The sequence below is a fragment of the Falco cherrug genome, chromosome 3 (genome assembly GCF_023634085.1).
Source record: "Falco cherrug isolate bFalChe1 chromosome 3, bFalChe1.pri, whole genome shotgun sequence".
NCBI classification, from domain to species: domain Eukaryota; kingdom Metazoa; phylum Chordata; class Aves; order Falconiformes; family Falconidae; genus Falco; species Falco cherrug.
The window spans coordinates 31,581,680-31,695,829 of record NC_073699.1 but is presented as its reverse complement, the minus strand read 5'-3'; the positions used below and the strand labels follow the sequence as shown (position 1 = coordinate 31,695,829).

Sequence of the window (114,150 nt, the reverse complement as noted above, 5' to 3'; positions counted from 1 at the left end):
TGTTTCAGAGGTGTTAGGTAAATCTGCTGTTGGTTTGGGGTTTTTTCACCCTAAATGGTAGCTCTGTAGTCTGTTTCTAGGGCCCAGTTTCCCAGATTTTCCAACTTTTGCTGTGACCCAGACTACCATTCTTCAATTCCTGTGTGCTTTCAGATTGCTTAGGTAACAAGTGTGATAGACACTTTTAATAGTAATGAGATGAGATGCATCTCATTATGAATTAAATTGCACATCTAGAATATACAAATGTAAAGTAATACAGAGCATTACAGAACTCTTCAGTAGGTTATAACACGCCAGCAGTATACACGTTCACTTTCAGAATTTTGAGCAGCTTTACAGTGCCATAGAATTTCTTCTTGTTTCAAAGTTGTAACTACAGTGTCTGCTGGCAAGCCTTGACTCCTGACGGTGCTATACTGTGGTTACAGAAAGACTGAAAACATGTTAAGATGGAATTGGGGGGGGGTTGGTTGTGGGGTTTTTTTTGTTACATTGTTGCAATAAATACCAGTAGATTCTGTAAGATGAGGGTGAATATAAAAAGATGCCCTAAGCCATTCTCCCCTCTGAAGAAAGCTGACAAAGGACGGGCAAGAATGCAGCCACCTTCTCTTCACTGCGTCATGTTCTGCTGCCTGTGAGAGCCCGAGTGCAGAAGCTGTGCTCCTCTCCTCCCAGAGTGATTGCTGGATGCTGGGAAAGGCGCCTGGGGTTTCCTTGGTTCACTTAACTTCAACTATGGAGAGCAATAGAAAATCACTGCTGCAGAAGTGATTCACCTGGCTATGCAATTTTAGAAAGGTACATTGAAATAAAGCCTTGTTTCAATTTCATCATGAGAAATAGTTCTGGAACACACACTAGGAGTGTAATTTGCATCTATTTCTGCATTCTTGACACCTAGATGAGCACTGATGCTTTTTTCTGTCCGTCCCGTTCCCCCCCTCCGGCCCTTCTTTTTTTCTCCTCCCAAGCTGGCCCGTTTTATGATGATCTGAGCTGTGGTCTGAACTGCTGGTTGCATTCTAGGGACTCGTGGGGCTACAAGAGAGGGCCAGAGGAAGGCTGCGGGCCTTGCCGATAGTTTGGCCTTGGAACAGCAGTTCTTAGAGTGAGGGGTTGCAATTCACAGTTGTCAGTTTACCAGATAAAGTTTGCTAGAGAACCCTAAAAATAAATTTCACTGTGATTCTTTGGCAGTAGAAGCTGACAGTGTCCTGAAGATACCTAAGTAGCTTATTTATATTAATTTTTTCTCTGTGGTGTTTCCTATTGGAGCCAAGAGCCATCCCCGCTATCCTTACTCGAGTTGCCTCTTGAATTTATCATTCTGTCTGTGGTTCCTGCTTCAGTTTCACAGGAAGAGTCAAGATCCTTTGGAAAACACAGCTACACAGAAAGAACCATACTGTTTTCTTGGCAGTGTCCTGAGAAGGAAATGAGGTTATTACACAATGGCCAGTCTTGCAGCATTCTAAAATATACTGTACATACATATACATACATAATACAGCTTTTGAGAATTCCTTAGCGTTCCTTAAACTGTTTAGCTGTCTATTGATCCCTGATGAGCACGTAGGGTCAATTGTGAAGAGTGGAATTTTTTTTTCCTGGTTTTCAAAGCAGTTACTAGGACAGAATATCACCCACTGACCCTGAAGGGACCCAAACACAAGCCTGTGCTTTGATTTCCCTGATCGCTGCCAGCTGAACTGGACCTCCCTCCCCACCCCTCAATTCCAGAAGAAAAATCGTTTTCACTGAAAAGACCGATGGAGGCGTTTAATTTTTTCATCAATACTTTCCTATTTCCAACAAAACAATGCAGTTTGGTCCTTTCATTTCATTACAGCTTCAAAGAACATCCAAATGGCCCACTATAAATAACTTCTACCATTTCAAAACACATATTTAATGTGTATATAACTGCCTGACACCAGTAAGAGCGATGTTTCAGCTGCGCCTGGCTGGGATGCAGCCACCTAATTGTAGAGCTGGTAACAGCAGTCAAGCGCACCTTAAGTGTCTATGCATCTCTTTGAATTGTAGGGTAGGATTTGTGTCCACAAACACACACACACACACACATATATATATATATTTGTTTTGTCATAGCACAGGTTTTGTGAATTGGGAGTTGAAGATAACACAGTTGTGCTAGTAAGTCTCCACAGTGGCAAGGTGCCGCTGGTTCTGCTCTGTAAGGTGTGCCCTAAATTCTGCCAGTGGGAGCGATGTGCAGCAGAAGCCTAAATTTACATCACCAAAATGATGTGATAATCAATGTATTGTGGGTTCGCAGGTGCGAGGGAGTACTGTAAATAAAATCCAGTTTATATTTTGACAGGCTTTAGACAAAACTGTGTTTCTGAAAGTGTGAATGTAAGAGGAAAGGAAGGGTCTTGTAACGCAGGCTAAAACTGGGCACTTGAGAGGATTTAATTTGCTTATGGAGAGCTTGCATAAGGCCAGTAGGACAGCACACACTTCAGAAGAGGGTGTGTTTTGCTGTATCTCGGCAGTGATCTGAACACGTCCTAAACTGATTCGGGTTGCCTGGCTGGCTCGTTAAGTGCCATAACTGAATGAGCTTTCTAGTGCCTTTGTGAGGCAGGGAATTATTCCCATTTTATTTTTATGTAGGGCATAAAGAGTAAAGATAAAACACTCAAAGCGTGCTACAGCATGTTAACTGTGGATGGATCTTGATGGTCACGTTCCTGTTGTTACTGGGAAACCGTTCCTTAAAAATATTTGGTATTATTTTTTTGCCTTCCCAGTCTGATATCTCACATTATGCTGATTTTTAGAAACAATAATTCCTTCACTTTGCTAGGGTAAAATAAAGGCTGACAGCTTGTAGTAACGTGATGTGATCCCCAACAATCACCTCTTCTTAAAACTGGTAGTTCCCCAGGTGACAGAGGTCCAGATCTAGCACTTGGTTGTCACCTTTGGCTGCTGCCTGTAATATTTGACTAAAGCTGATTGAAATGGTTTCAGGCTTTCTTGAGCAAAGCTTTGCTTCCAGCCTGGGTATGTCATCACTGGAACTACACCACAACTGGCAACAGACACCCCTGCCTTAACAACCTTCTGGTAAAACCAGCAAACCTGTGTTTGGAACAGCGAGAGGAAGCATTTCTAATGGAAAAATACAAAGACAGTTTGATCAGCTGGATGCAGAGGCTCAACAAAAGGCGGTTCCTAAGCTGTTCCCATCACTGTGCGAAGGGAAATGTTGTTCCTGTTTGTTAGCACGACTGGAAGGCACTGCTGGGCCTTGTGCTTGGAGTGATGAGAACGTGAGTAATGTTTGGTTTGACAAGTTGTGGGGAGCCATTGGCTTTGGAGTGGTCTGGCTTGGATTCACACGTCCATTGATCACAGTATAACCAGTGCAATGATTCCCGTGCCCAGATTGTTTTATGCATGTTTGGCAGGACTGATGGTTTTACTCGCCTGATTCAGATGGACTGTTTCAGTATTGCTCTCAAGAACAGCACACGCTATTATTTTCCCAAAATTATTTCACCCAAACCCTGAAATTTTAAATGTGACACTCGGTGCTATTGGTCACTTTGTGTGCTGAGACACATTTTGCTCTTCCCCCTTCTGCCAAAACTGCATCTTCTCTGAAGCAGCAGTAACCTGAACGTGCACTCCTGAGAGGCCACGCTTCCAAGGCAAGCCCAGCTCACATCAGGAAAATACATTTGCTTGGTCACTGCTATTTTTCGATGATTCAAGCACTCCAAGGCCCTCTCTCCTTTATGCAGGTGTTTTTTCCCCTCTGCTGCTTTTACCAGTTGCTCTTTCAGCTTGGCTGGGGATTTTCATACATGCTAAGGAAAGCCGGAGGTTTCCCGTGTTCCCGAAGTCACCTCCCGGGAAGTGCAGCTCCTCTGCTCGTAGGGGGTGGCCGGGAGCAATGGGGCTGCCAGGCAGAGGGGCCCGGCAGGAATCCTGTGGGAGCAGGGCAGGTGAGGAATCAGCCCGGAATTGCTGGACGCTTGGCGCCGGGCGGGGCGGCCCCACCCCCACCCCCACCATCACCCCCAACTCCCCTCCCACCACCCCCACCATCACCCCCAACTCCCCTCCCACCACCCCCACCATCACCCCCACCACCACCCCCACCATCACCCCCACCACCCCCACCATCACCCCCTCCACCACCCCCACCATCACCCCCAGCTCCCCTCCCACCACCCCCACCATCACCCCCCACCACCACCCCCACCATCACCCCCACCACCCCCACCATCACCCCCTCCACCACCCCCACCATCACCCCCAGCTCCCCTCCCACCACCCCCACCATCACCCCCTCCACCACCCCCACCTCTCCTCCCACCACCCACCCCCCCTCTCCTCCCACCACCCACCCCCCGCGAGGCCGGCCTTGCCCCGTCCCCGCCCACGGCTCTGACCGGCCGCGGGGGCGGGACGCGCCTGCACGTGGCGCCGGTGCCCGCCGCGGAGCAGTACCGCTCGGCTCGGCGGGATGGGCCGGGCACGACGGGGCGGCTGCGGGCGGCTCCCGCTCCTGCTGCTGCTGCTCGGCGCGGCGGCGGGGCTGGGGCGCGGCGGCGCTCCCCGCCTGCTCCGCTTCTCCGGGCAGGTGCCCGAGAACAGCCCGGCAGGGACGCGGGTGCGGGGCTTGCGGGTACCGCTGCGGAGGCTGCTGGGCCCCGGGGAGCCGGCCGGGGAGTGGGCGCTGGAGGGCGGCGGCGCATCCCGCTTCTCCCTCCAGCGGCGGGCGGGCGGCGGGCGGGGGCTGCTGCTGCTCCGCACGGCCGAGCGCCTGGACCGGGAGGCGCAGCCCGAGTACGGGCTCCGGCTGCGGCGGCGGCGGGCGGCACGGGCCCCCCGGGAGGCGCTGCTGCGGGTCCGGGTCCTGGACCGCAACGACCATCGGCCGCGCCTGCGGCTGGCGCGGCCGCTGGAGGTGGACGAGCTGGCCCCGCTGGGCACGGAGGTGGCCCGGCTCCGCGCCTCGGACGGCGACGAAGGCGCCAACGCGCGGCTCACCTACCGGCCCTGGCCGCCGGGCGCCGGCAGCCGGCAGCTCTTCGTGGTGCCCCGCAGCGGGCAGGTGCTGACGGTGGGCTCGCTGCTGGGGCTGCGCCGCCTGCGCCTCTGCGTCGCGGCCCTCGACCACGGCCGGCCGCGGCCGCTGCGCAGCCCTGCGCGGTGCCTGCGCCTGCCCGTGCGCGGGCGGCGGGCGGCGGGGCCGGGCGGCGGGGCCAGGCGGCGGCGGTGGGTGCGCTCGCTGCCGCCGCCCGAGCGGCCGCCGGGGCCCGGCTCCCGGCGCTACACGGCCCGCCTGCCCCCCGGGGCGCGGGTGGGCGACACCGTCTTCACTGTCCCGCGCAACCGCGACCGGGCGGCGGGCGGCTGGTTCGAGCTGGCGTCCCCCGGCGCCACCCCCGTGGGGGTCGACAGGGCGTCGGGGCGGCTGTACCTGCGGCGGGAGCTGCGGGCGGGCGGCCGGGCCGAGGTGCTGGTCAAGGTGCACCGCGGCGGCGGACGAGGTAGGGGCCGCGCTGCGCCGGGCGGGGGTCGCGGCAATGGCGGGGAGGGGGGGTCGCCCCGAGCGCGGGGGGAGGCACGGCGAGCGGGCACGGCCGCTGGAGGAGGTGGGGGTGCGGGGGGCCGCGGGCGGCTGTGGGAGCTGCCCCCCGGGCTGGTGGCGTGGGGATGGGGCGGCTCCTCTCCGGTACAGCCGGTGCCGCCTGCCTTCGAAGGAAGCGATGGGAACGGGGGTGGCGGTGGGCTGGGCACGTTCCTGTAAGGGTTCTTGCCGCAGCAGGTTCGCTTTTGTAGGACCGTGGTGGGGGGCCGCTCTGCGTTAACAAGCGGTTAAAGCTCGTTAAGAAAGGCACGGCTTGTCTTCGAGCGGGGGGACTCCGCAGAGCTGTTCGCTGTGGTCCTCCGTGACCTGGGAGGGGAGAGGTGGCTCTGCCCCGGCAGCGCGGGGACAGACCTGCGGCCGCCTGGGGACCCCCCTGCGGGAGCGGTGCGGGGGTCAGCTGCGGCACGGGCAGGGGAGGGGGCGGCTGCAAAACAGCCGTCAGGGAGCTTAGGGCAAGCGAAAACTCAAGTCAGAATCTGGTATCCTAGGAGGTGGCGTAGGGTACTAATTGGGGACGTCGTTAGACCGCTGTGTAAATCCTCTGTACACTGATAGCTTCTGGGCTGTGTAGTTCTCCTAGTAACACAGCAAAGGGAATGGCTGGACTTGTTAAACTCCTTAAACCATGTTAAGCTTGAGGTGTTACGGCTACAGGGGCTGTCCTTTCCACCTGTTACTTTCACCTTACTCGGAGTAAGTTTTATGGTGTGTTTGTCACTGTAGCTCAGGTCTCTGTTAATGTTACTGGTTATCATTTGCTTGAGGTTTGTTGTTTTGGGTTTTTTTCTTAGACGTTTACAGCTTCACTATAGGTGAATATTTACAGTTTTCTGTAAGTGGGGTTTGCAGCCTAATGCTCAGGAAATGCAAAACATAGAGCTGGGAGGAAAACAGATGTGTTGGAGTGTGCTGGGGCCTGTGATCTTTACCGTTGCACACCGAGCAGGCTGAGGATCCCTGAGCCGCCTTCCTGAGACACTCTTGCAGGAATGGGCTGTGTCATGCAAGCGAGAAACATTTAACGTAGTGAAACCACTGCACGGTATTTCTAGGTGCTAACTTTAAACAGATAGCCTGATGCTGAAAGTGGAACTTCCCATTCAAGCTAAAGATGGAGTTGGAAAGGTGACATGTTGCTTATTTATAATGAAAGCAAATAACCTTGTGAGCAGTGTTGCACACATGATTCATCGTGTTGTCCTCTCTGATCTGGTGCTGTACAGCATGTTTGTACCACTGTCTGTGCACTGGTAATATATTGACAAGAGATGAGCCTCAGGGAGAAAGAATTTGATGATCAAGTGGGACAAGGTCATTTAGACACTCCTTTAAGCTACTTTGAAAATCAAAACTACCTCATAACTTCATACAGTCGTGCACTTTGAATTTTTTTCTGGCTGCTTATTTTACAGGAAGGTAATGAAATGGTGGGAGGCTTTAAGCATCTGGTCTTTTATCTGAAGAAACCTGGTGACCTGTCTAAAGCCGAACAGAATCAACTTTGGTCTGCTCCTCATTTCTCGTGCCTCTTACTAAATATAATTAACAATGGGTCACATGGTAATCGATATTATGGAACATGTGCCAAACTTTTAATCCTCTCATTAATTGAAAAACAAAACTATTGGACCCTTATTAATTGCCATCTTTTATGTAAAAGCTGTGAATGGACTTAGGCATTTCACAGGTGCTGCTTCTCCAGTGAAGCGTGTGTCTTGGGCTTGTGTTTTTTTCAAGAAACGCAAAGCTTTTTTGGTACTTCAAAAAAAAAATAATAAAAAAGGAAGTCAGCTAGTAACTTAGAGCACTGTTTCTTGCAACTGCATTTCTAGAAAGACAAAGTGTTAATGGACACGGTTGAAATACTGAAATAAACTGCGTGTAGAGTATAGTAACCTTCAGAATCCTACCTGTTACTCAGTAATACTGATAGCAGGGATGTGTATGGGGCTGCCGTCTGTTCTGTGGGGCCACTGTAGCTGGCACTGTGAAGATACAGTTCTTCTCCCATTGAATATACACCTGGTACATGGACTGTGCATCGCAAAGAGGTTTGCATGAGTTCTGTGAATGGTCTTTACCTACACAGAGCAGTTAGCGCCTTCTTTAGGGATCTGGCAGGTTGCCTCTGTCTCTCAAAGCCTTGCTGTTCTGGGCTCCGCATGGGTGTAGTTGTGGGACTGGGACCTGGAGTTCAGACAGGACTCTGTATACAAAGATATGAGCTACAACCTGTCGTTTCCTCATTCAGATTTTCTTCTGGAATATTTAACATCCCGGAAACACTGACTGCACCATCAGAACAGTGAGTAGCCTCAGCGTGGAAGGGCTGGGGGAGCTGGGAAAGGGTTGAAAGGACCGTAGCTCCCTTTCCCTTCCAAGTCCCTCTGTTCATGCACACCTGCCCACACCTACAGGCACCTACGCAGGTTCTCATACTTGCTACCAACTTACACGGGGTGGGACACTGTGAGCCCCACTCACAGCTGTCCTTTCTGATGCTGCGATACGTACTGGTATGCACTGCGCAGAAGCTTTACATTTAGGACTTTGTCGATCATATTTCAAAAAGCAAAGGAATACAATTTCTTACCCTTGTTCTTTGACTCTAACAGACTTTGAGCTCTGTTTTGCTGCTTTTAATGTAAAAGCCTGCCATGCAGGGCTTGCAGAGCGCATGCTGCATTGGCTTGAACTAGTGAGACCTACTGGGTGATTTCCATGCTCCTGCACACACCGACACTGCAGATACAGCCCACATGCTATCAAACTGAAAACAACTGTGGTAAGAAGTCACTCCATGATCTACAAAGGGTATTTTTCTTTAACAACAAGAGAGACTCAAAAAAAAAAAAAAAAAAAGCACAGCAAGACAAATCTCTTCCCCTCCTGTATGTCTGCAGTGCTCTGAAGAGTAAGCTTGAGGCTAGCAACCCTTTAAATCTGGGATGCCTCAAGACATCAAAGTGAGGTAAACACCAACAGTTAGTTTATGACTGAAATGAATAAAACAGTTATGAGGCTGTTCAGTATTTTCATGTTCTGGAAGTGAGAAGGATCTCTCATCCTCTGTTCTCTTTCAGGTGCGAAAGCAACTATTTACTACTGTAACTGAATTCCAAGGAGATGGGTCTTGAATCTGACTGAGAAGGCTGTAGCATAGTCGTGTTCTTGGGTCTTATGGTAGAATATGATCAGTATTGAACCCTTATGACTTGCTGGAAGCAAACTACATGTTAAAAAGCCATCGGTCAAATCTTGAAATTCCTGAAAATACAGCCTAGACTGCACACGGAATCATTACGTGGTTTGAGTCCCTTGGACTTCCTTAAAAAACTTCCACCAGGATGCATACTGCGAAGGGAAAACCTTTCAATCTGCATAATATGGTTTCTATAAAAACTAGCAAGTAATCCATATATGATGCTGGCTATGATTTCAAATCAAGATATAGCTTAGGGATGTTTTTTTATGGAGCCAGAAATGGCCCGTTGCTTCCTGGCACCCCCCGAAATTTTTAGAGCAAAATAAATCTGACTCCAGAAACAGAAATCTGACCTCGCAATCAGGTTTGGAGGTCATACTATATGCTGGTTTGTTTTTTTTCTTCCCCCTCCTGCTATCAGACTGATTAAAAACATCTGTGGATGCCATTGCTACGCCTTCGAATTCAGGTGCTGACAAAGGAAAAGCTTGCTTCACTTAAACCATGAAACCATTTTAATGGCATGGGATCATTAGACAAAACAGCAAGCTCCTGGATGAAGGTTATTGTGTTACCCTGTCTTGTATGTATCTTTGGAGTATTCTTACTGTAAAAAAAAAAAAAAGATGTAAAAAAAATTTGTAAAAATACATAATGACCCAGAGGCAATAAATAAGTGGTAAGAATGTCTGATAAAGTCTATAGCTGAGAAACCAACAAGTTACAAGTGTTCTTAGTAAGGTACCTAAGAAGCTATTTAAATTACGAGAAACCCTTTATCGTGACAAGTTAAAGAGAAAAACAAGAGACCTTCAAAATAGAATATTCAGCCCTTTATTCTTAAGGTTAACATCTTAAATCCTTTTATATAGCCCATATATTTTAATATTTCTGAGTTTTTATTACATTACAACAGCAGGAAGGCATTTAAAAATCTGTTTTAGATGCAGATCAAAGCTGTACCATGCCAGAAATATCCCTGCATCCTCTTAGTGTTGTCTCATGCTTCAAGAACTCCGTGCGGTGCACGGCAGGGTTTAATTTTTGTGTACCGGCAGGAGCTGGCTCATCTGCAGCCGCCTTTTCACACCTGCATGACATGCAGGAGGCCCAAAATTCACGCATACCATATTTGCGCAAGCAGCTTGTTCATTTAAGCATCCCTAGTCAGACGTGCATGTAGCCTTCTCATAGGGAACATGACTCTGAAGTAGAATTGAACTTGCTCCTGCTCGTGCATCTCTGATGGGCATGGGAAGTTGTCCTCGCTGGAGAGCAGTGATGGCTTCTCAGCAGGCATTTTTGTGCAGGCATCAGTGTTTCCTTGCTAAAGCAGTCAGACCCTGGGTAGCGTGTAACTCAACAGTACTGAAATTTTAGCCTGAGCAGTGAGGTTGGCATGCTAGTGGAAACTGTCCAAAATTTAAGAGAAAGTAAAGCAGAAAGTTTTAAAAAAAACCTTTAAAAACTTGACCTGAGGAAACAAGCTGATGGAAGGGACTTGGGGTTCCGGTCCTATAACTATACACTTCTCCCTGCTTTGTGCATTGCTGATGGAAAGATCTAACAGCAGCACTTGGTGACAGCAGAGTCAGGAGCAGTTTGTGCCTATGACTACGGATGGTCTTGCTTTACATCAGTTGGGGCAGCTGAGCTTTTGCCTGAGTAAAGGGATGCTATACACAGGGAACAGACATCTGCTTTGTGAAAGAGGAGTAGCAAAGCAGTGAGGGCTATGTCTGTGGAAGGGGAAGATTAGAAATTTGTTATGTGAGGAGAACTGGAAGGTACGCTATCGACTCTACCTTTTCATTTCTTACAACACATCATAGTAGTCAGCACTGCTCCTTTGGAGGCGGCTGCCCCAAACGCACCTCTGAGTGCTGTGGTCCATCCTTATCAACAGTGCATGTGCTGCTGGGTCTGAGGTGCATCTTTCACAGTTACATCCAATGGTGTTAACAAGAAATATTGCTACAACTTTTTTTGGCATCTTTTTGTACACATAAACCATACTTTGGCTTTTCAATAAATATTGGTATTTTGCTGCTGACAGTAACTTTTTAAGTGTTTGGAAAGAAGTTAGTCCACTCAAAATATGGTCACAGGAACAGCTCTTACTGCATAAAGCCTCAGCAAGCAACTTTTTTGTTTTAAAAACATTTGAACAAACTTCAGGGAGAAGAAATTTACTTAGTTAAAGGACAACGCTGGAAAATGCCTGTAGTTTTTCCACAGAAAGACTGGGGCTGGAAGCGAGGTGGTTCCTAATGGCTGGAGCAGGTTCTGCCATAGCCTCTCAGGAAGGGGATCTTTTATGCCCCACACAAACTACTTTAAAATTAGTAAGTGTCGCTTTCATGAGGAAGAGTAGGTGCTGTGTTGTGTGGGACGACGGGAAGGCAGAGGCAGCGACTGGGAGCTTGTCCAGTCGTAGGCACCTCAAAGGATGTTGGGTGTCTGTAGTGATGCTGCCCTTATGAAAAATGTTTAGGAGTCCTCCTAGAATTTGGCTACGCATTTTGAGCGTCTTTTTTCATTGGCAGACAAGAGACCTTGCAGTTAATTTCACTTCAGTGACATAAGTACAGCTTGCTTTCTGTTACTGGCCTGTGCTGCACCACACAAATGTCTATTTTGTCTGTGTCGGATCACCTCTTTTCTGAAATACTGACCGAAGGGTGGAAGATGGAAGTCATGGGGGGTGGAAACAAACCCAAAAAACATACCCATCCTTCCTATCAACAGTAAAAGCTGAATGATCTGCAGAGAGACGCAACTTTTAAATGCCAAGATTGTAGCTGTGTCTTCTTGTACTTTCCTTATTTAAAAAAATATAAAAATCCCCCAAATGTCTTCTGTACTGCTGACTCCTCAGCTATTCTTACTATGTCATCATGGCCTGACTTCCTCACCAACTGACATGCCTGCAAATAATTACGGGTTGTATAGTATTTAATAGCATCTTTTAAGGGCAATTAGTAGGCTGTTTATATGGCGAGCTGTAATAATATTTACTTTTTTTAAGGAAGAATCCTGTCACCTGGAATCTTTTGAGATCCTCTAAATAATTGTACTTCCCACCTTCTCTGTGGTGCTGTGAAGGGTTTGTAATTCTTGTGGTTTGGTGGTAAGGGGCAGCTGTTGGCAGATACAGTAGATTTAAGGGTTGAGGCAAAGACGCTGCTTCTGTAATCACGGGTCTGATAGTGCTTCAGAGCCTTCCTCTGGAAACAAACAAAAAAAATTAAACTGATTTTAAAAACTAGAGGATGACACCACAGTCAGGCTTTAAAGGCTAGGGCAGATGATGCCGTAGCAGTAAAGATACAATAGATTTTGAAGTCCTGATCCTGTATCTGCCTGAAGCTTTTTCCTGTGATGCACGGACATCTGCCTGCAGAGATGTCTTTGCTGCCCAGGGAATGCTGTAGGTGTCTCAGATACCCAGTGTGATGGAGGTACCCACTGTAGCTTTGCATTCACACAGAAAGTGAAAAATTGGCTGAAGATTTGTCTTTGCTGCCTGTGTATGTGCTAACACCTGCAAATGCCTTTAAGCTCTGATGGTCCCACTAGATAAGTCTACAGGTAGTATAGAGGTAAGGAAGACCTTGCCTCCTAAAACTGGGAGAGGTGGCGTATGAGTAGAAAACATGTCCAAGTGCTGGTGTATGTTAAGGAATATGTCACAAAAATAATGCAAAGTGACCTCTGCAAGCTGGTCTGTCAAGCTTGCTGGTTGTGGTTAACCAAGGAGGGAAAAACTGAAACCCACTGACGTAGCTTTAGATGAGGTGGTTGGTACAGTCACGTTGCCCAGCTGTTCTGTGGCTGTGGGCTGTTCATCCACAAGCTGATGCAGTGGTTTGTGGGCTTTCAAGGGCGTAAACAGTCCTATTCCCCTAACCATGAGGGTAAGGATATTACCTTGCCTTCAAGGCATGGCCCTCTCTACTTAGTCTGACATGAGTCCAGTTGGTGTGCTAGCATGTTAGTCGGGGATATGATACCCCTGAACATTGTACCCAAACCTTAGGAGTATTTGTGAGAACTCAAATCTGTTAACAGACACTTCACCCTCAGGAATCTCTCTCATCGGTGTTTGGGGTGGAGCTGACCCATCATTTTCATGACAGCAGAGTAGCTGTACTAAAACTGCCCCCATATAACTTTTCTTGAGAGAGTTGGAGAAAATAAATTAATAAAATTAAGGCTTTTACTTTGGAGAGGGGACCTGTGCTGTGAAGGCTTTCCCCGCTGTGAGAGCTCTTCCTTGCCCCCACGCTTCTCCCAGCAGGGATGTCAGCAGGTGCTGTAGCTGGGGCAGATGTACGAGCATCACAGGTGTTGCTGACTGGATGGCTCATCGACACCAAGTAAAAGCCTCTTTTCATTTCTCTCAGTGGGCACCTTTATTTGGGATGCCCATCTTCTGTCCAGCTGGTGACTTCCATGAAGCTTGTAGGAACAAACTGGCCACCAGATTCAAAAGCCACTTGGGCAGGACAGATGGGGCACAGCAGACAGCATGACTGTGTAAATATCTCTTCTTTAGGCTAAAAGGCATTTCTAAAAATGATGGTCAAGTCTGGTTAATGATTAATTACAGCTATAAGGCATTTTGTTGGAAGTTTAAATACCCTGAAGTAGATTATTCCTACGTATGCTTCAGTTGTGGGGAAATTTCTGAAAGGCACAAAAAAACACATGGGAGAGTTTTCATGAGGCATATCCATATGTATTTTAATTTATTTTTTCAGATTAAATTCTTTTCTATAGTGTTTGTAGGATAGTGCATAGTGGATAAGGACTGGATTGCAGGTGCTTTGAGGACAGGGATGCGTAAGGTTCAATTTACGTGATACTTAACACAGTGACTCAATCTTGCCTGATCCTCAGGTAGTACTGGAGTACACATGACTGACCATAATGACAAAACCGAGACCGGAATACTCAAAAGCATCTTGAATTTTAAAATCTTTGTCATTAGTCAAGGATAGTGATTAGAAACTGGGGCACCAGTGTGTCTCACAACCATAGAACATCTAGTTATGAAAAAGGCTGATGCACTGGCATTTGTGATTTGCAAGGTGGTTTATGTGAAGCTGTTTTACAAAATCTGAGTGAGAAAAGTGAAAAGTGCTTAAAAGAAAATGAAAAAATCCCAAGAAAAAAAGTGCCAAACAAAAAAAAGGAGACATTTTCATCTAATCTCATGCCAGTATTTCATGACAGTAAAGGTGAATTGGTTGTCTGTAGCTTCAGAGGGGCATAAAAGCTGCTTCTCAGTGCTTCTTCCATGATGCCTGTGGTTTAAACAATTTGGGGGGGGGGTGGGGTGTTCACCCTGTTTCTAGCCCCATTGACTTGCACAGATGTCAGCGATGACAGTGGGGAGCTTTTTCTCTGCTCTCCCAGAAGAGCAGGAGGCCTTGTCTCCTTGTCCTCTTTGCTTTAGCCTGGTCAAGGGGATGGGGCTGCTGATGGAAGTGTTCATCCTTGTCCATAGCTTATCTTTAAATCACTCTGTTGGAGGGGAGGTGTGAAGTAGAGTATCTTTAAACTGAAAGCATTGCAGTTTCCAATTACTCTTGTGTTCTCTCTCATTTTCCTGCACAAATCCCCTTTATTTTTCTTCCCTTGATCTTTTCTGAGGCTCCTCAGATCTGTTATATGTTTGGGAAACTAGAGTGTGAGCTGCACACTGTAACTCCTGGTCACTGTAACGTTAAACGTTAAAAAAAACAACCAAACAACAAACCAAAAAAATTCTAATTTATTTGGCCAAGGAGAGTCTGGTCTCCGCTACAGATCTCAGAAATAGGGGGTAGTTCCCGCATCTTCACCTTGAAGTGCAGTGTTAATGCAGCACGCTCCGCCATTTTACATTTTCATTTTACTCATGTAAATTGTAATTTAGAAGGAAAATTGCAAATTTATAGGACGAGCATTTATAGGACTTCTAGGACAAGTGATATTTATATGTATGTACACGCACAATTTTGTATGATATCTGAGATAGAAGTTTATTAACTTATTCAGTGCATCAGGTGTTTTCTGGCAATTACATTCTTTTTCATTTGAGGAAATACTGGTCTTTTGAAACTAATTTTGGGGTTTGGACCTGAAGATGACAAGGGTTTCTTAGCTGTGACAGTAACCATTTCTCAGGTGTAGATTTCCCAGTGAGGGTGCAGTAGTGAGCCAAAGCTCCTGTTGTCTTGCCCTGCCGCTGAGGGTAACAGTGTGGCCTGATAGGGGCTGTGTAGGCAGCCAGCCTTGATGTCCTGTTCCAAGCTGGGTACTTCAGAAATGTCTTCACATACCATGCTATCTCTTTTACATTCAAATGATTCATTTTGCCAGAGGGGATATAAGCAGAACCTAAAGTACCATTTTTTGTGCACATTTTTTAGTTCTCAGCTTCCCAATACTATTCCATCAAATTCACATCAGTCAGCACAGCTCTAATCCTCATCTTGGGAAAAGAAAATCGGTTCTGTCATGTTTCCTCCTTCTGTTAAGGGAGGAAAATAAATTATTAAAGGAACATGGAATTAATATAAGCTTACAAGAAAAGCCACTTGCTGTTTAAAAACCTTTTCCAGTTCTTTCTTTGCTTTCATGCCCTTGTCCAAGGATGGCACAGGTATATCTGCTCTGATGTGCTGAAGTGTGTTTAGTTCTACAAAAAAGAGAGTTAGCAGCTCTTCATTGCATGGATAGACATGTTCCCCCATCCCTGCACTTGCTACACTCTTAACTCTTACTTAAAGTTCCTCTTAGTTGGTGGTTTGTTGACATCCCTGACATGCCTTCCTTATATATAAGCTAGGTGTAAAGTTGAAGTCTTGGGGATATGCTAGTATCTCCAGGAAAAGCAGCCCCCCTTAATATTCAATTATAGTCAACAATATAATATTTACTATTCAGTTATATTAATATTCAATTAATAATATTCTTAATGTTCTTAATATTAAATAATAACCAATTGTAGGAGGTTCAACCAGGCTCAGTGCCGGGCCCTGCCCTTGGGTCACAGCAGCCCCAGGCAGCGCTGCAGGCTGGGGCAGAGCGGCTGGGAAGCTGCCTGGGGGAAAAGGGCCTGGGGGAGCTGGCTGACGGCCGGCTGGGCATGAGCCAGCAGTGTGCCCGGGGGGCAAGGGGGCCCACAGCATCCTGGCCTGTATCAGAAACTGTGTGGCCAGCAGGACCAGGGCGGTGATCGTCCCCCTGCACTGGGCACTGGTGAGGTCACACCTCGAATCCTGGGTTCAGGTTTGGGCCCCTCGCTTCAGGGAGGGACATTGAGGTGCTGGAGCGTGTCCAGAGAAGGGCAACGGAGCTGGTGAAGGGTCTGGAGCACAGGTCTTGTGAGGAGCGGCTGAGGGAGCTGGGGTTGTTCAGCCTGGAGAGGAGGAGGCTCAGGGGAGACCTTATCGCTCTCTACAGCTACCTGAGAGGAGGTTGTAGGTGCGTGGGGGTCGGTGTCTTCTCCCAGATAACAAGCGAGAGGACAAGAGGAAACGGCCTCAAGTTGTGCCAGGGGAGGTTCAGTTTGGATATTAGAAAAAATTTCTTCTCTGAGAGGAGGGTTGTAAAGCATTGGAACAGGCTGCCCTGGGAAGTGCTGGAGTCATCATCCCTGGAGGTGTTTAAAAAATGCATAGATATGGTGCTTAGGGACATGGTTGAGTGACGGACTTGGCAGTCCTGGGTTCACAGTTGGACTCAATGATCTTAAAGGTCTTCTCCAACCTAAATGATTCTATGGTTCTCTTCTAGACTGATCATACCAAGACCCTTTGCAATGCATGGTGCAGAATCCAGGTGGTTTATCCTGTTGATAGTCTCATTTCACAGCCTATGGAGCCTGGTTTCCTGATTATTTCCTTCCTTTCACTGGATGATTCATATTGACAAAATGGGTGAGCTGCAACATCACTGGGTGATGTTGCATTTTGATTTAATAGGATGCTGCAGTTGTGCCAGTGGAACAAAATAAAACAGTATTGATTTCGGAGGCTTGATCTGTTAATGCCTTTGCAGTTACAACAGTTGAAAAACCAATGCATTGCTAGGCAAAACCCCTACTTTACCAAGACTAGTTTTGTTTCACTGACTTGTTCCATGTCAGTGCAATACTGTTCCATAGAATTTGATTGCCATGCTTCTGTAACATCTTAAAATCCTTGTTTCTTCACATATGGTGTATGTGCAAAGGGGAGCTACCAGAACAGAAATGGCCATAGCCCTGAGTAGCGACACCTCATCATGCTGCTTCTGAACAGCTTTTCCTAAATGATGGGAAAATTAATGCTGATTGATTGACCTCCTGTTAGTCTCCAGACCATGTTCAGCACTTTTTTTAGGGTTTTGGACTTGCTTCAACTCAGATCTGACCTTTGTAACAATCTTCCATTTACTCCCTGCTAGAATTAGAGCTCTGATGTCTGTATGCAGATTACCCAGGCTGTTTTGTCAGCATGCTTGCAGGTTGCTTCCATTTAAGTTTTGTTTGCTTACATGGAGAGAACTGCTTCAAGCCTGAAAAGCCAAAATATATGCTGAGAGGCTGAAGGAGTGAGCCAGGTCTCAGCTGCAGAAAGATGTTCTACCTGATAGCTGAAGTTTATTACCAACTGCTGCTGTACCACAGCCCTCCAGGTCTGGCCTCATCCTACACTCATCCTTTCATGTGTTGTGCTGGCAGTTTCTAGGGTGGTGTTCACTCCTTCCCTCACTTTTTACCTTGAAGCACACAGCAAAGAAAAACAAAAGGTCCAAGGAACGTTTATGCTAGAAATTCTCTTGGGCTGCTGGGGAAAAAGTGACACGTGAACACGTAATCTTCAGAAATCAATGAGATGCAAAGGCTGAAGGGCAGGGGTATTAAAGTATGATGGAAAGGGTTTAACAATGTTGCTGTACCGGGCCCCAGCCTAGAGGCAGGCTTTGCTATAACGAAGTGATTGCTGGCAGATATTTGTCTAGTGAGGTCTTAAAGATCTCATTGATGGATGCTCTCTCACGTCTCCAACCTCTATCAAATGCTGCATTATCCTTATAATTAAAAATTGCTGGGGGATTCTTCCCCTACACCCCCACCCCCCAAACATCTAATGCACATCTTTTCCTTGGGAATGAGTTTGTTACTTTTTGTTTCATGGGGTAGGGGACAGCTGACTGACTTCATACATCAGTCTTATAGTACTGTTAGCATGTCCCTTGCAGCCTCCTGAAAATCTCCAGGTCTTTCCACCTTTCTTGACAGACGATGTTTTTTGGTTGTGCTCTTTGGTCTTCTGTGGACACTTGCCAGCTGGCCCACATCTTTCCTGAAATCCCATCCCCAGAACTTTGGTTCACTGGCACAAGTTGCCTGGGGAGGTTGTGGAGTCTCCCTCCTTGGAGATATTCAAAAGCCATGTGGGCATGGTCCTGAGCAACCAGCTTCAGGTAGCCCTGCTGGAGCAGGTTGGTTGGACCAGATCACCCCCAGAAGTACCTGCCAACCTCAGCCATCCTGTGAGCCTGTGGTCGGAGGCTTTGCTAGTGTCACAGTTTTACCAAGGTTCAGCAAGGTCTGAACATGAGCCAGCAGTGTGCCCAGTGGCCAAGAAGACCAGTTACATCCTGGTCTGTATCAGAAACAGTGTGGTCAGCAGGACCAGGGCAGTGATCGTCCCCCTGTACTCGGTACTGGTGAGGCCTCACCTCGAACACTGTGTTCAGGTTTGGGCCCCTCGCTGCAAGAGGGACGTTGAGGTGCTGGAGCGTGTCCAGAGAAGGGCAACGGAGCTGGTGAAGGGTCTGGAGCACAGGTCTTGTGAGGAGCGGCTGAGGGAGCTGGGGTTGTTTAGTCTGGAGAGGAGGAGGCTCAGGGGAGACCTTATCGCTCTCTACAGCTGCCTGAGAGGAGGTTGTAGGTGCGTGGGGGTCGGTGTCTTCTCCCAGATAACAAGCGAGAGGACAAGAGGAAACGGCCTCAAGTTGTGCCAGGGGAGGTTCAGTTTGGATATTAGAAAAAATTTCTTCTCTGAGAGGGTTGTCAAGCATTGGAACAGGCTGCCCTGGGAAGTGCTGGAGTCACCATCCCTGGAGGTATTTAAAGTATGTATAGACGTGGCACTTAGGGACATGCCTTTGGTGAACTTGGCAGTGTTAAGTTTATGGTTGGACTCAATGATCTCAAAGGTCTTCTCCAACCTAAGTGATTCTATGATTCTATTTAAATAGACATTTCAGTGAGGGGGGAGATGAAGTTTTCATCAAAGCTCAGAAGATTATCAATAATTTGAACAACACAAATTCTTCCCCTGCTGTGGTGTCCTGAACTCAGGGAATTTTATTCCCTTGTCTGTCTTTTTTGAAGCATAAAGCAATGGTTTAGGACTGATACTTGGTGGGGTTTACAATTCCTACAGTGGGACTAGGACCTTGTTATTGATTGGTATTTAACACTTGGATCACCTACATGGGGCAATATTAAGGAATTAGCTGTATAATTATAATTGAAATCATCTCTTTCACAAAATGGGAAAAATGCTGAACTAGATACTAATCTCCACATAGTTTAGAACTGCCTGAATCAGACCAATGAATGAACAATATTTTTAAATGCTGTCTGCCTACAAGTTTTTGTCGTGTTACTTGGCCCTAGCAAGATGACACTGCCTATGGCTGGGTTAATTAAGAGGTGCGTTTCTCAACTCTCCCTCTTGGCTATGGATAAAATACTGATGGCAGCCACGGCTCTTGTGAGCCACTATCTTGTGCTGAGGGCTGTGGCTTGTGTTACACCGAGCAACACAGGGAAAAAAATTCTTAAAGGAGCATGTTTAACAAATGTTCCCATGTACGCAATGTCGGTACATTAGAAAACCAGAAACCATGTAATTTATGAATTTCCTCTAGCTAAAGAAACCATACCTGAAATTATTTTAAATACTTCAAAAAACCCACAAAACTTCAATGAAGTCTTTTTCCTTCTGGGAATGATTACTTCTGGTAAATTTGTCCAGCATGTATTTTTACTGTGGGGTAAAATTTTACTGCTCGTAAATACAGGTCTTGTGCGTCAGTGGATGTCTCTATCTGTGGGTAGTCTTTTATTTAGTATCAGATCCCTGAGGTCTACAGTTAAAATTTGTATGGAATTTCTAGCTTGCTTCTTGCCTTTGGTATTGGTTTTGTCCATGTGCTGCTGTCCTTTTCCATCCTACATGAAAAGTGGCCTTCCTGAAGGCAGAGATCAAGGGTTTCCTGTATGAGACACACGTACGTGTGCGTGGCTGTTGCTTTGAGAGCAGCGTAGCCCTTAACAGACCTGCAACCTCAGTGCAGTTTGTTCTAGTATATGATCATATTTCATCAGGTAAACAATGTGCATTTTTCATATGTACTTTTTTACTTCCCCCGTTTTCTACATTCAGTTTCTTTTTTTAAAAAAATGGAACTTATACGTTCAATAATATATTCATTTTGATTTGAAGTCAAATCTCAAGGCCCCCTCTGGAACACAAATGTGCTCAGGAAAATTTCTTCAAGAAGCTCCTATGTACCTTTAGCATCTGTTAGCAAGTTGCTGTGAGTTCAGAAGGTTTGAATTTAGGTCTCCCAAGAGGTAAAAATACTGTGAGTAAACCTCTACAGGCTCTTTGCAGTGGAAGGTTCCTCTCTTTCTTCTCTGTTGACAGCCCTTCTGCATGTCAGGGGTTCACCACTTTTCTTGGGCTGGCACTAGCGGTGTCACAGCCACCCTGGGAGCAGATCTGGAGTGATGCCAGGAGTTGTCCCACTGACAGTCAACCCTGCTTCCTGAAAGCCCTCAGACCATGCTACAGTTGGTGATCAGAGGGGATCTAGCTGCCTTCCAGGCAGCTCCCAAGTCTGACAGTCCAAGGTTGAGCAGATGCAATCATCTGCACCCCTTGTTTTAGCTGTTGGAGTTCAGTTCTTAGCCATAAAACGATACAGGTGCAGTCAATGTACAGGTGCCATTTTTCTCCAGGGATTCAGCTCCCAGCCCCAGAACCTCCATGCCCAGCAGACGGCAGTTTGTGCTGTGCTTCCTTGGGCTTTGCCATGGGGGGCCCATTTCAAAGCTGGTGTTTCACTCACCTAAGATGCAACCAGATGGGATGCTGGGGACAGAAGGAGGAGGCACATCTGCAATTCCTTGGATATCCAGTGGTTTGAGAGAACTAAACAAAACAGTGTTGGAGTGGGAAGAATTTTAGGGAGTTTTGATTGCTTACCACTGCTGCTGATTTTTAAGAGAAATATTTTAATAAGCCCTAAACCTGATTTGGTGAAACTGGCAACATTTATGCTGAAATTGTTGGGGAAAAAAAGGCCAAATTTCACCCGAGTCTGGATAAGTAAGCACTTAAAACTGTGTCTTGGCAAGTGCTGTAACTGACATAATATTTAATATGCATATCTAACTAATTAAAAGCTATTACTGAAAGTGTTTTTAATTAGTTGTTAACTATATTTAGTGCACATCGAGCTGCCAAAGTCCGTATCTGTACTGATTTTTTTTTTTGCATGCAGTAGGATGAATGTGATGGGTGATTCAGTTTGTTTACAGAAACTAATGGCTGAATTTGTGAACAAGCTGTCTAGAAATCCATACGTCTTTGGCAGATAACGACTGGTACCTCTGCCATGTGACACTCCTTGCTCCAGAAGAGGAACTTCTGTCCTGGGGGATGTACCCATACCCCTACCTGGCACGTGTTGATCCAGATGCCCGAAAAGGCACTCTCGTCTACCAGCTTGTCGCATATTACAGTAACAACGAAAACACCAGTGCAGGGATAACTTACACACTCATTGCAGGTAGGTCTTTTCGGGGTAGAGGGCTGGGGAGTTAAAATTCTGTTAAGTTGCAGGGTTTTCTTAGCAATTCCCCATTTTATCATTTCATTGATAGATTTTTCCCTTGGGGAATCCTTAAAGATAGAGCAGGTACAGCAAATAGAAGCTGGAGGTGCTTTAAGTAAAACAGTTATCTGGATGGGAATCTTGCTGACACTTTCTTTGCTTTACTTCTATTCTGAAATGGATTGCAGCCTTACTATTAGCTTAAGGCTCCCTTTCTTGCCCGTTCCCGTCTCATTTACACTGCACTGGCCAACAAAGCACAGTGTGAGTGAAAGATAAGGTGTATAACTGGAGACAACAAAAAGAAGTGCATGCAAGGACATAGGTAGATGATTTGAGGATAGCTTACCATAAAATAGTGAAAATGCAAGCGTTCTTGCTGTGGGGCATTTTTCAGACCAGGTCTGTGCATATATTGGTAGGTGGTGAAGAGCGATTCCAAGTCGATAAGGATACTGGCGTTATCATGACAACTGGCTTGCCTTTGACATGGAACAAGGAGTATGTGGTTACTGTGGAAGCCACTGATGAGTACGGCAACAAAAGCCCCTATGCCTCCATTTCCATCCTGGCAGGCTCCCGACCTCCGCAGTTCACTAACATGTCCTACAGTGTGTTTGTCCCTGAAAATACTCCATCAGGAGAAAAGTAAGTTGTACTTCTGTTAGGTGAGCTCCTTCCCTGCAATCTGAGAGCACAATATAGTGAAATTTTTGTGTTGTTGCTTCTTAGGGCTATGCATGTGTATTTGCCTATTACGCTTTAAAAATAGCGTTCTTTTTCTAAAAGAAATTATGCCTTTTCCAGTGTTTGAAAGTCTCCAGTGTGGCACATGATATAGTCTGAGATGCTGGAATTCTGCTGAAATAATTATTTTAATGCTCTTGGAGTCTTACTGCATCGCATCATGAATTAAAACAGCCAAATTCCTGGCTACGCATCTCCTGGAGCACTTCAGATACAAATGAGTGCTTGAAAAACCTTGTCTTTTAATTAACCAGGTTTGGAGTTGTTTGTATCCCGTTTGACTTGCATTTCAGTTTTTAGAAAGGCAAGTCATTGCCGGACTCTTGAGATAAAAAAGCCCATGTGAAGTGCAAATAGATACGGCAAAGTCTCCAAGGGGCTCTGCTGTTGTGTGAGGAATGGCTAAGCCAAGCCGCAGTGGCAAGGTGCTGCCGAGCTGGCTCTGGTTTTATTGTCACTCTTCAGCTGCTTGAGAGCAGCATGGGCTTTTAAGGCACCAAGTAGCAGGTGGAGCAGTGCCATAGGGTCTTTAAGGAGTAGAAAACCTCAAAATAAGCTGATGAAGTAGAAAAAATTGCTGGAGATGTGCCAATTACTCCTTAAAAGAGACTGGAGGAGGAGGAGGAGTGAAATTTTTCTCTTTCCCTGGAGCTTTTATTGAGATGGGCTTAAAGTGTGTTGTCGCACTGGCCAGAGACTGGTGTGAGAGATGGATCTTCAAAACATAAGTCACGGTAGGGAGGCAGACATTCATTTCATGTCCTGCCAAGGCAGACAGCAGGATCTGGAAAGGCCCTGTGCTTTGTGGGTTTCCCATCCATCTCTGAACCTGTTCCTTTTCTGAATATACAGCTTCAAAGAAAATCAACAGGACAGTAGCTCAGTTATCTCTGTAACTGAAGCTAAACCAGTAAACTTCTGTCAAGTATTTGGAAGGGTACAATAGGGAAGAAAAAGATGTTTTCCTGTTAATGGGTGTTGAAATGGGTTGTTACCCCATCCCTGCTATGTCAGAGGATCAGTTTGGTGAGAGAAAAGTGGGTAGGTGGGCTCCCTGTAGCATGGGAATTTCCAGTCCGAGTACAAAGCTGAGCGCAGCATTGACAGAGAGTGGGCAACTGGCCTTTCCTCACCCTCATCTTCCTCCTCTAGGTGCTCAGGAAGCAGCTGCTGTTGTTGTTTTGAAGCAAAAGGTTATTCTCTCATTCTTTACAGAGTAGCAGTTGTTGAGGCTGTTTCTTTCCAGAGCCAGCCTCTTTCGTACACCCTGCTGACGAACCCCAGCGGGCTCTTCAGGGTGAGGCAGGAGAGCGGAGAGCTCAGCCTGACCCACCCTGTGGACTATGAGAGCGAGCACCACCTCTATCATCTCCTACTGAAAGCCATGGAAGTTGAGAGCACTCTTAGCAGCGTGACTGAGGTATGTAGATACCTTCGCTTCCTACCCGCTGTCTCTGTGGTCTTTGTTTCCATGTTATCAGGACCGTTAACCACATAGGTAGCCTAGAAAACTGGTGAAGATGCTTGGGAGGCAGGAGGCCTTTTGGTACAGGCAGAAGGCTGAGCTCTGAGCTGCATTCAGGTTTAGGTTCTGCAAAATACCTCCTGTTATTCCTCTTTGGCTTTGCCTCCCATCTGCTTGGAAGTGGAGGAGATAATACTTTTCTGTTTTACAGGAGTAGTGTGAGAAAAATTTTAGCACTGGAGGTGTAAAGGACAAGACAGCACCAAGAGCAATGACTGCCCAGGCAGAAACTAAAATCCCCTCTCAGCATGTCCTTTTGTCTCAGGTCATGGTCCATATCACCGACGAAAATGACTGTTCTCCTGAATTCCAGCACTCCATTTACAGCAGAGACAACATTCCCGAAACCATTCCTGTTGGCACGTCTCTGCTACAAGGTGAGGATCATCCTGGTACCTTTTGTTTCGGTCTTGCCACGGACCTGCTGGTTTGTGTTATGTGTCCGTGCTTTTACCGTGAGGAGTGCCGTCTCTTCCACAGCGGGCACTGCCTTTGTACCATGTAGACAGTAGTTTTTCTGGAGGTCTGTCAGTGGCTTCTAGGTACCCCAGGAGTAGAAGTGAGTGTCTTCAGGTGAGGACCACTGTGCTGTGCCCAAGGAGGGATCCTGTGGTACCCAAGAGCACTTCAGGCAGCTGACAGGCAGTCACTTAGTGGATTGCCATAGCTCATTTACTTTAAATCTTGTGGCTGTTTTTTAATTCAGCTTGGACATCTTTTTGTGTCCAGGAAGCAGCTGCAACTAGTTTTTCTTTTCTTAATGTGTTAAAAAAAAAAAGAACTTTTTAAATGGGCAGTTAGTTTTATCAAAAAGGTATTAGTGCTGTATAATTGACTTATAAAGTGTTGAAGAAGAAACCTTTGGAAAGCCTGTGAACTTTTATATTTACGGTTGTGGCTTACCATCATCATTCCAAATTTGTTTCATTTAACGTGGCCACATATCACTTGCACATAAACCTTGAATGCACAGACAACATTTTTAGAGACTAGAGTAATACCCTTTTGAAAGATTAGAGCTGTTGGAAATAATTTTAAGCCCCAAGTTCCAACCAAAACCTTAAGGTCACTCTTGAAATACTGTGGCTGCACAAATACAAAGTGAATTTGGATGATGCTGCACCTCTCATCTCAGTCTTTGGAGTCCAATAGACAAAGCACAAAAGTCCATTCTCCAACTTGCCTTCCTGGTGTCAGTTAAATGCCTTCAAAGATATCTTGAGACCTGATGTAGTCTGTTGTGATATGTGCCACAGGTGTGTTCTGTCTAAAACTGGGAGAATGCTTACAGACTCCCAGTCAGTATTCAGACAAAGTAGGGGCAGGTACTGGTGTAGTAACAGAAACACAGGCTGAGACATCAAGGGGGGTTATGGACCATGTGAGAAATGGGTAATGTTGCAAAAAAATACGTGTCTTAAGTTGTGTCTTTTGAAGACACAATGTACATTTCCTAAATTTGAAGCTCAACGCATGCAGGTTCCTTGAGGGGTGAGAAGCTGCAGCCTCAGAATGTCCCACAAACAAAAATAAGTGCAAATTAGAGACAGTCTTTGCCATTCTGTGGCTGACTGGGTTGCTATCAATGGTCATGAAAAAGGTAACGTGATACATGCTATTTGTTAAAACTGTGGATGATGTAAATGTAGGGTTTAGTCAATCACTTTTATTTTAACACACTCAAAGTCTGGCTTGTGTCATGTTTGTAGTGCTGGTGCTACACCAGCTGAGTCAGTCTGTCTGCTTAGTCATTATGGGCAGATTTATGCTCGCTGCATGTGCTTTAAGATGTCTGCATGCAAACAAGCTATGATCTGAAAAGCATGGAGGGATGCTCTCAGCAGGGGTTAGCATATTCCTTCAGCTGCACCGCTCTTCAGCAGAGCAAGGCTTAGAGTTGTAGCTAGCAACTTTGTGCTAGCCTACTAGGCTTTGAGCTGGAGTTAGCTTGCACTAAACTAACTCAGAGCATGGGCAGAGCCAGCACAGACCTGTTTTTGGTTGCTATATGATCCTCAAAATACCTTTGCAATGCAGGCAAGTTTGCAGGATGGAATGAAATGCAAAGGGAATGGAATTTCTGCTTGCTGTTGGGAAGTAAGGCATGTTTTTGTCATGTACAAGTAAACATCACGTTTCCCTATTTGCCAGAAAACATCTGGGGAGAAAGAAGTATGATCATTAAGCACATAAAATGTATTAATGTGAATGGCTACAATGTCTTAATAATGACTTTGTAGATGAAATCAGAAATTTTCTAATCAGATGTTTTCTGCTTTCTGCATATCTTTCTAAAAACAATACTTAACCACTAAATTTAACAGTTTTAAGTCACTTTCATTTCAATCTTTCTTGAGGTTTTAATATATTTAGTCTTTCAGTTCAACAAGAGAGTGATAAACCTTTGCTTTTGTAGTCTGTAACACACCCAAACATTTAATCACAGCAGGATTTTGAGAGATGTTAAACCAAATGTTACAACTATCCCAAATGTCCTTTTAAACCAAGACGAGTAACTTTCCACAGGTGGAGGTAGTTGAGGTTTTTTGCAACTGAGTAGCCCAGCATTTCAGTGTGCTTTATGAAATCTTTCTCTTCCCTTTTCCTCTTCTGAGTTAATATTCTGATAGTGATGGGTTGTCTTTTCTTCATCTCATTTTTGGATGATGCTGTAGCTGTCTGCTAGGGTGTCTGCACTGCAGTCACTGTTCTGCTTACAAAAGGCTGTGTGCTACCAAGATGGCTGCATCAGTATCATCCTTGTAGAATAAGGAGTTTGTTCAATTGCGATGTGGGTATGATGTGAAGCCTCACTGTTTGGCTAGAAAAATAGCAGGGTAATTAAAGAGGTGAGCTCCTGCTCGTAAATATCACTTTTGATACTACACTGTGAACTCTAACTCTTTGTTCTGCTGATTTGCTGGGTCTGAGCAGATGGGCCACCCAACGTACTGAATAAACACTTACTGGGGAGGAATGTGTAATCACTCTTTGTACCTTGAAGTGCCAGGTAATTAAAAAGTACCTTAGCTATAACATAGCTGGGAGCTAATTAAATTTGAACAGCATCCCTGGAGAGAGTGAGGACACAGTTTATGACTGATAATGCTCTACCAACATGCATATTGATTGTGCAGTAATTACCAGCGTTGACTGCTATTTGTACAAAGCAAGTTGTGTAGTATTGGAATCACGCTGTCCTGCAAACTCACCTTGCTGCGGTCACTCAGGCTGGGCTGGAGTGGCAGGAAGAGTTGTTTTGCTTTTTTACCCCCAGCCTCCTGCTAAGTTCCCAAAGTCTTACCACAAAAATAAGGCTTTTATGGATAGAACAGATCTAGGTGATTTCTATTTAAAAAAAAATATCTGAAGTTGACTGGGTAGGAAATAGCATGACCAAGCTTCTTTTGCAGCATGACTGTTCTGTTCAATGTGTTCCCTAACAGTGCTTGCAACAGACTGCGACTCTGGCTCCAACTCGGAGATCACTTACTTCATCCAGAGCACTGATTTTTCCATCACGCATCATGGGGTCGTCAATTCTAACCAGAGGCTGAACTTTGAGCGAGCAAACCATATGTATGAGTTTGTGGTGATAGCTGTCGATAAAGGACATCCCCCTCGGACAGGGACGGCATCTGTGCGAATTCGAATGGCCAACGTGAATGATGAGGCTCCTGTCTTCTCTCAGTCCATGTAAGCCAGCTTGAATGCCTGCTTTGGTTTTTAAAGATGCTGTTTGTATGTGTAACCGTAGTAATGTTTGGCTAAACAGTCACTCGTTTTGTGCAACTATAAGTGCCGGTGAAATCAAAGGGTAATTTGTATGAAGAAGGGCTTTAGAAGTTGGCCTTTCATTTCTAGATTGTATCAAAAAATACAGCAGTTGTGATACCAGTGTATTGACTTTATAGAGAGGAACAGAATGAATGAAAGATCTAATTCTATAGAGAATTATTTTGGCTGTGTTGACTTCTAGGTCTCACAGTGATTGTCCATATATAAATATGACAGATAAAGATGGTAGTTAGTAAAAATTGAAACTTAATTTTATCTGCAGCGGATTGTATTCTAAGCTAATTTCATGAGGCCCTGCTTGTTTAAAATGCCTTCTTTCCTTTCCTGAATAAATAGAATTTCTGCTTTTTGCACAAGTTTGAAGTATGGACGTGCTTTTAAAACAAAACACTAGTACATTTATGTACAAAATTAAATGCTATTTTATATTCATCTCTGTAGTATGTGATGCTTTCCATTAGTATACATGGACATAAGAAACAGTCCATGACAGATACTACTCCTTTTTCTCATCTTTAGGAGATAAGTGAACCTGGTTTGCAGTGCAATGTGGTATGGTGCATACTGGTATCTTCCAAAATACCCTTGGAAATTACGTATACCAAAAATGCAGGATTAAAATCCTAAAATACATACCCTATGCTGAACAAAGATTTTCAAGTCTTGTCTTAAACTGATCAAAGATTCCATGATTGCATGCCCAAAGCTTAAAAATCCCCACATTCATAATGAATTTGTAATTTTGCCTGACAATTAACATGGTGATGGTTATTCTGATACTGAATGTGCTTCCACTGCTCCTTTATGTCCACCAGTTACAGAACTTTCCTTTCGGAAGATGCTGGTCCCAGCACTTTAGTGGCTACTGTTCGGGCAAAGGACCCTGATGGAGATGGGCTGATATATCTGATTACAGGAGGCAATGAGGAGGGCAACTTTGAACTGGATAGTCAGAAAGGTAAGGAAAGAGATTTTAGAACAGTTATTTGCTGTCTAATCTGTACAGACTCTCCTTCACCTGCATGTCAAAAAAACATAAGAAAGCACTATATTTATATAATCTGGAAATGGGGATGCTTTGTGTCAGTGAAAATTAGCTCTTTGACAGTCTTTCTCCAAATACAAACCAAAACTTGTGATCCAAGGACTGTGGAGACAAAGATGACCGATTCCTGTCCTTTGCAACCAAAATACAAACTGAGCCAGCAATACAGTGGCAAAGAAATGTGGTACTTACTTGATTTTGGGTTTTTTTGTTTACACAGTAAAAAAAAAAAAATGACACTATGCTTCCAAATGTAGGTATCATTAAACTCCGCAGAAGCCCACCGCCCAGCCTGAAAGGGCCGCAATACACACTGAACATCACTGCGATAGATGACAATGCATCGGGGGGACCCACCCCGCTCAGCAGTTTTGCTGAGGTTATTGTAGGAGTTAATGACATTAATAACAACAAGCCTGTCTTCAGAGAGGTAAGATGTCTTTCTGCAGATATACTTTTCCCATCCATAACTGGGGTTGTAGCCTTGCCTTGGCTGCTGCTGATTGCCAGTGGGCTGAAGGGACTGTGTGTGCGGAGCAGAATGAATCTGTAAGTGAACACGCAGCCAGCTTTCTTCATACTTGAAGTCTTCATTCTCCTTCTCTCCTTCCTTACCCTTAGAGCTTGATTTCTTTGCGAGTATAACTGATAGAAGTGATTTTCTTCTGAGTTCTTCTCAGATGTCCTGGAAAAAATATTGACATTGTGTGGCAAATTCATGTGACTCTGTGTAATATATAGGGTTGGATGTTTGGGTGTGTTTTTAGTGCGCTTACTACAGCGACAGCACCTGGGTTCTGGAGAATCAGCCTCCAGGCACGTATGTGCTACAGGTAGAAGCCTACGATGCAGACCTTGGCGTCAATGGAGAGGTGAAGTATGGGCTCATGCACCGAGATGGAGCTTTCCTAGGCTTCAGCATTGACCCAGACACAGGTCAGTAGCTTTCAGGTTACTGAGATAAAATGAAAATGCCTTTGTATTGTAATGAGAATGACACAGTATGAGTGTGTCCATGTGGGCTCGTGCTTTAACAGTGTGACTGCAGAGTTAGCTTCTAGAAGAAACACTGAAAAAAGTTCAGAGTATATGGATAACTGTGCACGTAGATTAAATTAAGATTATAGTGATTAAAAAGAGAAATGAAGTAGGGAAACAAACCCCAGTTGAATAAGAAGATAAAAAGCTATCCTGTATCAGTTATCTTCCTATTGGATCAAGTGTAGCTCTGAAAGTACAAAGCAGAAAGTATGACTCTTAACAGCTTGAGTTTGTTCTTCCCTTCAGTGTGGTCATGGTCTATTTCCCATCTCATGCACAAAGAGGAGGTCCAGTGCAGTGTGTATAGGGGCATGGCCCTTGTACCATAACAGGGTAGTGACAGACTTGGTGCATTTCAGGTGAAGAAGTTATAAAAATTGTTAATGTTTCTATACTCAAAACAGTAAAATGGGATATTTGCATACCCAGGGCTGTGCAGGAGACTGGAAGGGCTTACAACAGAGCAGCAGAATCCTGGTTCCTAGCACATCAGAGACACAGGTCTGGGAGTGGCCTTAAGAAGGCCATTTTAAAGTCTCCCAACCAGAAGAAAAGAGCTGAGATGGGAAGAGACTTGGTTAGTAGAAAGGAAAAACTGAAGATCTGGAGAAAAATGTTCAGTTTATTAACTGAGCTGTGTGATTTTATCACCAGTTTTAATCTGTTCAATGAGGCAGCCTCCAGCTCCTGTAGTAGAAGTGACATTGGTCACATCTCTTGTGCCCTCTGTGGTGTGACTCTTTCCCAAAGTAATAAAGAGCTGTCTTTCAAATGTTCAGTTACTTGGACTGTCACTGGAGTAAACCTGAGGCCTCTCCATGAGCAGGAGAAAGTCCGTCTATGCTCCATGAGGAGTGAGATAACAAGGTACTTGGACCAAAGGTCCTTATCAGGGGCAGCAGAAGAGCACGCTGTTGGCTGCTGGCAGCATGTGCCGTGGGGGGAGAGGAGAGACAGGGGAACTGGAGTTGGTCTTGTCGAAGATGCATTGCAGGGCTGGTGTGGATCCAGCCTGATGGCTGTGCTGCGTCTGGTCAGCAGCGCTTCCTCTTGTGCAGGAGGTGTGCAGGTCCCTCTCTGCCAGTTCAGTCCCAAGGCTGTGACGCACAGAACAGGAGATGTCTGTGTTCCTAGGAGTCATCACGACCACGCAGAGTTTTGACCGGGAGAAGCAGAAGGAATATACGCTGTCTGTCACTGCTACCGACCAGGCTCAGGAACCGCTGATCGGCGTGTGTCAGATCACTGTCCTTATTACTGACGTCAATGACAACGATCCCAAGTTTGAGAACAGCCGCTATCAGTGTGAGTGTTTCTTAACCACCTGTCCCAGCACCGCAACATGAACCTGGTTAGTAGTTCCTTACAACAGTGGTCAGTTTTTTAGGTGACAGGTCTTCCTTTGCTGCCCACTGAGCCAGTTACCGCTTAATCTGTTGTCAGCAGAAATATGCAAAATTGATCAGTCCTCTTTATTCATTGCAATACTCTTAAAAACACAGACAGTCTTTGCTCCTACAGATGAGGCAGATCTGACCACTTCCCTTTGTGGCTTTTCCGTGCCCAGTTTTTCTGCATGCTGAATTTGTATTCAGTGTCCCAAAACAGAACATGACATCCTAGCTGGGGATTCATCAACCCTGACTAGAAGAGCAATTGTCATCTGTGTGTCTTTAACACGGCACCTCTGTTTGAATAGGCTGGAGTGGTATTTCTCTCTTGTTAAACAAAATCCATGGCTTCTAGCCTACATTTGGCTTGGAGCCCTGCTGCCTGCTGTGACTGTGTTGCTGAGCTAGCTTTTCCTGATTGCCCTGGTGCCATTCCCTTTTTCATCCCCACATGATGTGCTTTTCATCAGTTTTTCATTTAGTTTTACTTGATGCTTCTCCAGTAGAATCCCTGCACTGCAGGGCACTTGGACCCTCTACTTTTGGTGTCACCCACAAGTGATGCACGTACTCCCTAGCTGCTGGACTAGAACAGACCCTTCCTGGTGTAATTGCCCCAAAATGGCATTTTGAAGATGTTTTGCCAGTTCTATGGAAATGTCGTGTAAGGCAAAGCAGTGACCAATGTCCTGTTAAAGCAAAGATGGCTCCATAAGTCAGTCATCTTTAGCATCACAGTGGCCAGCGTTTTAGCACCATCCAGAAAGAGGTTGGGTGCTTGCACAGCAGGATTTTAGCAAGGAGAAGTGATGACCTGCTAGGAAATAGTGTAAATATACATCCACACTTCAGAATTATGCACAAGGATAGAAAGAAAATGGTGTTGCACCTTTTAGAGTATCTTATAGTGACTAACTCCAAATGCCAAACTGGTTAAGATGTGCAAGTTGGGAACAGCCATTTCTGCATTCCTACCAGTGGTTTCTGCAAACCTGGCCAAAGCAGCGCTGAGAATTCAGGTGGGAGAGATCTCAGTGCAGAGAAATATTTTTGGACAGAGCAGAGAAGTCCTTGAGGTAAAGGTAGTGTTTGTGTAGAGATGAACCTTTCTAGTCTGCCTTCAAACGTGTCCTTCAGGTGTGTCCTGGTTTTAGCTGGGATAGAGTTAATTTCTGCCTAGTAGCTGTACAGTGCTGTGTTTTAGGTTTAGTATGAGAATAATGTTGATAACACACTGGTTTTTTAGTTGTTGCTAAGTAGTGCTTACCCTAAGTCAAGGACATTTCAGTTCCCCATGCTCTGCTTTGTCGGTGGGGAGGTGCACAAGGAGCTGGGAGGGAGCAGAGCCAGGGCAGCTGACCCGAACTAGCCGCAGGGATATTCCATACCACAGATCATCAAGCTCAATATATAAACTGGGGGGAGTTGGCTGGGAGGGACTGATCGCTGCCTGGGGACTGGCTGGGCATCGGTCAGTGGGTGGTGAGCAATTGTATTGCACATCACTTGTTTTTCTTGAGTTTTATTCCTATCTCTGTTTTTGTTATCTTCCTTTTCATTACAGTTACTATTATTGCTATATCACATTTTACTTTATTTCAATTATTAAATTGTTCTTGCTTCAGCCCATGAGTTTTACCTTTCTCCAATTCTCCACTCCATCTCACCAGGGGCGGGGGAGTCAGTGAGTGGCTGTGGCGTACTTATTTGCTGGCTGGGGCTAAACCTCGACAAGGTGAAGCTGCCAGGGATTATTTTTTTTTTTCAAAAGTAGTGAAGCTGAGAGGTTGCATTTGGTAATTATGGTGACTTTGCCACTTCTGAGGAATGGGCAGATTTTTTTCTTTTTTTATGAACACACACGCCAGTAAGGTCCTGAAGCAAAGGCAGCCCTTTGGGATGGGGAAACTGCAAATAATGAGGTCACTTCATGCATAGCACTTTTCCAGCATCTATACATAAGTAATCAATGTTTGTACGTCACAGAATTAAAAATAGCTCCTTCTCTAACAAGATCAAATGCCATTAGTCATAGGTTTCTATTCTTCCTGGAAACTGCTGGTTCTTAATTCCTCAGCACTAGGATGCTGGTCAAATCCCTGATTTAAGCCATGCATCTTATCATCTGCTGCAAAACAGACATGAAATAAATGCTTAACTCCATGCAGTAGGGATGGTAGAGTAAGTGTAAGAGTTACGCGAACAGTAAGCAGAAGTACATAAAATGAGAGTACGACCCTTCCAAGTAATCTTGTATTTTTTCTCACAATGCGATTTAACAGGATTTGACTATAAAAGCATACATTTAAACACACACACACACACAAAAAAAAGGGTATTTCACAGTGTTGCTTAGCAATAAATTTGATTTTCATTAATCTATTTTAGTGCCAGTGAATCTTTCTGAAACTAGCTTTGGCTGTTACTGACATACCAGGGACATGAATCCTTTGCCAATTAAATGTCCTGGTGGATGAGAGAAGCTAATTAAAGCTCAGATTGTTGTTCATGGAACAAGTGGTTGTGGTGGTTTAAGCTTTTGCTGCCCCCTGCCACAGACTGTAGATATTAAGGAAGAAAATCAAACTAGGAAACATGGCCACTCCACTTTATAAATAATATGCAATTCTGCTTGTCCCACCACAAAAATGCTAAAGGAGACACATGCATAGATATGAAAAAGTTTCTGAACAAGAAGTAATTAAGTAGCCTGACTGGGTTGTCTAAATGTAACCGTGACAGCCTTCCCACTGCCACTGCCAGGGCCATTTCAATACAATGAGCCGATGGAGCCTTAGTGCATGGAAAAACACAATCGGGCAAGCACCCATAGCTACTTGGAGGAAGAATTGGGACTGGAATTCCAAGTCCCAGCCAGGAATGGCTGAGAACTGAGGGGCAAGCAGTACCAAAGTCAGATCAGAGCAATCTAAAAACTGAGGTGTGGAAGAGAGGCAGCTGGCAGGGATGCAATAGCTTTATATAAAACGGCACCTCACAGAGAGGAGGAGAGTAGGAAATGACTGCTCACAATTTCCCATCATTTTGGTGGTGTCCCTGACAGGAGCCAGGCTTTAGGAAGATAAAATGAATTACTCTTCTGTGCAATGAGTACTTCAACTGTGTGACTCTTTGCCACCTAATCTTTAGAAGATGATTGTAAAAGCAGGTTCAAAGAAGGATTGGTCTGTCTAGGACTAGGGGCACAAAGACACAACCTCTGTCTCAGGTGGACCTAAGGAAAGAGACATGTATAGAATGATCATTGCCCTTGCCCTCAGCAGTTTCTCCACATCACTGGGGTGTTGGGGGCATCTTCACTACAATCTGAATCTTCATGCTTCAGGATTGCCTACTGCCTCCCGCCGACCGTGCTGCTGCCGCCACTCACAGTCAGGATTAATTCAGTTTGCACAGAATTCCTTTTGATGCCAAGCTGCTTTTATCCGCACTGAGCCCAGCAGCCTGGGCTGTGATCCGAAGCAGTGGGCATGGGGGCGGCTGCAGGGTTTGCCAGCACTGCCATGGAGAGGCACGAGCGCTCGGCGTCAGTAAACCTGCTTCACCAGCAGCTCGCTTCACAGCCCAGGGCGTCAGGGGAAAGGGAAGAGGAAGCTAAAAGAGGACTACAGACACTCTGTTAGTGATGATACTTTATAACCTGCCTCATTACAGAAACACTTCATCACCAGTGAGGGGGGCTATGGGGTTTCACAGGGGTATCTCAGGGTTTACGGCCAGGTAAACCAGAGCAAGACCTGCTGACAATACCTTTGTCTTTTCAAAGACTTCCTCAGCGAAGACACTCCAATGGGGACGAGTTTCCTCCGTGTAGCAGCTCATGACAGTGACCAGGGTGTGAATGCTGCTGTCACATACTCAATGTTAGAGCACCAACTGGAATACTTCCAGATCAACCCCAGCACGGGCTGGGTATACGTGAACCGGCTGCTATCTCAGGTAACATGACTCTGCTTGGAAATGAGCAACCTCCAACCCTCAAATCTGTTGCAGAGGGTTAATTGCAGTCTCTTGATTTGTACAAAATTGTTTGCAAATATCCTCAATCTTCTTCGTTTCATAGACAACGCGCGTTAGTCGCTATATTGTAGCGACAGATGGAGGGAACAGAAGCAGCACTGTGGAGCTGACGGTAACTGTCACTAATGCACTGAGCCAGCCGCCCCAGTGGGAGCAGAGCAGATACTGGGTAACCATCCCTGAAAGCACCATTCGTGACACTAAGATAGTGGTATGTTTAAAGTGTAATTACTTCCCTCCCTCTTCTTTTGATTCCAACTGCCTCCTCTGCTGTGCTGTCTCCATGTCAAAAGTACATGGGATGCCCACTCTGCAACCTCACCGCGTTGTACTGTTTCCTTACCAGCCTTCATAGCTGTGTACCCTGTTAGCGTTTGCCAGGAATACCTTGCAGAATAGGCGGGCATTTCAGCTGGCAGCAGTTTTCCCAGTGACTTACACCACTGGCCATCAGGGTGTGCTCCTGCAGAAGCCAGAGCCATGCCCTGCCTGTGTGGGAAACTGTGAGTGTTCCCACCAAGGGCCAGCTCCTCACTCCTCCATCCTCAGTGGATGGTGCTGCCTGCCTGCATCTTTCCTATAGCTTTTCTCAGTTTAGCACTACAGCGTGGAACAGCTGTAGTTTGCTTTGGGCTTTTTTAACCCAAACCAATTCCTTTTTAACCTGTACAGACTTATTCTTTAAGGATAGTCTCTTCATAAATCACCAGGTAATTTCTGTCTTCCTCTTCCTGCGTGTGATATTCAAGTACCTGCAAACAATTCAGGTTTTGCCTGTATCTTGCCTGGTAAAATGTACAATGCAGTGGAGAAATGGTCTCCTTTCAGATTGCTTTTGTTTTGGAAGGAGGATTGAGAAGGGATTTCCTTTAGCCAGTGATGCAGTTCTGGCTTGGCACATTTAGAGGCAGGTAAATTTACTGTTGATTGAAGACCTGCATCAAACCCAAATGTTGTAAACTGAAACTCAGCTCTGTAAACTCTTTCACTTTTGTCTATGTATGTATGTTCTTGCCATCAAACTGAACACTTAACACTTGCAACCCTACGCTTCATGAACATATGTGGTGGCTCTTTTCTTCTTCAGACCGTCAAAGCCACATCCCCTCTTGGTGATCCCAGGGTTACGTATAACCTGGAGGAGGGTCAGGTTCCAGAGACTAACATGCCAGTTCGTTTCTATCTGAAGCCAAACAGAGTTGATGGATCTGCTTCTCTTCTAGTCGCTGAACCACTTGACTTTGAGACAACTAAGTTTTTCACCCTGACAGTCCGGGCACAAAATGTAGCAATGACTCCTTTAGCTTCCTTTACCACTGTTTGTGTGAATGTAACAGGTAAGCTTTGCTGCACTTCAGCAGCTCATTCAGAACAAAATTCTCATTATTTTTAGTATAACACCACAAATGAAGGTAACATCCATGAAATGCCAAGCTCCCTAAGAACGCTTTGTACGTTTCTGTACTGTAAAAGGAAGTGGTGCAGTCATTAAAAAGGTTTATTTGAGACAATTTCTAAGTACAGCTATGAAATGTGGAAATGTTACAGTGCAAAAATGGGCTGTCTGAATGTTTAGGCAACTAGTGCCTGCTTCTACAGATGTAATTGGAAAGATTTTCTTCTGATAGGAGGAGAAATCTAGTAAATGTTCCCAGGCTGTTGAAAGGAGAGGAGTATTACTGGAAATATTCTGTGATATAAAAAGATGAATAGCCCAGACATATTGAGTTTGTGTTTGATATCTGTTTAGGGGGGTTAGTTATATTCAGAATTTTGTATTGAACACTGAGATTAAAACTCAAAATGAAAAGGATCCTTACTAATAGGTGCCATTTTCAAAAATTTGATCCAGCCCTCCTTACACTAGGATCTTTTTGTAAGGCTCTACTCCTGTAGATCCACATAAAACTATAAATCTGATTTTAATCCCTGCTTTTTGAAGCATTAGTGGAATTACTTTTGATATGTAGACATCTAGATGAAAATAAGTGAAGTTGCCAGCAAAAATGTTTTCCTTGCTCACCACCATGGAAATGAAAGATTTAAGTGGTAATTTGAATGGGAATTCAACTTCCCTGCTTCACTTTATCACAGCATTGTCCTGTCTTCCCCGGTCCACCAATGCAAAAATCCTTCAGGCTTGTAGAACAAGAATGCTTCAAGTCAGGGTCTGAGCCTCACTGCAGATTATGGACCCTGCCCCAAAAGATTTTTCATAGAGAACATTTATCGGTATCAGAATTTGGCAGAAACTTCAATTTGCTCATGAGCAAAAATCCTTTTTTCAATAACTTAGTATTTCATATGAAAAAAGATTTACACACACATATGCATTAGTGGAAGAAAATAGCAAGTTAAACATCTTTAAGAGAGAAATAACCACCAGAAAGTTTCATGTGCAGAATTGTCCTTTATTTATGCACAAGCACACAGAAAAGGAAGTCTTTTGTAGTATTTTAATTTCCTTACCTCGCTTAGTGAATTTGCTGAAACTTTTCTCTAACAAGACTTACTCTTTTATAAAATATAAAAAAAAAAGTCTATTAGAAAATAAATTTTCACAGATTACTATGAATATAAGAGAGAAAGAAAATTGGATTTTACAGGAGCCCACGCTGACAACTTAAAAAAAAGAAAGTAATTTAAGACTGATCCTGCAAATAGTTGTGTGTCAGAATCAATGGAGTCATGTGGCAGTAGTAAAAGTAAATATATGCTGAAGGGTTTGCCGAATGAGTTATTAAGAAATTTTTCTGCTCTTCACGAAGACAGGTGGATCTGAAGAACTTACATTACAGCTGCTCTGTGCCATGACACAGGAAAATTACTTTCTTCAAATGTGGCTGTTAAACTGTGAAAAGTGCGAAAAGACGTAGGGGCCTATGCAGCATTTCTCAGTTTAGTTGTCTCACAGACAAAGAGGAACCTGGACTATGTCACGGGTGGAGCAGGAGGATGTGATTCCAGAGCAGTTTAAATAGATCTGGGTCAGTGCTGACATAGTTCTCCTGCCTGTCCCTTGTGTTCACCTGGTCCTACACAGCAGTTTTAAGGACAAAATGTGTCAGAAACTGGCCCTTCCAAATACAGGACATATCTTTTCCAGTTTAGGCCTCTACAGGGGCCAGGCAAGGAAGACAAGAGACCAGCACTGCTGTAAGCATAATGTGGCTCTTCCTTGCATCTCATCTGCCTTGACTGCAGGTGGCCACTACCGGGCAGCCCTTCCTTCCTTCCCCTGCCCATCTCACCGTGCCCCTTGGGCTGGATCTGGCGGTTACACAGCTGCAGAGCGTGTCACATCACAGCTAGACCTTTTCTCTCCAGAAAGTCAGGCTGCCTCAAAGCAATAAAATGCCAACATGGGACCGTATGATCCAGCTCATGGGAAGGGGGATCCCATGGCTTAGAGCAGGATGACAAGAGCGGGGAGATCGGTGTGCTTCCTTTGGACGTTGGCCAGCAGTTAGATGAGGGGAGGCTGACGTGCAGCTGCATCCTACAGCCTAACATAAATCTGGCTATACTGCCCTACAAAGGCCAGGAAAGACTGCTTTACATACGTTCTTTGTCAACTCTATAAACTCTGCAATTTTAATTTCCATTGTATGTTAAACAGCCCTTAATAAAATGCTGAAATTAACTACTGCTGTAGATAACCAGCTCCTTATAGACTGTGGATGAAAGGCCTCCTGGTCCTGGTGTTCATGGACTTGCTATAAGATTGCTGGTCAAATCATTAGCCAGTATCTTAGCTGGGATTAGGCCACTGTCTCCCAGAAACTGCTCAATGTTTATAAAATGCCTCCTGACAGCTGCCATGAAAATGGGGAAGACCCAAAGCAGGATTTCTTCTTGCTATGAGTAAGGGGAGTTCTTCCTCCAAGCTATATTATGACTGTGGGAAAGAAATACAATAAGAAAAAAAAGTCTTCAAACATTTTCTTACCATGGTCCCCATCCCCTGCTTTTGCAGATGTCAATGATAATGTTCCGTTCTTCCTGTCTTCTAACTACGAGGTGTCTGTGCCAGAAGGAGCTGATGTCGGCACATCCGTGGTTCAGGTGTTAGCTACGGACTTGGATTCTGGCCTGCATGGAGAGGTTTGACCTTACATCCAATTCTTTTCCTCCCAATAGGCAAGTTTTAGTATTGCAACTAGTAAGAGTGCACAGACAGCAGATGACAGCGTAATGAGCCACAAACACTTCTTGCAGCACTTGTCAAGTATTCGTCTAGCATATGCCTGATGTGCATAATATGGGATGCAGGCAGAGATGATGCTGTTCATGGTCTTGGGATCCTACATCGTAGCAACTTGTCCTGATCCAGCAACCATGACAAAGCACTGCTGCATGATTCTCAGGGTTGCTCCCATAACAAGGCAAGTGGAGGTCACTGCAGAATGTTTCCAAACTCTTGCCTCTTCAGCTCGTTATTTAGTTGACCATCACGTGATTATGGTTGGTTAAATGCGGCTATTTAAATATGGTCAATTAAGTAACATTTCATTTCACCATCACTGGTTCAAATGGTTGGTCAAACCAACATTTGACCACCATTGTTATAATGACCCAACCAAAGCAGTGTTATGAAGGAAACTGCTCATTTTCTGTGCATTTTCCTGAGCCTTTTTCAAAAACCCTACTAGCTTTTCTGGGAGGGAACTCTGGCTAGTACAGATCTGCTGTTCTGTGATTGTCAGAAGTTCCAAAAGGAACTTCTGAAGAGCAGCCTGTGTGGTAGAACTGCCTGGCAGTGCTCTGGACATGACTTGGTGGTGGCAACGTTGGCAACGTTTTTTTCAGAGGAAGCCAAGCCTTTGTTACAGGGGCAAATGCGGGTAGCTTTCATCAGTGGAGGTTTTAATTTGTTCAGTCCTGCTGAACAGGACCCATACTCTCAGTTAACCCCACTTCTTTTGTGATCAGAAGCACAGTGGGTTGCTAGAATCTGGGGAGATGCCAGGGAAGATGCCATTCCATACATTCTCTGTCCTTTTGTTATTCATGATCTTTCTTAACTGCTCCTGCTGGCCACTGTTGGAGATTAGGGCTTGATGGGCCTTGATATCACTGGTACAGATGATCTTCTGTTTAAGAATTCTGGGTTTTTTTGTATCAAAATGGGCAAAAGAATTAGAAAAATTATGTCCAGATTAACTGTCTTTCCTCGGTGTTGCTACTTTGCAGGCAGATCTAGGGGACTACAGGGGAAGGGGGAAGTCACAGCACTTGGACATAGAAATGAAAGTGGAAAATGCAACCTCTCTTTACTATTTTATTTTTAGGTTCACTACTTAATATTGAAAGATGCTGGTGAGGATTACCAGTTCTTCACCATTGAGCCTGAGACAGGAATTATTTCCACCCATGCAACTTTTGACAGAGAGAAAAGAGCCTCTTACCTGATTGAAGTTCAGTCTCAGGACTCTTCAGAATCTGCTAGACCTGGTGTTCATGGGCAGCCCAACACAGGTAGAAGTAGTAAGGAATTATATATTGGGTAAAATGTATCAGAAATTGGGTTCCTTAACTTTTCAAGTCTTGGGGGTGGGGTGGGGGGGTGTGGGGTGTATGTGAGCTGTCTGGAATACAACAAGAGGTACTCCACCTCTGCCATTTCTCGTCTATATGTTCCTCTTGAATCTCCTTCTTAGACACAGCCTATGTAAGGATTTTTGTCAGTGATGTGAATGACAACGCTCCAGCATTTCCTCGGTCAGTGTGTGAGGTCAGCATAGATGAGGACAGGGATGTTGGAAGTCCTGTTGTGACAGCAACAGCAGATGATGAAGATGAGGGTGAGTAGACTCTGCATGGCTTTCTAAGTCCTCTTAGTATTACTGTGTGTTGTATGTAGGGCTACTTCCTTCATGGCAAGTAAATTTTCCGTATTCAGGAAGTGATTAAGCATTTCAAGCATTTGTAATAGTGAGGAGAAAAGTTCTGGGCACACAGGAGCATTTTCTTTCATTAGATTCTCAGGTTTGCAGTGCAAAGGTTAAGCTAGCTGGCAATCTCTTTGGGGCAGAATGAAATCACCTGGAGTCACAACCCAGCTGTAACTTCACAAGAGGTAACATAAAAACTAACTCACTCCTGAGCATGTGTTTGCTTTGTGCTGACTCCTGTGCTTTCCAGGTCTCCCTGGGCATCAGTTTTACTTATTACTATTGCAAGAAAACCAAACCTGTGTGCTCTTTGGTGAGTTACTGGGTTGAATATACTTGTGGAAGAATCTGACAGACATTAGAATATGTGGGATGACATGGCCAGAAATGAAGGCAAGAATGAGGCAGGGAAAAAGGGAGAGCCAGACCTTCTTTTGGGGCTCACAATTACATCAGCTCTGATGGTGTGAAACTGCCCCTACAGTGTGGTGAGATCAGATGGGCTGAGCCAGTCCAACAGCATGCAACCACCACTCAGTTCCTGTCTTTGCTTTTACTGCGGCTTTTTTGCTCCTTTCATGAGTTGGTCCAGCTCAACTTGCTGGAGAAAAACAAACCAGTTTTAAAAAAGAAGGCAAGCTGGGTGTGCTGGTGACAGAGCCCAGATAAGCACCAGAGGAATGTGTTGCTGGGAGCAGGTGAGAGCTGACCATTCCTTCTGGTGGCAGTACTGTAATGCCTGTGCCTCTTAGTGCCCATGATGGAGAAGAGGCCATTCAAAACTGGCTGCTGCACTGGAGAGAATTTGGCAAAAGTGACTAGCAAGTGATGCTCAAACTCATGCTGCAAAGGCAGCCAAGCTCTTCCAAGCACTAATGTTGCACACAGCCTTTTCACTTTCTTGCCATCCGTGTTGTTCCAGTCTTTTAAAATCCACAGTTCACTCACTACTTAAAATGCTGAATTTTCTTTCTACTCCTAGCGGTTCACCTATTTAATTTGGGGAATTACTTTCTATCCTGAGATGGAATGTCATGTATTTTTCTCCTTTTCAAATAAGTAAACATGAAACACCAAACACTCTTTTGGTTTTTTGTTCCTAAACATTTTGCAGCAATCAAACAACTGCTGTTGAACAGGTGGAATGTTCTTCTGAGATGTATTCTTGCTCACAGAGGACATTTGTTATATTTTAGCACCATCCAGTGGTATATATAAAAAAAAGGTTAAGGAATATTGGCATTTGAAATGGGAGACTTGGGAAACATTGAGCAAAAATAGCTTCTAGTATTTTAATAGCATGTTACTTTTTTGTTATTGGCAAATGAATGTACAGTAAATTAGAGGCACACAACTCCTTCATTATCAATAAACAGGTGCTTGTCCGTGACTGCAGATTGTATTTGTAAATATATGTAAATGCAGACCTAACCCCCAATCTACCATACACAAACCCTTCAAATTACATAGATGGGTCTTTCTGTTTGTGCCTATGCCTATGTTTTATCTCCCACACACACTGTAACAGTCTGGGTAAATAAGGCTTCTCTTGGGTACGTCAGCTGTGTACAGCTGGATGGAGCATTCACAGAGTGAACAGGAAGTGGTTGTTTGCTTTCTCTTGTAGGTGCAAATGCCAGACTAAGGTATCAGATCACATCAGGAAATGTGAAAGGAGTTTTTGACGTGGAACCTGAGGTTGGAACTGTCTTTATTGCTCAGCCTCTGGATTATGAACAAGAACAACGTTACGAGCTCCGGCTTGTAGCTTCTGATGGAAAATGGGAAAACCACACTCTTGTCATCATCAATGTTGTCAATAAGAATGACGAAGCACCAGTCTTCACTCAGAATGAATACCAGGGCAGTGTCTTGGAGGAGCTCACAGATCTGCCTGTACTTGTTCTAAAGGTAAAGCAGTTTGCACAAAGCAGAGCAAAACCTGGCTTTTTGTTCAGCTGAATCCCATCCATTCACACAAATTTAAAAAGTTAATTTCTTTATTGTGGGTGAGCCTTGGTATTCAGATGTAACTAGTAACTTTCTGTAAAGAAGAGAATAAAGAAAGCCTGGCTGAATTTGCATGGTGGACTTGCTCCCCTGACCAGCATAAATAATGGTTGGAATCAACAATCTTAAGGGTCTTTTCCGAATGATTCTGTTTGTAAATGTTAAAAAATGTGATGGCTTTCCTTCACAAAGCAGAGTTAGCATATTTTGAGTAACTGTATAAGCATAGCGTGGTTGGCAGGTGTACTTCGTGCATTTAGGTCACAGACTCTTTGGCTACATTTATACTACCCAATAAACATTACCAGGGATTGTTATTTGACTCTGGAACTCAATCATCTTCATTGTTTTGTTGGTACAGCAGTACCTGCCATGAGGACTGCTCAGCTGGCCCAACTAGTGGTCTCCCAAGCGATCCCTGGATGCAAATCAGGAGCTGGGAGTTCTCTCTGGCCTGTGCTGATAATCAGCTTGGCTGTATGGCCACCTGTGTTCGCAGCCTTCCATTCACCTAGAGAGCAACAGCCCCCATGTGCTTTTGTATTCCAGCTCCAAAGAGTTTCACAAGAAACTTTTGCTCAGCACATCTGTTACTGCTTGCTCTTGGTTCCTCCTGCAGTTATTTCCTCTTCCCAAAATAAGTATATTTTGGAAATATACTTTGGGAAGTAGAATGTATTAGTCTGTCTAAATGTGATCTTTCCCTAGGCCATGCATGATGTTTATATTGAAAGAGTACCTGACCTGAATAGCTGAAACCAGTAGATGTTTGCTGTTAAAATGCATGCTATTTATTTAGCCTGTGCAATACCAACTGCCATCAACAGAACAGTGATTTCCCCTTTTCTTTTTACATAAACACTTACCTGCTGTGGCTTGTTCCAGGTTTCTGCAACAGACCCTGACCAAGCAGCTGATCAAAATGCCATTAACTATTCCCTGCATGGGCAGGGGGCCGGCAGCGAATTCAGCATCAATGAGAACACAGGTGAGATCAGCGCAAATAGAAGATTGGACCGTGAGAAGCGATCAATGTGGCGCTTTCTTGTTCTTGCAACAGATGAGAGTGGAGAGGGACTGACTGGCTTTGCAGATGTAATCATAGAAGTGAGGGATGTGAACGATAATGCACCCCTTTTCCTCTGTGTGTTGGATGGCTGTTTCATGGGCCATGTCCCTGAGGATTCTCCAGCAGACACTCCTGTCATGGAAATGACAGCAGTGGACCTCGATGACCCAAAGGCTGGTGTGAATGCCGTGCTAACGTACAGCATCATTCAGAATGTCCAAAATGAAATTAATCTGGATTTGTTCTCAATTGATTCAGTTAGTGGCACCATCTATACAGTGCTTGGGTCCCTTGATCGGGAGAAGGAAGACAAGTACCTAGTAGTGGTTGAGGCCAGAGATGGAGGAGGGCTCACTGGGACAGGCACCGCCACTATTTTGGTGACCGATGTAAATGATCATGCTCCAGTCTTCCTGCAAAGGATCTACACGGCATTTGTCTCTGAGAATGCAAGTATTAACACTGAGGTGGCAGTGGTGTCTGCTGTGGACAGAGATGAGGGAGAAAATGCCATGGTGACGTTCAGCATCCTTGATGGGGACAACGACCGCAAGTTCTCTATAGAGACAGATGAAGTTAACAACTGTGGGTTTATCAGGCTGCGAAAGCGGATTGACTTTGAGAAGCCTCATGAGAGGGTGTTCAATTTGACTGTGAAAGCAGAGGACACAGATTTCTTCAGCGTTGCTCACTGCGTGATCTATGTGGAGGACTCCAATGACCATGCTCCTGTCTTCTACCCCCAGTTCTATGAAGTGGCTGCACTGGGGGAAGATGCACCAGTTGGCACCAAAGTTGTTCAGGTTTCTGCTGTTGACTTGGATTCTGGCCTGAACGGAAGGTTCTCATTTCACCTACTAAACAAGTCTGACCCAGGTGGCCAGTTCTCTGTGGCTAATGATGGGTGGGTGACGGTTGCAGGAGTGCTGGATCATGAGACAGTGACACAGTACCAACTCATTGTCATTGCCACCGATATGGGGCAGCCTCCTCTGACGGGCAGTGCCACTGTTTCAGTGACTCTGCAGGACATAAATGACAATGGGCCAGAGTTTGAGGCTCATTATAACCCAGTGGTCTGGGAAAACACAGCTTCTCCACAGGCTGTCCAAATGAATGAGACCTCTACGTTGCTGTATGCTAAGGACCGAGACACTGCTGCTAATGGTGCACCTTTCTCCTTTCATCTTCTCAGTGATTTCCACAGTCTGTCTAACTTCAACTTGCAGGACTTCCACAACGGAAGTGCCTTGCTCACTGCACTGCGTACCTTTGACAGGGAAGTGCACAAGGTGTTCTACCTGCCCATCCTGATCACGGACAGCGGGATCCCACCTATGAGCTCCACCAACACACTGACTGTCAATATCGGGGACCAAAATGACCACCCGCATTCTGCTGGCTACATGGAATGTCTCATTTACAGCTATGATGGTAAATCACTCCTTCTTGCTTGCTTCCAAATGTGACAGTAAGGTCAAAGGAGGTCTCTGTCCTCTTCCATGTAAACTAAGATCTTAGTAGAGGTGCTACTGAAATTTACTTAAGCCCCACCAGAGAGCAGTAGGTGTGTGGGGCACAGGACTCTGGGCCACTCGGTTTGTGGAAGAAACTGAGCCTTGAAGAAAAAGCGTAGCTGGCTGCTGTTCTGTGCGTGTTTCTATCAAACTTGAATAATGGTCTCTTGTTTTCAGAAACAGTTTTCCAGTAGCATTAACGTTTCAGGGGGAAAAAATTAACAGAATTCATAACATTGCTGAGAAGTGACGAGTCTGAATTCTGAGGACCTTCTTCCTCCTCCTTAAACCTTTTTCCTCCTCCAGACTGAATTCAGTTTTAGTGAATACACTTAAGTTGAACTCATGGTAAACTGCCCGAGACATTCATATGAACCTTCAGCTAACAAATAATGTCATGGGGGAATTTTCTGTGAACTTTGGTTGCAGGCAGTACAAGAGAAGCCACCTTTCCCTTCCTGCTTTGGCAATTAGCTAGCAGTTCTCTGGTGATCCAGTGTCCCCACATAATAAGCCCAACAGCAAAATAAACCACACAGGTAAAAAGATTTTGGGATGCTTGCACCCAGGTAGGCTCAGGTCATTTCTTCTACTCTGCTGTGTATCCTGTGGTTCGACAGCACATTAAATAGATTGTCTATCATGGATGCAATAGAAACTGCTTCTGTGTAGATGCTGTTGACGTTTATTTGTGCTGAAATGTTGTTCTGCCCGTTGAGTGCTCACTCTCAAGTTCAGCTTTTTGTAATGTTGAAACCAAGTCTGGTTGCTATTTGCTGAGAAACTCTGCTTATAGCCTAAGTACCAGATCTTTTCTTTAAGCCTGAATTCCCTTTTAGTTGCCTCTTTAAAGGTTAAACTCATCTGTACTGTTAATTTCTGGGAGGAAATATTCAAGTCTTCGTATCTTCAGTTATTTAAAATGTTAAGGAGTCAGAATCGGAAAGCTACTATCACAGTCGTTTGTACATTCATATAAGATGGAAGTCAAACACCAGGGCATCCTGTATACTGTCTCCTGCAAAATATCCAATGAAAGTTGCCACAGTTGCCAGAGAGGTACAGTTTTCTCTTCTTTTTGCATGTAGTCCCTCAGTTGTCAGGGTTTGTGCTGTTCCCTTTCACAAGGTGAAGTCCCACATTTTTTCCTCTTCTTTGTTTCTTTGCTCAGTAGATCTATGAATCCAGATAACTGTGGACTTTTCCTTCAGAAATAGCTTTTGTAAAAAAAAAAATACTAATTTGTGAGCATTGCTGAGAGGATGCAAAACCAGCAGAACACATGCTTCTTTCCATCTGACCCCAAATTTTCACCACCTACTCAAAATAAGCCTAGTTCCTCTATTTTGGACATCCTCTCTATCTTGCTGTAATTATCTCCAAATTGCTATTATTTTTTGCCCTTTATAACCCAGTCAGCATTTTGGTTGTTTGTCCTGCCAAACCCCAATCCCTGTCTAAACCACTCTGTAAGCTTGTTGGATACTGCAGCCAAAATAGTGAAAATGAAGGTCTGAATATCTTTTACATCTTTCCTCAGAGGTGGCTTTTCTTTTTTCCTTCCCATTGCTTTTCATTGCAGCCACCTGTTGAATTGTATCTATGTAGCCATCCAGCAAACACCCAATAAGCAGAACACCACACAGTATTTGCAAACTGGTGCCCATCTTCTCTAGGGAGCTATCACAACTGTTTTGTAGAGGTTTTAGACTTAAGACAAACCAGTAAAACTTGAATGGCCAACCTGTTTGTGCATGTGTGAGAGGTCTGACTGTGCCACTTCTGTGCTATCCTGTTGTAGGTATCCTCCCCACGACTGTATTGGGCCAGGTCCTTGCCCCTGATGATGATGATTGGGATCGCAAAATCTACCAATTTGAAGGGAAAACATCAAGGTATTTGGAGGGAAAAATGGAAGTTGGGTGAAATGTATGGTAAACTTGCCCACACACAAGACCATAAAAAGTATTTAAACTGCCTTTTTTTGAGAACAAGCGAGCAAAAGCATTCTGCTAGATGCTTGTGCATAGCTCTCCAAAAGCCCTTCTGAGTGTGAGGCTGCATTAAATAATGCTGCATGCCAAACCAGTCTGCTTCCCATTGCCTGATGGGCTAGAACACCATTATAAAGTCCTGTTCACAGTTGTACCCATAGTCAGCATCAGTGAGCCACTACAGAAAAAGTACTCACTAACTTCCATCCTTCATCCAAGCTCCTGGAGAGCTGGTGTTTCCATGTCACCACTTGTTGTAAGACCTTATTTGTATTGGATGTATTCACATCAAAGTGTCTGGATTGTGGCTGGTGTTGAGATGTACATGTGCCATTCAGAGGTTTTGACAGAGGTGTCACTCTCAATGTATGGCTATAGTAGCCTGAGTCTTCCTACACAGTTGATAAGGCATAAAAGCAGGAAGAAACCTTCTAATGGCGAGGAGCCGTTATGAGCCAAGAGAAGGCAATGTAACAAAGTTCTGTTCTGCTGTGTCCCTTCATGAAGGAACACATCTGCTTTCTTTGCTAGCTTTCCCAAAATAAAGTGGGTCAGAAAAACTAGCAGTGATGGTAATTACTAATTAGCTTTTGAACTTCTCATAGCTTGTTCCCTGGCTTAACTCTTATTACAGGTACTTTATCCTTAACGATAACTCAGGTTTGCTGACTATTAAAGAAGGAACTCCACCAGGAACTTACAACATAAGAGTTAGAGTCATTGATGGAGTCTGGCCAGATGTTGTCTCAACTGTAAAGGTTATAGTGAAGGAAATCAGAGATGATGCCCTCCATAATGCTGGTTCTATGCGAATAACAGGTAAACAATGTGATGAAGTACTTTAGGATCATAATACTGAAATCTACCTTTTTAATGTTACTGCTGTGTTACTTAGAATTCTAATGCTCTTAGACATGGGATGAGAGTTAATAGTTTTTTAGATAAGGGTTTGAAAATGCACCTTTGTATGGTCCTTTGACACTGCATGTGAAGAAGCATCTGTGGAGAAAAAAGACAGCAAGAAATGCTCATTTGATGCAGAAGACAAAGGTGAAAGATTTCTACACCAGATTTTTAATGAAACATACATTTCAGAAAAAAACCTTCATTTGAACAAGTGTCTGCCTGAAATTTACCAAATCATTTCAGTCTTTGTGGAAAAAGTAAAATCTTCTTAAACAAGTTTCTGATTTAAAAGAATAATAATAAAAAACAAATTAGTAAGAGTCAAAAAGCTTCAGAACACAAACTGTAAGCAGAAGCCAGCATGGAACATTTCAGAGCCTAAAATGTAAAATATTCCTGAATTTATAATTGACTCTATTTTCTGCAACCTTAATATTTATTCTGTGGTGCTCCTCTCTTCTACTGCTACAACATTTGCAAGATATGTGTTTGTCAGGTTTTTAACTTCCATTACAGATATCACTCCTGAGGAGTTCATATCCCAAACCCCTGAAAAAGAGAGTAAATACTACCAGATGAAGAAGCTGATTTCAGAAATTGTATCAGTCCAACTGGAAAACGTTCACATTTTCAGTGTATTAAATAGCCCAAATCAAACCCGAGGGGTTGATATTTGGTTTGCAGTTTATGGTCCACCTTACTATAAAGCAGAAAAACTTAACGGCAATGTAGCAGCCTCCAGAGCATGGGTAAGTATATCCATACTACACATGAAACCACAGCATCTTCTTATTGTGTCTATTCAGATAATATCCATTACCTAGTGAATGCACATACTTAGAATGACCGAGGGAGTAATGTGTGAGAAAAATGAAAAGGTTTAATCAGTAAAGTCAAACAGACCTTTCGCACATATTAGAAATTTCAAATGTGAATGTTTGAAAAGCCAGCCTATAAATATATATTAAGCAACCCAAATACAATGAGCTTTTAGGAATGTGAACATGTTTTCCCTGTTGAAAAGACTAAAAATCTGTATAAACGATGTGTTTGGCTGTTGCCTTTCTAGATGGTATCTTAATGTGTCAATTTTTAGTCCTCTACACAGAAATGTTCTGTAGCCGAAACTCACATACCACTCAGAAGTTCCAACTTTCTGAATTAAGAGGGCAAAGCAGTAAAATAACCACTCCCCAGTGGAAAACCAGGTTGGAAATGTGCATTGACAATTTAGTAACATTCCTGCCCCTCTTGCAAAAGAAGTATTGATAAGAGTTAAATGTCTGGGTCTGTTGGAAATGTGTCTGTTGGTACACAGAGGCTGAAATAAGGGTTAGGTTTAGAATCCGTGCCACAGTAGCAACCCACTCTCACCAGAAAAAGTATTGCTTCATTACCCCATGCCTGTCCACCCTTCCCAATATTCTTAAGACAGAGGTCCAAATTTAAAAACACAACTCAGGTGCTATGTAAATAATCCATCAGAACCATCAGTGATTAAAATTTATCCACTCAGCTTATGATGAAGATGATGCTATTTTTTGTCTTCCCAGTGCTTATCCATGCTATAATTGACTTAAACCAAGACTTTGGCCTTAACAGATGCCAGGCTGAACTGCCTTTGGCTGGGTAGGGTAGATGTTGGAAGGAAGTGGCACAGCAGCCAGTTTTGGAAATAAATAAGACTTGGGCTCTTCATTGCTGTCACTTGGGACTTTCCTTTCTGTTGACAAGTCAAATGAATGCCGCTAATTGTTCTCCACAGCTGGAAAACATCTTGAATATCAATATCACTCAGATTGGCATTGATGAATGTCTGACTGCAAACTGCACTCATAGCAGTGGATGCATCAGCAAGCATGAACAGAGCCATGTGCCAACAATAACCACAGCTGGAAATGTTTCACTGCTGTCTGTGACAGTCCTGAGTCATGCCCTGTGTGGCTGTGCAGCTCGGGAGAGCCCTCATCTCTCCTGCTCCTCATACCAGACAAATGCTTGTCTCAACGGTGGCACGTGCGTGGATACTGATTTGGGCTACAGGTTGGTAAAGACTCATCTGGTCTGCAAACAAAACACTTCTCGTTCAGTCTGTGAGGAGGGTGACGGGAAGCTTGAGGGGGCATCATTGCATGTCTTCTCACTGTGGCGGATCTGAGGTTTGTTATACTTCGTGCACATGTCTTGCAAACAAACCTCTATTTTCAGGTTGGTACTTAGATTTGACATAGTCTCCAGGAAAACCTTGGGAAGTTTGCAAGCTGCACCGGTTCCGTTAATGCTACCCCGCAAAATGCTCTTATTTTGTGCAGCCTACCTTAACGTTTTTTAATCACATCACTTAATAACCTCTTCCCCACATTTCTTGCTTCATTTTTTCCCCAAAACAACAAGTCATAAATAAAATAGCATAAAGATGAAAAAAATGATGGGACTATACTAGCTGAGAATGAGCTTGGTCCCCCTCCAGAAGGCAAGCCTTAAGCATGTTTGCTTAAAAATGGTCATCCCAACATAGGAAAGTAGAAACAACTGGCCAGCCTCTCCTGAGCACCCTTGAGAGGGGTGACAGGACTCATACTGAAGCTGCAGAAGCCCTGGTCGTGGTAAAGATCTGAGTCTGACATTGTTGCTCATGTGTAAGCAACCAGGGAAATTTTTCTGCCCAGAAACACTTGGTAGGCTCTGATACCTATCATTTGCTCAACTCTGACGGTTTTTTGCTTCTGCTCCATATTCAGTAGTTTTGTGAGTGATCTTTTTCTGCATCTGACCGCTGTCGTTCTGCTCTCAGTAGGGACTAGCAATCTATGGAAAGCAGAAACCAAGAAGTAGGAACCCAGCTGGTCCCCCTCCCTGTCCTCCTTGCCCCTTTGGTTTCCCCCTTACAGTTTTTGTTATTGTCATGCTGTGATTACTCTCCTACAGAATACCCAGAGTATTAAGGAAAGAACCCCAAGCATTTATTTTTCATAGTGCAAAGGAAATAAACCAGCAAGTAGCTTGCCAGAAGATGTCAAGATCTACGACTGTCACATCTCTTCTTACCTTTTCTGGGTGATATTACCTTCCTGGGGAGATTCTGATTAGACACAAGAGGATCATTTTTCACCATGAGAACAGCCAGCCATTGGAATAATCTCCCCAGGGAAGTGGTAGATTCCCCAACATCAGACACTTTTGAGATTCAGCTGGGCAGGGTGCTGGGCCATTTTGTCTAGACAGTGCTTTTGCCAGGAAAGGTTGGACAGGTGATCCCTGAGGTACCTTCCAACCTGGTATTCTATGATTCTGTGGTTCCTTTGCTTTCCCTATCAACATTATAAAATCTTTAAACAAGCTTTTAAGTAAGGCTAGTGAAAAGAAGGTTTCTTCTTTTTTTTTTTTTTCTGAAGAGATTAGAGGTTTTCATGTGCTTTGTATATTAAAACAGCTCTGTCATTTATTCACAGAATAAAAGCTAAATTGTGTTTCTACAAACAAGTCAATAGGGAACATTTTTTGATGGGAGTTTTGCTAGGGCTTAACCTGTGCTATGGCCTAGGCAACATGAGCTCCTGTGTTTAAAGCGGGAGAGCCCTGCTGTGGGAAGAGCCCTTCATGACTTCTGCTTGGATGGTGAATTTTTGCTTTTATTTATTTAATAGATGCAAATGTTCTGCAAATTTCCATGGACCAGACTGCCAGCAGACAAAACACAGCTTCAGAGGCCACGGTTATGCCTGGTTCCCTCCTCTTAAGCCTTGCTTTGAGAGCCACATCTCCTTAGAGTTTATCACTGAAGTCACCGATGGCCTTCTGCTGTACCATGGACCAGTGGCGCGAGGGCAGCCTGGAGAACGGGAAGATTTCCTTGCTTTAGGTTAGCACCTTAAAAAGTATTTGTTCTTTGTGTTTGTGCAAAGGTGAGATTCTACTTACAGGTGATAGGGTTTTTCTTAATAAAAAGTTCAGAAAGTTACTTTTGGAGAATAAGGAGAATGCAGAAAAATTGGCCACCATGCCTAGTTTGTATCCTGTGTCACTGTGTTAGAAGCTGGATTTCTTTAAGTGTCTGAAGAACTCCTCCAACTAAAATCTAACCGCAACAGTCGTTTCAACTGAGTTTGAGTGGGAGCATGGTTAGTGCATATCCAATAAGTGTCTTTCCTTTGCAGAGCTCTCCAGTGGTGTCCCGTCGCTGACCGTGAGCCACAGCTCTGGTGAGCTTTTCCTGCAGCTGTCACGAAAAGTTAATGTTGCAGATCGCCGCTGGCACAATATTAAAATTATAAATGATGGAAAGGCAAGTGTAAATATGGACTATCCTGTGGAAGCACTAATTCATGTACTTAGTTATTCCTTCCAAATCTTTCCTCCCTTCTGTAAAGTTCTTTTATCAATTAGTCTTTCATCACCTGCAACAGCAGGGACTGAAGTTTGTCAGCCCATATCTCCTCTTGAAGCAGTGAAGCAGAACAAGGCCTGGAGAAGTCAGATCCAATTTTGAAACTGGGCCGGCTATTTACTTTGTTTAATGATCCTGTCTATTGCTTAGACTACAGAGCTGTGATAATCCAAGGGCTAAATGATTCCTGGACTGATGGAGTGAAATATCCTTAATTTCTCTGAGTGGAAAACCCTGCTGCACCAAATGACTTTAGACTTGCAGCGCAAAGGAGATAGATAGGCTTTTGTGTATGGGGAACATCTTGCTGATATAACACTGGTGAAGGCATCTGCTGGACTCCCCCTTCTTCTCCCACATAAGACAAGCTGTGGGGCATGTCAGGATCTGGGATGGGGAGCCTAGCAGACCGTTCACTCTGCTAGATTGTCTCTCTGAGTTCTGATTTGGCAGAAAACTCCCAAGAAAATCCCATCTTCCCTCTACCATGTTAGTGACTTGGCATGGCCATAGTAGACTCAGATCTTTCTTAACGTATCTGAGTTATACACCATGTGCAATAAATTTCCAGATTAGTATGTGGAAGTGTTTTATTATTTTAATAAAGTCTTCTGCACTGTACTTGCTAGTTACTATTCCACTTTCTGCTAAATGAAAGTAAATGTGTAATTAAAATATATGCACATCTCTGAATGCAATTGTTTTAAATAATGCTTTTTTTCTAGAAAGTGAAGCTGATTCTTGACCACTGTGTAAATGTCTCGGTTAGAGATAATGACAGTGTCATTAAGAAGATGTCCCAAATGGATCTGTCTGCATGTGAAGCCTCTGGAGAGACTGTGGAATCTCAAAGGTAAAAAAACCCCAACAACAAGAACCGGAAACATAATTACTTAAAAGAGCTAAAGGGGAGGGGAAGGGGAAGAATCAGCCACGTTGCTGTGTTTTGCATGCCACTAATTCTTTCTTTCCCTCCCTTCCCTTCATCATGGGTAGGCTCTTCAGTGGCCATCAGCCCCTGCAGCTGGGTGGTGTTAAGAAGACTTTGCCTTACCACAGTTCACGAAGGCATTTCAGAGGGTTTGTTGGCTGCATTCGCAATGTCATTGTCGATAGTAAGGTAGGGCTACTAAGGCCAGTCTTGGGTTTACCGCTGTTAACTGTAGACATCTGATGTGATGCTTCCTCTTTGTCCTTTCCCAGGTCTATGATTTAGAGCACCCTGCAGAGTCCTTGAACAGCGCTCCTGGCTGTGTCCTTACAGATGAAATGTGTCAGAGTGGTGGGATGGCCTCCTGTGGCACCCACGGCAAGTGTGTTGGTGGTTGGGATTTCTTCCGCTGTGACTGTTTCCCAGGATATGCTGGACCAGCATGCAAAAAAGGTACTGCAAGTTCTAGGGAAAAAATTATGGTGAGGTTGTGCAGGAACAGCATCAAACATACTGCTCTAAATTTGCCACGATTTGGAACCGAGTAGTGTAATAAGACCATGCTGTACTCTGGGAATGATTTAGATCTGCAGCAATGTAAAGATCCTTCTAACTGTGGTTGAGTAAAGTAGTGTCACAGATGAGGGTCTTGTTGAGACCTGCTTTACTTTGCAGGAGAGGCAAGTGGTCAGATGGATTGTTTCGTCCTTTTCATCACAGCACCTTCTCTCTCAGTGCTGATAGATGAAACATTCTGCCTTGTGCCTTCTTCCTCTGATCATACTGTCCACAAAATGTAGTTTAATGAACATGGTGCTATTTGTCCCCTTGCAGTGGTTATAAGCGTGATGAGGTTGCCAGCTTGGTAAGTTCTCTTTGTGAAACCTGGGGGCATAACCCTCAAGTTATCCGCAGGCCGAATTTTCCATCTATAAAATAGGGATAATTGCATTTGTGTCTGTCACTGGAATGAACGGAAAGTTGTGCAATGCCCCTAGACCACAGCAGTGGGTGCACCTGGGGACATAATACCAGGAGGGCTCCAGCAAATGTGTTATCTTGTACAAAATCAGCACAAAAGCTGTATCAGAGAACAAAAGCATGCAAGGATGGATAATGAAAACCTCAGAGACATTGTAAGAAAGTGCAAAATTTTAGCACAATTCAAAACTTTAGGAAATAAATTATTTAACTCCTAGTAGCCCCACAGCCATGTTTGGTACAGGGGACACACACCTGAAGTTGGCTCTGTCCTCCCTATCTTAATACCCTCATCAGCCATTGCTCTGAAGCAGAAATCAGAAGTGAGTTTCAGGGGTTTATTGGGACTTGACTTGCCTGTATCTGCCTTCTCCCTCTAGGTACAAGGTAGAAATGGTGGGGTTGATAATAACAGTCTATAATGAGAACCAGTGCCCCGTAAGTCTGGGGGCTTTGTGTAGTGTCGGAAGAGAATTAGCCCCCTCCATCCTGTAGTCTGAATGAGCTACAGGTGAGGGTGAGCAGCAGTGAGCAGCTGAAAAGAAGCACATCCAAGCTAGCATTGAAGCAATGTGTAGTGATCAATAGACAGGACTGGTGGTGTATTGCACATATACTTTCAGCTCAATGTGCGTACTTTTCCTTCTTGCATATGGAACAATAATATCCTATGCAGGCAGCCAGACCCTCTCTTCCTTTCTCCATCTGCCACACCAGACTTAAAAGTTATGACAGTAAATTACCCAGTGGAAGCTCTGTCTGTCCAGCGGGGTGAGGACTGGAATCGTAATTGGAATGCTCTAGGCCTGGAGCCTTCACTGTTTAAAGTGTTTATAATGACCATGGAAATGGTTAATAAAGTTCAGTCATTTGTATTAACGTTTTGCAGACAGGTGATACTGGTTTATAAACATCCACCTAGATTTAAACCTTACTCTGTTCTGCATTATCTTGGGATGCTGGTTCACAAGCCCAACTGCTGTATTGGCTCCTACCCCTCACCACTGCGGGACAAACCAAGTGCTCAGAAAGTAATTACTCCAAATCCATGTCGTATCCTGAGGTAATAGGAAAACTTTTTTCGATATATATATATTTTTATATTTAAATATATTTTTAAAAATAGGAAAAAAGAATCCGGCTTCTTCCAATACATTGGGCTGCAAAATGCTGATGTTCAACTGGTGCTTTCTGAATGGCTGACCCTTGCTCACAGCAAGGAGCAGACAGCTGGGGACAGCAGTCAATGTAATGTCCCAGGAAAATCCATGCCTGTTCATCAGCTAGAGCTTGTAGCTGCAGACAGTGAACAAGAGAGAACAGTGGGTTGGGAAGAATAGTATGAGGGGAATAAGTTAGAGGAGAGACGAGAACATGCCTCAAGACAGAAAAGAGAGGAGAAACGGTGAGAGGAAAAGAGAGTGCAGAAATGAAGTCTCTTGATCATTTGATATTTCATGTCCTGGGAACCAGACTAAATGCCCCAGGATGAGCTGGGAACTCTGGATTTCTACTTGCCTGACACTGACCTCAGATTAGCTGTTGGTGACTCAGTGTTCTTCCTGCCTAGTGAATAAATTGGACTATGTCTTTATTTGGTAAGAAGTTTCTTTTTTCTTAGTTTCTTTTTTCAACTAAGCTGTGCCCAGAACAAGCAGACATAGGATTGCTGTCAGGTAGCAAGACTGAAATGGGTGCCTGCTGTGTAAGCGCACCAGGGTCTAGGTGGTTTAGTGGGTTTTGATTTGCACAAAAGTGTGCAGTGCAACTTCATCAAACTTTCTGCCGGATCACTCTCAGATGGATTCCCCAGGATGATGGGGAATGAATAAATTTCAGTGCATTTTCCCTAGCTACAGTAATAAACACTGACTTAATCTCTGTTTGTAATTTAAAAAAAAAAAACAACCAAGATGACTTTTGACTCTGTACCTGCTCTGAGACTTTTTCTTGTGCCAACTGAAATGGGAAGTGCATACTTTCTAACAGTGAGGGTTATTAACCACAGGACTAAACTACTGAAAGAAACATTAGATTATCTCTCATTATTATTTTTTTTCCTTCAGATCAATACCAACTAATTTACTGGAAGACATGCTTCAGATCTCAAAAAAAAATTAAAATATTATTGGGCTCAGTGTAGGAGTGATTGGTAGAACATGTAGCTTGTGACAGGCAGAATGTTAAGAGACAGTATCTAATTGTTCCTTTCCTGCCCAAATTCTGTATCCTTGATTTGTTCTTTTTCTCTTAATTCCCTTCACAGTGGGGGGTGCTTTCCATGATGCTTCATTACATTGCCAAAGTTTCTTAAGAACTAAAACTAAGCATTCAGAACTGGTTAATTATCAAGCAGTAGAGAACTGAGGGAGCAGTAGTTTCTGAGATTTTCACTTTGGTTTTGTGTGTGTTGTGCTTAGTTCTTCCAGAATGGGCTTTCGGAAGGGACAGTTGGATCCATTATGAGCCAAGAAGCATCCTCAGCTCTCACAGCACTCAGATTCAGCTGATGGTGCGCACCCGTATCTCGCACAGCACCCTTCTCAGCTTGGCCTCAGCAGATGGGAATGGATACATCCGCCTGGAGGTAAGCAGTCCAAAAGCCATTCTGTTTCACCGCTCTTAAATTGTCATGGAGTACCCTAGTAAGAGAAAAAGGTGTAGTTTACAATTAAGGATACCTATTCTGTAATGTAATAAAGAGCAAGAATTTTCCGTATGAGGGTAACTACTCTCATTTTTGTTGTCTTTCTCAGTATTACCCTTTCATAGCATAGATTCTAGTTGTTTCATTGCCTGCAAAATGTACAGGCAGTGCATGTGGTACACATGCATGAAGAAGATTGTTTTGTCCTGTTTGCCTTTTCCCTTTGCTTCTATATGTCTCTGGCTATAAAACTTGTCTCTACATTTTTGGTGCTGCTGGAAAAAAATATCTCTGGGTTATATTAGCTATACAGAGGCTAATTATTCCAATTGCAACCGGAGGGTCAGCTGGGAGGACCTAGAGGTAGACATCAGTGGGGAGAAGACTGATAAAAATGTTTATGTGAGTTAGAAGAATGGCTTGTGAAGAAGAAATTTGATAATTCCTGGACCTGCAGTTTTATTGTGGTAATTTTTATCTAGGAATAAAGCACTTAAAAACAAGACTGCCATTTTCATTTTAAAAACTCGGGTCCATTTCTTGAGGCAGGACTGTGTAATAACATTTAGAAGTGCATTTCTTTTATTAAAGGTCTTTATCATCTTCCTCTAGGTGGTTGAGGGTTTCTTTAGTGTTAACTTCAGTTTGGGAGACAAAGATCACTCTCTGAGAATGAGGACATTACGTATAAACAATGGCCAGTGGGTTCTTCTGGCCATGGAGCGCTACAACAATGAATTTACCCTGCGCGTTAACAGTGGTGGAGGTGATCAAGAAGTGACCTCTGTCTTGGGTACAAATAGATGGTTTGAAATGGATTGGACAAGCATCGTGCTAGGAAACCGCCTTCCCAATCATTCAGAGAGTGACTTCCAAGGTATGTGATATGATGGGCTCCTAAAAGTGGCATCTTTGACTGTACTGGAGAGTCTAAAACGCAGGTAAGAATTCCCATGGAGACTACTATGCCCATGAAATCACACCTCCTCTACTAGAGAATTCAAAGCCAATGTTCAACTCTGTTTGCCATTGTATCTGGTCCTGCTGAAGATGTGAGATTTCCTGTAGATACTAAAAAATAGCCCTTCTGATTGTATTTCCCATGCCAAAGACCCCAAGCAGGGAACTCATGCTGCAGTCTTCACTCCCTTTGTGCCTTGGAAGGGTTTAAGGAACAGACACAACACCCCGTGGTAGGAGGAAGAGGATCTGCAAAGCAATTCATGGTGTCTGTCTCCATTTCCTGGGGTGGGGTGCTGGGACTTCGAGATTGTGGCTCAACTAGAAGACAGCTTTTTCGATTCTGTTGCTTCTCATTCAGCCCCACTTTAAAGACTGAAATTTAAATCGAGATTAATTTAGTGGTGCTGTTCTGGTTCATAGCAGTTCTGTTAAATCATTGCATTGCTATAGCCAAGCTGTCCTGGAAAAGTACCATCAGTCTGTAGATCAGCCAGAGCACGTAGTCACATGTCCTGTAGCTCTTCTTATAAAATAAAACTTATAAGCAGTATAAGGATCTTTTTTAAAAATGTTTTAAGTTTTCTACAGTGCTCTAAGATCTCCTGCATATGTGTTGGGGGTGAGGCTTAAGGTGGGGAAGTTGCTAACTCAATGTATTTCTCTGTATACTCCCCTACTTTGATGCAGGTTGTATGCGTGATGTTCAGCTGAATGGTCAGCCACTTCTCATGGAGGGCAAAAGCACAGAGTTCGGCTTAATTCTGAGGCGGCAAGGTGTCACGATGGGATGCCATTCCAGTGCCTGCAGCAGCCAGCCCTGTTACAGCCCTTTCCTTTGCGTAGACCTGTGGAGAAAATATGAATGCCGGTACATTAAGCTTTGGTTTTCATCCAGGGGTGGCTGGGAAGCTCGCTCTTTCCACTTCAGTTCAGGCAACTTGCTTCTAACAGTGAAACTCCCTCCTGATCTGGCCAGAGAGGAGCATCCCAAGGAGAAATCCTTCTCTCCATCCCATCTCCCATTAGGGACCAAACTTGCCTTTTCCTGCAAGTCTAATATGGAACCTATTCACCACTTTTTCCACGGTGAGATCACAGGCCAGTGAGGAAGTGAAATGCCCTTTGATAAAAGGTGGATTGCAAAAGCTTTGGTCTCTCCTTCTCCGTGTGAAAATATATATATTCTTATATAGTGGGTGTATATGTATGTGTATAAAATATATATTGCATATACAGTATATATTTACATATATTTTCTGTAAAGAAGTTCAAATTAATCATGCTTTGTATGAAACAATGACACCTTCAAAATTAGACTGTCACAAAACTGGATTCTAAAATTGGCTGCCCAGGGTCAGAACCAAAGCCCACCAGGTGGCATGCTACACAGTTAGTTCCTTGGAGAAGATCCACTCTTTAAAGAAAATGTTCAAAATAAATAATAAAATATGCAAATTAAAACACAGGCATTTCTGTTATTAAAACCATACATACATACCTGAAGGAGTGGGAGAAGGATCCACTTGAATTCCTTCAATTCAGCCAAAATTTGGCACTTCTGAGGCCCGGTGATTCATTGCTGAAGGAGGCTGTGAGATGGTCTTAAGAGCACCTTGAGACGCTCCTTTCTTCAGTCATCTAGTGAAAGAACAATATGAAGGCTCGTCCATTTATTCGCTAGTATTTCTTCTTTGGATTGCAGGAAGCAGGTCTGTGCCCTCACAGTATTCCTCCATGGCCTCTCCAATTGCATAGCAGAAGTAATCACTTTCTCTGCAGTCCTGAAGGACAAGATTGGTCATTCTGAGGCGGTCAACGACATCTCTCCCAAAGGTCCAAATGAACATTACAAAGCATATACTATGCTAGCTAGCCTTTTTCCCATTGATCTCAGCTATTCATTTCTTTCTAGGGGTTTTGAACATGTCTGTAGAAAAAGGGTTAATCTGTTCAGAAGCCAATGCATCCATTTTTTAAGGAAGGAGTTGAAGGTCTTCTGCCTATCTTCTGAAGAGGGAAAGCAGAATATATGTTAATGTTTTCATAAGCCTACTAGCTCACTCTGTTAGACTTTACATGTATTTCATACTCTCAATGTGGATTTGTGGTTTGCTTGAAAAGATGTTAATTGTTAGCTTTGAAGAGAAGAAAAGCAACAAACTGCACAAAACAACATACAACTCCAGGTGCTTTGCTTGCCTAAAAGATACCTTCTGCTTTTGATGTTCAGGTGCCCAGCTGGGAAAGTAGAAGTGACTGACAACCTTACAGGGCTCAGACACTGCACCTCATCACCTTGTGGACACTGGACCTGTAGGAATGGGGGTACCTGTGTAGCTCAATCCCAAGACAAGACTATCTGCCAATGCCCCGAAGGTTATAAGGGAAGATGGTGTGAAATTAGCCAGGTGAAGGCTGGAAGACCCATTGGACTCAGCTCTGGCTCTATTCTAGCAATCAGCATGTGCCTCCTTGTCTTCCTAGGTAGGAAAGCAAGTACCTTTTTTCTTTCTTTTTAATCTTGTACCTTGCTCCATTGAATCTAATCTGCTTTACCCTTGGATGTTGTGATCAGTGTTTCACTTTTTCTGGAGATCACCCACTGGGAGTTCATCTGAGGGTGCTAAAAAACAAGCGTTAGCACATTGTTCTAGTTTACTTACTTTGAAACCAGTTCAAGCAAATTTAGGACTTCTCCTTTTAGAATCACTTATTTTCAGTCCTTCTTAAGTGAGAGCTTTCCATCTGTGTGTGCAAATCTGTGTGCAGCTGCATTCCTCTCAAACTCCCACCTGCCCTGAGCCCTTACATTTGTTATAGGTAGGACCTACAGCTAGTACCTGCTGTTCACATATTAGGAAGGAAGAGAGAGATCTTCCCCTAGAAAGTTTACAGTCTTAACAGGGGAGCCTCATTAAGAGTGTGAAACAGAAAGAGATGTTCACAGTGTGTCCAGTTCAAGATGCACTTTGGCTGAAAAGTTAATAACATCATAAAAGTATTTTCATGTTGATAAACTGCATACACATGTCAGAATAGTAAAGACTCCATGACTATATTACACTTGTAACCTTCATTAAAACAGTGTTTTACTTACTTTGGGTATCTTATTTACTCAGGATTGGTGAAAGGCCAGAGATTGGCCAAAATGCCTTCTATTTAAATGGATTCCTTTAGGTAAGTAAAATACCCTTTTAATGAAGTTTATGATGTAATATACATAGATGATTCTTTACATTCCTGAATATAAGTTGTTTATGTATTAAAAATTATGCATTTCTTACCTGGGAATTTGATTGTCAAATTAAGAGTTAATTTAATATCTCAGGAGTCATATATCTACTTATTTATCATGCATCATACGTTGTCATATGTCACATAACAAATATGTGTCTTTATGTCTTCTAGCACTCTTGGTCTCCTACACAGTGTGGAGTCAGTGGGGAAGTTCAGGGTTTCGGAAAGGAGGAATTTACCACATTCCTGAAGAGCGTGAAAGCTGGGAGGATGTTAGAGAAAATGTCTTCAATTATAATGAAGAAGGAGGTGGAGAACGTGACCAGGTATGATTGCAGCTTCAGTCCAGTCCTCCTCTTGCAAATCCAACCTCTCCTCACCTTCCTTTCCCAGACCTTTTATTGAACATACTGTCCTTATCGAATTGGCTTTTTATTTTTTATTTGTCTTTAACCTGAAGTACTCTTGAGTGGGAGGCTTCTATTTCAACCCGGTCTGTACCTTTCACAATGCTGGTCATCTGTGGCCACCTTGGAGGGGGCTGCTTTGAACACAGCAGTCTTCCTTTAGCTGAAGACTATCATTACAATCTGAACATAGCTCTCTGAACTAGGGCCTCTCTTTTCTTCAGCTTGTAGAAAACTTAAGAGCAACCACTTCTGTGTTGCGTTGAGGTTTAAAACATTTTTTGGAACCTGTTTCCTTTTGTGTTGTTTCTCTCTGATATTTGCATTCTTTTTTCTTCCAGAATGCTTATGATATAGGTGAACTGAAGAAACCTCTCCACACCACTCCCCACTGCTCCTTGAGGGTGGCTGCTCCACACTCCAGGAGACCCACTGGCCCAAAAAAGGACTCACTCCCACAACATGCACATCAAAACCAATCGGCATCAGCTGTTGCCAGCATCCCAGATTTCAAGGAATATGTTTCTCAACTCATCTGGGATGCAGACAATGATCTACAGAGTCTTCCAGCTGACACTATTCATTTGTACTGCTTAGAAGGGCAATGCTCTCTAGCGGGGAGCCTTAGTTCCTTAGACTCCATTAGTGGTGATGAAGATCTAAATTACGATTGCCTCCAAGAGTGGGGGTCAAAGTTTGACAAGCTTAAAGAACTCTATACAGTCTCAAATGAACATTTGTAACTGGAGTTAAAGGAACTTGACACATTGCCATGACATATGGACACTGCTTTTAATAATGCCATTTTTTATATATAACGTACATCAAGTAACTTACTTGATGCAAGTTTTTAGTTACAGTAGTATGATATACGCGCTTTTCCCAGGAGTGATAATCTGAATGGTGTTTTTATATGCACTGTACAAACAGTTTTGAATCATAGAATTGCAAAGACTTTGAAAGCATGGATATTCTTGAAAAGTTTGGAACGTAGGCTTTGTGTAGAATAGCATTATAATATCCCTTTTTATTTGTGCAGACCATGGTGACTTAGTAGAATTATCCTGGATGCAAGAACTTGAATTATTTTCTCCCTAGTATTAATATGAATCCCAACAGGTTGGTAACAATACGTAGGGCATTTTTTTTAAATTGCATTAATTTTAGACTGTGAAATAATTATTACAAATATTAAATATAAAACATTTTATATATCTGGTTTTCTTGTCAGCTTTTTTTGTCCCACTAAACTGTAATCTCCCTTGACATCACACACACACCACCTCACTCATTATTACAGGCTGCTGAGACTTACTCTGTCAGACCCTTTTTCTAATTACCCATAAAGAGTGGCAAGATCCTAGCTGTGAATAGCATTTTGCCGGTCTGCCAATTTTACACTCTTAAAAGCGGGTTTAAGACCCAGAAAATGTTTCTATTTGGTAAGCTTTTATTTCCAACTTTGCTTTTCACGTGGAGCCCTTCTTCAAAGTCTGCAGCAGGAAAACAGAACAGCTGAAGTGTCAAAGTTAATAGGTGCTTACAGAGTGCTTGAAAGCTCTGAAACGCTAAGGTTTTTGAAATTGTTGTCTACTCAGTGTTTTTTTAATTACCAGTATAACATGATATTCAATGTTTGTTTTTCACTGAAGTCTTGACACTTCCTTTTATTTATAAATACTGTTTTAAAATTAGATATTTCATAACTATTCATAATTTTACTTGGCATAAAAAATGTAAATGTAAATTAGTTTTGTACCTAGAAGGAAGATTTTGATACTATTAGAACAAGTATAATTTACACTGAAAATTGATTGAACAAAGCCACTGTGTGAACTGAATAAAACAATCTGCATTAATTCTGTAAAATTATACATAAAATCGTACTAAAATAGCAATATTTATTAGAAAGATTTGGAGCAAAGAGTCAGTATGAGCCACTCCTTCATGCCAAAGTCTCACATGGCTGGACATTGATTGTTCTTACAAAGTCATAAAAAATAAATACTGTATTAACGTATAGCCTCATCTTACTTAATGTAAATGTTTCCTCCTTTCTAAAGATGTATGGTATAGTAAGAAACTACAAAATCTCTTACATCTGGTCATATTACATACGTTGTTGGAGCGGATGAAAACTGCTGAGCCCCAGAACTTCGGTAAGGTGACTGTTCCGAGTCTTGAACTCATAGAACATTTTCATGAAGTGCGTATATGTTTTTATTGCTCTTTATTAAGTTGTCTCTTCTGAAGTTGGTATCAGGTAAAGCTTAGCATAATTATTGGTAAACTGCCTCTTCCAAAAGAGACCAGGCTAACAATAATTTCCCAAAGGATTATTTTGTAATTTATATTCTGAAACTGAACGTTTTACATATGGATGCATTAAACAATAACTCAGGAAAGCTGAAGCAGTAGTTAATTTTTTGCCTTCAAAAAACTGAAGACAGAAAGTAACACAGTAACAAATTGCATTGTAGTCAGGACATGTAATGTCCTTACGGAAGACAAGAAAGAGGAAAGCTCTTCTGTCTCCTTGGGTCACTTATGGCAAAATGCAGGACGTTCATGGCTGGCGGGTCACTGTCCAGCTGCATAGTTAGGTGGCCTAAGGCTGAGAAAGGGCCGTACTGGGCACCAGTTTGATGCAGTATCTCCTGTTCTGCTTGCTGCAGAAGTTGTGGCTGTTGAGTAGGTAAGTAGCAGTCCTGCAGGAAAGGAAGAACAGCCTAGCTGCTTACAGCAGTGACTGGGGCAAAAGAGATTTGCATTGTGTATCTACATAGAAAACTTGCCATGCAACCTTTGTGAGCCCTTTTCTTGGGAAAATATTTGAAAATCATTCAGCTAAATGACTTAAAAGCTTCTGCTAGTCATCCTGCTTCTCTGCCAGACACTGACATCCTAGGAACAGGGATATACGGAAAGCTTGAGAGCCAGCGCCTGGCTAGGGGCAGGTTTAAGTGGCACGGGCGGATGTGGACTGCCTAAGTGCCGACATCTTAATAGCAGTGGAAGGTGCTGCTGAAGGGAAGTAGCTGCTTCTGCCACTTGGTTTGCATCTGCCCTTCTTCATGGACGGAGGTCTCAGCTCCTCCGCCTTTTCATAAGGCGTGAAAGTGTGCACCAGCCGGAGGCCGCCAGCCATTTTGCCCTGGGCTGGGCGGCAGGAGCCCGCTCTGACCACTGGAAGGGCCGCGCTCCGGGCACTGCCCTCCCGCCCCCTTCTCTAGCTCACTGCCGTCACCACACATCGAAACATGTATTTACTGTTACTGAACTCGGGCAGCAGGGGAAGGGGCGGGAGGAGGGAGAGGTAAGGCCAGGGAGGATTTACGAGCCCGCGGCCTGCGGGCTGCGCTGCCAGGGCGGGCGGCAAGAGCCGCCGCTCCGGCGGGGCCGGGCCTCGGAGCGACACCGCGAGGGACCCCGGCCACGGGGGACACGCAGGGGGGGCACGCTGCGGCGGTGCTGGCGGTGAGGCGGGGGGCTGCCCACGCCCCACACCGGTGCGGATGAAGGTCAGGCTATCCTGCCACCCGGCTGGCTCCCGGGGGTGTGCGCTGCCCGCCGCAGCCACAGCGCAGGTGACCGGCGAGGTAACGGGACGCGGCCCCACCCGCCGCCGCGCCGTGCTGGGCCGGGCCGGGGGCGGCCCTATGAGCCGGGGCTCCGCCCGCGCGGAGGGGGGGCGGCGGCCATCTTGTCGCCGTTGGACCTAGGGCGGGCGAGGCCGGTGGCGGCGATGAGCGCGGAAGCGGCGGACCGGGAGGCCGCCACCTCCAGCCGGCCCTGCACGCCGCCGCAGACCTCCTGGTTCGAGTTCCTGCTGGAGGAGGCGCTGCTGGAGCAGCACCTGCAGAAGCCCTCTCCCGGTGCGTGCGGCCCGGCCCTGCCGGCGGCCACCTCCCCTGAGGCGCGGCCCGGCGCCGCTGCCCGGCGCCTCCGCGGGCGCCGGGGAAGAACCGCTCGCTCGTTTCCCCGCGGGCCCCTTCCCTCAGGGCTGCGGCACGCCGCTCGGTCGCTGCCTCCGCCTTCCCGGGGCCTGCTGCTGGTGCTGCCGGCCGCGCACCGGCGCCGCCTCCCGCGCTGCCCTCCTCGGGGAGGCACCGGGGGGCTTCGCTACTGCGGCGCCGGTGACGCGGTGGGAGGCGAGCCCTCGCCCGGGAGCAGGCCCGGGGCGGCCCCGGGGGGCTGGGGGCGGCGCGGTGCGGAGGGCGAGGCGGGGACGGCGGGCCCAGCGCGGCGTTAGCAAGCGCAAATGTGTTTGTCTCGTTTTACGTTAACTTTCCTGTTTAATAACGTAATTTCTCTATCTTTCCTGCGTGGTGGATCACTTCTCCCTTCGCATATGTGAATTTTGTTTGTGGAAATGCTACAATTTGTTTATTTTTATAATGTGAAGTGTTCTTTGTCGAAATCGTTACAATTTGCAGCTGTTTTACCCCCGTGAAAGTCTTGCTAGCGCCAGGAACTAGAGTCCTAAAGGTTCAGCACCGAAATTGCTCTGTCATCTTTGACCTGGAATGAATAGAAACCTAGTCTGATGTATTGTAAGAAAGTGACCTTATTTAAAAGTAGCAGATCTTTTGACAATCATAAGTGGGAATCGCCTTTTCCAGTACCTGAATTCCACAGGCAGGTGGAGGAAACGGGAAAAGCTGGGACAGTATTGCCTCTGCAAGAAGTAAATTTAAGTATAGTCAGCCTTTATCTTTGTGCTTAGATCTCACACTGCTATTTTATGATTTTAAATAATAATTAATACCAGTTCTACATTTCACAAAGTTCAGTGAGAGTGAAGTAGTTATGATTTGGCTTCAATTTTTCAAAGTAGCACAAAGGTACTAGAGAGACTATCTTACCGTGAGAGAGAGATTTGGGGACTTTTGTTTTGTTTAATTGGTCTGAAAGTATCTTCTAAATGTATTCAGAGGTACCAGCAGCTGCTTGTAAATATATTTTAAAATACAGAGGAAAACTAAGAGTAGGTGGATGTTTTTGCAACAGCTAACTTGTGATCTCAATAGGCAACACTTATTTTCTGTAGATGCAAATACAGAAAATTAATACAAAATAGAATAAATGAAAGTATTGAGAGCTTGGTTATAATGGTCAAGTAAACTTGGAGGTTAAACAAAGGTATCTTAATAGTCTGATTTGGGTCGGCATAAGCAAGATACCCTTGGGGTTAGAATCTGCCAGGTGGCAATGTCAGCTGTATAAGTGACAAGGAGATAGATCCCTGTTCCTAGCTGCAACAAGAAATTGATTCCTGGGCTTACAAAGAATTTGGAAAGTGATTGTGTTTTGCAGATCCACCACCTGTACAGCTGATTGTCCAGTTCTTGGAACAAGCTTCAAAACCATCAGTGAATGAACAGAACCAAGTTCAGCCACCACCCGATAACAAAAGAAACCGCATCTTAAAACTTCTTGCTCTTAAAGTTGCTGCTCATCTGAAGTGGGATTTGGATGTGTTGGAGAAAAGGTATAATCTGTAAATCTTCATGCTGAAATTACTAAACTGAAATTGCCAGAGATCTCTATTTTAACAAATGAAAGTCTGTCTTGCTCCCTCTTCTGACAGTATCTTCTACCATTAAGAAGAGTTTTGGGTCTGACAGCTGAAATAAAGTTGGATTTCATCTGTTGAGTTAGAAAAAGGTTTTGATAAAGGCAATATCTGTGAGCAGATCAATACTGTTTATAATTCAGAGAGCAAGAGTTGTGGGCTTTAGATATTAAGATCCACATACTAAACTGCATAAAGATGAATTTTAGGTTATGCTTTTCTTCAGTGGCAAGTTGCTCCATTCTGGCATGCTTAAAGTTGGAGGTATTGCTCCGGCTTTGTTCATGTGAAGAACTCTATATACCTGCAAACTAGATCACTGAACTGACTGGTTGAAATAGACAAACTCCACCTTTGCATTTTTCCTTTTAATTTTTTTAAACCAAAGAATTTCAGCTGCTGAATGCTCTGATGAGGTAGAACTGTTGGGAACTTCTTTACTCTGGCAGTGCTAAGCACATTAGGGAGGTGCACTTCAGCTGTGTAAAATCTTAGCAGGGCACTGCTTGCCCCAGTTGTAATTTGCATAGGATCATTGAATCATTTAGGTTGGAAGAGACCTTTAAGATCGAGTCCAACTGTAAACCTTACACTGCCAAGACCACCATTAAACCGTGTCCCTAAATGCCATGTCTACATGTCTTATTTTTAAACACCTCCAGGGGTGGTGAATCCAGCAGTTCCCTGAGCAGCTTGTTCCAATGTTTGACCACCATTTGGCTGAAGAAATTTTTCCTAATACCCAATCTGAACCTCCCCTGGTGTAACTTGAGGCTGCTTCCTCTGGTCCTGTCGCTTGCTATCTGGGAGAAGAGACTGACAGCCACCTTGCTACAACCACCTTTAAGGTGGTTGTAGAGGGCAATAAGGTCTCCCCTGAGCTTTCTCCTCTACAAGCTAAACCACGCCAGTTCCCTCAGCTGCTCCTCACAAGACCTGTGCTCCAGACCCTTCACCAGCTCCATTGCCCTTCTCTGGACACCTTAATGTCTTTCCTGCAGTGAGTTTTCTCTGCAAGATTCTTGAAAAATTGAACCCAGTATTTGAGGTGTGGCCTCACCAGTGCCCAGGGAAATAACCACTTCTGTAGTCCTGCTGGCCACACAGTTTCTGATACAGGCCAGGATGCTGTTGACCCCCTTGGACACCTGGGCACACTGCTGGCTCATGTTCTGCGGGCTGTTGACCATCACCCCCAGGTCCTTTTCCCCCAGGCAGCTTCCCAGCCGCTCTGCCCCAGCCTGCAGCGCTGCCTGGGGCTGCTGTGACCCAAGGGCAGGACCGGGCACTTGTCCTTGTTGAACTTTCTACAGCTGAGCTCGGCCCATCGGTCCAGACCCCTCTGCAGAGCCTTCCTGCCCTCTGATAAAGTTACTAAACAAATCATTTGGCTTGCAGACGCCTTGGAAGAAGTTCTTCATTACATAAAAGTAACATTGGCTCTGAGTATGTTACAAGTTTCTTTAAAAGAAGAAAAAAAACCCCACCCAAAAAGTCGTCTTGAGTTGATCTGAAAATATTTCTTTTTACAATGTTGCATAGATTTTATTTTTTTTTATTTCAGAAGTGTTTTGAAAAAAATATTTTCCTTCAAATTGCTGGTAGGGCTTGTTTCTTCATGTGTACTTTTATTTGTATTCCTCACTTGTATTACAATTTATTTAATAATGTACTATAATGAGCAGTAAAAGGGCTTGGAACCAGTGTCCTGGTTTTGGCTGGGACAGAGGCTGTCTAGTAGCTGTACAGTGCTGTGTTTTGGATTTTGTATGAGAATAATGTTGATAACACACTGATGTTTTAGTTGTTGCTAAGTAGTGCTTACTCTCAATCAAGCACTTTTCAAGTTCCCCATGCTTTGCCGGTGGGGAGGTGCACAAGGAGCCGGGAGGGAGCAGAGCCAGGGCAGCTGACCCGAACTAGCCACAGGGATATTCCATACCACAGATCATCAAGCTCAGTATATAAACTGGGAGGAGTTTGCCAGAAGGGACCAGTTATTTCTTGGGGACTGGCTGGGCATCAGTCAGTGGGTGGTGAGCAGTTGTATTGTGCATAGCTTGGGCTTTTTTTCCCTTGGGTTTTATTCCTCTCTCTCTCTCTCTCCTCTTCATTACAGTTGTTGTTGTGGTTGTTGAACTGTTGACAATTTACAGTTGTTAAACTGTTCTTGCTTCAGCCCATGGGTTTTACCTTTTTCTGGTTCACCTCCTGGTTGGGGTTAAGCCACAACAATGAGATGTCATTAATTTTTACCTATGAAGTTCTCGCCACCCCCACCTTCCCCCAATATTTTTATCATCTGTTAAGCTATATCCTATTTGTCTGCCTTAATGTTGTGAGGGAAGATTACTGCTTGCCAAAGACCTTTGCAAGATAGTGCACAACGGCAGAGAATGAACAGAAACCTTTATTGTGGTTAGCTGTGAAAATACAGCGTGGACAAAAGAATCTGGTATACAATAGGGGGTTTCTTTATATATATACCTTCAGCTTTGAAAGCAGATGTGAATGTGTCCAGGAGAGCTTGCTTTATTTTAGTGGCTGCTTCCCTTCTTCCAGGAGGAATTTAAATTTAAACTGACATTTATTCATGGTGTATTTCCTGTCAGTTAGTACCTTTACTTCTTAAAATGGAGGTACAATCCTGATTCAGAAATCAGTCCTACGGTATGACACTATTGGGCTGATTCTGGGTTTTGGACAAAACAATCTTGTCATCTGTGGTGGTTTTTTTGAGAAACAATATGAAGTCATTTCAACTACCAATTTAGCATCTCTGTACAGTAGCTAGAGTTCCTCTTCTGTTAACTTGTGAAGCCCAAAATTGTTTTTAATTAAGAAACTGCTCTTGTGTTTTAACTGATTATACTCAAACGTTCAGTTATGGCATTTAAAAAGAAATAAAAATAACGGCTTGACCCAAGTTTTTTTTAAATTTCTGCTGTTATGAACATTTGAATGATGTTGTACTCTTGCCAACGAAAACAAGATTCCTGGACCTCACACAGTAAAACCAGCTTTTGTTAGTTTAAAATTACACCTTTGTAGCAGGCATGGATACTGATACAACACAAGACCTAAAATTTGTTTTACCTGAACTCTGACTCTAGTTGCTAAATGTGTAGTTTCACTGATCGTTTTCTATGCTGGTTGCAAAGAATGCAAGTTTTTCACAAGGTCAAAGGTGCTTTGGCAGTAACTCATCACTTTTAATTTCAAATAATGTCTAAATTAGCAATAATGTTTCAGTTGTGTTAAATTATGCCTCAAAAGCTTGGAGTGATGCAGTCCAGCCTGCATATCTTCTCATTTTATCAAGGAAAGTTCTGTCCCAGCTGAATGCATGTTTTACGTAATGCAGCTTACAGTGTTCTACAGCGCTCTATTCCAGTGCCTAGTCTTAACTTCACTGTTTGTTAGTGGATGCTGCAGAAAGGGGGATAAGCCATGATAGCATGGAGAAGTGTTCTCTTTATGTGAATGAAATGCCATTTGCAATGGAAATGTGGTTGTTTACCTTCTGGAAGTATGAGTTGGGACTACTTTGAAAACATTTCTCACCAGTTGGGACCTGCTGTTATAGGTGACTGATTATTCAGGGGATGTGTCTGTGTGGAGTAAGAGTGGTGCACAGTAGTAGTTCAGCTGTCGGGGCAGCCTTCCACTTGGGCGTAACTTCTGCTGCTAACACCTGGTAACTGACCTACATACCTGATCTAGACTGCCATCTGATACAGAGCATTTCATTATGCTAAATAAACATCCTACTACCCTTACTTCCATGGGATGTTAAGTAATTATATAGTACTGAATGGTATTGTATATTATTTAAACATTCCAAAAGTGGGATTACTGTATGAAGTATCTAACTCTCTCTTTTAATTATTTATTTTTTAATAGCTTGTCTGTTCCTGTATTGAACATGCTACTGAATGAACTTCTATGTATCAGCAAAGTTCCCCCAGGAACTAAACATGTGGATGTAGACCTCTCCAGCTTACCCCCAACCACTGCGATGGCAATACTACTCTACAACAGATGGTAAGCAACTTTAAGGCAATAATCTTAAAATCATCATCGAACAAAGCAATGTTTTCTTCTGTTCATAGAGGAGGAAGAATCTGAAAGTAATATTTTTGTGATCTGTAGGTGGGTTATAATGAGGAGCTGGGTCTGAAAAGCTATTCTACAGCTGGTTTTGTTCTCTAAAAAAATAGTCAAGGTAGTAGTTTGAACTGTCACCTTACAAAGATAAAAGTCTTGCTGTCTTTTAGCTTCTCATGGACATAAGAGCACTTCTGAAATACTAGATGTGCTCTTGAGTAGAGAATGTATTCTAATGGTGTAATGTATTTGAAGAGATAAACTCATACTTTTGAGACATGTAATCTGCTTATTATGCTTCTGAGGCTAATACCATTCTTGGCTTAATTTTCTCCTCTCTGTAGGGCCATAAGGACCATTGTTCAAAGTAGTTTTCCTGTAAAGCAAGTGAAACCTGGTCCACCTCAGTTAAATGTGTAAGTTACAAGTACAATTAATTTGAATTTTGTGTGCATTTTGTAATCAGAAATTTAATGTCTCAGTGGATTAAATCATGTTAATGACATAAATTGCTTAAAATGGCTAGTTGTAGCATGGAAAACTCATACTTATTTCAAGTATATTCTTATTTTCCTGTTAACATGCTTGATATGTGTATGTACTTGTCTGTCATTCCACTCTTAATGTGTTACCATCGCTGTGAATTTGTAGAAGAATGAAAAATCTGGGAGAAAGAGAGATGGTGATTTGCCTAAGTGGTATGCTTATTCTGTAGCTTAGGTTACATTTCTCACATCCTGTTTTAACTTACAGTAGCTTGCTTAATATGGTTGTTTTACTGTAGCAATTTGCCACATTATGTGTGGTAACCTGAGAAATAATAGAAATATTTTAATTTACTTCATTAGGCCATAATTTGGAATTTGACGTCAGTATTAGTTTTGCATTCTGAAAGTTTTGTGGCTTTAGTTACAACCTGTCCTTGGAATTGATACTTATGTTACAAATTTCTCTGATATAGTAGGGAGTATCTCAGTGGTACTTCTCATGTTTTTTATGTTCATTTTATAGCGTAGCATTAGGCTATACTTGTTTGAGAGAGTCTGTTAAATATGCTAATTAAAAATACTATTACAACTCATTTTACTATAAATCTTGTATTGTCGTATATGTATCAAAGTCTGATCCTGAATGAAAAAATTCTGTATGGGGAAATAATTTAAGAATACTTTTGCATAAGCATAATTTAAAAATGCTTTTGCATAAACACATGAACACAGTTCTGCCTCTGACACATGCTCGAGAAGATTTAAATAGTGAAGCTTCAAGGGACTTGAGGCTGTGGAAACAGATTTCTTCATGATAATTTTGCTAATACTAGCAATGTGATTTTTAAAGAAAAAAAATCAAAGCTTTGTAACCTCCATTTTATTGAACCACATTCTCATTCAAAACTTATCTTTTTGTTATATAATGCTGTCTTTCAGATATAGATGGTTAAGAGCAGTCAGTGGATCTGTGTAATAATGTTTAAAATGTAATGAAATGAAACTTACTATGACTGAATTGTTGTGGTCTAGAACATGAAGTAAAATAACATGCAGGTTTGCTTTATAGTTGAGATCTTGACCTCTTCTGCTTATTTTCCAGGATGAACCAGATGCAGCAAGAAAAGGAACTAACGGAAAATATTTTGAAAGTGGTGAGACTTCCTGACTTCCCCCCCTGCTTATTTTTGCTTGAATTTACATGTAAATTTACAGGAAATAAACAATGGCATCACACTTTTGTTGGATTCAGTACATTTATATTATATTTGCCACTTAGCATTTGCTACAATCCCACTGTGTGCATTTTGGACGGTGTTGTCTCTGCACTCCATGTAGTATAAAATCTGTTTTGTGTGATGGAAGTATTCTTTCATCAGCCCATTGTTGGTGGCAAATGAATAGAGCAAACCTCTACAAAATCAGAGTGTGATTAGTAATTAAGACCATATCATGCTTGAGCTGCAAAATCATATGGCAGAAAAACTCAAGACTTAAAATGTTTTTTTTAAAAGCATTTAGTAGCTGACTGCTTTCTGTATGTAACTTTCAAGAGAATGCTAGTTATGCCCCAAGCGTTTCCCTTTGAGAAAAGCAAGAAAGAGCTACTTCCATAAGTAGCCTAGCTCATTTTCCTACTCTTGTACTACTTGGAATCATTTAATTTTATTACACATTTTCCACAATTCTTACTTGTTCATATTTTTTCAAGTAGATGAGCATGAATGATGTTTTAACTGTTTAACCAATTTATCCTTTTTTTTTTTTTTTTAAATCTTGTTGTTCATGTAGATGCTGGGTTTATTTCAGCGGTGAAAAAACTTAAAGTTTGCAATCTGATTGTTGAATAACTTAATGCTCCAAAAGTGTATAAAAAGGTGTAGGTGAAACAGAAAAATGTTTTGTTTCAATTGGAATTAAGAGTTTGATCCTGTTTCTCTGAGTACCTGAAACTGAAGTCACAGATTTCTTTGTTTTACAAGAAATACAGGAGTAGATTCTACATAGCGATGAGACAAGTGTATAAGGACAGGTTTTTGTGCTATCCTTCTGCTGTACTGATACATTTCTAGTGTTAATTTAAACCCAGAGCTAAGCTCCATACCAAGAGGTTGATTTTTTTCAATGTGTTTGAACTACTACAGTTGAAAGAGCAAGCCGCTGATTCCATCCTGGTCCTAGAAGGAGCACTTAAATTAAACAAAGATCTTTACGTGCACACTATAAGAACTCTGGATTTATTAGCCATGGAGCCTGGTATGGTGAATGGAGAAACAGAAAGTTCCACAGCTGGACTGAAAATCAGTGCAGAAGAGATACAGTGCCAGGTAGCTTATATTCTACGCTAAAGCTTTCAGTTTGTGTCTGTTTCTTTAGCGAAAGTGTTAGATAAAATTTTTGAGATAAATTGTGGTATTTTTCTATTAAAATTTTCTGTGTTCTTTTTTAATGCAACGAGATATTACTGACTTGGTTTTTACATTTATTAGAGCTTTCTTCAACACTGTAAATATTGTTACTTCCCCCCAACACCCACCCACCCCCATGCTACCCCCCTGGAGTAAACCATTATATGACAAGGGCAGCTTATTGCATTCTAGTGAACAATTATGGGGAAATAATTCTGTAATTTTGTCATGTCTGTGCAGAATTACTCACACTGAGGTCATAGTTAAAGAACAAACAATTGAAATAAGTGGGGAAAGGTATGCAGTGTATGTCAGTACATTAGATACAACTGGGAGTAGTTTAAGGTACATGTAAGGTTTGAGCTGAAATACTTAATCTAAACTTAAAATGTTATATAAATATCCAAGGTAAAGTGATTTGTATAAATGCTATTTGCAGGTTTGCTATGATTTGGGTGCAATCTATTTTCAACAAGGATCTACAAATGCAGCTGTTCATGAAAATGCTAAAGAGAAGTTTTTCAAAACAAAGGAGTTGATTGCCAAGGTATTGGGTGTTCTATTAGCATGTATGTTCAACTCTTGTAAAAAAATTTTGTCTAAATTTTGCTTCCTTCTTTAGCAATTTAATAACTGTTAATGATACACATGGTTTTTAAAGAAAATTCATGGGACTTCGACAGCAATTTTTGTTTTTTCTCATTGCCGCCTTTGAAGTTATATTAAGTGGCTGCAGTATATTGCTGCTTTGTTCTATGTTTTGTAATGAATGTTCTCTTACACAAATGTTTTTTATCCAAGAAATGCAAGAATAATAGCTCCGGTGCTAATATTAATTGAACTGAACAGTACATTCTGTGTCTTTTGTGGTATTTTGATTGTGATGACGTGTGTTTGAGGAAGGTAACTATACAGCAAGTCATATTTTGGTTTTATCTAATTTTTTCTTGGAAATCAACTTGTACATGTTCCGACCTTTTAAATAATACAACATTTTAATTTAGAATTAAGGTATGCTTCCTTTTTTATTTTGCTTCATATTTATATTTCAGAACCTGCAAAACTCACATTTGTATTTAAATAGACTAAACGTGGTCTAAGCTGTAAAGAGCATGTATAAAAGTGTACTTTTAAAAAAATGTGTACATGCACGTTCTTCTGTTGTTTTGCTGTTACTTGGGATACTGTAAGTCTCCATTTGTTCCTGAATTAAGCTTATGTTTTACAATATTTTGGCCAATAAGATTTGACTAACTCTTACTTTTCAGAATGGTTCATCATCACTTCATTTTACCATAGATGAAGAACGGTTAGCTGGGTACTGTCAAGCCTGTGGAGTTCTTACCTCATCTTCTGATGATGCATCTCAACAGGCAACTCCTTATAGTCAAATCCATAGCTGTATGAAATCTGGCAATTATCAGGTAGGGTGCTTAAATGAACTCGTGTATTTGAGGGGTTCTTTAATCATTCCATGTAGATGATTCCGCTGGAACTGACATGGATTTTAATAAATTTGTTTGTTAACCATTAACATGCTGTTTTAGAATACACATATATAAGAATATAACATAATTTGATACTTATTGGATGAAAATAGCTTGGATTCCGTACAATTTAAATAGATTGTTGATATATGGAGTCTTCAGGTAGAATCTAATTCTTTGGGTTTCAGGGAATGTTGCAGCTGGGATGTGCAAGTTTGTGGTATTTTGGTTTGGTTTTTTTTTTCCTTTGATTCTCTGATGATAGAGAACTTTGTTGTTGTTTGGTCCCTTTCTCGTTGTTTAATGAATTTTAGCATTACATATGGGTGCAAGCCACTTCTGTTAGTTTGAAGATTTTTACCAGATGGAAAATTACTTTATCTGTATCTTTTGCATTATCCATTGACTATTCCAGTTGTGTTTGTGTTACAGGACGTAGTGAAGATATTTCTTGAAGATAATGTAACCCTCAGCTTACCTGTTCAGTTCAGGCAATCAGTGCTGAGAGAACTCTTCCAAAAAGCTCAACAAGGGTGAGACGTTAAATAATGATCTGTTCAATGATGATGAAAAGCAATTTTCATTAGTTATGTTTTTCATGGAAAGTATACAAAATCTTCTAACAACGAATTACTTATGTACAAGAAACTTCAGCCTGTATTTCTGTTAGTAATGGTCTAAACTACATCGTCCAACTAAGGAGCTGTGTTTTGATCTTATCTCACTGTGCCTTATGGGTAAAATTTAATGAACATTAACACTTAATTTTACCACTTTACTGATTTTATTTTTTTTATTTGTGTCATAATTTATCATACATATATATACAATGTATAACTAAGTTAATGCCTCTTTAGAGGTCTTAAAACTTGAAGTCAAAGCTGGTCAGGCTAACAATATTAAGCAGTAATATTGTAGGAGACGTACTTCATTAGGAACACTGGCAGTGTAGTTACCTGTGATTAGGAGCCTTGCGCACTGCTGAACTAGCCCAGGGCTGAAGGATTAGTATGGTTAATACCAAAAAATGTATAATAAGCAGAGAGAATTAGGCACATTAGAAGGGCAGCTTGTGGACGGCTCCCAGTTGAGAAATGCTGAGCACATGGCCACATCCAAAATTCAGCCTTCAGTGGAGCTTAGGCACTTGAATCAGGGCTATATGAAAAGCATTTCCATATAATCATGATGATAATTCTTCTCGAAGGAAAGGTGCCTACAGTATTTCAGTTGAAAAAGTGAGAGAGGCTCAGTTTTACAAACGTGTGAGGAAAAAGAAGTCTCGATGCTGACAGCCTCTTGTGTAAGAGCTTAGTAGTTACTGAATTCAGCTTTCGCTTCAGCCAGAGAGAAGCCAAATAAACATCTCTTTAATTAAGGTGATCTTAGAGGCTGTAGCTTAGCAGTGTCTAGGGGTGCTTTCATACCTGATACAGAGCGCCTTCAGGTGATGAGTGTTAGACAAAGGATGGATGAGCATGACTTTGAAATCTGCACAAGGCACACAGAGAAGGATTAAGAGAAGGAAGCCATAGGCTCTGGTTATTTGTTTTGATTTTCATCCAATGATTTTATATTCTGAGATGCATGAATATTCCTGAAGTCTTTTGAGCTGTCAGCCATGCACTGCTCTAGTTGGAAGTTCTAGTGGTGCTCAGGCCAAAGTGGTAATGAAGCCTGCATGTGAAACAGAGCTGTGGGCGGGGAGGGAATTTTCTTTTAGAGAAGATAGGGTCCTGGGTAAACTGAAGTAGATCCTAAGTAAAATTTTTCTGAGTGCAGTCTTGAGCAGAGGCGTGTGCTGCAAACTTGTCATGGGATCTGGGGCCTGGAGCTTTGCTGTGGTACCAACTCTGTGTTTGTCAGAGACGTTCTGTGATCTTCAGTTTTGTGTTCATGCAGGAATGATGCTCTGGATGAAGTTTGTTTCAAAGTCTGCGTGTGCAATACAGTCTGTGATGTATTGCAGGGTCGAACAATTGATATTCAGTTTTGTCAGCTGTTCCTGAAACCCAGCAAAGAGAAAATAGACTTCCTCCTTGAGGTAAAGAAATTAGCTGAAATAGAAGGGGAATTGGTATTCAGTGAGATATCTTTCCCCACATAACTGTATTATTGTTGCAAGTAATGCTCAGATTTCTGAAGCTGAGAAAAACACATTTTAAGGTAACTTCTCAAACTGTATTCAGCTTCTTTGCAGTTAGTACAATTACACTCTGTGATCAGTCTTGCCTCTGTTCATAGCTGCATTGCCGTCTGTTGGGGAGGAACCAGTGTTGACCTGTTGCTTCAGCTTGGATTTGAAATTGCTGCTATTAATATCTTTAAGTGATATATTGTTGAATGCTTGTTTTCAAAGAACAAAGAAACAAATTCTCTGCGTGAGAGAGAGAGAGAGATTAGAAAAATAAGTGTGTGTTGATATGGACCACTTCTCCTTACCAGCTTTGTTGTAGAAATTAGCGCGTCATGAAATGATCCTGAAGTTACTGTATATGTGAGACCTAAACTGTTACTCTCAGTGAAGTTTTTTAGGAAACTTATTGCTCAGACTAAATTTAATCCTTTGGTTGCTTTGCTGTTATTTTCATATCTCCTTTTCTTCATTTGAACCTTGTCTTTTGCTTGTCTCTTCAATCATGTGGCAGGAATTGATTGACAGTACTCTGTACTTCAGAGCAAGTAAAAGCTGTTCCATCAGCTGCTTTCATTAGGACTTAAAATGTATTTCTCAAAAAAAAGTTTCATGCTGGCAATTAAATTCACCTATTTAGTTCTTTCAACTGTTGTTTTATTAAAAAAAAACAAAACCCAAACCCCGTTACTTTTGTGAATTTTTCAGTTTTGCACTTAGAAATGCTTGTTCTTTTTAAACTCACGTAAAAGGGCTTTGTAATGTGCTTAATGATCTGGTGAGGCTGACTGATACTGTGGCACTCGGTTTCAGCTCACCCAAGTATCAAAGGAATAGGAAAAGGAGTATAAATTGTGTCTGGGGGAAGATCACAGTTATCTGAAACACCCTGTCTTGTGTACAGGTTGAAAGAACCTGATCCATCTGTGATGGCTACAGTGTTTATCAGAAACTTTGTTGCCTCACTTGAGAGAGTGTGTTACAGGCTGATCCTAATAGTCAGGACTGGGCAGTAACACTGTTTGTAACTAAATATTTAAAAGTTCTAACAGGCTGCTTAATTACTATCTGCTTTCTTTCTCAGGTTTGTTCAAGATCAATAAACTTGGAAGATGCTTCGGAAGCACTGAAGAGAAAAATGGCAGCATTTCTGAAGTTTGTACCCATATTAAGATAACATGAATTTACACTTTCACAAATGTTTTGAGAACTTATAACTGGAAAAATAAGCAGCTTCTTCCTGCTCATGTATTAACTTTTTTATTTGTTTAGAAACTTGTGTTTGGGTTTGGAAGATCTTCAGCTTGTCTTTATGATTTCATCTCATGAGCTGTTCATAAAACTGCTGAAAGATGATGAACGGAAGCTGCTCATTGATCAAATGAGGAAGAGATCTCCTCGAATCAACCTGTGTACAAAACCAGTGACTTCTTTTTATGATATCCCAGGTAATTTTCATTGGCAGTTGATTTGAACAAAATCTGTGACAGCTGTTCCCAGAACGGCCGCCCTGTCTCAGGACTTACACCAGCGCTAATGCTTGTGAGACCGTGTGGCGAGCTGGTCCAGGAGTACCATCTGGATGAAGTTTTAAACCTACCAAAGTGAAACACAGATTTTTTTCGGCCAGTTCATTTCCCAGACATAGCTGGCTGGCTGTGCAGCTGCACAAGTCAAAGCTAACATAAGAGCTGCCAGATGGTGACTGGGGCTGGAAAGAACTTACCTTTTCAGCTCTAATACAGTCTTGCATTGATTTAAATGAGTTGAGAAAATGCATATTTTCATTAAAGCAGTATGGGAACACTTTTTGGTGCAGCTTTTGAACCTATTGCTTTATTGGAGCAAGGGTAAGGGAATACTCAGAGATGCTGGTGTGAGGAAAGGGGGCATTGCAAGCAGCCCTTTAGGTCAGGGAGCTGGGAAGCTAGTGCAAGGTGTTTGTGGAAGGGCAGGAAAGGATGCACAGGGCCTACAAAAGCATCAATGTATCTGCTGGTCTTACTGTGTTATGTTTAAAATGTTACATACTAAAGAAACATAAGCATTTACATCAAGAAGGAATGCACTGGAGACCTGAGATTGCTTTTCTTCTAGCTTCAGCAAGTGTCAATATTGGACAGCTTGAACATCAGCTCATATTGTCAGTAGATCCTTGGAGGATTCGCCAGATCTTAATTGAGTTGCATGGTATGACTTCAGAACGCCAATTCTGGACAGTTTCTAATAAGGTAATTTATTTAATGTGGTCATTGTGAGCCTTGGCATAGATCTTCAGTGTGAGGGGTTTTTTTCCCTCTGCATAATGGAGGTTTAGTAATAATGATGATACCTATCTAAACTCACATTCTCTATGAAAAGTGTTACAATAAAACATATAAACTTTTGTTTTAAGGAACTACTGGCTGTTACCACAAACTTTCCTTGTGAGAAAACAAGCTTCTGTAGCTTTTGCTTTCAGTGTTCTGACTAGTTAGGAATTTAAACTAAAATAATATTGCTGTCACTAAAAGCTCGGAGCAGTAGAGAGGAAGAGATTTTCCTTTTTTATGTAATGCTTTCTTGTCTTTTTTGGGGGTTTGTTCTTGCTTTTCCCCCCCTCCCAATTGTTGCATATTCAGAGTATGAACAAAGTAGGTGAGCTCGCAATTTGTATTGTACTTCTATATGAGCCATATGTTACTTCGGATTAGATATAAAACTGAAAGAGTTGACATTTAATTGGCAATCATTTTCAATATTTGAGTTTTGTTTATGTTTTAAGCAGTGATGTGAATTCTGAAACCTCTTTCTGTGCAAATGTCCTATGTATTTCTCTCCCAGTGGGAAGTACCAAATGTTTACGGCAATGTTATTTTAGGAATCAAAGACAGTCTGACTAGGGATTTGGTCTACATCCTTATGGCAAAGGGATTACACTGCTGTACAATTAAGGTGAGCAAACCATCTGAAGTTACTGGTGAGTTGGTTTGGACAATTGAATTGTAACAACACTGAAAATATGGGAAGCCTTTTTTGAGAAAAGGAATTGAAAAATTAAGGGGCAAGGGAGATGTCGTACACAAACTCTGTGTGTCATATAAGGGTTAAATATTTCTGTCTCACAAAGTTCCATCAGTAGAGCAAGGACCATGGCTTTCCAGTGAGTTGGACCCGGAGTTAATTTCATTCATACAATGTTTTGGTTATGATGTACTAAGTCACATTGATTCTAAACCCAGCAGTGATTTGACTTAACTGATACTAAATGCTGTTCTTTTGGCTGTTTTACGTAAGGAATTAACTGGAATGCTGTTTTATTTTCCTTGTAATTGACAATATCAATAGTTTGCTGAACTAAAGCCAAACTGTACCTAATATGCAGTAGTTATTTCTGATATTTTTTTGCTTAAGCTTGTTGCTTTGTTTGAAAAATCTGGAACTGTTGGAACTGTTAAACTTAATAGCAAGTCCAAAGGACTCAAAAATATAAATGGTAATTGTGAGATGCTTGAGCAGTGCTAACTATAATGGATGTCAAGGCTGGTTCAGCCAGGATAGAGCTAAACAGCACTTTGACTCTTAGTCTTTTCTCTTACGAATCCATTAGGAATCATTAAAGCATATCCTTTTTATTGCAGGATTTTGTCCATGCAAAACAGCTTTTTGCTGCTTGCTTGGAACTCGTGACAGAGTTTTCTCCAAAACTCCGTCAAGTCATGCTGAATGAAATGCTGCTTTTAGACATTTATACTCATGAAGCTGGAGCTGGTGTTTCTGGAGAACGTCCTCCTTCTGATCTTATAAGCAGAGTCAGAGGATACTTGGAAATGAGAGTACCCGGTAAGTACACTGCAGTCTTTCCTGGGATGCAGTAAAGCACAAAATTTGAGAAAAAGGGAAATAAACCTGACTTTGTATTGTAGGTTTACCATTTAGGTGTATAATTGGAAAAAAAACAATCATGAAGTTTAAGGCTGGTTTTAGTGAGTCTCTAGGAGTTCAGTTAGTTTTTAGAAGTTGTAAATGAGAACAGCAGTGTCATGATGCCTACATATTACTGAACACTGACAGTTTCTGCTTTGTGCCACTGGAAGGACTTGAACAGGATAAATATGTCTGCATTTTTACCTGAAAAGTTTCGCTAGTTGTTAAAGCAGTCTGCATGTTTTCACGCTGAGGGAGTAACATAGTACTGTTGTGGTTAGAGGAAGCTGCTGTTGCTCCTAATTTTCAGAGGTGAGATCGCTTGTAGGGCTAAGCATCGTGTTCTTTTGCACTAACTATGGAACAGCAGTGGCTAGTTAGAGGACATGGGTTTTGCTTGTTTTCATAAGCAGTGTTTTCTTAAAAAAAAGTTAAGCAAAGAACCTCTTTTCTTCCAGATATTCCTCTTCGACAAGTTATAGCTGAAGAATGTGTTGCCTTCCTGTTAAACTGGTGTGAGAATGAATATTTGACCATGCAAGTTCCATTACCTCTGGTTCAAACTAACCCTTATGTGAAGGTAACGGGTGCTCAGTCTCAAAGCCTTGTCAAGCTGTAATTGACTCTTCCTGTTGAGGTCTTTTGTACTTTTAAAAGTATGTACCCTTCTCTCTCAAGAGTGTCAGGGTTTGTGGCTATAGTGAATTCAGTCTGGTGTAGAAGACAGCAGGGCTAAGCAGCAAGTGGTTTGACGGTTGACAAAAGACGTGGAGGCTGTGCTGCAAGGACAGATGAAAGAAACTGCATCTCAGCCCTTTTGTTGGCTGCTAGCTGAGGTTGGTTCCGTAAGCAGCAGTCATGTGTGGTTATGATCCATAAGCTGATGGAAACCCTGCAGCACTTTCATAAAGGACTCTCCTCTGGGCTGGAACTCGGCCTAGATTCATGTAGGAGGTATGAGAAGCGTGCAGGTCTCAGGCTTCATGTCTGGTGTTTTTTCTGTTCCTAAGACACTTGTTTTCCAAATGCACTATAATGGTTCCATCTTTTAACCCAACACCAGCGTTGAATTTCTGGAGACATTCAAGCACTGCCTTTTTTAAAAAAACTTTGCTCTTAAAATGGTTTTACAGCAATGTTTCTGCTTCAGAGTCAGGCAGTGAAGCTGAATGCAGATCACATTACAGGACAGATTAATTTTTGGCCTGCTCTGCTTACCTGTGGTATTTCCTAATTTCCATTTTGAGTTTCAGCTTTTCTGTGTAGCAGAGGGAGCCAGCTTCAGTTCAGATTAATTATTATATGAAAGTTAAGGGAGTTCTAGGGAGCCAGTCTTTGTAAAACTATATTTTGTGGGCTTTAGGTTTTATGCAGTGTGTTTAAGTCAGAGCACAAAGCTTGTTTTCTGGAGCCTATAGTAATGAAATATACCCTAAGGAAACTAATAAAGAGAACAATCCTCTGTTTAATTCCTGTCTTCCAGGTTTCTCATCGATGTCCTCTGCTGAGTTCAGTCACATTGCTTTGTGGTTTCTAACTTAAAATCACTTGTTTAGCCGTTATAAGTGCCAGTAATTCCTTTGCTGTAGTCAATGTTCAGAGAAACTGTAGCTACTGTATTTTTTCTGTTGCATTGCATAGCTGGGGCAGTTGCTGGCTGCTACCTGCAAAGAACTTCCGGGTCCCAAAGAAAGTAGACGGACAGCTAAAGACCTTTGGGAAGTCGTCGTACAAATCTGCAGTGTATCCAACCAGCACAAGCGGGGGAATGATGGCAGAGTGAGTTTGATAAAACACAGGGAGTCTACACTGGGCATTATGTACAGGTATGGGGGGGTTATTACATTATTTTTAAAGATTGATTGAATTGTATATTTGACCCCATGTTCCCTTCAGAAATTGCCTGGATTCCACAGTGTGGAGTGCTGCGGTGACAGCAGCTAAAGATCTTTTCTGAGTAAACATCCAATACCACCAGTGGGCAGATTATTAGTGGTGATGTGTTGACTTTCATGTGCAGAGAGAGAAAAGGAGTGTGTGGGATTCAGGTCAATGTACAGACACCAAAGCATGTATGCGTGTGCTCCCATTACAATCAGTGTAGATCTCCCAGTAAAGTCAATGGCATCTAGAGGGCAGTTTAGCTCACCGACGGGGGGCTGTCGGCTTCATACTGAATAGAATTGCTTTGCAGTCTCCATTGAGTCTATCAGTTAGCTACTTTTATAACTGTATTGAACACCTAGCTCACAGCATGTGTCTATACTTAGATGTAGCTTTCTGAATCTAAAGACATTATTCAGTCTTGAAATGAAGTTCTAGTTCAGTTGAGCTTCTGGGGAGAGGGAAAGGAAGAAAATACTCTCGACTGGGGTAATTTCAGCCAGCCTTAGCCTTAACTGACTGATAGATTGATTGATTTGGGACTCTTGATTTGTCCACTCAGTGTTTTCAGCCTGTTCTTAACTCCAAGCCTGATTATGAGTTGCCCATTAGAGTAAATTCTGGAATGTATGATTATATTGAACAACTTTCTATGTTAAAAACTTGGGAAAGGTGCCCCTGTCAAATTATTGACTGTTTCTTTACCTTCTTTGAGCTAATCAGGTTAATGTGTGCCTAAAGACCAGCTGCTTTCGCTTCCACTGCTGTGGGATGGATGTAAGGGGGGAACGTGCTTGCTGTAGGTTTCAATTGTACGCTCTGGCAAGGCAAAGGAAGCAGTACAGGTGTACTCTAGCTTACTGAGCCTTTTCTGACACCTCTGACCCAAACAGCAAAGGACAGTGGCCCTGTTGTTGTTATGGAAAAGGGGCAGTGAAACCTTTCCTAAACAGGCTGTGCTTGTCTAGGTTGTCTTGTGGTGACAGCTTCTGATGTGGCATGACAAGGAATCAATGTACATTATAAACGATCACTGTGTACCCTCTTCTGTAAGCCTGTAGGTCATTGTTGGAGCCCTAGCTTGGAGAATTACAGTACAGTTCAGTTGCTTTCCCTTTTAAGAGTCAATGGTTGACTTAACTACGTAGTGATTTTCATGCCCTTTGTAGCTTTGTGGAATAATAGATACCTCTTGTTTAACCTATTTTAAATACAAAAGTAACACTTGCTAGTGACTATATTAAAAGTGAATGACCTGCTTGAGTGTTTTCACTTCTGTACCCTGCATTTGTAAACTTACAGGTGAAGGGGTATTTTGACAGGTTAAGAAATTGCTTTACTGACTCTTGTTTCCAGTGTATTAAGTTTGCATATATTCCTTGTTGTGGATGATTGTGTATTTGTGTCCCTAATTTAGGAGTGAATTGCTGTCCTTCATCAAAAAGCTTCGGGTAAGTTATAGTGGTCTTGAGAATGTGTTTGCAACCAGAACTTCTTTTCGATACAGTGTTTTTCTGGATTTTTCCTGTTAAATTCCAGAAAATCAGACAGCTATATAGGTGGTTGGTATGGCTGAAAAACTTCTGGATTTGCTATACCCCGCCATACAGCAGTGTGGAACAGCTTCTAAAAAAAAAAAACCCAATCTTACCCTGAATTCTGACAATGGAGATCTATTAACATTAAGAGTATGTGTATTGCAGCTGTCAGGAAGCAAAGCGTTACCTTTTGGAGGGAGGGGGAAGGTGCTATTTGCATCATAACTAAGCAGCGGAAGTAAGAGGATGGGAAATTGTTTATAGCTTGTGGGTTTGTAAATGCATAGAAAGTTGTAGCATACCTAGCTTAAGTTTGATGTTAGGCAGTAGCCACAGAAACAACATAAAGATGTGCAAAACCTAAGTAAAGGTTATATACAAGGAGTTAGTTGGGGAGATTGAATTAACTACTTCCTGCAGAAACTTTATCACCGTATCCTTGTGTTGCAGGTTTCTTAACAAAGTACTTAACAAAGTATTGCTCTGTTTCTATAGGAAGTTATAATGATTTTCAGAACTTCCTACATAGCTTTAAAGCTTAGGAAAGAAAATGGAGTTTTGTTAGTTCATGGGAATACTTTTTTTTTTTTTTCCTTTACAGGAACCGTTGGTTTTAACCACAATATTGTCCCTGTTTGTCAAACTTCATAATGTTCGGGTTAGTATATATCATAAGCATCCTACTTGGCTTTCTTGAAATGTTTATCTTTGTAATTTCTTTTACCATCTCTCTTCTCTTAGGAAGATATTGTGAATGATATTGCAGCAGAGCACATTTCCATCTGGCCCTCATCCATCCCCAAGTAAGATGATAATTAAAAATACAATTTTCTAAGTACATGTTTTCATAGTGGGTTTGGTTCCAGTTAGTTACTGTGTGTTAGTGTGACTCCTCCGTGTGAGGGCATTGCTGACCCCCATTCTGTTTGTGAGCAGACTGGTCTGATTGCATGGAGGTTTGTGTTCCTAATCTGATGGTCCTGGTGGAGATGTGGGTACAAGAAACTGAGGGTTTATGTGAACTATATAATACTCTAATAGGAAATAACTTTTTTTTTTAGGGGTGTGTGTGAATAATAGCCAAAATCCTACATGGCGTATGGTATCCATTGCTTTGTTCTGGCTGGATTGAACTGTAGTTCTCCAGTGAAGTTTAGATGCTCCGTGGGACTAGAACCTCACTGGTTTAGATTCCGTGTATGCTTTGGGAGAGATGACTCTCGTGAGGGAGAGTGTGTGTAATGCTTAGTGTGGTTAGTCTGTCTTTAATTGGTCTGATTGAATAGTCTCGTTGTTACTGGTACAGACTTCAGTGTATAAGGTCAAGCAGAAGACAGTTGTTTTCAGTGTTGCCAAAATTTAGCAGTAGGGTGAGAAAAAACATGTTTAGAAAAAATGGAGATTCCACATGAACTTTGGGAGAGGCTGCCCAAGCAATGTGCCAAACGATTCCCAGCTTTTCCTTCCAAGCTGGTTCCACAGGTTTCCAGATTGTTGTCTGTGGCTATTCACGCAGATGCTGTGAAAAATTTGTAGTGGTTTCAGGTGTTGTCTTCAAACTTCTCGAAACTGAGAACGTATGTTGTTGCACAGATCCCTTTTCTGGTGTCAGCCACAGGACGTTTTGTCCAAGTCTGTGAGGGGTGTGTTTGTTCTGTCAGACTTGCTCCATTGACACAATTCAACAGTAGTCTTAGGCAACGCTGAATCTTCCCTGGAGTTATTTCTGCCTGACACAATGCAAGTGCTTAGGACTTAAACTAGATGGGAAATGAGATTAGTGTTTAAAAAACCCAAACCAATCATTTAGGAATTGTTTTTCTTCTTTTTTTCCTTTAGTCTTCAATCGGTGGACTTTGAAGCTGTGGCTGTTACAGTAAAAGAGCTGGTCAGCTATGCATTGACTATCAACGCAAACAACCACTTCTGGTTAATTATTCAGGCAGATATTTATTTTGGTAAGTGAAACCAATGCCTATTTTTAGCACGTCTGTAGCACTACTGGGGTACCTTACGTCTCTAAGATTTGCTTGACATAACCCTCCTTGTATTTCCTCTTAGGAAAAGAAGCTCAGGTGATGAGTTTAAAATCTTTAGATGCAAATAGTGTAGGTGAATTTGTCTTGGAGGTTGTCTAAGCCTACAGACAGACTGAGCTTTCTATGGGTCATGTGGACTTGCTTTTAGGGTAAGGGAAACTTTAAGAGTCATCGTTAACTTCACTTTTTTAGTGTAATTGGTCCTTGAGTGGTATAATTACGCAAACCCCTAACATTCAAATCTTTTAAGTGAACAAAAAGTTGCGTGAATAGTGCTTGCTTTTAAAAGTGGAGATGGGCTTCGCTGGAGCAGGTGATGAGCAGAGTGGAGAGGATCTGTATTTTATCTGGGGAGGTATCTAGGATTTGTAAATGAGGAAGCGTAAACTCCTGGTCTGGCATTGGCTGAGATGTCATTCTGTCCTGCCCCGCCACTCCCCCAGTACTTACCCTTGCTCCTCAGCTGGGAGCAGTCAGCAGAATTGGCACGTACAGCAGCACACACAGCGTTTCACATCCTGGGCACCACCACACACCCAGACTGTAGCAAGGCAGCAGCTGCCTGGGGAAATCTTGCCCAGCCTATGCGATACTACGCTTTGTAAAGTTATCCCCCAGTCTAGAGTCAGTTCATGGGGCTTACTTCATAGTGCGAGTGAAGAGACTGCAGAGCGGTAGGTGCTGAAGAACGAGCTTTCAGAAGCTAGCCAGACAAGTACGGTACTACCTGGTGTATGTGCTAGAGAAGGACATGGCTGTACCCGTGCTCAAAGGTAGTTGGACGTTTCCTCCACTCAGATTATTTGTTGAGACCACTCTAGTGAAATTTGGCATTTAAGCCAGATTGTTCTTTTCTGGCAGTAAAAGAGGGTATAGCTGTGCCTCTGCCGTCTACGTGCTGGTGTTCTGGGCTGCTACGGGAGGCAAGGTGCATGTTCCCAGATCTGGTTTTTGGACTGGAAGGATGTCTGTGGTGTGCAGTAAGATGGGCAGAAATCCAAAGGAGACATATTTGTCTAGAAGATGCTTTATAACCCTTGGGGTGAAGGGGAGGGGTCTTAATCAAGTGTTTAGCGCTGTCACCTTGTATATGGGAGAGCGATTCAAGGTTCTAAACCGGCAGTACTTACTGCTGGCCCCAGGTAGAACAGTGCCCCAGCAGGAGGGCATTTCTGTAGGGAGCCTCAGAAGCTGGTACTGGAAGAGCAAGGGTTGGAGCGTGCCTGGTATGTGTCAGGTCTGTGTTTCAGGAACAAAGCGGCCAAGCAGCCTGCTCTCACCAGAGAGCGTTGTTCAGTAGGAACTTACTGGGAGTAGAACTAGTGCTTAACCACGAGATGTGTGTGGTGGTGTCAGCTGGCTCCTTGTAACCCATACCAACTAAACCGTGTCACTACCACCCGTGTGCTACACCCGGTGAAGGCAAACTACTTTTCCACTCATAAGCTTGATGGATTTAAGATCAACTATCTGAAGAATAAAAAGTAATTCTCAAAAGGCACAGCTTTGCCCGTGTTACTAGTTTTCCCAGTTGTGTAGTTTTCTATCACTGTTTTACCACCTCCTGTGTGTTTGTGCTTTTTAAACAGTGATATGCAAGTCACTTTCCCAGTAGAATTCAGCTATGAAATATATGTGTCTGAATAATTCTATAAACAACTGATCTGAGTCTTAGAAATGCCTGCTATGTTTACTTTTAAGGCCTTATTTTGTGTTTTTTCCATTGCAGCAACGAATCAGTACTCAGCAGCCCTTCACTATTATCTACAGGCAGGAGCTGTATGCTCAGACTTCTTTAATAAGATGGTGCCACCAGATGTATACACAGACCAGGTGAGTTAAAATGGGGTTTAGATGTACAGAAATATCTCTTTAGATTCAGTCAACGTCCTAATTCTATATAGAGACAAAACTGCTCAACACATCTGCGTTCCCGTAGCCTGTAAGGTTTTATATCTTGATGCATTGAGGGATATGAATCATCATAGATCCATTTTTCTTTGCTTGTTGCTTGAAGCCCGTAGAAAATCTGAAGCTTCTCCTTTGCTGAAGCACAGGCTTTCTCTCTTAGTTCATATAGCCTGAACGTGCTGAGCTACCAGCGAGGAGAGCACTGGCACTGGACTCCAGTGCAGTAGTGAGCAGGTGAAAAAGCTTCAGAGCGCACACATCACGGTGTGGTGTGGGGATCCCCCAGCTCCACCAGGCTGGGCAGGGCTGGGCAGGCAGACCAGCTCAGAATGGCAGTAGCTGTTTAGCTGATCCCTTGTATTTTAAAAAAAAAAAAAAAGGGGGGGGGGGATTGTTGTTTGTGTTCCAATACTGTCATTTCAAAACTTGTGTTTTAACTATCCTGTAGGTGATAAAAAGAATGATCAAGTGTTGTTCTTTACTCAACTGTCACACCCAGGTAAGGAGGTGAAGCATGGCATTAACTAAAACATTTGTTTATAATTACTTTGATGTTAAAAGGCAGGGGAGGAATTTTCTAAAAAGTAAAACTGAATCCAAATGCAATCAGCAATAAAGTAATTTTGTTGTTACTGTTGCTTCTAGGACACTAAAAGGACTGAGATTAATGAGTAAATAAACACATACCAGGAAATGTTGTAAAAAGCAGAAATAGTCACAGGGGTTTGTTTGTCCCGGTTTTCTCTTAGGCTACAGGTTTATTTAATTTTTGGTAGAGTTGAGAAAAAGTACAGTGTCTGTGGGGCGGTGCTGGGAACCTGGCCTCGTTCCTCATGATAACCCCATGTGGCTGTTGCAGTGGAGAATGAACAACCCCAAGAAATAATAAGCCTTGTATTAGACTGATGTAACAGCTGTTAAATGCATTTGGGTTTGAGTAAACCCCCTTCTTCTTCCCTTTAGCGGCCGCTCTGTTGTTGATGTTTTGGAATGAGCTGCGTATGCTCTCGAAGTTCAGGTGCTCAGAACTTGTTGTGGAAACGGGCACTTGAGTGTAGGAAGGGGGGAATTACTGAGGTCTTGTGTAGAAGATTTCGGTCTTTGGGGAATTAATGCTGTCAGAATCACCCAGAGTCTTTCCTTACAGGTAGCCATTTTATGCCAGTTCCTCAGAGAAGTAGACTATAAAACTGCATTTAAGGCACTGCAGGAACAAAACAGGTAAATGTTGCTGCAAAGTTGATAAATACACAGCATCTGCATGTGTTAATTACCTAACCTGTACTCTTTCAGCCATGATGCCATGGATTCTTACTACGAATACATCTGGGATGTCACCATCTTGGAGTATTTGACATGTATCCTTTCAACGGAATAGCACTACAGAAGGCTCGTACCGGGTGTTCGTGGCTGGAAAAGTCTGTTTCCTACCCCCTTCTCTTTCCTTGACTCACCCTCAGATCTCCACCACAAAAGGGGCGAGACAGACAAGCGCCAGATAGCAGTAAGTTCATGCAGGGGGCTTGGAGGCAGTGGGCTTGCCTTTAGTTACCTTGCCCTCCCTGAGCCCGCCTTTGAAAAGAATGGCCGCTTCCCATTTTAATTCTGTTGGGCGATTCTTAATAGCACCTGGATGCCAGTGTGCAGCTGTTGCACCGGCGCTGAGGGTGCCGTGTAATGGCAGAGCCTGAGCGGAAGGCCTGTTGCTAGTGATATCTCCTCTTTTGTTTCAAGATAAAAGCCATCGGCCAGACGGAGCTGAATGCCAGCAACCCTGAGGAGGTCCTGCAGCTTGCTGCACAGAGAAGAAAAAAGAAGTTTCTTCAAGCAATGGCAAAACTTTACTTCTAGACTAATGCTGGGCAGGACTATTATAAAATGTGCAGGAATGAAAAAAACTTTCAAGAGTTTATTTTTTAAATTCATTTAAGTTTTTATACAACATTTACAGTCCAGAATCTTTTCTCTTTAGAAATAGAGGAAATCTTATAATAAACCCCTTATTTTTACAAACTGTACAGAAGGCTGGAAGCAACTTCAGCTAGTTCCACAATGGCTTGTTTGAAGAAGACCTGAATTCAAGTTTGCGAAGTTGGCATGAGTTGAATGTGGGTGGCACCTGACGCTCTAGTGCAGCTTTGTGGACTGCTTGCTGTCATGTAACACTCGTCCCTGGATGTGGGGCACAGGTGGGAGCCCCCTTGCAAGAGGGAGGAGGACCAATACCCATCTTTCCCAGTACTGTCCCTTCATCACAGAAGTGATTCAGAGGTAGTGAATATCCCAAGGAAAACACAGTAGTTAATGCTGTTTATGAACACTGATAAAATACAGCTCCACAGTTAAGTTTAAAATACTGTTCCTATGACATGAGTGGTTGCAGAGTACCAGTAGCTCCCTTTTTTCCATACCCTCTCCAGTTCTTGTTGAAAGTTGGTGGCTGGGTCTTAGCACTCCTTCCTTCCAAGACTGTCCTTCCAGTTACGGTTACTTCAGCAGCAGGTTCTTCGCTTCTACTCCTACCTGAGGTCAGTGATACACCAGAACTCAAGTTCATGCCAGCCCTAAGGGGCCACCTTAAATTTGTCAGTCTCCTGTGGAGCTAGAATTTGATGCAGGGCTGGCTACATGGCACTGCAAGGGCGGAGTGGTTTCAGAAAAGTAAACTGCTTACCTCTAATACTGCACCTGAGCTCATGGGCAACTACTAACTGACAGGCATTAAGCTCTGACCTTACCAAGAAAAGAGAAAAAAACACAACACCAAGTCAAGAAGAGGTAATATGTACAAGCTGTCATTAAGTTCTGTATGACTAGCCAAAGTTAAAGCAAGTTTGACATGTAGATTGAGTGGACAAACTTTGCCACTCAGCCATTTATAACCAGTTCTTGAAATCTGTTAAGTTAGGAATGGTCAGAGTTGAACTAAGTCGTGTCTGAGAATGGACTAAAGTAGTCTGGGCTCCTGTGACAGATGCTCGCTCTAACTCTTTACCAAGCCTGTAGGTGGACACTGGTCTCAATTTCCATCTCTGCTCAAGTCTTGAATAGCCATAAAGAGCATGAGTCACCTTTAGTGGGGTCTTGTTCTGAAGCACCAAGTCCTGTTTCCAAAACTGTTCATGATGTTTGTTGTCCATATTTCATTTCTTCTCCGTACTTTTGGGAGGGGTTATTATTCCTCCTGTTGACACAGGTGATAACTGACCCGGGGCAGTAGATGCTACTCCACTGTTAACTTCTTCCTGTGTGTCAGGGGAGGAAGACAACAACAGTTAATACCTTTGACAAGTTCTACTTTTTTGTTTCACTAGTGTTCACTCAGCAGCGCTTTCCTCACAGTGCTGGTACAATTCATGTACTCCAGATTTCGGATACCGAATAAAAACCCAAGGTGATGTTACACAACAAAGTAAAGATTATTATCTTGTAAACACACTCCACCAGTACTTCTAATCCAAGCCTTTGCTTGCAGTCTGTGAGTGTTCTGGCAAAACACATTTAGTTTATAGCATCATCAAGCAGGAGCCAGAGACAAGAGGTGAGGCACCGCTGGCCCCGCTGGCTGAGGTGAGCCAGGCCAGGTGTGAGCAGGTAGGTGTTCAGCCACCCTTAGCTGCCTCAGGAGAAGGGGTGTGTAACGCACTCTCAACTGCCTGAACTGCAAGTCCACAAACCACATACCAGCATGTCCAAATAACTTGTGTGTGTTTGGATATTATGTCGATCTTCTGCTGCAACCTTCTTAAAGTTCTTCAGCTTCGCAGGGACTTTTTTTGCCACACTCACAAAGGGAACCATCCATTCCACGCACTCTGAAATGCTCTCCCAGTCTAAGCCTGGAGGAAGAACGCGGTAATGTATTTAGAAGTCACAAAGGAGTTGTGCAGTGTTACAAGATGGTTGTAAATTTAAAACCAACAATAAGTAATACTGCAGATAAAAACTGAGAAACACCCTCCCAGAAACTTCCAGTGTTTCCTTGTGCTTGTTACTGTCTTCGGCCACACCACTTTGAAGTGAGCATAGGCCTCTTGAGCAAAGCAGTGACTTTTTTCACCTTGAACACAAGATTTTGGGGTCATATATAAATGAAGATATTTATAGCTATAAAAACAGACACTATTGTCACAGCCCTTTATGGAACCTCAGGCAACACACGAGATGAGCTTAAGTGAGCTTAGGTTTTTCTCCCCCCCCCCCCCACTTTGTAGGGAACAGGCTGGTGGGAATTAGCACAAAGGTATGAATATGACAACTGAATATGGCTGACAGACAAGGGTGATTGCTTGGTAACTCCATTTTAGGAGAAAAAGTAGCTTAACATGTAGCTAATGATCCCCAAAACAACTGGAAGTCATAGAGCAGTATTAGCCCAAAAGTAAGAAGGGTCAACCCGCTTCATTTCCTTAGCAAAGACTGTGCTTCTGAAAGAGTTGAGTCTTTGAAACATCTGAAACATTGGTAGAAGGGAAACGAAACTGGGAGGACCCCACAGAACAGGGCAAACTGCTCAAGTGTCCATGTAGCTTTTGCTCTTTGGCAGCCTGGTAAACCGATACGCTACACTCTTGGCAGCCTCAGGCATGTGACAGCTTCCAGCATTCCCAGCCTAACAAAACCAAGCTTTTGCAAAGGCTGCTTACCTGAAGCTTTCTTAACTACTTCAGCTGAGGTATAGTGGCAGAGCGCTGCAGCAGCTAGTGTTCTGTACTGGAAGTCCAAAGAATTCACATCCAGAATACACAGGTCTAACAGCTGAGGAAATAAGAGGCACAAATTTTAACAGGATGGTACTTTAGTATAATCCTGTCTCAGAAACTGCTATGCATACAGCAGTCCTACAGCCTATGCTCTATGACATGCCTGAGCTTTTTAGCATCAATCGCACGCATCTAATTAATTGCTGGCACCAACCTACGGTTCAAGTGGGTCTCAAAGCAATCCGCACTTTACCAGTAGTATGCAAGACACTTCACTTGTACGTGTTACACAAACTCTTAGCAGAGCTCGAGAAAGGTATTTTCTTAAATACCACCTTGCAGCTCAGTGACTTGGACCAATCTACACTTCAGTAAGCCTCTCTGAGGCTCAACACGACACATGCCTGTAAAAACTGAACCAAAGCAGTTTCCAAGTAGTCAAAATGCTCATCAGCCTGCCTCCTGGGCAACTACACCGGAACACTGTTACAGACAACACAGGTAAAAACAGTTAACTGTCCACAGCATCTTAAATTATCCCTCCTCTCAGAGCTGTTATTTTTCCAGTGCACAGAAAAGTCTTGAAATCCATGAGAGCAGGGAGACAAGAAACACATGGGCACTCGTCCTCAAAACTGAGTATGAAGCACTCCGGCAGAGTCAAACTTGCCCACTCCTTAACAGAGTAATGGGTGAGGTGAAACAAGGAAAAGCATGCTTTAACGGCTTTTGGGGTGTAAGGTTCAGTGTGCTTGTAATGGCTCCAAAAAGCATTTTTCAATACAGTTTACCACCTACCTGTGCAATCTGAATGAATTTTTCCTGAGAATACTGAGGTAGCAGCACTTTCGGAACATCCTTCAAAGCATCCACTTGAAGATAGAGGTTCAGCCAAGAGACAACTGTCACTGGACAGAGTTCCCATTTTAAAGCCTGCAAATATTAAACAAACAGTTAATACTTAGACTACCACACAAGGATAGTTTTGTCCTCTGATCTCTTTTCCCACACCTCCTCTTTCAAGATTGCTCAGCTTACTGCACAGATCCTCAAAAGACCCTAAATATTATGTACAATTTCAAGGACAAATATTAATTTTAGATTGTATTCTCACTACTTTTTGAACAGTATCGTTCTGTGTATTAAAATCAGCACAAACATGTGTCCCTATGCCTGTGCAGATGAATCTTACGTATCTTCCACATTCAGAAGCTGGGAAATTAAGATTATTTCCCAAGCCTTCAAAGCTAGCTGCCTGAACCTGCGGTTCACATCTATTAAGGAAGAATAAATGTGTAAGGAGTTCTGTGATGGTAAAGATTAAGCCTTTCCAACGTGAGGGGCACCAGGCAGCATCAGTTCTTTGCCTGGCTCTCCTACAGGCCCTTGTTCCTGGACAGCAAAGGACCCTGGCAAGTGCAGGACAGTACAGCAACAGCCTTCTAGCCTGTCCTGTGGTTGGCTGCAACTGCTGAAAGCCTTTTACTTTCATACAAGTAATCCCGTCCTTTTCTAACAGACGGGGACTTCACCCCAGCCAGGGGGTCTGGGGGTCCGCTACACATACAGTGAAGGTTTCATTGTTTTGCAGAAACAGGGACAAACTAAACATGTTCCTCTTTTAAGCAAGTAAGTTACATTAAAATACAAGGCTCAGCTGGACAGTCTTTTAAGAAGCACTTACAAACATAACAAAGTTGTTACCTTTAACATAATAAGTTCCATTCTTACAATATCGTCTTCACTGCAAGCACCATCAGTGACGTAAGCAAATTCCTGTATTTTAGGAGCGTAGATCTCCTTTAAAGGGAGGGAGGGAAGTGAAGATTAGAGTGCCTTAGAATTCTAAGAAAGCTTGAGAAGATACTGGCAAATAATATTTCAATATGGACTGAAAAGTAACTTTTCTTAAGCTGGAACAGTGTTTTTCTCATTATATGGAGTGACTTGAAACTTACAGAATGAGGAGATACTAAAACCGATTAGGTTATATATTATCTGTTGTAAAACACAGTAGATTTACTGCAACTATTTTAGCTTTCTGGGAAATAAATGCTGACCAGGCAATCAGAACATCCTTTCATTTATACCACTTTATACTCAGCCATTCCAGCTGATGCAAAGATATACTCCATCCTAATTCTCATACAGCACACTGCTGTATTAGAAATGGCTTGCTGATAGATTATGTGCAATACCAGTGCTGATATAGTCACATAGATTAAGGAAAAAAAAGGGAAAAAATCCCGCCAACATGCTACAAAAAGATGAGAAAAAAATCCCACAAACACTGTAGCTGGCAAAATCCATGGTGCAGTAGATGGTTAACAAAGAAATTTGCCAGCCCAGTCATGCCAGTTAGGGCCAAATATACCTAGGTGTGTTAGTAAAAGAGAATTTGCCAACAAGATGTATCACCACCACTGCACTTTAAAAGAAAAAGGCTCCACTGTAAAGGTTTTTAGGGATATCAGCCTGACGTACAGGCAACTGGAGACTTAGGCTTGGTTTTGTTCAAGTCCCACCACCCATTCCTGAGATTGTTTGCCAACTGCTGTACATTTGGGAAAAGGCAAAACAAAACAAAACTACTCCTAGCACATTTGCATACCTTTTAAGTTTGTGCAGCCTCCTTCCCTGCTGCTGAGGAAAGGGAGGACAAAGACTACATTCCAAGAGATTGACATATGCGCAACTGAAGGAAGAGGAAAAAAAAATTCCCCCTTCTGACCTTCAGTGTTGTATGTACACTACCAAGTTCAAAATATTCAGACAGAATACATACATTATCACCGTCTTTTTAGTTATTCCAATCTTAATATCCTCAACTCTGTAACAGAGCTTCTTACCTCAAGTTTGGAGGCAATGAATAATGAGGTAATTCCTATAAGCTGAAGCATGCTCTTGTTAATGTTCTTTTGTGTCAACATGAATCTATCAAAAAAGTCTTGAGCTAGGTAGAAGGTTTCCCTGTGGAGTGCATACACCTCACATACCTACAACAGGAAAACAAAAAAACCCAAACAATTCAGTTATCTGTTATAAAAGTCTATGTACACACATTGGAGCATCCAAGCTTTAATACTAAAACACAGTATAAACAATTTTATCTCTTGCACACACAAACTATTGTATACCTAAGTGTGTTAGGATGTAGTGGTCAATATGGGACTGGAAAAAGTATTTTCCATGCTCCCACCTAAACATGGATTGCCTATGATGCACTACCATACTTCCAAAGTATGCTTTTTCCAATCTAAATAGCATCCAGTTTCCCTAAAAAATGAGTACAATTTCCACTGACAGAAGAAAGTCTTATGGGAGGGGGAGGGACACCCAGCAAAATTACCCCACTAGTTTGCTTGATTAAGAATACTCTGGGCTCAAACCTCAAATTGAAATCTCTGAGCAGATCCCCCCTGTATTCCTAATAGGTCTGTCCAAGGGCAGAACCACTGAAAAACTCAAAGTCTTTGGCTGGGCAGCAAATAAACCTGGAAGCTCCAGCTTGAGGGGGCTCTGCTGGCAAGCCAGGAACACTGCCTGCAGCCCCTCAGGCACACCAACAGCCTCACTAAGCAGGAACAAAACTGCAAGAACAGCCATCTGTTCCATACGGTTATGGCTTTCCCTGGCAGGGAGAACTTTCAATACCTGCATTGTATCAAAGTGGTTCAAATGCCAGTTCAACAAAAAAAGGAGACTGCCCAGGCCTGGAGATCTTAGGCAGTGGCCTACTTTCTCTTCTAATCTCCAACTGAGTTTGGGTGGGTCTACCACAAAGCCAGCTCATCTGCAACTCTGTATCCCCTCCGCAACTACAAACCAGTTGGATATTTATAAATCACTTATAATCTACATGCAATGAAGAGAAAAGAATATCTAAGAAATAGATACAAAGCACTCCATTATTTCACGCGGTTACTAGACAAATCACTACCCCTAACTATTTCCTATGATAAGGTTGCAAGCTCGTTTGCAAATTAAAACCCTTCCTGACAATCAAAAATGCAACAGTTGGCAGTAACATTACAGCTCATTCTTTTATACCTGATAGTATTTATCAGTTGATGTGCTACTTTGATATTAGTAACTACTGCTCCAAACAAGATTCAGAACTAAAAATGTACAGACCAGCTGCACCCACAAATAAATGACACAATTTCTGTACAAGTGTATTGCCCAAATATAATAACGTTTGGTCATGTTAAATAGCATCTCAACCATGGTGTTACAGAAGACAATGTCAGAAGCTACTGGAGAACTTTCAAAATTGCTGGAATTTTAATCCACTGTGGCATATAGAACTACTGAGCTAGACAACAACAAGGCTGTTTGACATCTCTGTTTGAAAGTTGGATGATTTCCTGAGTTCAAGATTTTCAAAAAAAGCAACAAAATGCAATTTAATAGTGGTCTGCAAACTATGCATCAGAGGAAGCAGTGAAGTACACAGCTGGAATAGCTTTTATATTCAGACTGTATTTAAAAAAAAATAAATCCATAAAAACCAAACTAAACCAAAACCTTTCCTTTCCCTTGAAATTCCTTGCTATTAGCACTGTTCCAAGACAGCAAGAGGGCCACTGTAACATCTGCTTCCTTGGAGTACTTGATACGGAATTGGTAAGCCTGCAAGATCCCTTCTACAGATGGGCAAGGATTGTCCAAGTCAAACGTTGCTTTTGGCAGTGGTAATTAAATATGCTCTATATAGAGTTCTTGGAAACGCCTCCAGAACGTAGCTGTTTATTTACAACACTAATATCCCTTTGCATAGGCTGCCAAGACCGAGAGCTTCCATTTTGACAACTGGAGTAGTGTTAAGTCAAGCAATTGGACTGGAATATGGATACAATTTATTTGTAATCCTCTTCAAATAAGAGCCTGCCTACATCAAGAACCTTCAGATGTCAGCCTGTAATACACTAATTTCTTCTGCTCTCTTCTTCTTATAGGACAGAATTAATAAATCACTAAGAAGTCAGAAAACAGTGCCGGGGCTGACATCTAAGCACTTTTGATGTAGACAGGGCCAGGGTGGTAACTCAAATCCTCATAACAGATGCAGTTGTCTCGTGGCTTAGATACAGTCTAAGATGTAAAGTTAGAGCCCCATAACTAATCTGTCTACAGCGTTTTCAGTGTCACAAAACTAGACTTCTCTCCTTCCCAGGAACTAGTGTGGCAAAAGCAAAAATTAGAGTACTGCCCTGTGTGGAAGGTTCAGCATCTCCTGCCAAGGAAGACCTGAATGTAGCACAGCATGGGGATCAAAAGCAGTAACTTGTAACCCTCCCGTTGCAAACTAGTTTGGGCATTCATCATTACCGTACATTTTGCTATCAGATCTTTTATGTGCCTACTTCACAGGCATAACGCATCGCAAAGTAACTAAAAGAACACACCTCTAAGAGCCAGTCTAACAGTATTGATCTCATGTGAGGTTGCAAACTAGAATGTAGTGATGTGAAATGTTTGCAATGAGCGTATCTGTTCTCCTTCTTCAGGATGTTCAACCAGACATCTTTGGAATTTCCCCAGCTATGGAATAAAGTTACACAAAGCATTGTTAAGTATATACACATTCACAAAAGGAGTATAAAACATTATTTATTGTTTACAGATATCTAGGAACAAAAAGAAAAATTGCACATACTACAAGATCCTTATGGCGATTATAAAATGTTCAAAGTATACCTGCAGTTTTCTATCATCACAACAGCAACTTGCCAAGATGATCAGCAAGTCCGGTTTTATAGAACAGGCAATAGAACTGAACACGGGCATCCCAAAGTTGCACATACAACCAGATTTCCTATTTTGCCTAGTTAGGTAGCAGTCCAGAGAGAAAGATAAAAACCAAACCCTCCCCATAAAAAAGAAAAAACAACCACCCCAACTCCCCAAGAAACACAAAACAAACACAAAGTTATTCAGTTTACTTTGAGAAAAACATTTACAGATGACGTTACTCATCCATCCCTTCCTTTTCTAGCCTACCTTAAGGCTCAGAAACAGTTAATAGTGAAAAACACCGAGTTCTTGTCAATTGCTAACTTAAAATTTATTAGCACTCAAGTGCTACTTGGGAAGAAGATGCCTATACCATTAATATAGCTTGGGTTTAATTTTTAATTATTGTTATTATGAATTGATGAGGGTTTTTTTGTAGATGTACTTCTTATCCTGCAGTTGCTAAAAGGGAGACCACATAATTAATATAATGTTGAATTCCTACTGAAATTTTTGGAGTTATATATTTACCTTTTCTCAAGCAGAAACTGAGGTATTAAACAGACCTGATCACTGGTATTGCCTACAAAGTCAAACCCAGATCAGTTCCATTTCGCTGCCATCATACTTCAAAGCTGGAGAGATACTTGCTTGTTTAATGCACAAGTCTCCCCATTTAAGTGGGCAAGCATCGAGACATCTCCTATTATGATCTTCCTACAGCAGTTCAGAAAGAAGGCAGGAAAGAGTAAATGATCCTCTTATTCAGCTAGTCAGAAAGGATAGAGCTCAGTTTTACCAAATGCCTATCGACAAGAGGTCAACATCAAGATTTAAACTCCCTGCATGGAATTCGGTACCTGAACATATTTTTGGGATCCAGCAGTTTCCAACAACTTGCTAAAGGAGTGCATGAAAATTCTCTTATCCACCATACTTGTTTTTTTTAAATTATTATTTGTAAAAAACTATTTGGCACTAAGTTTTCCAACACATACAAAAATGTTATTTGCTAGGTATAGAGAAGAGCTTACTGTTCTTTAAAGCAGGCTTGGGAGTAATAGAAAAGTGGTTTAGTTCAAAACTCAGTGAAAGAGACTGTAAAAGACCTACTGCTTTGCACTGAGGCAAAACATCACCATGCAGCATCTCTCAGTTCTGATAAAGTTTTGGCCAGAACAGATAAAAACATCACATATCTGGAAAGGTGCTTTTAAAGTAATGCTTCATGTCCTGCTTCTCTTACTCACCTCAGCAGTTTTTCCTAATGCATTGCAGTAAATTTAAAAGCTCTTTCACTCAACATTGGGATGATACAAACAGCAACCAGCGTACTCATCTTAATACACCTGAATGGCTAAGAAATTCTGGTCAGCTAATCTATCCCTCTGCAGAAGGGAAACTTTCTAGAACTGTGACTGCACCAAGTAAACTGCGTGGCATTAGCAAGCTACCTGAACAGCAATATTGCCCCAAATTTATTTGCGGTTTTGTACATTTTTACGTTCTTAAAGAAAACTTTCCTTAGTATTCTTTGGTCACTCTGTTCCAACAAGACTGAAGGAAGTTTAGTTTAACTATCTATCACATGCCTCCTAACCATTTTAAGTCTCCAGTGTTAATTTATAAAAGGACAGCTCTGAAAGGCAAAAATTAACTGTCCAGTGTGTTTATAAGATCAGGGTGGGGGGAAACCACCCACAGAATTTCTGGGTTTTTTGGACACTGAATTGTTTGTGGGATGAGAACGCAAGTAGAGGTATGGGTTCAGTACTGTCCACTATTATACAGTCACGATACAACAACAGATTTTACTACAGTAGTTCAGCATATTTGATAAAACAAAAATTGCTGCCTCTGGTAAACTTACTTGAGTTCTGGCAAAGGTGACGGATTTATGAAGAGGTTTCTGAACCTGTATTTTTTGAATCTTGAGAAATCCGAGGTTACTGATTCTTTGTGAGGAGTTTCAATAATTATGCAAGGTGAGATGCCTCCTGTTATCGTGGGTGGCCAACAACTCTGTAACATAAACAAGGTGTCTTTTAAATACTGATTTTACTATGGGAGCAAGAAACGCAAGAAGCGGATTACAGTAACAACAATATATGTAACATATATTAGTCTTTTTGGACCTCAGCATTGATTCAAGTACTGAAACAAGACAGAGAGATTAAATGCCAACAAACCCTTTTGTAGTCAAGACAGAACATGTATAAACAGATTTGACAAATTTGAAAAACTCAGCTTTGAGGAAGACAATTGTCTTTGGTTTATGAACCCACAAGTAACCTGTCCATTGCTTGAGCTGTTCAGTTACAGTACACAGGCAAAGGTACTCATGGCTACTAAAACACAAGACATTAGGTTGCCAGTCCTATCTACTTATCTACTCTGAGGGAAAAGAAAGGAGAGGGTGGAGGTTCTACTGTCTTTCAGTGGAAATTCAACAACTTGTTATCTTCCAATTAAGCACTCCAGAGAGGAGCCACCCATCTCAGCTCCAGAACTAGATACCCACTGAGCAAGCAGCAGCTGTGAACTATCTCTCAGCTTACCAATGCCAAATACGGGATGCAATGACTCAAAAGGAGAAGAGAACAAAGTTATCCATGCAGTTAAAGCTACAGAGAAGGAATTCTAGATTGCTTTAATTAACTGTGTAATTTGTTTCACTCATACCTATTTGGCTGTACATAACCTATACAAGTAAGGAGATATCAAATGCATGGAACATATGCAATGCTCTAATGGCTGACAGCCTTCAAAATGGTGACACAGAACTTGAATTATGCTTTCTGGGGTTAGGAGGGGATCCCATTCACTAAGAACAAATGGCAACACCCATCCGTGAACACAGAAACTTTTCCTATATAGCTGTTTTGCAAGGTAAACCGCACACGATTTCCTTAGTATATCTAACCTATTTACAGTCAGACTAAAATACCCTAAGACTGAAGTTATGTGTTCCAGCAGATTTGATCTTAACAGCACACAGCTATGAGAAAAGCTGTGTACTCCTTCTCTCCTGTGATCCTCACTGCCCAAGTTGCACCCCTTCCTTCCTTTGTCAGCTTTGATACTTGTCAGACCCTCTGCTGTGTTGATTCAACTCACTAGTGCCAAATTAGCACGCTGAACCTTCATACTGCTTCATTTAAACATTAAACCAAAATTGGAGCAAGACAGGTGATGGAGTGCGTGGCCAACTATCAAGGGAACAAAGACAGGGGAGCAGGGTTTCTTCCTTTAGGCAAAGGTAAGCTGTAAGACGGAGTTTCACCTCAAGTACAGCTGATATACTTATATAGCACTTTTCCCTACACAGTTTGCAAATACAGCTTCACAATCAACAGAAGAGTTTTGCTTCACGATAGCCGTTAGTCTCATTTGCTTTAAAAACAGAATAACTACAAACAAGACTGTTTGCAAGAGAAAGTTACGTTATTTTACTAACCCACTTAAAAAAAAAACTGTAAAGCCCCCCTCAGTTGGTTTAGGAGTAGCCCATGTTATTTAAAACAGATTCCTAAGTCGATTTAAATAATCAGAACAGTTAAATGAAAGTAAAGAGGTTATAAGTCTTCATAACTAAATGGCCGTGAAACCACACCTTAAGTTAAAACAAGTGCAATGATCTTGTTTAGACTTGCCTCTAGGCCTTACCTGCTCTGCATATGGAATTATTCTGAAATACCTGGTTTTATACTCATTTTTACACTTAACCTTACTCTGCCATGGTTTCCACCTTGAAGGACCCTTTATCTGTAACAAAGCCACCCGTAAAAAAGCAAAAACATACAAAAAGATGCTGAGGTGCCAGGCTCCCATAGTTTTTAATATCTGAAATTGGAAATTTCCCCTATTCAATACTTTCTAGTGTGGAATGCACTTCACACCTGCCAAGTGTGAATGGACCAACCAGGTGGACCTCCTCACCTAGTTTGAACTGGTATTCAGCATTGAATTACCTTAATCTCATATTGATGCTTTTTAGCAATTTTCCCATCTTCTCTTTTCTTTACCTCCTGCCGAGAAGAGAGACACACATCAATACACTGACAACGACCAGCACACCTACTCCTGCCCAACTTTCTAACTCAGTGGAGTAAAGATTCTCCCATCCAAATGCACTGCAGAACTTTCAATATAATTAAACTTTTCCAATCGGTCACCTCTGCCGTTCTCCTTTTTCTGGTCTGGAGATGTTCTGGTGCCTGCAGTTCTTGTGGAGACTCTTCTTGACATGATAATGGCTGCTGCTGCTTGGCTTGCAAACGGCTACTGCAAAGAGCAAAAAGACATGGACATTAAGAGAGCAGCAGTTTTTAGATGAATACAAACAAGCTTGGTGTATTACAATGCTAACAGCTTACCTGCGTCTTGACATCTTCTTTGGGTTCTAAGTTCTCTACCTGGATCAAACGAGTAACATAACCTTAGTTAACATATCCTCAAGAAGTCAGGACCAAGTTCTGTCCACCACAAGATGTGCCACAAAGAGAAGAGTGGTTTAGACAAATGAAATAGAAGGGCACGAGTATTTTACTGGTGTGAAGAATGCCTGAGCAGAGGGCATCTGAGGTATATCACCACACACAGCTCCAGGTCCCACGGGGAGTTACACTGCTGAAGTGGCTACACAGGGATGCCCAGCTATGCCAGCAGTCAGCTCGCCTCAGGCCAGTTGGGCTCACCTAGCCTGGGGTGGGGGAAAGCTGTAAAGGGGCAATTCCCACACCGGAAGATGGGGGGGTGGGGTGTCCCTCGGGTTGTGACCCCCCCTCATTCTTTCTACACCCCGCAAGCTGCAGCCACCAGGCACCCACACAGACACCCGTTTCGCCGGTGCAGCGGCTCCCTCCGTGACGATTTCGCCGCCGGCCCCCCCCACACCTGCCAGGATGGGTCGTGCCGGGCCGCCCGCCGCCGCCCGCGCTCCCGCCGCGCCGGTTCCGCGCCAATTTACAGAGAGCGGGGAGGCGGCGGCCTGCGCCGCGCCGTGCCGTGCCGTGCCGGCGGGCGGGCGGCTCGGCCAGCCCCGGGGCGAGCGGGGGTCAGGCTGGGGTGGGGGGCACCGCCGCCGCCCGCGCTCTCTCTCCCTCCAAAAGGGGCCGCGCCGCCGCCTGCCCGCCTCCCCCTCACGATCGAGGGGTGCTGAGGGGGCGCGTGAGGGGGCCGGGAGCGGGGCAGGACGGCGGCCCCCGCTCCCCGCGCTCCCGCCTTGCTGCGCGCGAGGCTCCCTCCAAAAGCTGAGGGGAAGGGGGGGCGCTGGAACGGCACCCTCGCACACAGCGGCGCCCCCACCCCCCGGCAGCCGGGACACCCTCCCTCAGCGGGGGACACCCCCCCCAGCGCGGGCTGCGGCAGGGATCGGGGGGTGCCCGCGCCAGGCACCCTCCTCGCCGGGCCCCTGTCCCGAGGGTCAGGGCGGGACGAGCCGGGACCCGCCGGGGCCGGGGTGGGGCGAGGACGGGCGGCGCGGGCTGGCGATCGGGGTCAGCCCGCCAAGAAGCTCGGCCGGCTTCCCCACCCCCCACCGCGCCCGTCTCCCTCCAAAACCCGGCAGCGCGCAGCCCGCCCCCCGCCACGGGGCTCCTCGCCACCGGGCGGCCCCGGGGGGGTGATGGGGGAAGCGATGGCGGGCTCCCGCCGACGCCACGGCCCGCCGCGCTGCCTCCCGCCGGCGGTGCCCGCCCGGGCCATCGTCCTTCACGGCGGCGCCCGGCAGCCTTCCTACCCCGGGCCGGAGGGCACGGCGGGGGCGGATGGGGCCGAGCGCGGACATCCTCCCCCCACCCCGGCTCTCCTCAGCCACTCTCCCTCCAAAACGGTGCCCGGGCGGGCAGCCCGCCTCCCCGCTCCCGCGCCCGGCTGCTGCCCCGCGTTACCCCACCGCCCTCGCGACTGAGCCCCTCACGCCGGTACCGGATCTGCCGGTGCCGCCAGCACTGCTGCCATCGCTACCATCATCACCGTCGCCGGCACTACGACTAGTACCACCACTACCACCAATCATCATCATCACTATCACCACCACCATGATGGCACGACGGCCATCGCCATTCCCACCAGCGGGACCCCCACCCGCCACCCCCGCGCACCTCTGCCGCTGCCGCCCGGGCCGTGCTGCTCAGCTGGCGCCGGCGCCAAGTCGCTATATAGCGCGGCCCGGGCCCGCGCTGCGCATGTGCGAGGGCGGCAGACAGCTCCCCCGCCCGCCGCCCTCCCTCCGCCAGCGCCCGCGCCCCGCTCGCCCCAGCGCCGCCCCTTCGCGCGGGGCCGCCCCGGACCCAGCGGTTCCCCTGCCCGCAGCCGCTGCGGGGACACCCTGCGTCCCGCTCGGTGTCCGCCCCCCCGCCCCGATCCATTGACGGAGGCGTCCAGGGAGAGCGGCGGGAAGTGCCGGAAGAAGGGCTGCCACCGCTGCCGCCCCGCCGGGAGAGCCGCCCGCTAGCCCAGTCCCCTCTCCCCCGCCGGCCGGGCACCCCTGGCACCTCCATCCCGATCCGCGGCATCCAGCCCCGCGTCCGCGACCCGCCGGTGCGGCTCCGCCAGCAGCCCCGCGCGCCCGGCAGGGCGCAGCCCGCCCGCCCCGGGGGCGGGGCCTCCGCCCGGCCCCCGCCAATGGGAGCCCGGCGCTCCGCGGCAACGTGCAGCGGGCGGCGGAATGTAAACACGGCGCCGCCGCGCGCGCCCCGCGCCGCCCGGCTCCCGCCGCGGCCTGAGGGCGGGGCGGCTCCTCCCGCCCGCCGCAGGGCGGCCCCTGTCAGCGGGGCTGCGCGCCCCCGGCCCGTCCGCGGTGCCAGCCCGCCGCCCCTCGGCGGCGCCCCCCTTCTCCCTGTGGCACCAGTCCCCTCACGCACCCACACCCCGCTGCCGCGGGACCAGCCCCCTGACGCCCCCGCGTCGCGGGTAGCGGGGTGTTAGTCCGCCGCCCGGCGGCTGTCGCACGTCCCGCCGCACAAGGATGGCCTTCGGCCGCCTGCGCCCCATGGAGGCATCCGGCCCTGCCGCCAGGGGCTGAGCCTTCGCGTCCGAAACCATACCTGAAGTCCCTTCCCTCTCCCTCCATTTCTGTAGCACGTTTAACCGCAGATAAATTCACCCCAGCAGAAATATAGGCCTCCCCCAAGCACAGCCTCCATAGTCGCCCGCAGACGGCCCTGTCCCCTGCCCGGTCGCCTTCGACACGACCTGCCAGCCCGGCCGCCACCCCCCGCGGGGCCCCGCCAAGCCCCCGGGCAGCAGTGCCCACCGCGGCAGCACTCACCCCGCGGTCCCCTTCCCTGTCAGGAGACAATGTCGAAGCTTAACCCCAGTGCCAGGCATGCCACCCACCACCAGCAAGATCGCTCAATGGTTATGTAGCGTTTTCTTAACAAATATCCCTAAATAATCCACACCACTCCAAAAGTAACCAAACCCCATGGCACCATGTACTCGGCACTGCTTCAAATGCATGCTTTGCCTTGAAACACCCACGGCAGGAGCTGTGCGCGGACACAGGCCCTTCACCTCAGCGTGGGGTGCCTGTGGCCATTTTGCCGATGGGGAAGAACTGGTGCTTCCCCTCTTGCAGCGCAGACCGTGCATGCGGTGAAACAGCACAGAGAGAAGCAGCGGCTGCCTTCAAGAAAACCAATCTCATCACCCTTTTTTTCACTTCTTTCTTTCTGCTTTTTCTTTTCCCAGGTGTAATGCTATTAAAAAGCAAGCATTGTTTTCGCCTCCAAATACATATTACAGTAATTAAGCATGATAACCAGGTTTTGGTGCTTACTTTCTCATAGCTTTGCCATTTTAAAAGGCAAGAGAAAAGGCAGCACAGCCCACCAAAGGCAGAGATGTTACAATAGTGTCACTAACAGCAGTTTAACAGGCCACAAGTTTTGGGCAGCAAGGCCGTCTCTCAAGGCAGGTGCTTACAGCTCCTGATGGAGTGAGGACAACAATTCCTGCAAAGTTCAAGTAAAGCAACACACACGACAAATGTGCGAGATGGATGTTGCAACCACCCAGCCTCCTCAGCTTTGCTAAATGTCCGTTCCAGTCCTTATCATGAAGAAAATCTCCTAGTTATAGCTCAAAAGGGACACAAAAAAAGCCCACAAACCACCATCATCTATTGGAATCCATTGCCACTTCGAAACAATCTTTGTCAACTGTGTATATTGTACCAGCTCATTTCCAGAAATCTAACTCATGTCATAATTTGGGACGCCTAAAGTAGACATGCAGGTAGCTCTGTTAGTTCATCCCCACCAAAGTTCACCAGCAAGATGTATCCTGCTGTCTGGAAGCGCATCTCCCACTCCACTGACTACAAAGAGAAGGTGGCCTCCTGAATTTGAGTAAACTTAACTAACCTTGGGCCTTTAACTGACTTGCTGAAGTTGAAACCCTACCACAGCCAACTTTTTTAAAAAAGAACTGGAACTTCATAAGAGGGCTAGCAAGACAGGGAAGACAAAATATCTTTTCCCTAAAAAAACCTCCAACCCTCATAAGGTGTCTAATCAGGGCTTGGTGGCAGCCAGCCTCCAAGCAGTAAAGCTGTTTTGGTGCATCAGGAATAAATTCGATGGCACATTCTGAAAGGAGAATACTAAGTGAGCAGCAGCTAAAAACTAATGGATCGGGTCTGCCATGAATAGGTCTCAGCACAAAGACTGTAATGACTATGCTGCTCATTTTTCCACACCTTTTGATGTGAGATGCTGCAGGTCGTGTGCCACCATATTTGGGGTTTTGCCTCAGTAGTCGAGAGTGCACCAGGTCCCATGAGCATTCTCCACCCTGCCAGTGACTTCTCCCATAAATTTTCAGCAGTACAGAAAAAAAAAACCCAGAAGCTAGCGTATAACAAAACCCTGCTGCAGACAATGAAATTATGATTTTAATGCAAGCTAACGCACTGACCTTTTGATGTGGCAATAAAAGTAACTTAATTTAGTCCACACTGGGACATTTCCAAGGGAGTGAACGCACAATACACTGCCTTTCTTTATGTGGATGCCTCCTTAGAGGGGATAAGTGTAAAAGAGAGAAGACTTTTTTAAGCTTCTAGAAATACACTACAACTGCTAAGCAGCATTTGTGCTGGGATCTGGTAAGTCCTTTTAGATTAGTCTAGCAGTTTTATTTTTTTTTTTTTTTTCTCTTTGTAATTACCACTTCTAGGTATGTTCCAGAGCAGGTGGGTGTGAACCCGATTGAAAGGTGGGAATTATGTGACCTTCCTTACAAGTTTACACAGCTGAGGTTTCTTTTCGTGGTTATCCTTTTATGGAGCCCCCTTTGAAAGAGCCCAGAGTCTTACCAGGGATCTATAAAGCACAAATCAAGAGCCACAAGGATCAATCCAGTTACTGAGTGTGCTTAATACTGCTCTTCTCCCAGAGCCTTTGAATATACCTGGTTGCTCCCAAGGAAAGGAGCAGTATTTCATTGTAAACGTTTCTACACAGCTCCACTGTGGTCCAGGCACAAAATAACACAAAGTATCGCCCCTTGTATTCCTATCTTACTGCAGTAAATACTTCACTACGTTCACTCGCTTTGCTGCTAGGTTTTGTCCTTGGAGTCACAGCCATGTTGTCAAAGCTATTCTGTAACTTAGTTAAGGGAAAAGCCTGCTCCAAGAGCCTTGTGTGGATTAACAACATTGTTTTTATGAGTTTTAAACTTAGTCATTGCAGGATGGCTCCAACTACATAGGCAGGCAAAGCACCACTAAAGCTTTATACCATTCCTAAAGAGAAATCCTTTAGTAGGAGTTGCATCCTTTCTAAACTGTAAAGTTTTCTTTTGTTGAACAGGATGGGATAACTTGAAACCCTGAGGTTTCAACCCCCTTTTTTTCTGTTAGAACCTATAATATTCTACTGCTTTCGTGATATCTCTGAAATGAAACATTTTCAAACAAGGCGTAATCCAGTTTAATACACATTAAGGAATATTTTTAAGACCTTATGAGACTGACTTATTTTGTTGGATGGTTTTGGAGGTGGTTTTTTTTTCCTGGTTTGGTGGGGAGGAAGCCCATGTTACAGTTATGAAGAACCTGCTAGCTAAAATATAACAGAGAGTAAACCTTTTAGTCATAAGCTTGTGAATACGTCTTTCTAAGATCAACACCAACAACAGAGAGCATAGGCAATGACCAGCTGTTGATAAGCAGCCTGTGTAACAATTTATTGTTATACTTGTTAATGACAAATTATTTTTATAATAGGTGAAGAAAACTCATGCGGAGATCAAGAATAAGTTAACAGTTCCCTTAAAATTTGCAGGGTCAGACCTACAACAGTATAGCACGATACAAGGATTTCCTTTGCCATTAGTTTTTCAAGGCATTAATTTAAAGCAGGGGGAGCAGAGCGTTACCAACCTTTTAAACCCACATTCAGAAGTAGACGACATCACTTCACAGCATTCATAAAGCAAACCAACCATCTGTGTCCTTCTGGCTCTCATTAATAGCTTTTTTCTTCTTGAGATCATGTGTCTTTCTCAGCAATAAGCTTGGAATAAACATTATCTTGTCCTGAAAGCCCTTTTGTGCAGGATAGGCTTTATCCACGTCCTGTCAGAGACCCTTAAACTCCCACTTTCAACACACCAAAGATGAAACACCTTCAAAATACAATCCTTGTGGTTTATCCCCTGAACAAAGCCCGCAGTCACACCCCAATAAGGACAACATCTCTGCAGTGGGAAGCAGCACCTGTGACTAATAGCCAAGCATCTATCTTCATCTACCCCTGTGTTGGATCTCCTGTCCACATCTCAAAGAAATAACAAGATGCACCTTCCTCAAGTTTTCCAGCATTGCTTCACCACTAGGCTGTAAACATTACACCTGTTGGACCAGGAGGTAAGTGTAGGGAGGGAAAAAGAAGGAATTTCAGGTGACAGAAAAGAACTGTATAGAACAAAAGTAGGACAATAATACAGTACTTTTGAAAACCAAGACAGATGAACTTATCCTCACCATGACCTCCTAGGGTGGGCAGCATATTAGGAGACATCCCTTTCCCCTGCTGCCAGGAGAGGTAAGCAGCTGGCCACCAGAGAACACGCTCTGCCTCCTGGCTCAACCTCTGACCTAGGAGTGCAGGTGGTTCCTTATTCAGGTGATTCACATCACCTCATCAGACCTACAGCTGCTGGGCCCTGGGCTCAGGACTTTGCCTCCCAAGCATGCAACACGAAGAGTATTTACTGCTGATGCTCCAGCTCCTAAGCACTGTAGCAAACACCTTTTCAACACCTGGGACTAAGACTTAATGATTGCCCACAGCCCCAGTCTTGGCTATGTTTGGGGCACATCACAGATCTCCCCAGAGGCAAAGGTGATGTGCAGGAGCTAATACCCGACCCAAACTGCCCACCATTAGTAAAGACGTATGTACTAATTCAGCTGTTTGGTGGTTTGTCACCAGCTACAGAAGCCAAATTTCTCTCTTTCCTGCCCATTTAATACAAGACACATCCATCTCCTATTTCTCAGTCCCACACCACAGGCAGAAGAGCTGGAGCTGAAATTCACTGCTGTGAGTGGACAAGGGGATATCTCCGCCCATGTCACACATGCACACACACACTTTCTTAACCACAATCTCATCTTCTTGATTCACCTTGCAAAAATTGACAGCCTTTGGCCCTCACCAACATATCCCAAAAGCCGCCCTCCTCCTCGCCTCTCTGCCTCTACTAGTTCTCTGCAGAGCACCATTTCAGGGAATCTGTGACTCTTTTTAGCCCACTTTGGGGCATCATTTCTTATTGGCCGACTAGGTCATCTTGCTTGGACACAACACTGTGAAGGCTGCACTTAGAAGAAAGTATAGACTTATGGCACAGACCACGTCTGCAAGTTGAGATCTGAAGTCTGCTCCTGGCCACTAGCCTAGTTTTGTTACTCCTACCTGGGTTTCCTTTTTTGGCTATTATTCTTTTTTCCTTAACTTGCCCATGAAATTACAGTTTAGTTCTCTTCCTCATTAAGATATTTGAGTGTCCAACTATCAATCTGCCCACAAAACTTTGGAACAAGTCAATAGACTTAAACTTCTGAAGTATTAGTTATATAGCAATAGCTCCAGGACGGTATTTTCATGAAGAAAAAGGCTGGCTGAGGAAAAAAAATAAAATTATATGCAACCTGTTAAGTTCAGTCCCATTTATTCTGATTGATCTATCACGACCACATCATGGGAACAACAGTGCAGCAGCAGCTTCTTTTGATGAGTCATTTCTCTGTGTGTTAAAAAGCCTGAACCCTCCTTGCAGGTATTACTCAATGACGTTGGCGACAACATTTTGTGGTTATAAGCATGCACCAAAAGAAGTCAATAAGACAAAGAAAACAGATATCAAATGACTCAGTAAGGAAACAGAGTGCCTCCATCAGTGTTGTGTCAGAAAGAACAGTAATTAGTATGTCAGCTTCATCAGAGATGTATAAGGATTTAGACAAACAGGAAAACTAGAATGTAAAATGAGAATCTAGGTCAGTATGTTTACATTAATATGACCCTTTATATGAACATTTTTGCTTTGGCCTGGAGAAGTTTTTAAAAAAAATCACTAGTTCATGATGTTTTGGAAAGTGTCCAACCTAAATTTAAAAAGCTGCATTAAGTCTGAACTAAGCACCCCCAAGAGGAACACTATCAGCATAGCTATGTCAGGTTATCTGTATGGATACAATTATACAGGCATAATTGGTCAAACTTTCTGCTGCAGAATACTCTACAGCGCTCCACATAGACTTGCTGCTTTGATAAATGTATGGATCACAAAATCTGCACTTGAAGAGGAAACCTTTTATTCAGTGCTTGCTCTGGGAAGACGGATGCTTTGTTGCACAAACTCCTTTTCATCACTGACAGCTAGATCATTTTTCACCCAGTTATTTCAGTGGGTGAGAATGAAGTCAGGGACCACTTGCAACAACTCAGCCCATACAAGTCCATGGAACCCAACAGCCTGCAACCCATGTGCCAAGACAGACGGCTGATATTTGTGCAAGGCCATTCAACAATCTTTGAAAAGCCACAGGAATCAACAATCCCTGATGACCAGAGGAAAAAACCAAAATCACACACGGTTTCAGAAGAACCCACAAGAACAACCTGGACACGACCAGCGAGCCTATTTCTTACATTTAAATAGAATTTCCCGTATTTCAGCTTGCACCCATTACCTTTGTCCTTTCACCAGGCACCACTAGGGAAGAGCCGGGGTCTGTCTTCCTTATTGCCCCCAATCAGGTGTTTATACACCTTGACAAGATCCCAGCCTTTTCTTCTCCAGCCTAAACAAGCCCAGCTCTCAGCCTCTTCCCATTATCTCAGTCTTTGATCCTATCACCGCCTCCCCAGCCCCTTGCTGGATACGCTCCCCGATGTCCACGTCTCTCTTGCAGTGGGACCTCAGCAGGGGACAAAGCGTTCAGACGTGCCTCACCAGACCGAAGCGGAGGGGCAGGAGATGCCACCTGCTGCCAACACCCTCCCTAACGCAGCCCAGGAAACTTTCCGGTTTGGAGTCCGCCAGGGTGCACTGATGGGTCATGGCCAAGTTGGTGTCCGCCCATACCTTTCCTACCTACCACGAAGCTTTCCAGTCAGTTGGCCTGGGGTTATTTTTCCTGCTGCGGCAAGACTCCACATTTTCCCTTGTCAAACTCCACGAGGTGCCTGTCAGCCCCTTTCTCCAGGCTATCAAGGTCCTTCTGAATGGCAGGCACAGCCCTCTGGTATATGAACAACTTCTCCCATCTTCTGCAAACTTGCTGATGGTGCACTCTGCCTCATGACCCAGGTCATTAATGAAGGTTTTTAAGAGTATAAGATCCACTGTTGACAGAGTACACTGGTAGCAACTGGCCTCCAGCTAGTCTCCGTGCCACTGATCACAACCCTTTGAGCACAGCAGTTCTCAACATACCTGC

General features: G+C 43.6%; 3 protein-coding genes across 6 annotated transcripts; 2 read left to right on the top strand and 1 right to left on the bottom strand.

Moving 5' to 3' along the window:
* Nucleotides 1–4,507: 4,507 nt before the first annotated feature.
* LOC102054419 (neural-cadherin-like) lies at nucleotides 4,508–64,669 on the top strand. 2 transcript variants are annotated; one of them, XM_055705948.1, is made up of 33 exons: nucleotides 4,508–5,540; nucleotides 21,501–21,695; nucleotides 22,163–22,388; nucleotides 23,703–23,907; nucleotides 24,278–24,389; nucleotides 27,459–27,708; nucleotides 28,626–28,768; nucleotides 29,113–29,285; nucleotides 29,623–29,791; nucleotides 31,031–31,201; nucleotides 35,075–35,247; nucleotides 35,372–35,539; nucleotides 36,416–36,665; nucleotides 39,305–39,432; nucleotides 40,620–40,806; nucleotides 40,989–41,132; nucleotides 42,850–43,133; nucleotides 44,118–45,735; nucleotides 47,620–47,713; nucleotides 48,447–48,631; nucleotides 49,235–49,467; nucleotides 50,484–50,761; nucleotides 52,366–52,580; nucleotides 52,876–53,003; nucleotides 53,831–53,958; nucleotides 54,102–54,225; nucleotides 54,309–54,489; nucleotides 57,438–57,604; nucleotides 58,277–58,541; nucleotides 59,315–59,495; nucleotides 60,858–61,111; nucleotides 62,036–62,190; nucleotides 62,613–64,669. In XM_055705948.1, the coding sequence occupies exons 1-33, from the start codon at nucleotides 4,511–4,513 to the stop codon at nucleotides 63,012–63,014; spliced, it is 8,616 nt and encodes a 2,871-aa protein (XP_055561923.1). In that variant the 5' UTR covers nucleotides 4,508–4,510; the 3' UTR covers nucleotides 63,015–64,669. The 2 variants fall into 2 exon arrangements, with proteins under 2 accessions (XP_055561923.1, XP_055561924.1); XM_055705949.1 differs by lacking the exon at nucleotides 62,613–64,669 and adding an exon at nucleotides 61,747–61,804 and having other exon boundaries at nucleotides 62,036–62,148.
* Nucleotides 64,670–65,948: 1,279 nt separating this feature from the next.
* On the top strand, nucleotides 65,949–91,692 carry INTS8 (integrator complex subunit 8). Its single transcript, XM_055704480.1, has 27 exons — nucleotides 65,949–66,146; nucleotides 67,588–67,762; nucleotides 71,750–71,890; nucleotides 72,298–72,369; nucleotides 73,544–73,595; nucleotides 74,586–74,768; nucleotides 75,289–75,396; nucleotides 76,118–76,273; nucleotides 76,769–76,869; nucleotides 78,239–78,380; nucleotides 79,555–79,625; nucleotides 79,743–79,918; nucleotides 80,568–80,701; nucleotides 81,294–81,404; nucleotides 82,091–82,292; nucleotides 82,835–82,956; nucleotides 84,018–84,202; nucleotides 85,678–85,711; nucleotides 86,400–86,456; nucleotides 86,540–86,601; nucleotides 87,638–87,756; nucleotides 89,567–89,670; nucleotides 90,197–90,247; nucleotides 90,896–90,969; nucleotides 91,042–91,106; nucleotides 91,209–91,252; nucleotides 91,483–91,692. The coding sequence occupies exons 1-27, from the start codon at nucleotides 66,017–66,019 to the stop codon at nucleotides 91,597–91,599; spliced, it is 2,988 nt and encodes a 995-aa protein (XP_055560455.1). The 5' UTR covers nucleotides 65,949–66,016; the 3' UTR covers nucleotides 91,600–91,692.
* CCNE2 (cyclin E2) lies at nucleotides 91,644–106,761 on the bottom strand. Of its 3 annotated transcripts, none has more exons than XM_055704482.1 (12): nucleotides 106,685–106,761; nucleotides 104,564–104,602; nucleotides 104,363–104,471; nucleotides 104,159–104,215; nucleotides 102,058–102,209; nucleotides 99,860–99,995; nucleotides 97,301–97,447; nucleotides 96,156–96,251; nucleotides 95,250–95,384; nucleotides 94,395–94,506; nucleotides 93,433–93,587; nucleotides 91,644–92,993 (listed from the first exon to the last, which is right to left on the bottom strand). In XM_055704482.1, exons 2-12 carry the CDS (start codon nucleotides 104,575–104,577, stop codon nucleotides 92,892–92,894), a joined length of 1,215 nt encoding a protein of 404 aa, XP_055560457.1. In that variant the 5' UTR covers nucleotides 104,578–104,602; nucleotides 106,685–106,761; the 3' UTR covers nucleotides 91,644–92,891. The 3 variants fall into 3 exon arrangements, with proteins under 3 accessions (XP_055560457.1, XP_055560456.1, XP_055560458.1); XM_055704481.1 differs by lacking the exon at nucleotides 106,685–106,761 and adding an exon at nucleotides 106,292–106,358; XM_055704483.1 differs by lacking the exon at nucleotides 106,685–106,761 and adding an exon at nucleotides 106,116–106,140.
* Between the last annotated feature and the right edge of the window lie 7,389 nt (nucleotides 106,762–114,150).

Coding starts and splice junctions, on each gene's coding strand:
- LOC102054419 (XM_055705948.1), top strand. CDS start 4,511: ATGGGCCGGGCACGACGGGGCGGCTGCGGGCGGCTCCCGCTCCTGCTG. Junction 5,541..21,500: donor GCACCGCGGCGGCGGACGAG/GTAGGGGCCGCG, acceptor CGTCTTTGGCAG/ATAACGACTGGTACCTCTGC. Junction 48,632..49,234: donor TGGTTCTATGCGAATAACAG/GTAAACAATGTG, acceptor CTTCCATTACAG/ATATCACTCCTGAGGAGTTC.
- INTS8 (XM_055704480.1), top strand. CDS start 66,017: ATGAGCGCGGAAGCGGCGGACCGGGAGGCCGCCACCTCCAGCCGGCCC. Junction 67,763..71,749: donor TTGGATGTGTTGGAGAAAAG/GTATAATCTGTA, acceptor ATTTTTTAATAG/CTTGTCTGTTCCTGTATTGA. Junction 76,870..78,238: donor TTCCAAAAAGCTCAACAAGG/GTGAGACGTTAA, acceptor GTGTTCATGCAG/GAATGATGCTCTGGATGAAG.
- CCNE2 (XM_055704482.1), bottom strand. Junction 104,216..104,362: donor GAAAAAGGAGAACGGCAGAG/GTGACCGATTGG, acceptor TCTTCTCGGCAG/GAGGTAAAGAAAAGAGAAGA. Junction 95,385..96,155: donor TGGAACTTATTATGTTAAAG/GTAACAACTTTG, acceptor TAATATTTGCAG/GCTTTAAAATGGGAACTCTG.